The sequence below is a fragment of the Pinus tabuliformis genome, chromosome 1_2 (genome assembly GCF_031772625.1).
Source record: "Pinus tabuliformis cultivar Carrire ecotype Pingquan chromosome 1_2, CPIR1, whole genome shotgun sequence".
NCBI lineage: Eukaryota > Viridiplantae > Streptophyta > Pinopsida > Pinales > Pinaceae > Pinus > Pinus tabuliformis.
In genome coordinates, this window is record NC_142298.1 from 197,027,951 (window position 1) to 197,172,129 (window position 144,179).

Sequence of the window (144,179 nt, forward strand, 5' to 3'; positions counted from 1 at the left end):
TAGTGTGTAATTATTTTTAATTTTTTTTTTTTTTGTAGATATTCGTTGTTTTGTTTAATGTGTCACAAGTTGTTGAGCTAACAGCAACCCCCCACACGACTTTTTATTTTGGCGTAGAACCCCCCACACGACTTTTTATTTTAGCATCTACGCCAAAATAGGATGGGGCCCCTCATTTTAATTTTGGACTCACTGAGCTTCATGAATTTCATGTACAATGGCTTCCTCATTTGGAAGTTTTGTTGCCTCTAGAGCTTATCTTGGCTTTCCTTCCTATGATATTACTAGGCTCCGTAAAGTCCGTTTGAAATTCCTTTAAAAAAATTTCACAAATTTCCTTCACACTTATTAAAAATTTGTCTCTTTACATTATATCACATAATATTTCAATTTGTCTATGACAACGCATGCCACACAAGAATTGACTTTACCTACGATACAATGTGTGTTGTATGCCTTTTTGTTTTTGTTGTGGCATATCACATCAAGGATGAATTTGTCCTTATAATGATAAAGGAATTTTTTGAGAGAAATATTTCCCTTAGTATGTTCATCACATCCTTCAAATCTTCTATCTCTCACAATATATCACATGCACCTAAAATTTTCTCTTTTGCGATATGTAACGTGAATTGAAATATTTATGTTCCATGGTGTATTGCATAAGATTTCACTTTGTCTCTGATACAATGTCGTTTTTCTATGTTACATATATGTTTTATCCCTTCAATTTTTTTTTCAACCTATCATATCATATGAGGTTATCCTTTTAATGATAAAGGAATTTCTAAGAGACCATTTTGTATCACATCCTTAAAATCTTCCATCTCTTACAATGTAGCACATGCACCTAAATTTTGTTGATGTGTGATATGTTGCATGAATTGAAATATTTCTTTTCCCTAATGTATCACAAAGAAATTATTTTACTTAAGATATATCAAACAAACCCAAATATTGCAACAAACTACATGTAATAAAAGATAAATAAATGCATACTTTATAGAAATGCAAAAGTACCTACTATATTATGCCTCAAAAGATGTATCAATTCATAATTAAATTAAAACCTTATAAAAACACACCATTTCAAATTAAAACATAAAGAAAATATCAAAAAATAAATTATAATCCAAAGCAAGAAGAATCTCACTTCTTCCAAGAAAGTACAGTCCCAAAATAAATGCTTCAACTATAGATAGAAATGTCTAGTCTCTCGAGCTAAAGGGTGCATGTAGTGTTTCATTTGTTATTTATTCTTATGTAAATGATTAATCCTCATTTCTTCAAGTGATCTGCCTCTATCTTTGTTTACTCCCCAAAAAAAATACACATCCAAAATTAATTCTTCAAGAAGAGGATGTAATTTCTTTTCCATTATTCTTCCTTTAAGATAGCTCTCCCATTTATTGTATGGCTTGGTTACAAGAGAGACATATAAAAAATTCAAATGTTTGAAAGAAATTTGACATTGACAAATCCTCTTTCTATTTTTTTACTTATTTTCCCTATATTGGGAAAAGAAATGTGCAATAGCCTTGGTACATTTTATATAAAATGCCACTCTCTACTCGGTTTGGCATGTTGATGGGTAGGGGAAGACAATCCATAGACAAGTAACACACATGGATGGTATGATCACCATTCCTCTCCACTATTCATTATGTCGACCATGTGGTATATATTCTCGTGCTCTCTGACTAGGACTTACATGTGCATTTAGTTGAGATGTATTAATATATGGGCATCATTAAGGCTTGATTGTAAAGGGGTTTGTATAGGGGCCAATTCTTTGACTCCTTTTCTAGATCGTCAGATTATAGGATATTCTCTTACTCTACCATCTACATAATTTCAGGATTCATATGCCCCTTACATATTCTGAGAGGCAAGAAACTACAAGCACAACCAAATAGAGATAGATAAATAGACCTTGATTCTAAAATGAAGGAAATTAAGTGATTGAGAATTGATCACAGTCATGAGTTCTTCCTTCATTCACATGAGGCAACTCTACATTCATTGATTCATGTTGTTGTTTGGAGTCCCAACAAGCACAAGAGGTCAAGGAGCATGTCGACCTCCAAAGCACACCTGATTCTGGCTTATTTTTAGTACCAACTTCGAGCTAAGGTGGTGTTGACAATGCTGGACCTACCAACATTCAAGGGGTCTCCCCGATATGTGGTCCCAATTAGACCTCACACTGTTTGGGATAAGATCCCTATTTGGAATACGACCCAATTACCATTTTCTTAAATATTTTCCTTGACTTTGACTATAAAAAAGAGAGAGGAATGTATGTGTGCCTTCAAAAAGCAAGTGTGCCTAGTGAGTGTTCGGTTGTAGGTGTGTCAAGTTCTTCTATCGTAAAGGGAAAAGAAAGTGAGCCTCTAAGAGAGAGGTAATAGTACCACTTTAGTAGAAACACACACAAACAAGATATATATGTCTAACATCCAGCGAAATAGTCCAAAAAGATGCGACGAGCATTGCAACTATTACAACACATTCTCAATATGATAAGCACTAAAATAACTAAAATAGTTCAACTACTTTAGTACAAGTGAAAGCAAACATGAATCATAAACATTCACAAAACAATATACAAACATTCATAATCCATTCATGAAGAATGTCTTTCCCATTAGGCTTCATATTTTAAGTAAAATTCCCAAGATACATGTATACAATGAATACCACTAGCTCCAATAGTGGAGTATTGGAGCCACTACTTGGTCCCCAAAAGAACTAGCTTGTCTCTATGATGCCTCGCGGGAGGAGCCAAGGTTAAAATTCATTTGCTCATCAAATGAGGATGTATATATAACCAATGGGGTGATGCTTCACCTCCCTTGTGACTCTTTGACTACCCTCATGACTATTTGACTTCCTATGGCTTTTCAACTTTACATGACTCTTCATGTTCTATACATGTCCTTTGGACTTCCGCTTTACAATACATTTTGAATATGAATTTACATAATCCACAAAAGTGATGTGGCATATGGTGACTCATGATATGACATGACATGACACTAATGACATCGACTAAATGATGACATGGCAATGTCAAGTCATTCTTGTTGCTTCTTGCTATTTGTCTTTTTAAGAGTGTTCTTTTGTCGACTTCCATATGGCTTAGAGATGATAAGCCTTTAGTGATATCATGTCTTGAGCAACGATTACAAACTAGTACCCCTTTTCTTTCTTTTGATTAGTCAGCTTGCATAATCAACTAAAGAGGTTTCTTTTGCATGTTTAACTTCTCCATCTCCTTCTTCATCATCCTTTCATGGTATGACTGAGTACCTGCATATGCAATTCACTCATGACAAGATGACATCAATATGATAAACCCCTAGCCTAACGTGTTGCATGGAAATCCATTAACTAAGCCAAAATTTGGTGGCAGGTTGAGGGAGAGGCTCGGTGACTGAGCAATTGCGCATCTCAGGTAATCAGGGGTCAGGCTTGAGCCTTGATGTTGTGTAATGGACAGTTTAGGCTGGACTAAACAAACAAATTGTGTAGTTGGGGAGCTCAATGAGCCAGGATGAGGGCTTGAGCATTGATTTTTCCCACTGCGTAGTTCTAGAAGGTAGAGGATGTTAGGTGATTACGCAATTGTGCAGTTCAAGAGCTTAGGGTTGGGGCTTGAGCCTTGTGATTTCGCAATGCACAATACTGGCTGGGAAACATGGAGAAATTGCATAGTTTTTGGGTCAGAGGCTGAGCTTGAGCACTGTGATTACACAATGCACATCCTTGGGAAGCAATAAATGTGCATTACACAGTACCAAGAGGCAAGGTTGGAAGAGGGATCCCAACTTATTGAGAACATGAGAGGTTGTTCCTTCATAGAAGCATATAGAGACCTTTGATTTAGGTTTGGTCATTTGGGTTTTCCCCTTTTCCTCCTCCACTGATTAGACAAGCGTGAAAACACCAAAACATAAGGAACCACGTGTGGGAATAAGGTTTTCAGAATAGATATAGGTATTATGGTTCGTCACAAAACTCTCCTTACGAACAGGTAGTATTTTCCGTCAAAACATCATTGACCAAAAGATGTAACCAACACAAAGGAGGAGGACTGAAGGTTAGCCAAATGTTGAACTGTCACAAGACTTTTTTCAACTCAACCACACACAAAGAAGCCAGAAAACACATTCACGCACAATTCTTATTTATAGAAATGAAAATAAACATTAGACTAAAAATAAAACAAACTGGAAAAAAACCCTAGATCATTATTGAAAATATTGTTTTAATTCTTGGCCATTAACAAGAAGAGAGTAAATCTTCCCATCTAGAGATTGAAGACGATATGTGTGTTGGCCAATATTTTCATGCACAGTGAATGGTCTGATCCACACGGATTGAAACTTAGTGTGTTTGACTTTGTCCTCGTGGGCTTTGTCCCACTTTAAGACTAGGTCACCCACACTGAATTAATAATTTTTCACTGCAAACTTCTTTGTCGAACCATCTCTTGATATGAATTTGGTGTAGATAAATAAAAAAATCCTTTTTGTCTTTCTTCCTGTAGCTTGCAAAGAGTGCCTATCCTACTCTAAACTAATAAGCACGGCATGCCTTGGGATTCTTGTGAAAGTTTAAGGGCAAGGAAATAGATGTCCGAGGGTAGGATGTCTTCTTTTCCATACACCGGGAAGTAAGGAGATGTATTTAGAGAAGGTATTAGCGTGAATTGGTCAGCCCATAAGGCATTCACCAAAGTGGAGTGTTAGTTCCTCTGTTCAGAGAAAAAAATATTCTTGATAATGTGGATGAGGTTATTATTAGTGGATTCAACAAGACCATTTCCTTGTGGATAATAATTAGTAGAATGTTTCAATATAATTCCATTTTCCAATGCAAAATCATATAATATTAACGACGAAAAGTACATTGCATTGTCAAAAACAAGTGAAGTCCAAATGCCAAACCTGGAGATGATTTTTTGCTTAAGGAAATTGATGACTTCCTAATCATTCACCTACTTGAGTGGAACCACTTCTGCTCACTGTGTGAAGTATTTCATGGCAGTGAGAATATAGTGGTGTCGCTTTGATGAGTGCAGAAAAATCTCACCAATAACATCTAGGCCCCATTGTTGAAATGGTTCTTCCACAGTGATAGGCTATAACAGGGCAGCTGACTTCTTTCCTCAGATGGCACATTTCTGATAGATCAAACACTTGCAGGCATATGCGTGAGAATCTTTGAATAATGTGGGCCAATAAAAACCAACACGCATAACTTTGTGCATTGTTGTGTCACCCACAAAGTGTCCCCTAGATGGTCCATCGTGGAGATCGCATAACACTTTCTCTGAATCGTGTGCTTCCAAGAACCTGAGCAATACTCCATTATGGTGCTTTCTAAAAAGCACCCCATGCACCAATTGGTAAGATAATTCTTTTAATCTGACTATCATCTTCTGTTGTGCAGATAAGTGAGAGGGAAAAGTTTCATGCTCAAGGTATCAATGCACATCTGCATGCCAAGAGTTAGAGATAGAAGTGGGGGAGACTTGCTCAACATTATACATATTGATTTCCTGCTCCCACCTGGATGGATCATCTTCTTTTGCATCCACCACTTCTACTACTAGCCAACATAGACCATGGCCCTTGATGATGTGAATGGGTTTGAATTCTAAGTAATAATCTTGCAAACCAGTCATCTAGTTCGCTCTTCTCTCACCCGGCTCTTGTTGGACAAACAATGATCTAACTGCTAGGTGCAGAACAAAGATAATGCAATGATTCTTCAAGAGATAGGGTCGGAAGTGATTTACCTCCTTATAGACTACATGCGCTTGTTTATCAATGGCAGGATAATTAATCTCAGATCCTTGTAGGTTGCAATGCATAAAATATATTGGTCGCTCATTGTTTTGATCATATTTCTGCGTAAGTATGACAACAAGAGTAGTGTTAGAAACGAAGGTGCAGAGCATAAAATCTTTGTTGAAATCTAGGTTGTATAAGGTTGGTGCTTCTACGATAGCTTGCTTAATATGGGAAAATGCTTTTCCCTTTTATCCCACTTGTATATTTCATCCTTCTTTACCATCTCCTATATAGGTTTAACAATTTGAGCATAATCAAAGATGAACTTGCAGAGAAAGTTGATTTTCCTCGGGAAAGATTGCATGGCTTTCTTGTTCACTAGGAAGGGAATCTGCGTAATAGCTTTGAGACACTTTCAGGGTCTACTTTAATCACACTTTTCGAAATAATATGGCCCAAGAGATTTCCCTCAGGAACCGCAAAAATAGTCTTCTTGGGATTAAGCGATATCACGTACTTTCAACGCCGCTCGAAGATTTGCTTCAAGTGGTGTAGGTGGTCGGGTCTCTTCTTTGAAAACACCATGACATCATCAAGATACACCACCATGATATGTTTGATTAGTCTGTGAAATGTGATGTCCATTACATGTTGAAAGGTCGCACTGACATTAACTAGCCCAAATGGCATTCTTTTGAATGCGAACGTGCCCCACTTTGTCCGAAAATAAGTCTTAAGTTTGTCAGGCTCCAAGACCAGAACTTGATTGTATCCAGAATAATCATCCAGAAAAGAGAACATTTTTTAACCCAATATTGCCTGCAATATCTATTCCATAAACGACAGAGGGTAGTTGTCTTTGTCTGAGGCACAATTAAGATTTCAGAAATCTACGCACAAGCATATTTCCCCTAAATTCTTCCTCACTAGGACTAGATTTGAATGTCACACTTTATATATGATCTGAGCATCCAAAAGCTTCCTCAAATCCTTCTGAATCAGGAGATCAAGTGTTAGATGTACCTTTCACAACTTTTGCTAAAAAGGCTTGGCCCCTTCCTTTATTGGGATAACGTGTTAGATTATTCGTGTGTCATAATTTCTCAGCTCATCATATGTCCATGCGAAAACATCTTGGTACGTCTTGAATAGGCAAATAAAGGCTTCCCACTCTTGTGGTGTGCAACAAGTACCGAGATTAACAGACTTCATATCTTTCTATGTTCCAAGATTAATTCTCTCATGCGACAACATTGAACTGTGGGTTTTGGCATTCACTAACCCTCTAAAGCAATTATGCAAGTCATACAATTTTTCTAATGATACCACACCCTTTGGCATGGGGTTCTCCTTGTTCACACGAGCTCCATCTTGTAACACTTTTTCGTGCTCATCTTCATCAATAGCTGCATCCTTGAACACATCGACATTCGCCATGAAATGCAGTATCTGTTGGTCATCATTAAAATTGTGTAAATTAGTGATGTTATCAGGGACAGATGTTTTACAAAGAATTTCATTATAAAACTCATCTCTAAGTGGTGACAACCTAGCAACAACATTTGCTACACATTCTAAGAACATATATCATGTTAAAAGCTTGGAATTGAGAAATTAAACGCAATACATCTTGTTGATAACTTTTAAAATTAGGTGACACATAGAGTTATAAGGTTCTTTGTATGTTCATGATTGGAATGATGTCATATGTGCGCATGAATTTTTAAAGTATGCCCAGAATAAGTTGTTTATTACTATGTGCATGGTGAATGAACAATTGGGTGTTAATACTCAGTTAGTCATTTTCCAGACTTATGCATATACGTGGCTTAACCATGCCTCACGCTGATTATGCTATCAAAACTAAGAATTTAGGTATTGAGCCTTGGATCATAAGTATCCTTGAGACTGTGAGGGATGGGGCATGGAGCGATCACTTACCTGCTCTACAATTCTAGCCTAGGTATTCTTTTATGTTCATGTATGGTACACCACCAGCACCGACAGGTGCAGAGTTTAAATTCATGTGAACTCTAGCAAACTGACATAGAGTGGCCACTGGTGGAACCACGCCCCAGCGAAATCATGCCATATGCATATAAACTGGCCACTAATCATCGACCATTGTGGTTAAGTTTCATAGTGAGTTGGAGGTCGATATAATGTATGAGCATCATTTTAACTACTATATAAGGGTAGGAGTGAGACCGTGCATAACCCTTTTTATCACCCACCACTTTCTACTTGTCACTAAGGTCTTTTGCACGATACACCGTGAGCACGCCGACAGATGCTAGCCAACCCGATCGGAGTTCCAAGGTGGAATGTCAAGGCTGCCTCAGTGCTCACTACCCACCACGACCCTATCCTTGTTTGATGTCCAATGCTGCAAACAAATTCTTAAAAACATAAAATATACAATGGCGAGAACATAAAACATAAAATAGATATACAAAGATTTTCCCCTGGATCGCAAAACTAAGACTACTAGATTGGATTTTCATTATTTTCTTTCAATTATACAATACATATATATACATGTCGAAGCATCCATAAACCTCAATCCATTAACTCTCGATTAGAACATAACCGTAGTTTCCTTGACCGGATCTATAAAATACCATGAGAAGGAAACCATCATGCCCAAAACCATGTGCGAAACCAATGTACGAAACCATAGGTAGGTCTGCCCACCTAATATAGGGTCAAAAAAAAAATCTCAGGGCTAGTCGTGGAAAGAATCTAACACACACCCCACAATGGCCTTAATGTTTGGACCCACCAATTTGACGTGTCAGATTGCATGGAGGTCACAGGGCACCACGTGGTCCATACACTGGCATGCCCCTTTCTAGTGGTTCAAACTTAAAACAAGTGTAGCTTTTGCTCCATGAATTGGATCAAGGTAAAATTGGTATCGCTAGAAAACTCTTGACAAGCTAAAAGCAAAAATGATAAATTTCACATACTTGCAAAAACAAAAGTTTTTACTGGCCCCATTTTCATAATAAACCTTGGTGATCGAGTTAAACAAAAAAGTAACACCTCTCGTAACCTTAAAAAGTACAGAAAGTAAAAATAACCATTATATATAATTTAAAAGTTTTGAGAAATATTTATTAAAGTAAAAATGTAGTGTAACTATTTTATGTTGGATTCAAATACAATTTCCTTGTGACATTATAATTTTTATTAATATTCAAAAAAATTCGACATTTTATAAAACTTTTGCAAATTTACCCAACGTAACGGAATCAGTAACAAAATGTAAAAGAGTTATTTAAGACGTCAGTCCAATTCATTCTGTATTTGATTAATTCAGTGCAATTCATTCTGTATTTGATTAATGGTATATATAAATCCAAACACTGTAAGGTTTTTTGAAGACGGCTAAAACAATTTGTGCGATTTTGAATTGAATTTTCTATGGTTACATGATTTGTGAGGGATGTGACTCTCCCCAAATTCCGAGGGAAACCAATGGGAAGAAGCGCCTTCCGCCCCTTCCATTATGTTGCCGCAATTTTGTTCCCCGCTAATAAATCCATTTAGAGTCGGTATCAGTTGATCAATACATGGCTCCTTACAGAGAGTTGATGGTTGAATGCTCAACGCTAGAGGAGGATTCATGGAGAATTCATGGGCTAGTAAGAAGCAATTTGCACTGTAGAGTTGAATGTTGAATGTTCTATGCTAGAGAAGGATTCATGGGCTATCAATGAACAATTTGCACCTAGGGTTGGCAATTGTCTTGAGCTGTTGAGGCGATGCCAATCCTTCATCTTCGTTTTCATTTTCATCGTAAAATGGCTACTGTTGCCACTGGTAGTTCTCCCAAAATACAAGTACAATTGCAAGACAATCCCATCAGACACAGCATTAATTCCCCTTTCATTCTCATGGATTGTGCAGAGTCATGTACATATTATCATCTGTTGCAGGGTTGCATCAAGCAGAAATCCTTAGCAGATGGCAAATTAATTCACGCCCACATCAACTTGACTGGATTTGAGCCAGACAGGTATTTACAGAATGTACTTGTCAACATGTATGTGAAGTGCGGAAATCTGCTGGACGCTCGCAGAGTTTTCGATCAAATGGGTACGGATGGGCGAGATTCTTCTTCATGGACTGTGATGATTTCAGGGTATTCAAGGCATGGGTTTCCTCACAGGGCACTGGCACTATTTGGGCAAATGCAAGCAATGGGTTGTGTCCATTCGAGTGAATTCACATTTTCCAGTGTTATCTCGGTATGTGGGAACTTGGCACTGCTGGAATTGGGCATGGAGATCCATGGACAGGTTGTAACAAGTGGCGTTGAGTATCATGTATCAGTTGCTAATGCACTTATAAAGATGTACACAAAATGTGGGAAAATTAGGGAAGCGCGCCAAGTGTTTGACAAAATGTGTGAACAGGAGAGAGATATCGTGTCATGGACTGTAATGGTTGCAGCTTATGCAAGGAACGGACCTGCTGTGGAGGCCTTGAAATTGTTTCACCGTATGGAACCAGCAGGCGTTGAACCCAATCAGTTCATTTTTTCTGGTGTTGTTTCGGCATGTGCCAAATTGGGGGTTCTGGAACAGGGTATGAGAATCCATGAAGGAATAATTAGAAGAGGGTTTGAGTGCCACCTTTCTGTAGCCAATGCCCTGATAGACATGTATGTAAAATTTGGAAGGCCGGAGAAGGCTCGTGAATTGTTTGATAAAATGCCACAACGAGATGTTGTTTCATGGACTGTGATGCTTGCAACTTATGCAAAGCAGGGAGCTGCCGATGAAGTATTGCGACTGTTTCATCAAATGCAACAAACAGGATGCCAACCCAATGATCTCACTTTAGCCAGTGTTCTGTCAGCATGTACCAATTCGGGATCATTCGAACTTGGCATGGAAATCCATGACGAGGTAATAAGAAGTGGGTTCCAGTATCATGTCTCTGTGGCTAATGCCCTTGTAAATATGTACTCAAACTTTGGGAGGATAGACAAGGCATATGACATATTTGACAAAATGCCTCGACGAGATTTGGTTTCATGGAATTCGATGATTACAGGCTTTGCAAATGGTGGGTTAGTTGAAGAAGCTCTGAAACTCTTTCAGCGAATGCCACAACGTGATATGGTATCGTGGAATGCAATGATTGCAGGATATGTGCAGAATGGGTTGGTTGATGATGCCATGGAACTCTATAAAGAAATGCCAGAACAAACAATGTTCTCATGGACAACAATGATTGCAGGATATGCTCAAACAGGAAATATTAGTCAAGCTCTGAAGCTCTTCTGGGAAATGCCTCTACGGGACACAGTGTCATGGAATGCAATAATTGCAGGGCTTGCACATAATGAGCATGACGAGGAAGCCCTTCAGCTTTTCCGAGAAATGCAATTGGCAGGTTTGAAGCCGGATTCACAGACGTTTGCCAGTACTCTTCCAGCATGTGCTAATTTGGCTGCTTTGGACTATGGTATACAAATCCACGAAGAGATAATTAGAAGTGGATTTCAGCACGATATCATTGCGGCGAATGGCCTGATAGATATGTATGCAAAATCTGGAAGTATACAGAAGGCAAGTGAATTATTTGTCAAGATGCATCAGCGAGATACTGTATCCTGGTCGTCAATGATAAGAGCATATGCTACGCATGGCTTTGGTAAGGAGGCCCTCAAACTCTTTGAACAAATGGAATTTTCTTGCCTGACACCAGACCATATCACCTTAGTTAGTGTTTTGTCTGCATGCAGTCATGCAGGTCTAGTGGATGAGGGCTATAAATACTTCAATTGCATGAGTGAATATTATCACATCACCCCTAGAATGGAGCACTATCAATGCATGGTTGACCTTCTTGGCCGAGCTGGGCGTCTAGATGAAGTTCTGGACTTCATCTACAAAATGCCAATAAAACCCGATGCTTCTGTTTGGAATTGTTTGCTGGGTTCCTGTAGAATACATAACAATGTCCAGCTAGCAGAATATGCAGCAGAACGTGCTTTTGAGCTGGACCCTAAAAATGCTGCAACATATGTGCTTCTTTCAAACATCTACGTCGCAGCTGGCAGGTGGGACAACATAGAGAAGGTAAGGAAAATGATGAAAGAAAATGGTGCAAAAAAGACACCAGGTTGCAGTTGGATTGAGCTCGATAAACAGGTACATGTTTTTCTTGTGGGAGATGATGTGTCAAATCCAAATAATGTATGCAAATCTGAAGAGTTTCTCTGGGGAGTTGAAGTTAGCAGGTCTATTTCCATGCAAGGTGTTTGCTGAATGCTCTGAAGAGAGAGAATGGCTGAACTTCTCCAGTGTACTAAAAATCACGGAATCGCACTTTTCATCCGAAACCTAAAAATGCTGCACCATATGTTTTTCTTTCCGATGTCTATGCCACAGCTGGCAGTTGGGACGATATAAAGAAGGTACCCAAAATGATGAAAGACAGACATGCTTTCCTTGCCGGAGACGTTAATTTTGATTTTCAGTTGGGGAAACTTTGGGTTTAAAACTTCAAACTCAACTCCAGTTTTTTACCATGACATAAGACTTCAACACTCTCAACTCTCAATTTTTTCGATCATCATAATTTATCCTAAAACACTGTCCAGATCGCCAAGACACGAAGATAACAGGGATATTACAACACTAAATGCGTTGAATGCATAGTCTTAAAACTAGGACTTGGACTTCCACTTGGCCACTTATCGACTTGGATTTTGACTTGGACGTGGATTGATTCTGATTTAATGACTTGATTTAAAAAAAAAATACATAATATTTTTAAGATTTCAAACAGCTTGGGTGGGCCTAACGATGAGCCTAATGATGAAGAACATGTGTTTTCTCTTGAAGGTAACATGTTCGATGTGTTTTCTCATAAGGGATCACAAGGTAAAGTGCATACACTTATGTAAACTAAATCACTGCACAAAAGTGGATCTCTTGTCTCGCAAAAAAGGGAATCCATACACCAATTTGATATTTGCGTTGGCGTATGTAAATACATAGTGCAAAGAATGGTATTAAAATTATTCTTTTCAACTGTCATGATCTATAAGAATTATTGTTATTGCAAAATTGGTGATGTTTCCTTACATTCCCTCGTCACCAAAGTTTACGGTTGGCAAGAAGTTTAACAACATTCAGTGGCTCATATCTTCTCATAACATTATAAAACTTCTGTGATTTGCAATATTTCTGTTGCCCCTGCCTTGCAAGTGGGGATTCTAAACTTGAAACAATTAAGTTCAATGCCACATTGAGGAAAGAAACCATAGACAATTGTAAAGAATCAGTGATGGTAATTGCTGGAATTGAAAGATCTTAGCTAATGGAGGGCAGAGAGGCTAATTTGACTGGCCGGTTCAGGCCAGTTTGGTATCAAACTAGCCCCCGAGTCCGAGTTGATGGCTGATTTGATCGGGCGGCCTATCAACTCGGCCAGTTTAACTGGTTTTGAGTTAGGTTGGGCTGGGTTTTGAAACTATGATTGAGTGATGTAAAGGAAGACGTTGAACGATTTCGTTACCATCACGGTGTCAAATGAGCAAGTGTTTGAGTTATTATCAATGTTCCATCAAGAGTCTGGGACAGGGAGACGCGGGTGCGGGGAGACGCACAAGGGGGACGTGTGGGAGTACCCTCAAATTTTAGGGAAATTTAGGGGGACGGGGGACGTTGAGATATATAATTTTTTTTTCCTTTTTAATAATATCTATATATATATATATATATATATTTCAAATTCATATTCAATAATGAAAGCATAAATAGAATGATACATACATAATTGAATTAAATAATGAAATACATTGATCCATACTCATCATCCTTACTAATACATACATGATTCATCCATAAACCACGAGATTCAATAATGAAATACTCTCATCCATATTCAATATTCATTACTCACCATTCTCGAATCTACATTGATTTAAAAATTAAATTCATCATTCATCATTCTAGATTCTAAATTGATTTAAAATTAAAATTCATCATTTATCATTCTAGAATCTAATTAGTACTAAGAAAAATAGACTATAATAGATACTGAAATCTAAAGACTAGAATAGTAAATTGATATAACTAAAACTCAAAAACAATGGAGTGATGAGTTTAAAAGTCACTCTAAAGTACACAGAGGGCTTGGTGCTATTGATTAAATACTAATTTCATACCCTTGTACATGACGAAATGCAATGGAAACATTGCACTCCATCGAATTCTGAATTCCTGAAAAACTGATCTAAACACTAGAATAGTAAATTGATATAACTAAAACTCAAAAACAATGGAGTGATGAGTCTAAAAGTCACTCTAAAGTATACAAAGGGCTTGGTGCTCTTGATTAAATACTAATTCCATACCCTTGTACATGACAAAATGCAAAGGAAACATTGCACTCCATCGAATCCTGAATTCCTGTAAAACTGTTAAGTCTGCTGGATTTTGAGTGAGGTCTAAAATTCTACTGATATAACTAAAACTCAAAAATAATGGAGTGATGAGTCTAAAAGTCACTCTAAAGTACACAGAGGGCTTGGTGATCTTGATTAAATACTAATTCCATACCCTTGTACACGACAAAATGCAATGGAAACATTGCACTCTATCGAATCTTGAATTCCTGAAAAACTGTTAAGTCTGCTGGATTTTGAGTGAGATCTAAAATTCTACTTTCTCCATATGAAATCCAATGAGGTCAGAACCACTTTCAAACATCCTGAGTCATTTCATGGTAATGTTAAAAATTTAAGTAAAAGGGTGAAAATGAAAGATAAAGGAGAATGTCACTTTTACTTTAAGAATTTAACATTACCATGAATAGCATAGCATAGTAGAGAAATATGGTCAAATACTACGTTTTCCCTATCATAAATCATTGTTTACAAGAAAATTTAAGGGGGGGCGCATAGCCCATTTTGAGGGGGGACGCCCAACGGTCCCCCTTTTGGGGATTCGTGTCCCCCACATTGGGGAAACGTCCCCGCTGTGTCTCCCCGCGTCTCCCCAAAAGGGGGATGTGGGGAAACGTTTCCCCAGACATCCCCCTGTCCCGGGTGCGTGGGGTGCGATGGGTGCACACACCCGACCCTGGGGGACGCGTCCCCGTGGAACACTGGTTATTATACAACAATCTAACTCTTCATTCTATCAGGATCTTGTGAATGTGCGACTAAACAAAATCTTTCTCCAAGATGCATGGGAAACATTATAAGCAAATGCATTGACACCGTCATCTTTATTTAAGTATGGCAATGTTGATATGTCAACTATGAGCAGTAAATTCACATTTTCCAGTGTTCTGTTTTGGATTGTTTTTATTGGAATCTTGTCAAACTCCTTTCTGCATCTCTGGAATGGTGAAATCTAGTAATTGAATTGGTGTATTTTGGATCCCTTGGATTATTGAGGCCTCTGAATCGATATGTGACATCAGCGACCAAAAAAGAGACATCTAGTTGACTAACTATCCTACTTCTCTAAGCATATAACAAGCTTGGCCATGTAATCAACTTTGCACTGGCACTAGGGGCATCGTGACACTTTTAGGTCACACTTGATTGTTTGAATTCATTTTCAGAAGTATACAAAAAGTGTCTCTGGATCTTCCAAGAGAAGAGGGCTCTTATTAAGAGCTAGTAAGAACTAGCAATTGCCCCTAAAGGTGCAACGTTACACTGAAGGAATAGAAGATTTGGGAGGTTCATCTAGCCATGAACATAGCCCACTACTGAAGGCATGTGCATAAGATTTGCCAAACTCTCCATTGCAAGCGCCACCAGACAAGCCCAATGCTCACAACCTATGCATGAGCACAAGGTATTGACAGACCTTGCCCTAGGGAAAGAACTTCAAGTATTTATGAGGTCCCTTTGAGGGAAAACCTTCTCTTTGTAAATGAAATCCATGGTTTTTGTTTCTAATTTGATGTCTCAGATACAACAGAAGGAGTGTATCCCACCAAACCATTAGAGGTTTCTATATGTGGGAAGTTAATTCATCGAAGGTTTCCTTATAGCATATTATGTCATCAACAAGGATGCTATAATGCATTTGTTCTTAAGCCTCTTGGAGGAGCCCTAGGTGCCAATGCACCCTCCACTTCCCAACCTTATTCCTTCAAGGATGTAGTGAAGACTGGGCCATTATCAAATCAAATGATCCATTGATGTTTCCACATTAGATGCTAAATGCACTGGCCTTTTTCCCTTTGGGACAATCTATGCAGACTGGGGGAGATAGAAACGCCAGGACACATTTCAAACTTTCTGGGCAGCAGTCAAATTGGAATGATACATAAAATGTTCAAACAATGGAAATGCACCTCTCCAAGTGTGCAAAAGTTCGGAAGATTTGAGACTGGAAAATGGTATTGAAGGAAAGCAATGCAACTATTATGACGGGTGTTGATTCTGCACGACGGGTTTGTAGAACCTATGGCATTCCTTTCCTCTTGAGTTTCTAAGAGCAATGCTTTAGCTAATTCTGGTTGTATTAGATTTTTATTCTTACATTCCTTATAAAGATTGTTGCTCATCAATATAATTCTAGTTTCATGCACTGCTTGTAGTTCTTCACATCCAAGGCGAAGGCACTACTAAAGCTCCAAAGATTAGATGAGGTAGCTACAGTTCTGATGACTGCACCCAAGATAGAAATTAATACATCCACCAGATATTTTGGGATTGTAGGAAATTCTTATCTGCTCCTTGTCCAAACACGAGTGGACATGCCATTAGGAATGTAAATTATTAAAAAAAAAATTGTTGGATTGACCTTTTTCTGAGTGTAGGTTTGATCTAGTGATTTTTCAAGGGCAAATTTCGTGATAAAGGCTTTGTGGGATAATATTCTTCCACATAACCTTTTCTGCAACAATTTGTAGATAAATATCTAAATTCCTATGGGAAACATCATATAATTAAGATTGATTTTGCCTTTATATAGTTGATCCTCAAAAAGAATTTAACATTTATTTCCAACTCTTATTCATTGATTCTTCTCCTAAGAATTGATAATATCATACCAATGAGGATTGATTGTAGTGCACACAATTGGATTTTGAAATATAACTAAGATCAAATTTGTGCTAAAGGAATGATCAAGGGGGGATGTTATTGCAGGTTTAAGATTGTTGTTCCCAGTGCAGAAAGAACAACTCGTATGGGTCTATATAATCATGAGGTAACTGAATTGCTTAAAAAGGCTCGTGTAATGGCTTATGCTCACTCAAGTGGAAATGCTCTCTTTAAAGTTAAAAAGTATTTTGAAGCATGCACATCATATGGGGAAGGTCTTGAACATGATCCCATGAATGCAATTTTAATATGCAATCGAGTAGCCTGTAGATCCAAGCTCAGCAAATGGGAAAAGGCAATTGAGGATTGTAATGTTGCTCTAAGCATTCAACCCAACTACTACATTAAATTTCTTCTGAGACGGGCAGCCTCCATTGCTAAGGTACACCAAATTCAATCTCCTTGATTCTGATGTTCTGAATTTTTCCTTTGATAGGTTTTGACCACTCAATGTCAACGACCCCATAACACACTGCAGTACACCCCTTTTTTCGCAAAATGGATCCATCATGTTTGAGTGTTTGTGCCATTCAGACTTCATCATCAACTGACAATTTTGTTAAAGATGTAAATCCATTTTGCATGGTTATAATGTAAAATGGTCTTAGTAAAACCATCATGTATGTAACAACTTAGGGAAGCATAGTATTTTGGTGACGATCTCTACCCTATGAGGTTTTTGTCTCACTGGTTCATCCGTGTCTCTAGACACAAATGATCGATAGAGTTTTTCCCTCCACCCTCACCCCAAAGCTAAAATGAATTTTGTCGTCAAGATATTGAGTGAGTCTTAGTGTTTTTTATCGAGTCTTTGTAAAAGTAATTTGGGAATAATTTTAGCTAATTTTCTAGATTATTTTATTACAAATTACTTGGTCTACTAAATCATATTTTAAGTCACAGAATTTGGTAGATATTGAGTCTTTGACGAACAAATTTCCCCTCTTCATGTATTTAAATGTAAAATCTTGATGTAAAAAATATTTAGTGCATCATCCACCATAACTAGACACCATGATTAATTATTAGAGGGTTGAAAAAATATTTAGTCCCCTCATTAGTTAATTAATTAAAATTTCTGGCAAAATTAAATTAAAATCCTAAGCCAAAAATTTAATTAATTTTGTATAATAGGTAAAATTAAATTCTCTAACAATGAAATTCGTGGGTTTTAAAGAAGTTAATTTTTGGAGGTCCATGACCAAGGGAATATTGAAAAAATAAAAAAAATTGGACCCCTGGGCCTTTGTGGTTAAGTCAAAGTCAAATTTTTGAGGAAATTAACTCAAAATAATTGATTTTGAGTTAATTAAAAATCAATTAAATGAAAAATTCAATTTTTCCTCAAAAAATTAGATAATTTCGACACTAATGATTAAAGATTGATTAAATTTTTATGAACGGTTGAGATTAATTTGACAAGGATCAAACCAACTAGCCGTTGGAGATTTTACCTATAAATTAGAGGTTGGTGACAGTCTGTTTTTCATCTGATCTTTGAATCGTGTACTAAGCTCTCAAACTCTCTTGTATATTTTTTTTGAATAAAGGCAAAAATCTTGGGGGTTTCAACGTGCGGCGGTGTTCCTCTTTATGAATTTAGGGTAACATTATTTTAATTTTTGCTTAATATTATGTGAAAATTATCAATTAATAGCTCTCTTAGAATAATCTAAATATAGGTATCTTATTCAGTTTGTTGGATCTAAAGTAACATTTTTAATTTTGATCGAAGTAGTAGTTATCTTTATTTTTCATAATTTTATTATTATTCTATTTCTTAACTTGGTTTGATGGTTGATCTAGTGTTTGCAAGAGATTTATCAGGTTTTCATTTAGCGTTTGGGGATAGTCTTCGGTCGGACCAGCGAACTCTCAACATATATTTTCTAAAGAGCTTACCTCATATAAGTTCCAAGATTTATCGAACGCTAAATTATTTTTCTGCAATGTGTTTTTGGGCTAGTACCTCTCTAAAATTTTAAAATTTTTTAAATATTTTGTGGAAAATTTTGATAAATCTGGCTAATAAGAGCCTTAGATTATCAAATCTAGGAATGGAGTTAGGCTCATACTCTTCAGATTTAATAGATTTGCAACTTTTGTGAATATATCTGTAAAAAAATTAGATCTGAAAATTTTTAAACTTGGGTTTTGAGGTTTTTATTCATTTTATTTTATATCTGGGTTTTGAGTATTTTGTTTTCATTTTGCAGGTGGAAATTTGAAAGAAAAGTTTATCTAGACCCTAGAGGACAAGATTTGGCCTCAATATTATTTTGCAGGGACATTATTCAAAATTATATTTAGTTTGAGGGTTTCAAATTTAGATCTGAAGTTTTTTCTTAGAGAAAACTTTAAAGCATAAATATGTTGGCTCAAAATTTAAAATTCTAGACAATTTTTTATTTTTTATTTTTTATATAAATTTTTGGGATTCTTGGGCTACCATTTTCTACTGTGTTTTTCTCCTCCTTTTGGAAAAATTCGATTTTCTTTCCTCCTGTTGCTACTGCGTTTTTCTCCTTATTTATCCATTTTCCCTCATTTTTCTATTGTCTTTTCCTTGCGTTTTTTCCTTTCTTTCCCTCTCTGTGATTTTCTTTTCCTCAGATCACAACTCCCTCTTAATCTTTCTCGTGGTCCTCTCTTCGTTCGGCTCCCTCTTTCCCGTGACCATAGCTCTTTGCCTCCATTCGTTGCCTCCCCACATGATCCTTTATTTTGCGTCCCTTTCTCCTAGCATCTTTCCTTTGCTGCTATCTGCGACCATCATTTACTCCCTGAAATTTTCTTTCCCTTGCTGCTAGGCCGCATCTTTGCATTTATCCCTCAGTCAGCTTAGCTTCCTTCTCACTGCTAGCTCGACAAGGTAGCTCTCCCTCGTCTCCCTTATTCCCTCGAACCTATCACAACTCCTCCCCCTATCGTGAACTCCTCATCACGTCCCTGCATCTCTCTTTCGTCGCCTTCAACCTGCAATCATTGCTCCCTTGTCGATATTCCTCTCCTTCGTCGTCATTCGAAAGCCCTTGCTGCCATTCGCGATTTCTTTCTTTTCATTTTTCTCTTTATCATTTGTTTTATTTCATTAGGGTTAGGTGTTTCACTCAAACAAAAAATTCGAATTTTTTTTTTATGATTTGCTTTTCATTTTTTTTGGTTTTTTGTTCAAATCCAAACGATTTTTTTTTTTCAATTTTAAATTTTTAGGTGTGTTTTTTTTTTTAAGTTTGATTTTTTTTTCGACTTTCGATTATTTTTGGCATGGCTTTAAATATTTTTTTTTTTTTAAATTTCAAATTAAAATTTTTGTGGCCTTTGGCCCATTAAAAATTAAATTAATTTTTTTGCCACATTAATTTTTATTTTTTATTTTTTTTGTGTAAGCCCTTGGTAGTTCTTCTCTTTTCTATTAATTTTCCATAAACAGGTAGTAATATATGTCTTTCAAAATATACCTTGTGGCCTCAACCTGTTCGCAAGAAATCAACTATGCTGACCACTAGTCGACATCAAAGGCTGTCCAAAATTTAAACAGTTTAATTTTTATCATCCAAACTACATTTGTTGCTATGTCTATGTTAAAATTGGAAACTAGGGCCAATCTCCATGTGGGTTATCTTATTTATGGCCATTGATATTTTTTTTGGATCCCTCTCATTGAGAGGTGTAGGATTGATCTAAAGATCATCCGATTCCGACAAGTATTCATGGAGTTATGAATTTATTTGTGTTATAGATCAATTCATCAAAGTCAGCGAACAACCAAATAAACCCACATGTGTTCAATGTTTTAGTATAAAAGGAGATAACTTGAGAGTCATTTCACACTCATCTCTCTCTTTATTTCTCTACACTCGCTTTGGGTCTTAGTAGAAGAGATATCTATGAGGAGGATGCCCTAGCCATAGTCTTCCCTAACCAAGAACACGCAGTCAAGTGAGAAGCCCTAACGCTACAAGTAGGACAAACCTAACCTATACGTTGGTATCTATGCAGTCTAGAAGGTAGCCAAGTTTGTGGAGACATTCTCACTGTTTTTGGTGTGGATTTTAGAGAAGGAGAGCGACAGCTCTTAGCCACATTGCAGGAGGCAAGAAGGATGGCTTGAGGGTTGTTTTGTGACACATTGGAGCAGTCTTACCTTGCAAATCAGGTTGCAGACTATAGGTGAGTTTAATGATTGTTTTGTGCATGGTTTTAGGGTGTATATCTCTATTAATAGGGCCACAATGAGGAATTGCTACAACAACAGTTGGGAGGTGAAATCTAGATGGCCGAGAGGCCTACAAATGCCATCCTAACCAAGTCGCAGTTATCTCTGATGCAGGGATTACCCCGCATGCACCCACAGTACGCATGCAAAATGCATAAACACACTTGTCCCAGGTATTTAACTCTCAAAGGAGTCAAAATCTTCAACCTCCAATGGTTAAGGCCCTATTCATCAGTTCCTTTATATCAGAACTCAATCACCTCGCTTCAACCTTCTATCGAGACTTTAAACCTCTTCATAACTTTCATTATAAACCCTTTATTTTTTTCAATTGGAACTCATTAACCCTTATGAACCTTTATTAACCCTTTAAGCACATGTATATATAGCCTTCCCTTTTTAAACATTGGTTATATATGTTTATCGCAAGAAATCCTTATATTCCTTGACAATGTTGGATTTACATATAAATTAATACATAAACCTTCCGTCGATGATATTTCCCTTTATAACCCTTTTACAAAGGAAATATCCACAAAACATACATTTTCGCTTTATACTGCTTCTGCACGCCTTTCGAGGTTCCACCTTTATCGCAATCGGATATCAGCTCCTCCGCAAGTTACATTAATACAGTCTCTATCACACCCGATATGCGATAACCCGATATCGGACTTCAAACTTTATACATCCACTTCCATAATTCGTCGGGTCTGCTCTTTCAGACCTTTCTGCAACGCTTTGCTTATCTCTGACCACCTCCTATCACCAATCAACAATTTATCGCTATCGGCGTATCGTTATATCGCTCATCAGCCTATCCATCACCCCCAATCATTAACTCCTCTGATTTCCGATTTGCGATTAGATCGTGACCATCGATCTAATTCTGATCCGACAGTCCTCACTTCATCGGCAATGGCTCATCGCAACTTTCCAAGCCCTGATTCCGATGTCTCCAAAAGGACTCCGCCGATGCGACTTAATCTTGGTCATTGATCTTAAAGATCCAACGGCTGCTGTGCGCCGATGCTTCACTTCATTGTTCTTCTTTTCACTTGGGCTTTTACGCTATTTCTTCAATTCTTTTGTGGCTTTGGTTTTCTTCAAAGGTTTTGGCTTTTTGTTCTTCCGCTTCCTCTGAACTTAACTCCGCAAATTCTCTCTTCGCTACTTCTCCAGAGCTAACCCTGATCCTTCAGCTGGGTTCAAAGATTCCTTATGATTCCTCTGGATCATTCTCTCTCTCTATGTGCGTTCTATAGAATTCTATCTACAACCCCTGTTACAGAACCTGCAAATTCTCAACTTACATGTAATTCATTCATTAAATACCCTTCACACACTTACACTGCTAGGAATAAACCTCTGTATATATAAGTATAAACAAACGATTACATTCGAGACTCTGTGTCTCTCACAGGCCTGATCTTCACTATCAGTGGCCTCCTTCCCTCTACTCTTCCCGTAGGCTTACATTTATACCAGAAAACTTTGTTGAACTAATTCTGGTTCCCCTCCTAAATCTACTGAACTCACTCGTAAATCCTCTATGTCCACTTCTAACTTCTTTTAATTCCTAAAAGCTCTCTCTCGTTCCTCGAATCATGAAGCTTCTTAAGAGTTATAATTGAATTTTAACACTTTTGTTTTTATAAACTACTCATGTTCTCATTTATTTGAGAGCATTTACAAAACATTTCACATTATTTAATTCCTATTCTATGCACTCATAAGTTTAAATATTACATTAATTCATCACTTAGGAATCCAATTTCTCTAAAATACATGACCCCCTATGTCTACTTAAATACAATGATTTTCTCTTGGGTTGAATGCTTTTGCATCAAACTCCCAAAGTAGACAATATTCATGATTTCCTGATCATGTGTCTTCTGATCTTTGTCTTCCTGGATCCCATACTTTGTTTTGTAACTGTCCAAATGTTTTGTTCCTTTGTTGTTGTTGTACTTCCGCTGTCTTCTGTTCCATCTTTTTCTCTTTGTCAATCAAGTTCATGCTCTAATTGATCATTCTTCATGTTGCTATCATTTTCCTCCCTATGGTCTGTTTCATCATTAATTGCCACAATTCTTCAATTTCTTTTTCCAGCACATCTTTGGGCTGGTCCATATTCTACCACTTACTTCTTTCTCTTTCTCTTTGCTTCAGGTTGTTGTTGTTGTCTACTTATTCTTCAAACCACTACTGGTTACTTCCACTTTATAACTGTTGGTTTACTTTTTCTTCTTCTTTTGCTCTTGTTCCAACTTTTGTTTTGCTCATTGCCTCCTTATCATTCTTACCTTCTTTAACAATGTAAACTTTGAAACAAGAACTGATACTGTTACCCGTTTCATAGAGATAGCAAAAAAGTGACCTGATTTTAAAAATGAGTGATGTAGAACACACGTTTTTTTTAGAATATAGTTTTTGGCACTTTAATTTTTTTTTATGTACATTGTATTTTAGAATGGTAGTGATTTTCATACTGATTTTAAAAAGTGGTAATCCTGCATCAGACTCTTTTTATAAGACCTATTTTTTGACTTTAAATTTTCTAATGTATGAAATGTAAATAATTATTTTGTAAATTTAATAATTTTTGAAGTGGTTGTTTTTTTCATATTTTCTTGTTTTTATTTTTATTTTAATTTTTTTGTAATGAGGTTTTTATTGTTTTGCATTTTTAAATTAGAAGGTCGATATTTTAAATTTTCGATATTCTACATATTTATACATCCTTAATTAATTTTTCAATCCACATGAAATAATTGTTTCTAAAAAACAATATTTTTTAACAATGGACATAAAAATAACAATTTTTAACATAAATATAACTAAAAAACTACACGTTTTGATATTTTTTTGCTAGAATTGACATGTCAAAATCACAATTTTATATGAAAATTTTAATTAAAAATGGTTAAATAATAGTTTTTTTTTTTTTTTTTTTTTTTTTTTTTTTTTTTTTTTTTTTTCTCCTGAATTTCATGTCAAAAAAATAATAATAATCATTTTTTTTTTTCAAAAAATAACGATTAATTTAAAAATTAATGCGAAAATCACATACTACAAATATTGAATGCATAACAGTATCAGTTCTCGTAATCGAAATCAAATAACCACCGCCCAACTGCCCATGGGAGTAGCTATCCGATTCTCGGAATCGGATAACCACTGCCCAGCCACCCCCATGGGCGGCCGAGCGGTGACTATCTGATTCTCGGAATCGGATAGCCACCGCCCAGCCACCCGCCACCCCCACAGGCGGCCGAGCGGTGGCTATCTGATTCTGAGAATCAGATAGCCACCGCCCACGGACGGGCGAGCGGTGGCTATCTGATTCTTGGAATCAAATAGAAACCGCCCAGCCACCCCCACAGGCGGCCTAGCGGTGGCTATCTGATTCGCAGAATCAGATAGCCACTGCCTGGCCACCCCGGCAGGTGGCTGGGCGGTGGCTATCTGATTCTCAGAATCAGATAGCTACCCCCATGGGCAACCGGGCGATGACTATTCGATTCCAAGAATTGGATAGCCACCTGCACGGGCATCCATGTGATGGCTATTCGATTCCGAGAATCGGATAGCCACCCCCATGGGCGGTCAAGCAATGGCTATTCGATTTCGAAAATCAAATAACCACCCCCACCGGCGGTCAGACGATGGCTATCCGATTCTCGAAATCGGATAACCACCCCTTGACCGCCCTTGAAGTGGATATCCGATTATGAGAATCAGATAACCACCACCCGGCCACCCCACAGGCGGCTGCCTAACCGCCCGTGGGGGTGGCCGGGAAGTGGCTATTCAATTCTAAGAATCGAATAGCCACCGGCCAGCCGCCCGTAGGAGCGGTGGCCGACAATTTTTTTTTTTTAAATAATTTTTGTTAAATATGTTTATTGTATATATATATATATATTAAATGTTTTCTTTAATTTTATATATATTTGTAAAATATATATATATATATATATATATATATATATATATATTTTAAATATTTTAAATGTTATTTTAAAAAATATCAAAAATATATTTAACTTTTTTTAATTTTAATGTTTTTTTGAAAATGAGGTTTAATTTGAAAATATGTATTTTTTAAAAAATTTAATTGTTTGTTGAGTCTTTATTTTATATTTAATTTGAACATATTTTTGTTTTTTAGGGTTTTTTGAAAACGTTTTTAATCTTAATTTTTGTAGTTTTTAAACTTTTTCCTTTTTTGTTATTTTTATATATTTTTTTTAATCTAGTTTGTTTTTTATTTTATTTTATTTTTAAAGTTTTTCTTAATGTTTTTTTTTTTAATTTTCTATTTTTACTTAATTTCATAATTTTTTAATTTAATTTAATTTATCTTTTTCCAAAATTTTTATGGTTTACCACATTAAAAGACAAAATGTTATTTTTTTGAAAATATCTTTTTCTTATTTTTTTTTTTCAAAAGGTGGAAAAACCTATCAAACTCAGTTGTCAAACCAACAGTGAGGACAGCCATCTCTGGCTGCTATCCGCGAATGTCGGTTGACGCATCACTGTTATCAAGGAAAACCACGCCACCTGGAATAACCCGCTGGTGGTCCGTAAGGGAGCAGGCTTTCACTCCTGCCAGATGCCTCTGGGTCTTGGGCCGTTAACCTGTTTCCTTACGTCCGAGAAAGACGAGCTCTTAGCCAAGCAGAAGCAGTTTTAGGGCATACTCCAGGCCCGATATCTTTTTCTTATTATTTATTTCTTTAAATTTTTTTAATTTTTTAATTCTTATTTTTTATAGGTTAATTTTGTGTTTTTTTTTTACATTTTAATGATTGATTTTTTATTTTTATTATTCTTTTTAATTTTATGTTTTGTTTTTAATATATATTTTTATTTACGTTTTGGTATTTTTTTAACTTTTTTTTTTTGTTTTTTTTCATTGTTTTTATTTTTAATTTTATGTTTTTATTTTTTTTTTAAATTTTAATGTTTTCAGAGTCATAACAAAATCTTTTACACTATTATTTCAAAATGTTGAAAATTTACCCAAAAAAAAAGTGTTATTCGAGCATCAACACTTTTCATTTTGAGGATGTTTTTTGCACAATTTTTACACATAAAAATTCAGTTTTACTGGAATTTTTTTAAAATGTTGAAAATTAACAAAAAAAAAAATCCATCGTTCGATTATTAACACTTATCATTTTCATGCTGGTTTTTGCACAATTTTTGCACAAAAAATTCGTTCTCACTGTCATTTTTAAAACATGTTCAAAATTGACCCTAATAAAAAACCATCGTTCTAGTATACACACTTTTCGTTTTTAGCACTGTTTTTCATATTTTTTTGAGGTTTTTTGGGCAGAGTTCTCGTTTTGAGTTTATAGTTCTCGTTTCAAAGTTTACATTGTTCTTTCATGATTATTTCTGTCTACATTGAATTATGAATTTCCAGCATTCTCTCCAGTGATTAAGCATTTCTGTTTTATGGATAGATTTCTTCCACAAAATCTTCTTCTTTCATCTTTATTTGGCTTCTCATCTGTGCCAAATTTCTTTTAGCATCTGCAACAAAACCTGCACTCACAAAACACTTGTTAAAATAAAAAAACATAAGAATTTTGTGCCTTATCTTCCTTTGGCAACAATTCAGTTTGCTACTCTATTTCTTTCTCCTCTGTCAGCACATTAGTATGTTGTTTTGAATTCTCAAAAGAACTCATGAGACTGTCAACTAGTCTTTCTTCCACATCATCTGCTCTAATGATGTCTTCCTTCTCTTGTCCACCGTAGTGAACTCCTTCCTTTGCAGTGTCAATCTGCTGAACTTTCATATCCATCTCTTTTTTCTTATGATTGTCATTCATGATAATGTTTTTGTTTTCCTTTTTCAGCAATCTATTTTGAACATCTATCCTCTGTTTTTCTAACTCCCTTCTTTCAAAGTCTAATTTTCTATATAACTCAATAATTTCAATTGGAGTAGAATTTGGAAAATTCACACAATTTTCCACACCTTCCTTTGTTATTGACAAATCATCAGATGTCATTTTTCTCTTTGCTAAGTCTTTTGCATAGACTTCTTCTTCCTTAATGTCTTTCAGTGGATGCCCTTCTTCTTCAATACATTTTGCCTTACTATCCCTTTGTAACTCTTCTCCCAGAGTTATCCTTGTCTCACCATCTGCATTAACATTCTCTTGTATTTGTTTTTCATCACTAACATTAATCAAACTCATTTGATTACCTTTCTGAGACAATATTACTTCATTCTTCATCAGAATAAGATCATGATTCCTCATCTCCATGACAACTTCTATGGACTCATCCATATACTTTTTCTTATCTATGCAATCAAATTCTTCTTCTTCTGAGAAGTTTTCTTTGTCCCTTTTACTTCTAGATCTTCATTTCCTCTGAAAATATATTCAAAAGGTTGCTTTTCTCCTGCAATACTTGCCATCATACACAATCTATCAGTTTTAAAAACATAAGACCTTGTGGTCTCACTAAATGCTTCAGCCATCATGTCTCCTTCCTGTTACAAGTTCTCTTTATGACTCAGAAGTTCTTCGATGGTCTTCTCTTCAATCTCTTCAAGCCCTTCACTTGGTTACTTGATATCTTTCTCCCATTGTATATAAGATCTATCTATCTCATCTTCTTTCAGAACATAATTTAGATTCTGCTTGTCTTCTTCTTCTTTTATGAAAATATCAGCAAATTGTCTTTATTTACATGTTTCACCTACAAACATACACAAATTGTCAGATTTAAAACCATGTGACCCTTTGGCCTCACTTAGAGTTTTAGTCTTCAAGTCTTCATCTTCACTTTCTCTCAGAATTTCTCCCTATTCTGGTTCACAAATGGACTCTTCCATTTCTAACTCAACTTCCTTGAATTTTTCCATCAACCATTTTACTTACTTTTGATGTAGCCTTTTCTACATTTCATTCCATTCCACTAGCTTCTTCCTTAATACCCAACCTAGTCTCTGGCTTTCCTCAAGTATCCTCCTTAATGCATCATGTTGTTCTTTTAACTCTCAATCTCTTTGTCAATTTCCTCTTGATTCATCTTCTTGCCATTTGCTTTAGCATCCTCTTTCTTCATCTTCCTTCCATTGTGGCTTCTCTTTAAACCTATGCTATGACTATCAGTAATCATCTTCTTCTCCTCTTTTTTCATGAGCTTCTCACTCATCTGAAACAGCTAGTCCTGCTCGCTGCAATTTTACTTCACTAAGCTCTCCTCACTCAGTCTTTTGGTAAGCACGGGTCCTCTGTCTAGAACTTCCTCTTGAGAAACACCTTTGCTCCTTCTAGGGTTCTGCAATCTCTTGAGAACACTTCAGTTGTCCTCTCTCTCTGTCCAACCTCTTGTTGGATTCTTCAAGTTCACTGCCACTTCTCTTTCAGAGTGCTTTCCTTACTTTGCCTTCAATAACACATCTAGTTCTCCTCTCACAGCTTCTCTTGTTGTCCTTTGCTGAGATGCTTCATTTGCAAACACAATCTTCAATTTCAATTTGAAACAAAACACACTATCTTACCTCCAAGATCTATGTATGATCTTATTCTCCCATTCTTTTGTACTTTGAATGGATTGTCCTCTGTTTGGTCTCCAAGTCCTCTTTCCTTCAGAACTTGTACTAAGCAATCTTGCTTTCACTTTTCTTCAATGAATCCTTTGTTCCTGTCTACTCCAAGCCTCTGCTGGAACTGCTACAATCTCCCAATAACTCCAAAAGTTCCCCTACAATTTTCTATGTAACCTCTATCATTCATCAATTAACTTATGCACATTACCTTGTTCTATGCGCAAACTCCTTTTCATAGGAAATTTTTTCCCGCTCTGATTACAATTATGCTCTGATACCAAATGATGCAAGGGTTACCCCACATGCACCCTCAATACGCATGTAAAATTCATAAACACACTTGTCCCTGGTATTTAACTCTCTAAGGAGTCAAAATCTTCAACTTCCAATGGTTAAGACCCTATTCATCAGTTCATTTATATCGGAACTCAATGACCTTGCTTCAACCTTCTATCGGAACTTTAAACCTCTTCATAACCTTCATTATAAACCCTTTATTTTTTTCAATCGGGACTCATTAACCCTTTAACCACATGTATATATAGCCTTCTCTCTTTAAACATTGGTTATATATATTTATCGCATGAAATCCTTATATTCCTTGACAATGTTGGATTTACCTATAAATTAATACGTAAACCTTCCGTCGACGCTATTTCCCTTTATAACCCTTTTACAAATGAAATATCCACAAAACATACCTTTTCGCTTTATACAGCTTCTGCACGCCTTTCGAGGTTCCAACTTTATCGCAATCGAGTATCGGCTCCTCTGCGGGTTACATTAATACAGTCTCTATCCCCCTCGATATGCGATAACCCAATATCGGACTTCAAACTTTATATGTCCGCTTCCATAATTCATCTGGTCCGCTCCTTCAGACCTTTCCATAGCGCTCCGCCGATCTCTGACCACCTCTGATCGCTGATCAACACTTTATCGCTATCGACGTATCGCTATATCGCTCATCGACCTATCCATCACCCCCAGTCCTTAACTCCTCCGATTTGTGATTTGAAATTAGATCGCAACCGTCGATTTGATTCCGATCTGACAGTCCTCACTTCATCGGCAATTGCTCATTGCAACTTTCCAAGGCCCAATTCTAATGTCTCCAAAAGGACTCTGTCGATTTGACTTAATCCTAGCCGTTGATCTTAAATATCCAACGGCTGCTGTGTGCCGATACTTCACTTCACTGTTCTTCTTTTCACTTGGGGTTTTACACTATTTCTTCAATTCTTTTGTGGTTTTGGTTTTCTTCAAAGTTTTCGGCTTTCCGTTCTTCAGCTTCCTCTGAACTTAACTCCGCAAATTCTCCCTTTGCTACTTCTACAGAGCTTACTCTGATCCTTCAGCTGGGTTCAAAGATTCCTTATGATTCCTCTGAATCATTCTCTCTCTCTATGTGCATTCTATAGAACTCTGACTGCAACCCTTGTTACAAAACCTGCGAATTCTCAACTTACATGTAGTTCATTCATTAAATACTCTTCACACACTTACATAGCTAGGAATAAACCTCTGTATATATAAGTATAAACAAACGATTACATTCGAGACTCTATCTCTCACACAGGCCTGATCTTCACTATTAGTGGCCTCCTTCCCTCTACTCTACCCATAGGCTTACATTTATACCAGAAAGCTCTGTTGAACTAATTATGGTTCCCCTCCTAAATCTACTGAACTGACTCCTAAATCCTCTATGTCCACTTCTAACTTCATTTAATTCCTAAAAACTCTCTCTCGTTCCTCGAATCATGAAACTGCTTAAGAGTTATAATTGAATTTTAACTCTTTTGTCTTTTTTAACCACTCATGTTCTCATTTATTTGAGAGCATTTACAAAATATCTCACATTATCTAATTAATTCCTATTCTATGCACTCAAAAGCCTAAATACTACATTAATTCATCACTTAGGAATCCAATTTCCTTAAAATACATGACCCTATATGTCTACTTAAATACAATGATTTTCTCTTGGGTTGAATGCTCCTGCATCAATCTCTAAGGACAATGAGGCAAAACAGGGGTATTCTCCCTATAAGTTAGGCTTGTTTACAGTGCTAGAGTGGGAAGATTGCTTCAGGTCTGAGTTGATTGTTGTAGGGAGCTTTGTGGAGGTGCCCAAGTCCTACAACATCACCTTGGATCTTTCAGCTAAGGTAAGAGGCCTGTTTGGAGAATACTAGGGCATCGGTGTAAGCTTGTTGGTGTTCCTAACTAGACTGGTACATGCACAAAACCCTAGGCAGAGATCAGTAGTAGCATGCAACAGAAGGTATGGCAAGGCTATTGGGACAACAACAAGGTATGGCAAGGCTATTGAGGTATGGCAATGGCATAGTGCAATAATGGCATAATTGGGATAACATGACTGTTAGGGACAATAGCTACAACAATACAACTAGGCAGCAGTGGCAAGCATGGAGCTGCAAGGGACAACTGCATAGTAAATGGGGCAACAAAGGCACGATATGACAACAACTATGACATGGCAGCAAAGGCACAATAGGGCAGCAACTATGACATGGCAGCACTGGCACAATTGGGACAACAACTATGACATGGAAGCAAAGGCTACAATGGGATAACAACAAAGGCATGGTGCTGCAAACTCATTGGACAGTAGCAAGCTACAACTATGGCACATGGGACAACTATGGTAGCATGGTGCAGCTATGGCACATGGTACAGTTGTGGTAGCATGGTGCAACAATTGCACATGGGACAAGAGTGGCAGCATAGGGTGCAACAGTATGATGAGTGTAGCATGATCATTGTTGGATTGTGTTATATTCTTTCCACAACTAGCCCACATTATTAACCGGGGGTTAGAGGGGGGGAGGTCACAAGGGTTTGAGGGGTACCCGTAACCCCACTTTACCCCGGAAAATTTTGGTTTTGGGCCCTATGTTAGGTTGGGTGAACCCACCTATGGTTTTGTGCATGATTTTCACACATGTTTTTTTTTGGCGCAATGGTTTTCGGTCCATGGTTTTGGACGCGATGGTTTTTTGGTCCATGGTATTGGATGCTTTGGCATGTATAAATATGTATTGTAACATTGAAAGAAACATAATGAAAAATCAAGCTGGTAGTTCCAAATTTGGGATCCAGGGAAAATTCTCTGTGTATATGTGTTTTATGTGTTATGCTCTCGCATTGTTTATTTTCTATGTTTTAGAATTCGCATGCAGGTAATTTATGTATGGTGTTAAAACCTACATTTGGTATCAAGGGACAACTGCATAGTAAATGGGACAACAAAGGCACAATAGGACAACAACTATGACATGGCAGCAAAGGCACAATAGGGCAGCAACTATGACATGGCAGCATAGGCACAATTGGGACAACAGCGATGACATGGAAGCAAAGGCTACAATGGGACAAAAAAAAAGGCATGGTGCAGAAAACTCATTGGACAGTAGCAAGGTGCAACTATGGCACATGGGACAACTGTGGTAGCATGGTGCAGCTATGGCACATGGTACAGTTGTGGTAGCATGGTGCAACAATGGCACATGGGACAACAGTGGAAGCATAGGGTGCAACAGTATGATGAGTGTAACATGATCATGAGGTCCAACATTGTGATGATCAGTGCAGCATGGTGCAACACTGTGAGGTGTAACATGATGACGAGATGCAGCACAATGATAGGTGAAGGAGTCACCTTGGAGAATCAGTTGAAGTAGCATGTCTTTAACTGATCTCATGTATCATATTCTTAGAGATGATCTATGCTCTTATCTAGATAAGTCAAAGTGTTGAATTCTGTTGTAAATGTACTATCTCTCTCTCTCTATGTTGAACTATTGAAGAACATATAAGAAGAATTGATCAAGGGTTTCCCAACATTGGGGTGTGTCCCTGGCTAGCGCCACATCTTGTATTCTCTTGTCTTGGCTTGTCTTCTGCGATTTATGTTTATGTTCTATCTGCAGTTGACTTTAATGATGATGCAATTGATAATCATGAAAATATATTGAGCTAACTGCGAATTTTGAAATAAATTGCTTTAAGCATAGAACATACCTAAACTTAACATGGTATCGAAGCTGAGGTGAAGACAAAGCCCAAGAAAGAGTGAAAGAGAAATCACCGAAGAAAGTTGGGAAAGGACAAAAGACTCAATGGGTTCCTCACCCCTCTTCAAAATCACCAAGGGTGAAGTCGAAGGAGAGAACATTATCAGAATGGCGTAGTGGAAGCTTCTGATGGCCTACTTTAAGATCACTTCAATGGGAAGTCCAGATCTAAGGGTCAAAGGAAAGGTGGATGCCTTCGTTGTAATAAGTCTGACTATTATGCGAAGGAGTGTTCAAATGGTAGGGAGACATCACTTGATGATAACAAACATTCCAGGGAATCTTCAATGATCGGAGGAATGACAGGTAATGCAGGACATCAATGAAATGACCGACTCTTCAAAGAAAGCAAGGAACCCCAAGTATGAAGAATAAAATGTTGTTTTTGATAAGATAAAGAAGCATTATCTTATATTGGCCCTGTCCACCAGACTCTTTGGGAATATGACTTATTGATTGTAGTGCTTCAAGGCACTTCAACGGATAGAAGGGTGCTCTCTCTAATTTGGTAGAAATGGAAACAATCGTGGGATTATACTTGGAGTCGATGCCACCGGTCTTGGAAAGGGTGTAGGGAATGTAAGTGAATGAGGGTAACTCGATTCATTTACAGAATCTCTTTTATGTACCTAATCGCAAGGAGAACCTGGTGGCCATTTCGGCAATGAAAGTCAAAGGTTTCAAGGTGGCATTCATCGATGGAAAGGTACATGTTTGAAAATGGAATTTTCGAAGATGCTTTGGAGTTTAGGGTTGGCAATTTGTATCAAGTTGCAAGATGGTCCATTGGGGACCATGTCAGTCGACACATCTCTTCTATAGCACCGAATGTCTACTTATTATAGGACCCTACCCAATGTGAGTCAGATGGTCACTAGGATGCCTGAATTCAAAAATAGCATGAAGGTACATGTCTGAGATGTAGCGAAGGAAAATATTACAAGGGGACCATTCCCCTCATGTAGGAGGTCCACAGGTTTGGAAGAACCCGAGGGGCTTGAGATTCATGATTGGGAATCTCATGTATGTAGATGGAAGAAAGCCCTCTATGACTTGAAGCAAAATACCCCAGGCATAGTATGAGAGGATTGACAAGTGTCTAATGAAGCTAAGATTCACTAGGAGTGAAGCTGATCCAAACCATTGCTTAAAGGTTGTGGATGATAGACCTCTCATTGTAGCACCTTATGAGGACAACCTATTTCTGACAGGCGCAGACCGTCTCATTTGAAAAAGTAAGAGGGAGTTGGATTCCAGATTTGGAATGGTGAACTGCAAGAACTTGACTACCTGGATGGAGATTAACTTTCAGAAGTTATGTGGTAGTGATGTTGGACCAGATTTGGGAAATGCCTCTGAGTTTCATAAACTCATTCGCATTGATGTTCTTGGTGAACTTCCATCCAGATATATGTTTTGCAGTTAGCATGATGAGCTCATATATGGTTGAGCCTCACTGGATTGGCACCAAGAATCTTCTGAGATATCTTCAGGGCACAATCTCTCATGGATTGAGATACACTATTGAAAATGTGAAGCTGCATGATTATTCTGATACTAATTGGGCAGGCAGTGTAGAGGATTGCAAGAGCACTTCTGAGTGTTGGTTCACTTTGGGTTATGTTTCAATATCCTGGATGAGTAGGAAGCAGAAGTCGGTTGCTATAAGCACCGCTGAGACCGAATACATAGCTACGAGTATGATATTGTGTGAAGTTGTCTGGTTCTGGAAGATCTTCGAATGAGTTGTTTGTACACATGATGGATACCACCGTGATATTCTGTGTCAACCAAGGGGGGATTCGATTAATGAGGAATCTCGTATTCTATGATTGCTCCAGCATATAGACATCAGATACTACCTTATCTGGGATATGGTACGTCTATGAGCGAGGAGGCTCCATCGCATTGAGATTGATGTATAGATCACATACATTCTGTCAAAGCCCCATGAAAAGATCAAAATTGTGACTTTTCCGAACGACATGGAGTCATTGGGAGACCCTCTTATGAGGGTCCTGCATGATGCATGCATTGAGCTCTGGGAGCTCCAGGAGGCTTGGGGTACTTCTTGGAGCAAAAAGCGACCATAGGGCGACTCACCCTCCCCTAATGGTGCATTGTGTATGTTGTAGCATTTTTTGGCTTTGATAAAGTAGAATGAAATAGTAAAAAATAAATAAAAAATATTTTGAAAAAATGCTAAGTTAGGATATGGAAATAACAATAGTCAATAAAATGTTTTTGAAAAAATCTTGATAATGATGTCCATATCTAAGAAAATGTTAGGTTAGATGTCCTAAAAATTCAAGACAAAAAGAAAATGTTAGGTTAGAAAAGAAAGAAAACAAATAAACTCTGAAAGTGAGCAAGTCTAAAAGCCACTGCTATTGTTTCTGCAAAATAATGGTTGTGTGCAGTTTGTTTTAAATGCCACAACCCATGACAGTCAAATAGTTTAATCTTGACTGCTTCATGCTTTAAATTTGATGTTATAGTTAGAGAATAAAGATCTGGCCAAACTGTTTAATCTTGGCATATCAGTAATTAGGTAGAGAATAATAAGGTGTTCATCAGTTTAATCTGAGCCATTGGATGTTATAAGGTTAGAATTAGATAGTTTGCATTTGTAAAATAAAAAGAAAGGAAAAGGGTTTGCTAGCTTAAATGCACCCATTAAGTGAATAAAAAATGATAGAATAAGCAAAGGGTAAGTAGAGAAACGTTGCAGAAGTATGATGATTGATTGGAAAAAATTTACATTTATCATGTTTTACTATATGTTTCTATGTCCATGAGGAAATTACACAAAGCAAATGAAGGTCTACAAGATCAATTAATTAACTTCCCTCAACCTCATTCATCCCTATATTCACTAATTTCCCCTTCCTACCTTCATACAGTTCATATTCATTCATTTTCCATAAAAACCCCTTTTCCCAAGGTCAAAACCCTTTTTGCCTAGGAAAAGTGAAAACTTCATGTTAAATACCCTTTGCCCTGAAAAACCCACAAAAATATGTTCACCCTAAGTATTAATGCATATATGAAAAGAAAATAACTCATAAAAAGCATTATACTTAGTATATTCCCCCTTTTCGCGTATATTTTCCCTTTCCACTTATGTCTTATATTAATACTAATTTATAGTATTAAACCCCAAAAAGTCCCTTTTCATGTATATTATTAAATCCCTTTATTAAATAACCCGAAACCCTTAGTTTTATAATTAAACTATGTAGTTTATAATATATCGCATAATCGCAGATCGTAAGCCTTTCAACGCATATGCACCCTCTGCCATTGTGATATGCGATGTGCGATAGACCCGGACCCGACGCATATATATATATATATATATATATATATATATATATATATATATATATATATATATCATAACTCAATGTCATTTCACATCCGCCCTCATCGCAATTCTTGGCTAAAGCAATAACCCGCCGCTGTTGCGATCTTCGATTGCGATGGACCCAGAATCGATGCAATATATTTCATATTTCATTCCCATTTTTCATCCACCTCCATCGCAAGTCCCAGCTAAAACATTTCCCTCCACTATTGCAATCTCTGATATGCGACGGGAACCCGGACCTGACGCAGTATTAACCATGATATATTTCCGCGTCGTGTCCGACCCATATCACATTCCTTTGCGATGGGCCTTCCTCCACTAAAACCCGATTGCGATATGCGATATGAAACTGGACCCGATATCAATTATCCACCCGAATTCATAAAATTTCAAGTCTGCCATATGGGTTTTGCGAAGGTTTTCTTTATTAAAATGTTTTTTACGATTTTAACGAAGAACCAACCTAAACCTTTGTTTAACTATAAAACACCGTTAATATGGGTTTTTAACCATAATAAAACCCATAACTACCATAATTAGTTTATTGGGCCCCTCCGCTCTGCTCTTTTTCTCCACCACCGTCCAATCTAATGCATTCAAATCCAATGGCCCTTGGCAATTTCGGGTTGACTCTCTGTACGGGCATCACCCACCCGAAAAGCGGTATTCCACTGACCTCCCTTCAAGCTCAAATCATTTTAGGCGACCCCCTCCCAAAACCACCCACGTCTTAAAAGCGGTGTGAAAAAAAAACAAAAACAAAATTGCCTCTTGCATAACGACAAAATGACACTATTTACATTACGCTATATTTCAAAAAGGAAACTGTTTTTCCGTTTAAACGCAAAATCACCATTTTTCTTTTGTTTTGCCTATTTTCACAGTAAACCCTCCATAAGCCTCTGCGATAAAAAAAGCCATTGTTTTACCTTCCGATATGCTCTGGACTCCTTCCAATATCCTCTCAAGCTCAATAAAGCCATTAATGTCCTCCTCTGTCACCTATGATTTCTTAACAATTTCTGTGTTTTGCGGGTAAAAACACCTGTTCCAGGCTTAGAAATAAAAAGCCTGCATACAGTTTGAACTAAAGGGATTTACTGTTGAAAAACACAGTAAAAACCTGAAATGCACAGTAAAGGTTATTCAACAGAATCAAAGGATATTTACAGAGTTTAAAGAGTATCAAATGTAAGATCAAATGAAGGAATCTGTTAGCGTAAAGAATACAAACAATCAAGCAACTTAAAGGGGAAAAATATCAGACAACAAAGCCAACATAACCTGAATAAAAGGGACAGTAAGAAGCAGTTCAATAGCCGCCCCTATCTTCTTGTATGAAGATCTTTCCTTTCCTAGAATAAATCTTAATCAGTTTTAGGATATTTCCTTAGTTTCATTATTGTATAAATAACTCTCTTCTCAAGTTATTATGTGTTCGAAGTTCAAGAGTCATTATTAATTGCTTGTTAAGTTGTGACTGTTCATTTTACTTTGAACTTGGTTGCACCTATGAAGGAAACTTTTGTAGACACTTGATGTACTCAGTCTTTATGGAACCTTAATACAAAGCAAAGGATTCTGAATTTGGTTTTACATAGTTTGTGTTATCCTATAATTTTTTCCAGTTATCAATCATTATGTCTTTCTTCATATGCTTATGACTTATAGAGATATCTAAGTGGGAATAATTGTGTCTCAGTTAATTCCTATAAGCTCCTGAAGTGATCATCTATTAAGAGAATGGATTAATGAACTGTCTGTTTAGCTAATCCCCTCTAATCAATAAATAATCAACATCTTATGTAAGCAAAATTATATTGCCTTGAACCTTTGGAACGTAGTTTAGAATGTTTTCACACTTATGATTGTTTTGTTTTACAATCTGGAAACTATCATAATCATATTATTTTTTGTCTTCTTCTCACCACTAATTTTGATCTATATCATTGTGTAAAGCTTTATAGCAGCCCTTTGCTAAGATATTAATATAACCCAAAGGATTAAGTATTTCAATTCTACATTTGTCTTTATTCATTGGTCTTCCAAAACTAAAACCAAAAACCCCAAAACAATTATTTTAGATGCTCTGGCTTTGGTAGTTGACTTACTACTATCTCAGAGGTACAACATCAGACTGGCGTCGTTGCCAGTGATTCGAATTTCATTTAAGTTTCCCTTGGGACAATGATATTCATTCATTCTTTTCCTTTAAAGTGATTAAAGGTTTAGAAAGGTTAAAATCATTCACCTAGGTGACTCCACACTCCCAAGCTGGCACCTTTTAAACATACCATATCTCGTTCAGAAGCTAACATAGTTAAACCTCTATCAAATCCTGAAAGGTTTCAGAGAAAAACCAGTTCTAAAATGGGACACCAACTTTCATCTTCTTCCTCTTCAGTCCTAAAGTCTGAAGAATTAGCATCATTTGACCCTTATAGTAATATCCCATTTGATCCTGATTACCCCCATTTATCACCTAGGGTTGCTGAACTTCCAGATTATGGAGTTGATTTAAGTTAGCCTACCTTATTCTTTCATTAGAATCTCATCCAATACTCACACTACCACCAGGATCACCTAAAATCAAATCTGATTTGGGTGTTAATCTACCAGAATATAAACCCACAGATTTCATATCCCCTACCACCTATCATTTTCCTTCCATTTTTGACCGACCTGAAGCTTCTTCTTCTAAACAATCTAAGGAGACCTTCTCTATATATTCCAATCCTCTATTTGAAACAAAAGAAGGTATTCCTTTAAAGGTCCCAAAGTTAGTTCTTAGGACTCCTTTGAAGTCTTTCAGGAGATCTCCTCGTTCACCTCCAGCTACTTTATCAACCCTTGAAACACCATCTTCTTCCTCTACTTATTCTTCATCTTCTTCATCCACACAAACACCTCATACTCCACCTGGACAACCTCATACACCTCATACACCTCAAGCACCTCATACACCACCTGCTATCATGGTTTTCCGACCTATTGTACATGCTAGATATGCTACCTTAGTCTTACCTAATAAACTTGATGCATTCCCAGCTGGATACTTAAAATACCTTCCCAAGTACAATGGAGAAACTGGCCCCTCAACTGAGGACCATCTTCAAGCTTTCCTAGACTTTGCAAACAACATGAATATTGAACAAGAAAACATTTGTATGAGATTGTTTGTATAGTCACTTGAAGGAAATGTGAGGATTTGGTTTAGACAGTTACCAGCAGCTTCCATTAGAAATTGGGAAGAGCTTACAACCATATTTAAAAATCAATGGGGTGTGAAAAAGGATGCTCTTTACTTCCTCACAGAATTTGAAGAGCTTAAAAGGAACTTTGGTGAACCAGTATCATATTTTATCAAAAGATTCAATAAACTCTATCACAAAATGCCTGTTGATTGTAAGCCCCCTGTAACAGCAACTAATTCTAGATTTTCTAAAGTTTTTGATGATGACTTTGCTACTATGCTACAAGAGAGAACTTCAAGAACTCTTGAAGATATGCTTTCAAATGCTATAGAAGTAGAAGAAAATAGGGCAGCCTCAACTTATTTAAAACTTAAGGAAGAAAAGGCCAAAAGAAAACTCAAATCTATTCAAGAAGCCTCTAGTTCCTCTAAGACTAAATCAAAAGACTCAAAAATAGATGAAATAACATCTCTTCTTAGAAACCTATCAAATAGGATTTCAAAGATTGAGACCCAACCTAGGACAATACAACAAACAATTACTAGACCTCAAAACCAAAATCAAGGCCAGTGTAAAAGAAATCCACCACTAAAAAATTCTTCAAAGACCTAGTGATGATCAACAGGTTCCTACTCCTCTATTGATAGATGACCAACAACTTGATGATAATAATATGATAATAACTGAAGATATTAATAATATGGATTCTTTTTCCAATCAAACAAACATCATTCCTCTCTCACAACAAAATCAGGTTCAAGAAGATTAGGAAGCTTCACAAGTCTCTAAATATCATGCTTTCTCTGAATTTTTAATTGCAGAATTAAACAAGAGGTATGATCTTAGGCCTAGGCCTGGTCCTGGGAGACCTCCAAAGGAAACTCCAATAATGGAACCACGTACCAAACTACTGAAGCTCAAACAACTCTTATTCAGCCCTTAGATCAGTCAATTGATACTACCCAAACTGGTAAAAACATTTTGACTACATTTAGTGTTGAAAAAGAATTAGAGAGGGTTAAGATACCAATTCCATTGTCAGAACTTTCTAAAAACCCTAGTTACAAAAGCCAAGTCTCAAAATGGATACAAAATACCTCAGTTGATGCTGAAATTGATGTCATAACTCTGCAAGATGAAAAACCAGCATTAGTTTTTGGTCCTAGTTCAGACATGATAGATGAGATAGTGCCTCCTTTCTATGTAACTCTTAAAACAAATGATTCCATGTTGTGTAATTGTATGCTTGATTCAGGAGCATCACACAACCTTATGCCAAACTCTATCATGGACCATTTGAAACTCAACATAACTAAATCCTACCATGACTTGTACACCTTTGATTCTAAAAGGGTGTCTTGTTTAGGATTGATCAAGGATCTAGTGGTTACCCTTGCCCAAATTCCAGTGAAAAGTGTAGTACTTGATATTGTTGTCACAGATATCCCTCCCAAGTTTGAAATGCTCCTTTCTAGGTCTTGCTGTGCCAAAGTAGGGGGAACTCTACAGATGGATATGTTATAGGCTACTATTAATGTTTATGGAAGAGAGCAATTAAAATTATATAGAGAGGTAAGATTTGTACATAATGTTTGTAAGACTGACCAGCCAAGGAACCATCCAATTTATGCAATAGATCAATACTTCAGTTGTTTTCAACTCACTTCAAACCAACATAAAACTCAAGTCAAAATTGAAGAGGTAGTTGAAAGTCCTAAACCAAACCAAACTGATATTTGGAAACTGTTCTTCGATGGTTCTTGCACGAAAGATGGGGCAGGAGATGGAGTAGTTTTAATTTCACCTGAAAAAGAAAATATAACCCAATCATGTAAATTAGATTTTGAAGTTACAAATAATGTGGCTAAATATGAAGCTTTCCTTTTAGGATTACAATTAGCCAAAAGCTTAAAAGTTCAAAATTTAAGTGTTTTTACTGATTCAGAACTTATTGTTAAGCAAGTAAGAAATTCTTGCCAGACCAAGCACCCTAGACTTAAGTCCTACCAAAATTAAGTATGGGATTCAGTTGAAAACTTCTTTGATGCTTTTAATTTGACTCATATTCCCAAAGATCAGAATATTCATGCAGATGCCTTAGCTGTTTCTTCTAGCTCTTTTAAAATTCCTGATCATACTAATGTACTCTATCAGATACAAGTCAAATATAGGCCATCTATCCCAGATAATATGAAACATTGGCAAATATTCGAAGATGATGAACATTTGAAATCATTTCTGCAGGTAATAGATGATTTTTCATTTCTACAAATTGATGAAGATAGAACTGAAATAAATGAAAATGCAGATGGAAATGATACTTCAGATTTTAAAACCCAAATTGCTAACCATGACATTATTCAATTATCTAATAATTTTATTCCAAAAGTACTCATTCCTTTAGAAATATTGTTTGATCAAAATGATGTCCTCCGAAACCCTCAGTCCATTTCTTCAGAAAATGACATAGAAGAGATTAACATTGGAACTGATCAAGATATCAAAAACATCAAAATATGTGCATCTCTAGACACTGAGATCAAAGCTCAATATCTTAAGTTACTACAAAATTATAAGGATATTTTTGCTTGGACTTATGCTAATCTAAAGATCTATGACACTTCATTAATACAACATAAGATTCCTTTGAAGCCAAAAGCAAAACCTTATCAACAGAAACTTAGAAGGATAAATCCAGCCCTTCTACCAACTGTAGAAAGGGAGATTAAGAAAATGCTAGATGCTCAGATCATCCTCCCTCTTAGATATTCTAATTGGGTTGCAAATCTAGTTCCTGTTAGAAAGAAAAATAGAGAAATAAGACTTGTGTGGATTTTAGAAATTTGAACAAAGCATCATTAAAAGATAATTATCCTTTGCCCAAAATGGATCAGTTACTTCAAATGGTTTCAGGAGCACAAATATTTTATATGCTTGATGGTTTTTCAGGTTACAATCAGGTAAATGTTGATCCAACAGACAGAGAGAAGACAACCTTTACTACACCTTGGGGTACATTCATGTATGCTAGGATGCCATTTGGCTTAACCAATGCTGGAGAAACATTTCAGAGAGCTATGGACATAGATTTTATGGGTCAGGTAAATAAATTTATAGTTATTTATCTTGATGACATAATTGTTTTTTCTAAATCTGATTTGAAACATCTAAAGCACTTGATGAAGGTTGTTGACAGGTGTAGAAAATTTGGAATACTATTGAACCCTAAGAAGTCCTTGTTCGCTGTCAAAGAGGGAAAACTGTTGGGCCATATAATTTCAAAGGAGGGAGTAGTAATTTCCCCAAACGAGTACCTGCTATTGAAACATTGACCTTACCTAGAAACAAGAAGTAGATTCAAGCTTTTCTAGGCAAGATTAATTTTCTAAGGAGGTTTATTCCAAATTATGCAGAGATTGTAAAAGATATAACTGACATTCTCCGAAAGGACCATGAATTCAAATGGACTCCCACTTCTACACATGCATTTGAACATATAAAAAAGGCCATCTCTGAAGCTCCCACCTTAGCCTACCCTGATTATACTAAGCCATTTAGTATTTTCTCCTTTGCCTCTGAACCAGCCCTTGCTACCATTCTATTACAGAAAAATGAAGATTCCCATGACCAACCCATAGCCTTTTTTAGCAAGGTTATGAGAGATGTTGAGCTTAAGTATGACATCATTGAGAAGCAATTTTATGCCCTCATTCAAGCCCTGAAATCATTCAGAATGTATGTCTTTCATTCACCTATTACTGCTTATGTCCCTAATAGTGCTGTGAAAATTTCCCTAACCTAACCAGACACTGATGGGAAAAGAGGTAGATGGATCATTCAAATTCTGGAGTTTGATCTAACTATCAAGACTACCAAGCTAGTAAGAGGTCAAGGATTAGCCAAGCTTCTAGCTGAATCCAACTGCAAAGTACTTGGAATCAATTCTGTTTGAGAAATACAAGGGAAGAATACACAAGAACCTTATGTCCTTGCAGAAGGGGAGAATCCACAAGAACCTCCCCTTCATCCTAAAGGGAAGAATCCACAAGAACCTTCCTTACATGCAGAAGGGGAGAATCCACAAGAACCTTTACCTTCTGAGCAGATCGATCCTATACACATTGATGAAAAAATCTTGTTGTCAAACTGGTATCAAGATATTGTAATTTCTTGATCCATTTTGAGTGTCCAACATCATTCTCCAAAACTCAGTGTAAAAACCTTAAGTTAAAATCAGTGAAGCACTGCATTATAAATGCAAATTTATACTAGAAAGGTCCACTGAATATTTTGTTATTATGTTTAACAGAATCAGAAACTGAAGGAATCATTGATCAGTTTCATACATGATTTTGTGGGGGACATTATGCTTGGAGAGCAACAACATACAAGATTCTGAGGAGAGGATTTTATTGGCCCACATTGTTCTTACAAGTAGGAGCAAAGGTCAGAGGTTGTGTTTCTTGTCAAATGTTTGCTGGTAAACAAAAATTAGTAGCTCTTCCACTCGTTCCATCAATAGTTTCAACACCTTTTTCTCAATGGGGATTAGATTTTGTTGGAGAGATTCACCCCACTTCAAGTAATCAGCATAGATGGATCCTCAATGCAATAGACTACTTTACTAAATGGGTCGAAGCAATTCCAGTTAGAAATGTTATTGATTCAGTAGTAATTAAGTTTATTGAGGAGAATATCTTATCTAGATTTGGTTGCCCAACTCAAATTGTCACTGATAATGCAACAGCTTTTGCTAGTGTTAAAATGATTGACTTTTGCCAGAAATATCAGATTATGTTACATCATTCAACTCCATACTACCCTCAAGGTAATGGCCTTGCAAAGTCATCAAACAAAAGTTTGGTAAAGGTAATAAAAAATACTCTAGTTGATCATAAGAAGAGCTGGGATTCACATCTGATTTATGCAGTATGGGAAAACATAATTACTCCAAAGAGATCAACTAGGAAATCTCCATTTTAGTTAGTCTATGGGAAATATGCAATTTTCCCTACCAATTTGGCCTTCCCTGTTTTAAAATTCCTACAAGATTCAACAAATGAACCTGATGATTTTTCAAGAAGAATAAATCAGATTATTGAACTTAATGAAAACAAAGATGAAGTTCAACACAAATTGAATAAATATTAAAATAAGATGAAGACCTTGTTTGATAGAAGAGCCAGGGAGAGGGACTTTAAGGAAGGTGATCTAGTTCTAAGATGGGATGCCAGGAGAGAAGAGAAAGGAAAGCATGGAAAATTTGACAATATATGGTTTGGACCTTTAGCAATTGCTGAAGTGAAGGGTAACAACACTTTTGTGCTGCAGAATCTTGAGGGGCTATATTCCACTTATCCTGTAAATGGAAGATTTCTCAAACATTACATTTAGTATTAAGAAGTCGAAATAGTTTTCATTATAAATACTCCAATTTTATTTTACCTTTCAAGATGTCAGAGTGATTTTTCTTACAGCAAGGACTCCATAGCCCGAAGAGAAGGCACATGGATCTGCAGGTTCTCTACATTCTATAGGAGAAAGCAGTCCCCAATTGGAGCCAATGTTGTATATTTTTTTGGTTTTGATAAGGTAGAATGAAATAGTAAATATATATATATATATATATATTGAAAAAATGCTAAGATAGGATATGGACATAACAATAGTCAACAAAATGATTTTGAAAAAATCTTGATAATGATGTCCATATCAAAGAAAATGTTAGGTTAGACAATAAAAGAAAACAAATAAACTCTGAAAGTGAGAAAGTCTAAAAGCCACTACTACTATTTCTGCAAAATAGTGGTTGTGTGCAGCTTGTTTTAAATGCCACAACCGATGACAGTCAAATAGTTTAATCTTGACTACTTCATGCTTTAAATTTGATGTTATAGTTAGACAATAAAGATCTGGCCAAACTATTTAATCTTGGTAGATCAGTAATTAGGTAGAGAATAATAAGGTGATCATCAGTTTAATCAGAGCCCTTGGATGTTATAAGGTTAGAATTAGATAGTTTGCATTTGTAAAATAAAAAGAAAGGAAAAGGGTTTGCTAGCTTCAATGCACCCATTAAGTGAAGAAAAAATGATAGGATAAGCAAAGGGTAAGTAGAGAAAGGTTGCAGAAGTATGATGACTGATTGGACAAAATGTACATTTATCATGTTTTACTATATGTTTCTATGTCCATGAGATAATTACACAAAGCAAATGAAGGTCTACAAGATCAATTAATTAACTTCCCTCAGCCTCATTCATCCCTATATTCACTAATTTCCCCTTCCTACCTTCATACAGTTCATATTCATTCATTTTCAATAAAAACCCCTTTTCCCAATGTCAAAACCCTTTTTGCCTAGGAAAAGTGAAAACTTCATGTTAAATCCCATTTTACCTAAAAAACCCACAAAAAGATATTTACCCTAAGTATTAATGCATATATGAAAACAAAATAACTCATAAAAAGCATTATACTTAGTATATTTCCCCTTTTCGCGTATATTTTCCCTTTCTGCTCATGTTTTATATTAATACTAACTTATAGTATTAAACCCCAAAAAGTCCCTTTTTCCTGTATATTATTAAATCCCTTTATTAAATAACTCGAAACCCTTAGTTTTATAATAAAACTATGTAGTTTATAACATATCACATAATCGCTGATCGCAAGCCTTTCAACGTATATGTACCCTCCACCATTGTGATATGCCATGCGCGATAGACCCGGACCCAATGCATATATATATCATAACTCAATGCCATTTTGCATTCGCCCTCATCACAATTCCTGGCTAAAGCAATAACCCTCTGTCGTTGCAATCTCCAATTGCGATGGACCCAGACCCGATGCAATATATTTCATATTTCATTTCCATTTCGCATTCGCCTCCATCACAAGTCCTGGCTAAATCATTTCCCTTTGCTATTGCGATCTCCGATATGCGACAAAACCCAGACTCGACGTAGTATTAACCACGATATATTTTTGCGTCGCGTCTGGCCCTTACTGCATTCCTATGCGATGGGCCTTCCTTTGCTAAACCCGATTGCGATATGCGATATGAACCCGGACCCAATATCAATTATCAGCCCGAATTCATAAAATTTCAAGTCTGCCATATGGGTTTTGCGAAGGTTTTCTTTGTTAAAATGTTTTTTACGATTTTAACGAAGAACCAACCAAAACCTTTGTTTAACTATAAAACACCGCTAATATGGGTTTTTAACCATAATAAAGCCTATAACCGCCATAATTAATTGATTGGGCCCCTCCACGCTGCTCTTTTGCTCCACCACCATCCGATCTAATGCATTCAAATCCAATGGCCCTTGGCAATTTTGGGTTGGCTCTCTATACGAGCATTACCCACCCGAAAAGCGGTATTCCACTGACCTCCCTTGCTACGTGTCAAGCTCAGATCATTTCAGGTGACCCCCTCCCAAAACCAACCACTCCTTAAAAGAGGTGCGAAAAAAAAAAACAAAACCGCCTCTCACATAATGACAAAATGACACTATTTACTTTGCGCCATATTTAAAAAAGGAAACTGTTTTTCCATTTAAATGCAAAATCACCATTTTTCCTTTGTTTCACCTATTTTCATAGTAAACCCTCCATAAGCCTCTACGACAAAAAAAAAGCCATTATTTTACCTTCTAATACGCTCTAGACTCCTTCTAATATCCTCTCAAGCTCAATAAAGTCATTATTGTCCTCCTTTGTCACCTATGATTTCTTAACAATTTTTTGTGTTTTACAGGTAAAAACCCCTGTTCTAGGCTTACAAAGAAAAAGACTACATACAGTTGAAGACAAATCTAAAGGGATTTACTGTTGAAAAACACAGTAAAAACCTGAAATGCACAGTAAAGGTTACTCAGCATGATCAAAGGATATTTACAGAGTTTAAAGAGTATCAGATGTAAGATCGAATGAAGGAATATACCAACGTAGAGAATATAAACAATCAAGCAGCTTAAAGGGGTGTGAAGCAGGAAAGTGTTCCCTCTGCGGACAGAGGTAACCCCTCTAGCCCTAGAGTGGGTCTAGTCACAAACAAGGACAGATCAACAATAGATTTCCTTAAACAGTCATAGTTGGAGGCCTACCTCAACCGGTGGTCGATGGAGTTCCGTTGCACTGCTCCAGCTTCTGCTTCCTTCTCCTCACGAGTTATCAACCTGAAATAAACCAAAGGAAATACAACAAAGCACGTAATCGGAAAACGACAATGAACTATTTACTCACAAAGTCAAGAAGTCATGAGCTATCAAGTAAATTACATACAAGACATAGGAAAACATCATTGATTGTATTAATAATGAAATAAGAGTAAGCTTACAACCAAAGTCTTGACATCACAAGCCTTCTCAGAGGGATCTAGCCAACCTGTTCTTCAAGCATTCACTCTTTGAAGATGGATCTCCCAACATACAAGTCTCTCTCACTCATAAGTTTTACACAAGATTAAGGGCACTTCACAACCTTCCACAAGCTATCAACAATCCCACACTTGTCACACTCACACCAGCTATCTAGAAAACTCACAAACACTAACAACACTGCTCAACTAGCCAACTATCAGAAACTCACAATGCATAGCCATGGTGAGAGTTTAAATAGGAGAAGGAGTCTCCATGAAAGGTGGAAGAGTGATCTTATCTTCAAGGAAGGTAGCACAAATGACGGAATAGCCATGCCAGAGAAAGGAGGGCGACACAAACTATTCCAACAACCAGATTTGGAGTCATGTGGAAGGCCGACTGTTGGAACAAATTCGCCCAATATGGATCATCGCGGGGGCATAACTGATCTATAGCGCTGACATCGCTATTGAATAACGTAGCTAGTCAGATCATCGCAAAAGATTATAAACAACCTCGTGCTGGGACATGAAATCAGACTATCGCAGGAATCAGGTGTACTTTCGCACTGGCAGTGCATCTGGACTGTTTAGGAGTGCCCTTCAGCGCATATATTTAGTCCACAGACGCGATGAGGCAGATAACTTAGGAAAATTAGGTCATTTGGCAACATCAGAGAGCATTTGTCTAATATGAGCATGTTTGACTTGGACACATGACACAGTAGAAGGACTAGAGTGAAGATAGTGACAAATTACTGTGTAACAGATGCCCCCTAAAGTATGAAGCCTGAGAGTGGGAGGGGTGAAATGCTTTACAACACTGATTGAGTTGGAACACCATCTGGAAGAACCTACATGCAAGTACAACTGATATCTCTGATAATGAAGTACATGTAGTCTAGGCATGGGCGTAGCCATCCAAAAGACATACGAAATAGGTCTATGGTATGGACACAACCATCCAGCGAATGAGACCATGATAATAAAAGTATGGTTGCAACCATCCATGAGGACTCAGGTATGGTCGCAGCCATCCATCAATGAGTCATGTAATCATAAACCAATCCACGCAGCCCAAACATAGGTAATCTGAGTTCGGGGTCTTGAACCCATGCGATCATAGTACAAATTCTAGCATGCGAATAGATGTGCTGAGGTCAAGCATGATAGAAAATCGCTTGATTACCGGTCAATGATGAAAACCGTTAACAAGCGCGAGAGAAACCACCAATAATGCCAATGGTCCTCAAGGTACTAGCTAGCACAATCCACGAAGTGCGAAAAAAGAGCTGAAGTCAAACACTCGTGGAATCACCTAATCGACGACCAATGATGAAAGTCGACTGTCAGGTGCGAAGAACTTTCCATTGAGGCATGCAAGCTCTAAGGTACCAAAGAGGATCTCTAGATCAATCTCCTGGATAATGAGTTGATGTCGACAGGAGACGACCCGTCGCAGGAGGGCCATAATGTTTCCCCACCAACGACACGAGATAAGGAACAAGTGGTAGATGGTGAAACAAAGTATCAAAGGAGAAGGCGAGGGTGTAAACTTGTAGAAGGATTATACTCTTGAACATGTCAGCGACATGACTCCGGAGGGCGGCAGCATTCAGGTACCAAGGGATCAGAGGCTCGATGGAGACGGTGTGAATCAGATGGAATGAGGCTGAATGGTAACCCAAACCCATGGAAGGCCAAATGATGATGTGTGGATGTCCCAACCCGACAAGAAGCAAAAGTGTCGATGTTCAAGAGTTATTAGATGCCATAGAAAATCAATGATAAACCTGTTGTTGAATCCAACCTAGCAATAATTTAACAAGCCCTAGGAAGGAGAAACTCGAGTCTCATCATGGTGACGAGTCCAATGTCGTCAGGGTTTAATGAGTCCGACATAGGTAAAACTCGAAGTCTTTTTCATGTTTAGAGAGTTTGAAAAAGGCACGGAAAAGAAAACTCCAAGGGGGTCCTTTTTCGTAGATTTGTGTCTCTCGAGCCCGAAAAAGTATAAAATGATACTCGAAAGAACCGCCCAACCATTACGATCGAGGAGTACTTTTCTTAACTAGTGACTTCGACCTGAAAATGTAGAATAGCGGTCGGAATCACGTCATTTCGTAACCAATAACGAGCTTGAAACGACAAAGGCCCGGAAATATTTTCGTGTTTACACGGTCGGAAAAGGGCTTAAAAGCGTCCGCCTCCTATTTCTTTTAACAAGTCAAGAGGAACAACTCGACTATCTTTTCATTTTTCAAGTCGGAAAAGAGCGTTAAAGACGACTTTTCAGAACAAGTGTACACGAAGCTGACATAATTCCACTACCTGTAGCTCTACAAAAAGCACATCAAACGTAAACCCATTCAATATAAACTGAACAATATACATAGACACATAGTTAAAAAGCCAAATTTTGACTAACCATGTGACAAAAAATGAGAAAAAACCCACATTTATAAAATATAATTTTTTAATTTCCAAAAATTACTATAAAAAGGGGTTAATTCACTCATTTTACCATTGTTACTGTTCATTTCACTGTGGAGCATTTTGGAGCACCAAAGTTGGCGAGTTAATTTCGGCCCCTGTTCCTCCACCGTTCATCCCGAAACTTCGTCCAGGTAGATAGACTTTGTCCTGCGCTTCAATTCAATGTCTTTATTATGCATTTTGACGTTAGATGTGTCAGTTTAGGCGGATTTTTTGAGTCAAGCTCTGCCGCTCGGTCATCGCGGGTATACCGCTTGGGTTCAAAATGACCGAAAAAATTTACACATAACGCACTCCGATCATCGTGAGAAAGTGATGTACTTCCGCGATGACCGCGAAAAAATAGAACTAGCAACCTCGCGTCATCGCGTATGTTTTAAAAACAGACGCGATGGCGATGCAAAAATATTTTTGTGTGCAAATTACGCGTTGAATTTTGCAAACGAAGTGCTAATTCGGTTGTTCTCGTTATGCAAGCCATAATGGCGTTTGTCTGGCAAGAATGAACGCATGATGATAATGATGTGGAAGCTTTGCTGATGTTGGGTGCCGAAATGCATTACGGGCATGCGGATTGCTCAAATTCTTCCTTACTCTGCACCTTTGGTCTCAACCCAATTTATTGGAGCCACTGATCCGAGCCTGGAATCCCACAGATGGGAAATTCATCATCTGAGGCTGAGATATCGAGTTTGACGCTATAGACATATATTTTTTGACCGGGCTGTCTCGTCGTGGTGAGAGGCCCATTCTAGAGGGGCAACGACCTGGGGGCGATTCCCTAGAGATGTTGATGGCTCAAGTGTGCCCATAGGCACGCAAAACGAGGAGAGGGAAGGTGGCAATCTCGACAATGGATGACGTAGTTCTTCGCACTATGCTATTCATGGTGACACGGGCTGCAGGCTCCCAAGCCCAACACGTGGCTTCGAAGACCCATCTCCGGTTGGCTCTTGAATGTCTCAATCCAACCATGTTTAACTGGGTAGAAACAGTGACGATGAATATGAAGAGGCAACTTACCAACTGCCGTCAAGGAGAGACGAAGCAGTTTGGCTACGGGTCAATCTTAGTCCTGCTCATGCTGGAGTGGGTGTCGACATTGTAGTTACAGGACATGGATTTGGACTTTCCCAGACCACGTGAGCGCAGGGCCACACGGTGGGCACACGTCATGCCACGAGGAGGTGGCGAACGACCAGTGTCGTGGGGGACACTATTTTGAGAGTGGCTGGAGCACCAGATGATCTTCGTTGAGGATTGGCCATATGCTGGCATGTACTTCCGCGGAGATCCTGACATGCAGCTGTCCACTGGAGAGTAGTGGGATGATGGTGGTAAGACACTTGATCACATTTTTTTTTCATTTTTTATGATGTTTTTTTTATTTTCCATGTATATGTCCTAATGACGAACGCTATGGTATGCAGATGTAGGACCAGTGAGACCCGTCGGGCTAGCTCTAGAGGCGCAGAGGGTTGCGCAGGGCATCACAGCACTAGCCTTGGTTCCCCCAGCTGACGATACAGTGGAGACAGTGGCCCGGAACCTAGAGGGCCTAACAGCAAGGATCCCAGATTACATGGGGATCGAGGAGGTCCCCATAGCGTTCCAAATCCACACAGTAGGAGTGGAACCCAGGGTGCACCACCTGTTGAGGCGGGTGGCACGAGCAGTGGTGTGCTATAGGGAGCATAACCCACCGCAGTAGACACCTAGGTTTTATTTCCTGCTGATGATTTTTTGAGAGACATGTGTCTCGGATGTATGGAGAACATAGACTCTATTTGGACATGTACACTTATTTTTTGAGTGCCTCGATGCACCACACGATATATCTATATCTATATATATATATATATATATATATGGTTTAATATTGTGTTTTACATGCTTCTTATATGCTATTTTGATTACATGTTACACAAATATCTGTATAATACATGGTTAGCCAATGCATCAGTTAACATGTTTAATCTTCGTGGAATATGCTGATATGTGATAAAATCAAAATTCCTTTCTAACAATTTAACACGTAAATACAACCTTAAAATATGATGGTCTCTGATGGAATATCGCCCATTGAGCTGGTGGACGACAAGCTGAGAGTCCAGGTTCACAACCAATGTACGAATACCGAGATTGATCGCCTCGACCAGTAACTCAATAACATCACTATATTCAGCGACATTGTTCATGGTACAACCTAGACAAACACCTTGAAGGTCTATCAACTCACCATGAGGATCGTAGATCATCCATGCCGCATAAGACAAGTTACGAGTACTGCGGCAGGCACCATCAACGAAACCAACGTAAGGTGCACCAGATATCTGCACAAGAAGAAAAAGACACAATAAGCAGAAATCATGCCTACACACCAAGCCAAAACATGAAAACACACACACAACACACCTGCTAAAAACACACGTATGTACAAATCAAAGTGCATGAAATTCACGCATAATACTTTTTCAAGTAAAGCCCATTTCAGGGCTTATCCATAGGATTCCCTTCATAATCAATCAGCTCGTAGGCCCCTTTTTGCAAAACTCGCTTTACAATATAAGGCCCGTGCCACATGGGCTCGAATTTGCCTGCCCCCAGCTTATCATTCGCTTGATCATAGAGCAGGACTAAATCTCCTTCAACAAAAGAACGAGGATGGACAGTATGATTGAAGTGAGTTTTCACTCTCTTCTTCTGTGCTTCAATAGCTAGAGAGGCTAGTCGATGAGTCTCGTCCAGCCGTTCTAGGTAGATAAGCCATTCTTCTACCGGAGTAGTGTTGGGGAGTAATTCGACGGCTAATTTCAAAGAAGGGATCTTGCACTCAATGGGAAGGGTAGCCTCCAGTCCGTAAACTAATTGGAATGGAGTGAAACTGGTGGCATACTTTACAGAGGTTTGGTAGGCCCATAAGGCAGAGAACAACATCAAGTGCCAGTTAGAATTGTGCATGCCAATGGTGTGTTGAAGCATCGTAACTAAAACCTTGTTGACGGCTTCTACTTGGCCATTGGCCTGAGGATAGTATGGAGTCGAGCTATCATGCCGCAAGCCTAGCTGGGTTGTTAGCTCAGTCATCATATGATTACGGAAATGCTTACCGTGATCAGTGACGATAGCCTGAGGGACTCCGAACCGTGAGATAACATGATTAAACAAAAATTGCGCCGTTGTGTGACTGTCTTCAGATAGTGTGGGCATCGCCTCGGCCCATTTTGTGAAGTAATCAATGGAAATGATGATATACCCATGCCTCCCGGTCGAGTGAGGGTTACAGGTCATATAATCAATGCCCCATTTGGAAAAAGGGCCGATGGTAACAACAGGGTGTAATGGAGTGGGAGGCGCACGCATCTTCTGCTAGTAGATTTGGCACTCGTGACAAGAGCGGATGGCAAGAATGCAATCCTTGAAGATGGAGGGCCAAAAGTACCCAGCATGGAGGATCTTTTGAGCAGTAGCATATCCGGACATGTGACCACCACAGGCGCCAGAATGGCAGTCATTTAAAACTCGCTTAGCTTCCTCGAATGTTAAGCATCGGCGGAGAACAGAGTCAGTGCCGAGATGGTACAAGGTGTCCCAAATAATACGATAGGGCTGAGACTGATGACGAATCCATCATCGATCATCCTTAGACACATCGGGACGAAAAGAGGATGTTTGCAGATAGACAATGATATCCCCGTACCAGGGATAGAGGGTGCCAATTAAAAACAGAGTTTCGTCTAGAATATGGTCCTCTAACAGAGAGGGCACGGTAAGAGATGGCAGAGAGCATAACAACTCAGCAAAGACAAGGGATTTCTTAGACTTGGCAGTGGTGAATTTCAAGTCGAACTCTTGGAGGATAACAATCCACTTCGAGTACTTGCCCCCCAAAAACTGACATGACAGGATATACGTCATCGGGTTGCAATTAGAAACCACTATCGTGGTGCGCAACAAGATATAATAGCAGAAACCTTGGACGGCACAAACGGTGGCCAAAGCCAACTTGTGATGCAGGAAAGTGTTCCCTCTACGGACAAAGGAAACCCCTCTAGCCTTAGAGTGGGTCTAGTCACAAACAAGGTTAGATCAACAATAGCTTTCCTTAAACAGTCATAGTTGGAGGCCTACCTCAACTGGTGGTCGATGGAGTTCCATTGCGCTGCTCCAGCTTCCGCTTCCTTCTCCTAACAAGTGATCAACCTGAAACAAAGCAAAGGAAATAAAACAAATCACGTAACCGGAAAACAACAATGAACTATTTACTCACAAAGTCAAGAAGTCATGAGCTATCAAGTACATTACATACAAGACATAGGAAAACATCATTGATTGTATTAATAATGAAATAAGAGTAAGCTTACAACCAAAGTCTTGATGTCACAAGACTTCTCAGAGGCATCCAGCCAGCCTGTTCTTCAAGCATTCACTCTTTGAAGATGGATCTCCCAACATACAAGTCTCTCTCACTCATAAGTTTTACACAAGATTAAGGGCACTTCACAACCTTCCACAAGCTATCAACAATCGCACACTTGTCACACTCACACCAGCTATCTAGCAAACTCACAAACACTAATAGCACTGCTCAACTAGCCAACTATCAGAAACTCGCAATGCATAGCCATGGTGAGAGTTTAAATAGGAGGAGTCTCCATGAAAGGTGGAAGAGTGAGCTTATCTTCAAGGAAGGTATCACAATTTACGGAACAGCCACGCCAAAGAAAGGAGGGCGATACAAACTATGCCAAAAACCAGGTCTGGAGTCATCTGGAAGGCCGACTGTTGGAACAAATTCACCCAATCTGGATCATCGCGGGGGCATAACTGATCTATAGCGCTAACAATGCTATTGAATAACGTATCTATGCAGATCATCGCAAAAGATTATAAACAACCTCGCGCTAGGACATGAAATCGGACCATCATGGGAATCAGGTGTACTTCTGTGCTAGCAGCGCGTCTGGACTGTTTAGGAGCACCCTTCAGCGAGTATATTTAGTCCACAGACACGATGAGGCAGATAACTTAGGAAAAGTGGGTCATTTGGCAACATCAGAGAGAATTTGTCTAATATGAGCATGTTTGACTTCGACACATGACACAGTAGAAGGACTGGAGTGAAGACAGTGAAAAATTACTGTGTAACAAGGGGAAAAATATCAAACAACAAAGCCAACAAAACCTGAATAAAAGGGACAATAAGAAGCAGTTCAACAGCTGCCCCTATCTTCTTGTATGAAGATCTTTCCTTTCCTAGAATAAAGCTTAATCAGTTTTAGGATATTTCCTTCGTTTCATTATTGTATAAATAACTCTCTTCTCGAGTTGTTATGGGTTCGAAGTTCAAGATTCATTATTCATTTCTTGTTAAGTTGTGACTGTTCATTCTACTTTAAACTTGGTTGCACCTATGAAGAAAGCTTTTGTAGATATTTCATGTACTCAATATTTCTGGAACCTTAATACAAAGCAGAGGATTCTGAATTTGGTTTTACATAGTTTGTGTTATCCTGTAAGTTTTTCTAGTTATCAATCATTATGTCTTTCTTCATATGCTTATGACTTATAGAGATATATAGGTAGGAATAATTGTGTCTCAGAGAATTCCTATAAGCTCCTGAAGTGATCATCTATTAAGAGAATGGATTAATGAACTGTCTATTTAGCTAATCCCCTCTAGTCAATAAATCATCGTCATCTTATGTAAGCTTAAGTATATTTCCTTGAACCTTTGGAACATAGTTTATAAGGTTTTCACACTTATGATTGTTCTGTTTTACAGTCTGGAAATTGTGTAATCATATTATTTTTTGTCTTCTTCTCACACTCTTTTTTATCTATATCACTGTGTAAAGCTTTATAGTAGCCCTTTGCTGAGATATTAATATAACCCAAAGGATTAAGTATTCAATTCTACATCTATCTTTATTCATTGGTCTTCCAAAACTAAAACCAAAAACCCCAAAACAATAATTTTAAATGCTCTGGCATTGGTAGCTGACCTACTATTATCTCAGAGGTACAACAGTGTACAAGGTGAATGGTTCAACCTTCCCTTGTGATACCCTGTGGCGACTTATGGACATGATGAATGGTTCTCCTGTTGAGGAATCCTACCCATGTAGTTTGGGACTCATGGAAAGTACCTCTAATCTGGCCAATGAGCAAGGAAATGGGGTTATGGACCATAGTAGTACAATCGATGGACGCATCATTGTATCTACTGTACTCCCAATGCTAGGATGACCTCCATTGATCTGGGATTAATGAAACTGATATGGGATTAGTATGAGTGTTTTGAGACACTCTCTTATGATATTGATCTGGGATCAATGAAACTAACTTTAGGTCAGTAAAAGAGATATGACTCACTCTCTTGGAATTTATCTGGGATCAATAAGAGTTGTATGACACACTCTCTTCACATGGAACTGACTTCAGGTCTGTAGAGAATGGTATGAGACATTCTCGATCAATTCTTCTTCTTCATGGTTCAACAGGGCAGAGTAGAGTAGAGCAAAGAAGAGCATTGCAGGGCACTAATGGCAGAGATAGTACAGTCTGGCAGATGGATCAGCAGATGGAGTTCTCCCTAGTTGAGAGGGAGTGTTAAAATTGGTAACTACGGCCAAACTCCATGTGGGTCATCTTATTTATGGCAACTGATATTTTTCTTGGATCCCTCTCATCAAGAGGTGTATGATTGATCTAAATATCATCCGATTCTGACAAGTATTCATGGAGTTATGAATTTATTTATGTTATAAGTCAATTCATCAAGATTGGCCAGCAACCAAATAAACCCACATGTGCTCAACATTTTAGTATAAAAGGAGATGACTTGAGAGTCATTTCACACTCATCTCTCTCTTGATTTCTCTCCACTCGCTTTGGGTCTTAGTGGGAGAGAGATCTAGGAGGAGGATGCCCTAGCCATTGTCTTCCCTAACCAAGAGGATGCAGTCAAGTGAGAAGCCCTAACGCTACAAGGAGGAAAACCCTAACCTATATGTTGGTATCTACGTAGCCTAGAAGGTAGCCAAGTTTGTGGAGATATTCTCACTGTTTTGGGTGCAGATTTTAGAGAAGAAGAGATGCAACTCTTAGCCACATTGCAGGAGGCAAGAAGGATGGCTTGAGGGCTATTTTGTGACACGTTCGAGTAGTCTTAGGCCACAGACTATAGGTGAGTTTAATGATTGTTTTGTGCATGGTTTTGGGGTGTATATCTCCATTTATAGGGCCATAGTGAGGGACTGCTACAACATCAATTGGAAGGTGAAGTCTAGATGGCCGAGAGGCCTAGACAGGTCCTCCTAACCAAGTCGCAATCATCTCTGAGGACAATGAGGCAAAACAAGGGTATTCTCCCTATATGTTAGGCTTGTTTACAATGCTGGAGTGGGAAGATTGCTTCAGGTCTGAGTTGATTGTTGTAGGAAGCTTTGTGGAGGTGCCCAAGTCCTACAACATCACCTTAAATACCTTGGATCCTTCAGCTGAAGTAAGCGACCTGTTTGGAGAAGATTAGGGCACCGGTGTAAGCTTGTTGGTGTGCCCTAACCAAACTGGTACATGCACAGAACCCTAGGCAGAGATCAACAATAGCATACAACAGAAGGTATGGCAAGGCTATTGGGATAGCAGCAAGGTATGGCAAGGCTATTGAGGTATGGAAATGGCATAGTGCAATAATGGCACAATTGGGATAGCATGACTATTAGGGACAACAACTACAAAAATACAACTAGGAAACAATGGCAAGCATGGAGTTTCAAGGGAAAACTACATAGTAAATGGGAAAACAAAGGCATAATACGACAACAACTATGACATGGCAGCAAAGGCACAATAAGGCAGTAGCTATGACATGGCAACACAGGCACAATTGGGACAACAATTATGACATGGAAGCAAAGGCTACAATGGGACAACAACAAAGGCATGGTGCTGCAAACTCATTGGACAGTAGCAAGGTGCAACTATGGCACATGGGACAGCTGTGGTAGCATGGTACAACTATGGCACATAGGACATCAATGGTAGCATAAGGTGCAACAGTATGATGAGAGCAACATGATCATGAAGTCCAACATTGTGATGATGGGTGCAGCATGGTGCAACACGGTGAGCTACATCATGATGACGAGATGCAGCACAATGATATGTGAAGGAGTCACCTTGGAGAATCAGTTGAAGCAGCATGTCTTCAACTCATCTCATGCATCATGTTCTTAGAGATGATCTATGCTCTTATCTAGATAAGTCAAAGTGTTGACTTCTGTTGTAAATGTAATATCTTTCTCTCTCTCTCTGCTGAACTATTAAAGAACATATAAGAAGAATTGATCAAGGGTTTCCCCACATTGGGGTTTGTCCCTGGCTAGCACCACACCTTGTGTCCTCTTCACTTGGCTTGTCTTCTTTGATTTATGTTTATGTTCTATCTGTAGTTTCCTTTAATGATGATGTGATTGATAATTTGGAAAAGATATTGAGCTAACTGCGAAAATTGAAATAAATTGCTCTAAGCATAGAACATACCTAAACTTAACAGTCTATTATATGCTTAATTATTGAAAAGTAAATGTTATTCAATATCATAACAAAATTTAATTAATAGTATCATTGTTTCATTCATCTGAAGAATCTAATGGAGCCAGATCTTTCACATTTGATCCGAGAACTTCACTCTGCGACAATGTCTGAATCTGTTTTTCCATTCTCTTTAAGTTATGGTGGTATTACTACATCTGTACTGATTAGATCTCCTTCTGGATGTCTTTTAAGCTGAGCTCTTCCTGTCTGTCCTCTTCTGGCTCCTCTATGTCTTTACACATTGTCATTGCCTTTTCCAAAATATTTTTCATGACCCAATATAGCTGAATGGTTTGTCGGAATAATGTTTGGTGCCCGCGGGTGTCCCAGATCCTGAATTATGTGTTCCCAGTCAGATTCTGGGATTTATTCATTTACCACGTTGGCATTGAACTTCACTTCCCATGAAGCTGTCACCACCTTAACCTCTGCTAGGGTTCCTACATGGTAGGCATGCATTATATTTTTCATACTCTCCTTTCCTATTCATCTTCCTCTTTTCCGCGGTGGTCTGCTCGCTGAAGCCTCGCTGGTGGCCTTATTTCATGTTTTGCCTCCCCCTTTTGTCCCTTCTCTCCTGCTTTTACCATTTTCTCATGTTCTTTCCAAACACGATCTCTGCTTACCTGCAATTTTTTGTGTTTGCGTTGTCAATGTTCCAGGGACTGGTGAGCGCTTAGGTTAATGATACCTATAATGTGAACCAGTATTAGTTTATTAAAACCAATAATTTTATCATCCGTAATATTATGCCATTGTTTTTTGAGTTCTCTTTCTGTCTTCTCACTCTCAGTTTGCTCTTTAATCGCTCTTTCTCCCTCCCATTGAGGCCTCTCTAATGTTGCCTCACTCCTCTGCTCATTTCCCTCCCTAATTCCCATTCCCCAAGGCTTCCCTAGGTATCCCCTTTCCCTCTCATGGTCAAATGGTTGGAGGCTTTCTTGTTGTCCTCATAGGAGTTATGGTTTTCCTACCAATTCACTACCTAGACGAACCCCCACTGGGTCATTTTCCTATGCTCAGGAGATGAAAATCCCTCCCTGTCTCCTCTCTATCTCTCCCCCCGTATGGATTTTTTGCCGCACCCCCCCGGTTCCAGGGGTGGTAGCTTTCCTTGCAGCTCACACAGGTTTCGATGTTTTTCTCTGCTCGCTTCGACCACAAGTTCTAGCAGCGAACAATCTCGTTTTCTCCCTGGTTTCATAATTCCTTCTGGGCTTCTCACACACCCCAATTCTCCCTCCCACCCCTCCAGGGTGGCCAACCAAGTATACCCAAACCCTGTCAGGAAGCAATTATAATTGAAACCACTAGATTTACCATGGCTTTCCCTTGCGACGAGATCAGACAGTCTTATGTTGCCCCAGGACCAGCCGGGCCCTTTGCAGGGTTCAAAATGACACCCCCAACCTTCCAGGAATTCTATCCACTCAAACTCATATATCATAATCATACAGTTATACTTAAACCTACTGAGTTTTCTATTTCTTTCCTTAACTGAACCAGACATTCTTATCTTAAGAAATACATTCTTTCCTTATTTTCCACATTCTTCTCCATTTGCAAGGCATTACTACTCTATCACCACAGGAGGGCGCTGTAACTACATACCCGTTTTTGCTGCCGAATTCTAGTTGTTGTTCGTCACCTTCCTTCTCCTAACGTTCACCACCTTCTTTGTCTGCACGATCACCCTGCATGCAAATGCCATGCTACCTTGCCACCTCTTCCTTTAACGTGCTCCCACACTTACCTGTTCTCATTACTGAGGTACCTGCCCCTTTCCCTTTTTTTATTTACACTTACTCTTCCTCCATGTGAGGTCCTCGATTGAGGTGTCCACCTCCCATCCATTAATTTCCCTTCATCATTTCCTTCATTTCTCCGGCTGCTCTATCCGCCTTCTTTTCCTCCATTCCTTTTGCCACTTGTCTCGTCCTCCTTCTATCTGTCTTGGACTTCCTCCACCTGCGGGCTCCCATGTCCCTACACACCTCGATCGGGGATGCCACATTAAAATTTTTATTCATAAAACCTTGGCACATTAAATTTGCCGAAGGAATATATATATATATATATATATATATATATATATATACATATATATAATCTAAAGTTCCTATTTCGGTTTTGTGTTAGGGGTTTTGGACTTTAAAATTTTAAAGGGAAAATTTTGTGGTGTTAAAATTTTTTAATTTCTCTATAGTCAAGACACCTTTAAATATTATTGAAATCATCTCTAAAGTTTGACTATATATATATATATATATATATATTTGGATTGGAGTACTTAAGAAATTTATTTTGAAGTCCAGAATGATTTGAAGTATCTAGCATTTTAATTTCATGGTTCTACATGGTAATTAATTTTCAAAATTTAATTTCCCAAGTTTTTGCATGCTAAGGGTTTTGAACATTTTTATGTTTAACATCTATTGAGATTTCTCATCATTTAATTAATTCTAAGCATGGTTTAATTACTTGAATTATTGGATTATTTATTGCATATTAATTTTTTGTGAATTTTTCAAGTAATTATTAAGTACTTTTTCATGGAATTGTGATAAATTTCATATCCTTAGTTTCCTAAACTGAGTATCTCTTGAGCATCTATATAATTGACATTGATATTAAATCATGAAGAAACTTTTGTTTTTTTTGAGCTATAATTGCATTGGAAAGAATCTAGATAAATTGAAGTGATAAGCTTGTGATTTAATTGGGCATTAATTTGTGATATTTTAATTATATTGTTGAGAAGTTTATCTTCCAGTCTAATAAAGTGAACATTCATTTTGGCGATTAAGGGCTTTGATATATAACTCAGAAATAAATCGTGACATATGCGCTTTCAATCCTTGAATCTGGCTTCATCTTGATCCATCTTCTAATCGTCTCCTGCATTTTCATATTAAGTCAGTCTTGCATAATTAAAACTTATTTGTAAGCATAAGCTTGGTTGATAGAAAGATAAGTACTCATCCATCTTTGCTTGAGAAACCTGATTTTAATAGTACTTAAACTGATGACCTTGCAGTCATCAGAACCACAGTTCTTTGCAGTGCCGGAGGCACCGGGTATGTTAGATTTTCAATAGAGATATCATGAATCACAAATTAGTGTGTTTCACCTTATTTTCTCTCTGTCACTTACTACGAAATCAGGCTCAATATGGAAAGGATCGAATAGTTAAAACTTAGATAGGAATTTAACTAAAATTAACCAAGATTCCTACATCACACATTAGTTTTAGGATCTGCATTTCATATAAAATAGTTATTCATCCAAGAAGCAATTGTTCAACAATTACTTGGTTCTGATTTTATTAGCAAGATAGTTGACTCCATAAGGCATTGGTATCAATTGTTTAAATATAATCAAATCCTATAAGTCCTACTAAATCTAAAACAAGTACTTGGTTGCTTGATTGTGTCTCCCAAACTAGTTGGTTCCCAACTAGTTCTCCTTCATCCCATTTCCATAGGGCCTACTCCCCTTAGCCTCCTAGTGGGAGGCTTTTTAAACCGAGAGATTGGGGATCATGGTGATAGCCCCCGATCTGAGTCGTTGTCACGATGTCTAGACATTCTGTGCAACAACATTTGCGGTGCCTAAACATTCTGTGCGATTTTCCAGAATATGCTATTAATAAATTTTCTTTATTCACAGGTAATAATGCAATCACTGTTGCAAAACATCTCTTAAATTTCGGTTGTTGTATGGTAATATATTGTAGGCCTTCACAGTATAGTTATGAAGATGTCAAGATTCTACTCTTTTTCCTTTCCTTGGAAGGTGATGCTAGAAGTTGGTTTCGTAATTATCCTGATAATTTTTCGCTTCTTTACAAGACATCATCAATGCTTTAAAAATAAATATGGAGATCAAGATGGCTCGCCTTGTGCCCTAGTACTATGCAGAAAGATGAAAGTGATCTTGTAAATAACCCAACTATCAACAAAATATTTCAAGCCAGTTCTCCATGTCAAAATATGCCATATTGCAAGCATTGTGAATGTTCTCATGATGAATCCATTTGTATGTTGCAAGACAAATCCATGATAGTGGAAAAAAAAGAACAAGTTGTCAAATAAGTGTTGACAATGAAATGGAAAATGATAAGCATCTGATTGAAGAACTAAAGAAATTGGTTAAATACATGCAGTTAACTCAAGCACAACTGGTGAAAATCATTGAACTTAATCAAGAAAAATTGATAGCTGACTACACCAAGGATATGAGAACTTTGTACACCAAAATAGAAAAACATGATGAGGAGATAGAAATCATGAAAATTAAACACTCTGATCTCATAGCCACCATAGTTGAAATGTGTGCTTAGAAGATGGAGGCTATGAGGACCGACATGCAGTATCATCATGAAAAAGAAATGAGTACTATTCAAGTAAATCATAACACAATGATGAAGGACATGGAAGCTGATCATATTTCTCTGTAGAACAGTTTGTTAGCCATGGAGGAAAATCAGGTGCAATTAATAAAAGGTATGGAAGCTAGTCAGATGTGTCTCCAGAATAAATTATTGACCATGGAGGAAATTCATGCCAAGGGAAGCAATGCTATGAAAGTTGAACACTCTAACCAAATTGATGCCATCAGAATCGAAAATACCACTCTTCAGGATAAGCTGCAAATTATGAAAAGCGCACAAGTTCCGAGATTTCAGGTTAGACCAAAGCACAAAGGGTTTGTCAAGACTCGCAGATCTCCTGGTCCACCGAAGCATTTCCCATCTCATCGCAAGGAGATTATTTTTCCCATTAAGAACAAGTTGACTTTGGTTAAGGAAGGCTAAGCTTATGTATCACCATTAACAGAGTATATTCTGAATAATATTAGGCATACTTTAGATTCTTCAGATCTTTCATCCAAACATCTTCAAGATTAGGAAAAGAAATCTATAGTGGTCTCATTGTTGACATCACAAGCCACCCAGAAGAAAGAAAAAAAGAAGAAAATCAAAAGGAAATGATTTGATGCATCTGATGGTCAAGAGCAGCTCGATTTTCAGATAAGACAAAGTCCTATGATATGCAATATCGGGCATGGCACATTCAAAAAACAACCCACAGATTTGCCAGAAAGTAGGCAAGTGCTCAATATGCACTATATTGAACACATCTAATGCCACGGGGCATCCTTTGTATTGTATTTCTAACCCTACACCTTGTCATTTCAGCATTTCATTCATGTTTTAAGATTAGATTTTTTTTCATGTTAGTAGAATTGATGATGGTTATAAGATTTTTTACTTCATGTGCTTAATGTTATATGATGATATTTGGATGGACACTACTTATGTAATTTTGTGTGTTGCTTGGATGCAGATTCTAGATTCTCACATTCCTTCGATGTAGTGAAGTGTCCCCAAGTAGAGCCAGTTATTGACTACTCAATTTCAACGAACCCATAGTAGTACACCTATTTTTTGCAAAAGGGATCCATCATGTTCGAGTGTTCATGCCATTTAGACTTCATCATCAGACGACAACTTTGTTAAAGATATAAACCCATTCTGCATAGTTATAATATAAATGATCTTAGTAAGACCATCATGTACGTAACAACCTAGATAAGCATAGTATTTTGGTGACGATATCTACCCTAGGAGGTTTTTTGTCTCACTGATTCATTTGTGTCTCTAGACATAAATGACTGGCAGATTTTTTCCCTCCAACCTCACCCCAAAGCTATGGTGGATTTTGTCATCAAGATATTAATTGAGTCCTAGTGTTTTTTATCGAGTCCTTGTAAAAGTAATTTGAGAATAATCTTAACTAATTGGTTAGATTATTTTATTACAAATTATTTGGTCTACTAGATCATATTTTGACTCGTAAAATTGGGTAGATATTGAGGGTCTATGACGAACGGGTTTCCCCCCTTCATGTATTTAAATGTAAAATATTGATGTAAAAAATATTTAGTGCATAGTCCCTCATAATTAGACACCATGGCCAAGTATTAGAGGGGAAAAATAATTAATCCCCTCATCAGTGAATTAGTTAGTTTTTTTACAAAATTAAATTAAAATCCTAAGCTAGAAATTTAATTAATTTTGTGTCCTAGGTAAAATTAAATTCTCCAATGGTGAAATTCGTGGGTTTTAAAGAAGTTAATTTATGAAGGTCCCCAACCAAGGGAATATTGAAGAAATCAAGAAATTTTGGACCCTTGGGCCTTGGTGGTTAAGTCAAAGTTAAATTTTTGTGGAAATTAATTCAAAATAATTAATTTTGACTTAATTAAAAATCAATTAAATGAAAAATTCGATTTTTCCTCAAAAAATTAAATAATTTCGACGGTGATGATTAAATATTGATTAAATCTTTATGAATGATCGAGATTAATTTGACAAAGATCAAACCAGCTAGCTGTTGGAGGTTTTACCTATAAATTAGAGGTCAATGTCACTGTGTTTTTCATCCGATCTTTGAATCATGTATTAAACTCTCAAATTCTCTTGTATACTTTTTTTTAATAAATGCAAAAGCCTTTGGGGTTTCAATGTGCTATGGTGTTCCTCTTCATGAATTTATGGTAATATTGTTTTAATTTCTGCTTAATATTATGTGAAAACCATCAATCAATATCTCTCTTAGAATAATCTAAATACATGTATCTTATTGAGTTTGTTGGATCTAGGGTTACATTTTTAATTTTGATCAAAACAACAAGCATCTCTATTTTTTAGAATTTCATTGTTATTCCATTGCTCTACTTGGTTTGATGGTTGATCTAGTGTTTGCAAGAGATCTATCAGGTTTTCATTTGGGCATAGTCTTCGGTTGGACTAGCCAAGTCTCAACGTATATTTTCTGAAGAGCCTACCTCATATAAGCTCCAATATTTATATAATGATAAAAAGAAAAAAAATCTACAGAGTCTTTTTGGGCTAGTACCTCTTTAAAATTTTAAAATCTTTTAAATATTTTGTGGAAAAAAATTGATAAATCTGGCTAGTAAAAACCTTACATTATCATATCTGGGAGTGGGGTTGGACTCATACTCTTTAGATTTGATAGATCTGAAACCTTTACGCATGGATTTGTAAAAAAAATTAGATCTGGAAATTTTCTAACTTGTGTTTTGTTGTTTTTATTCATTTTGTTTTATATCTGGGTTCTGGGTATTGTTGTTTTCACTTTGCAGGTGCAGATCTAAAAGATAAGTTTAGTTTGAAGTCAGATCTAGACCTTGGAGGACAAGATCTGGCCTCAATACCATTTTGCAGGGACATTATTCAAAATTATTTTTGGTCCGAGGGTTTCAAATTCAGATCTGAAGTTTTTTCTGAGAGCAAAATTTAAAGAAGAAATATGTTGGCTTAAAATTTAAAATTCTGGGAATTTTTTTTAATTTTTTTTATGTAAATTTTTGGGATTCTTGATCTACCACTTTCTAGTGCGTTTTTCTCCTCTCTGGAAAAACTTGATTTTCTTTCCTCCTACTGTTGTGTTTTTCTTCTTGTTTATCCCTTTGCCCTCATTTTTTATGTTGTCTTTTCCCTGCGTTTTTTCCTTTCTTTCCCTCTCTGCGATTTTATTTTCCTCAAATCGCAAGTCCCTCTTCCTCTTTCCCGTGGCCCTCTCTTCATTCGACTCCTTCTTTCCTGCAGCGATAGCTCTATGCCTCCATTCGTTGCCTCCCTACGGAATCCTTTACTTCACGTCCCTTTCTCCTCGCGTCTTTCCTTTGTTGTTATTTGTGTCCATCATTTCCTCGTTGCCCGAAGTTTTCTTTCCCTTACTACCAAACAACGTCTTTGCATTTCTCCCTCAGTTAGCTCCACTTCCTTCTCGCTACTAGCTTGACTTGCTAGCTCTCACTTATTCCCTCGAACTTGCCGTAGGCCCTCCCCCTATTGTGAAATCCTCCACCTAGAGTCCCTACATCTCTCTTCTGCCGCCTTCAACCTGCAATCATTCCTCTTTTGTCAATATTCCTCTCCTCCGCCATCATTTGAAGCCCTCACTGCCATTCACGATTTCCTTCTTTTCATTTTTCTCTTTATCCTTTGTTTTAATTTGTTAGGGTTATGTCTTTCACAAAAACAGAAAATTTGAATTTTTTTGCTTTTCATTTTTTTTTAACTTTTGTTCAAATCCAAACGATTTTTTTTTTTTTTTAGGTGTGGTTTTGTTTTTTTGAAAGTTTAATTTCTTTTTGTTTTTTGACTTTTGATTATTTTTGGCATGGCTTTAAATATATATTTTTTTTTAATTTCGAATTAAAAATTTTATGTGGCCTTTGGCCCATTAAAAATTAAATTAATTTTTTTGCCACACTAAAATTTTTATTCATAAAACCTTAGCACATTAAATTATCCAAAGGAATAATTATTATAGTTTTTTTAATCTAAAGTTTATTTTTGGGTTTTTGTGTTAGGGATTTGGACTTTAAAATTTTAAAGGGAAAATTTTGTGGTGTTAAAATATTTTAATTTCTCTATAGTCAAGACACTTTTAAATATCATTTAAATCATATCTAAAGGTTGACTATAGGAAAATAATAATTTTTTCTGGATTTGAGTACTTAAGAAAATTATTTTAAAATCCGGAATTGTTTGAAGTATCTAGCATTTGAATTTCATGGTTCTACATGGTAATTAATTTTCGAAATGTAATTGCTTAAGTTTTTGCATGCTAAGGGTTTTCAACATTTTTATGCTTGACATCTATTGAAATTGCTCGTCATTTAATTAATTCTAAGCATGGTTTAATTACTTGAATTATTGGATTATTTATTGCATATTAATTTTTTGTGAAGTTTTCAAGTAATTATTAAGTACTCTTTCATGGAATTGTGATAAATTCCATATCCTTAGTTTCCTAAACTGAGTATCTTTTGAGCATCTATATAGTTGGCATTGATATTAAATCATGAAGAAACTTTTGTTTTCTTTGAGTTATAATTGCATTGGAAATAATTTCGATAAATTGAAGTGATAAACTTGATTTAATTGGGCATTAATTTGTGATATTTTAAGCATATTGTTCGGAAGTTTATCTTTCAGTGTAGTAAAGTGAACATTCATTTTGGCAATTAAGGGCTTTGATATATAACTCAGAAATAAATCGTGATATATGCGCTTTCAATCCTTAAATCTAGCTTCATTTTGATCCATCTTCTAATTGTCTCGTGTATTTGCATATTAATTTAGTCTTGCATAATGAAAATTTACTTCCAAGCATAAGCTTGGTCAATAGAAAGATAGGTACCCATCCATCTTTTCTTGAGAAGCCTATTTTTAATGGTACTTAAAACAGTGCCCTTGTAGTCGTCAGAACCACAGTTCTCTACAGTATTGGAGGCACGAGGTATATTAGATTTTTAGGAGAGGCATCGTTAATCACACATTAGTGTGTTTCACCTTATTTTCTCTCCACCACTTACTACAAAATCAGGCTCAATATACAAAGGATCGAAGGGTTCAAACTTAGATAGGAATTTAACTAAAATTAACCAAGATTCTTGCATCACACATTAGTTTTAAGATTTACATTTCATATAAGATAGTTATTCATCCAAGCAGTAGTTGTTCATAAATTACATGGTCCTAATTTTCTTAGCAAGATAGTTGACTTCATAAGGCATCGGTATCAGTTGTTTAAATCTAACTGAATCCTATAAGTCTTGCTAAATCTAAAATAAGGACCTGGTCACTTGACTGTGTCTCCCGAATTGGTTGGTTCCCAACTATTTTTCCTTCATCCCATTTCCTTAGGGTCTATCCCCCTTAGCCTGTTGTTGGGAGACAGCTTAATTGGAGAGATTGGGGTTCAGAATGACAACCCTGATCTGATTTGTTGTCGCGGTGCCTAGACATTATGTGCGACAACAATAGGCTTAATCAATTTTCCCTTTGGCTTTCCCTTTGGCTTCATGCATCTACTTGTTGGAGCCAAATATGTTGATTTTCATATTTTTTTAACGCTAATGATCACGACTTCTTAAATATTAACAACTTGAACGATGGGAGGAAGATTTAAATGATTACGAAACTTTGAGGAGAGAAATACCAGGGGATGTAGAAGTAGTTCAAGCTATTTTTGATGTGGAAGTAGCATTGAAGAGATATCGTGGAGAAGAAACTAATAACATGAAGTTTGGAGGGGAGGGTGAGGTGGTTTCTAACAGTGATCAATTTAGAAAATCAATTACTGCACGTAGTAATAGTTACTGCGTTATTTATTTTATTATTTTTAATTTGATTATGAGATGTAATAGAGAATAGAAGATACATCATTTACTTAATTTATAACACTAATGGGTCCATTGATCAGTTTTGGTGATAGTACACTTCAGTACAAGATCCAATGAGAGATGCAAGCAGATATCTCCATTCGTTGATCAACTTTGTAAAATATATCCATCTGTAAATTTTCGTAAGGTATCATAGCTTGATGTCCCTATTAAAGATATGAAATTTTGTTGAACTTATCTTGTTTCTACCTTGTTGATGACTTAATTTGGTTTTGTACATTTGATGTGTTCTATGAATGTGAAGGTAGATGTCGAAGAGAATCTATTTTTGGAAAAGTCATAGAGTGTGAGTATTGTGCCCACATTCAAAATTTACATAAATGGTTTGAAGTTCAAATAAATTGTTGGGCCAAAACAACAAGTGTTGGAGCTACTCAGCGAAACATTATAGCCTTTAGGCAGGTGTCAATAGATTCATGAATTTAGTTGAACATATTTTCATAAAGAAATAAAGTGGATCCCCTCCACAACTTTTTCACATTATTTAGGCATGTGCTTCTCTTTGAGATAGGCTTTGATATTTCGTTGTATTTCATCTCTACCCTTGTAACAGGTCTATTTTTCACTCTTTCCATTTTTATTTTTTGGTCCCTAGAGTAATTAGAACACAACATCACAAAATTGTATCAGAAAACAACAAAATCCAATGCAAAATCATTTTTAATGGGATTGTTAGTATTTAGCAAAATGTGGTGGAAATGAACTTTGTGGAGAGCCAAAAGACTTGTATTTCACTTGTCAAGTTGGTGTAGGTGAATTGGGCACTGGGACATAATGTTTTGTATAGCGATGAATTTTTCAGCTCAAAATGATTAGATTTGCACCTGCATCTGCATGAGATGGTGGTGGCTTAGTTTATAGACTTCTTTAAGCATTTATTGGTGTGCGTATATATTGGGGATGGATTATATTATAGGATATTCATATGTCTATTCGTGCCACAAAGGCAATCTTTCTGCTTTTCACTGGAAGATGTGCATTATAGCTATTGCCGCATCCCATTTTATTGTTCTCTGTTACAGTGAATTTATTATTGGTGTGATCTATAGTCTTAGTTCAGTCTATCATAAAGTATCTATTCAATAGTTTACTTGGCATAATTGGCTCCAAAACTTTGGTGGTGTAGATATGCATCATGTATCAACAAAGAATATTTGGATTCACATCGTGAATGCTTATGTTGTCATATGATGACAATGACAAAAACCTATCATGCATCAATTTTAAAGGCAAACACTACAACCAATCCCTACACAGAAGCACATTTGTATGCAAAAATGCATTTATGCCATCCAAAATGAAACCAAGAATATCACTTGACAACAGAGTTTTAAAAAAAAAAATCAAATAATCTTTATCTAATATTTATTGTATTAGAAATAAAAGTTTTCATATTTAGTGATTTAGTTTTCCAATATGATATTCCCAAATCTTCTATTCCTTCAATGTATATTTGCACCTTTAGGGGCAATTGCTAGTTTACATATTGTACATAATCCTCATGATGCAAAACTATGCCTAAATTTCATTATATATATATAATTCAAATTTGATTCAGACCATCAAGTCCAATCCAGAACCATCGTAGTCGAGCATGCCTCTATATTATTATTTTCCAATAATACCAACCTATGTGAAGACATCGGGTTGTGCAACCCAAATCGTGATTGTGGAAAGGACTATATATGTGTGTGTGTGTGTGTGCCACAAAGGGAAGTAGAGCTCATATACTATACTCGAAGGGAAGAGTGAGGATTTACCTCATAAGGAGTGGAACGAATTCAAACATGCATTAGCACCAATGGTCATATAACCATTTTCAATAAGCATAGAAATTTATCTTGGATCCAATGTTTTGTGTGAATGAGCTTACCAGCCATGGGAAAGAAGTGGGTCTACACTTCAACACATCACCCTGCACACACGTCACCCCAGCGTTTACAATTCTTGTTCTCTTCTGAAATATTCCAGGGAAACAAACTTTGATGGATGGAGATCATTCTTCGCCAATTGTTGCACTTGAATTTCTGTCAACTTCCATTCCTAGGACATGTAAACTTCCTCCACCAATCTCATCAACCAGTGTGTTGACTTCACTTATCTATGTTGCCAACTCTACACATTATTCCAATGTTGAGTCACCTCAACCTCTTTAAACAATGCACAAAGGAAATCCTTCTGGGAGACAAGACTCTAGGGAAGGAGAATTATTCTCGTTAATTATTTTTCTCAACTCCCGTTAGTTGTCGTCCCCCATCCCTTTTAAAAATTTGCAAGTCATTTTACCTCCTAGAGGAGTCAGCACTACTCATGGCCCAATTTACTCTGCTTGTTCCATACAACAATATTCCACATCACCCTGGTGCTCTCCATATTGGACAACCTCACACGTCAACCTGAGTCCTTGTCATCGTGGTGCTTCCCTCGCTTGCAATTCTTTTAACCTTTTGGGGAAATAACTCCTGGGACACATCACCTTGGGCCTGTCTCTTGATGAATACTTGTTAATGGAACTTTTTTTTTGTCTCCTAGCTCCTATCAGGTGGCGAAGTTATATCGAAAGGGAAAATGACTAAGTGCTTAGCTCCTCAGCCTATGTATTCCAATCATGACACGATAGAATATTACAATCGTTTCTCCACCACTCTTGCATACCCCATCTCACATATATTTAAAATAAGGATTTTATTGATTATATCATGTTCACAAAGATTTAAACAAAAGTCCAGGGTGTAACACAAATACCTGCAAGGGTTGTGATATATATACACATTCAATTAAATTAAAAAATAAGATTGCAGGAGGACTAGTTGCACATAAATAAATTTAATCACACTTCACATTCACATTGCTTTATTAAACTCAAACAATGAATAAATACAACAATGGGCATTCTTCCAAATCCACGAATAGTGGATCAAATGGCCCAATTTGGCTTCAAATACAACCTCTCAAACTTCTTCAATCCTCTCTTAACAAATTACTAATAATACATAGATTATATGGAAAACAAAGAATTCTCTTAATCTGACTAAATCCACACTTTCAGGAACCAAATCCTCTGGTCAAAGTTTTTGATCTTCTTGAACAATTAAGTTTTTGTTGATGCTCCTTAATCATACTCCCAAAGAACAATTTTTTCATAATATCCTGATCATGAGTCATTTTTTGTTGAAGTCCTCCAAGATCCAAAATTTTGTATTGTAGCTTGTCATTTGCTATATCATCATGTTGTTGTTCTGTTACTACTTGCAACCATCCATGATCCCAACCCTAATTTTTATTTTGTGTAGTCTCTATGCTCCAGTTTCCTTTATCAATCATCTTCCCATAACTGCAGTGATTATTGTTTCTCATCCACTTGAGAGTCTTTACCCTTGATCCCGTCCCCTTCACTTTTTCTTGTTGTTGACTGTTGTTTCCTTGAATTGGACACATCATGATGGAAACTTAACCCATCTAAAAGGGGGAGTGGGGGGGTCGGATTGAATCAGTTTAGTACATTCATGAACATAAATTTCTTTTCTTTTAGCTAATTAAATAAACTATTAAATGAGCATCTTAACATATGATGAACAATAGATTTAATATGTGAACACCAAGTAATAAGCAAACAAAAATATCACATCAGCACATAAAAAAAACACATATGAAAACCAGATATAAGTGGAAACCCATAAAGGTATAAAATTGTAACTTTTTTATTGTTGTGATGTAAAGGCAAGCTCCTACTCCCTTATTACATCTACTTTCTTGTAGGCTCCAACTTGCAGGAAGCTGCTACCTCAATTTTTTTGCAAGCTACAACATGAAAGGAAGTTCCAACTCCCATAAGTTTTATGCAGGCTACAATCCACATGAGATACCTACCTCAATAGGCTCCAACCCGTTATTTATCAAGCTACAACTTGAAAGGAGACTACAATCCCCCGATACATACAAGAAACAAAATATTGATTTACCTGGTTTATAACTCTCCATACCTCCATATATGTCTCTGCTTCTTCTTCTTCTCAAGTATGCATCACATTAGATCTATAATTTTACTAGGTAACTAATGAACAACACCTCAATCAACTCTCACATTCTCTAACTCTCTAACCATTTAGCCTTGCAACCTCACACATTTTTATAAACAAGCTTTGATGGTTGTTGGTATTCCAAACATGAATATGAAGTGAAAAGAATTGTCTCTTTGCATTCCACTCATTCGTTTCACACCTTTTGAGATTTTGAATATTAAAATAAAATAAATGTTTCACCAAATATTATTTTTAGCCACATGTAATGATTAAATCAACAAGCATAGCAACCATATCCTTTGCAACATACATTAGCAATACATCAACAACTATAACATCACAACATCAAAAGCATAACAACATTCTTCATGCCTTTGCCTTTGTCTTTGCCTTATACCTTTGTCTTTTATTTGCATCACAACAATATGTGTGTTAGCACCTAAATCTGCCTTAGGCTGAAGGAAGGCAAAAATTAGGGTAACCACAAACCACGCTCAGTATCGTAGCTAGCCCTACGAGAGTAGGAGAGGGATCTCTCCGAGTCACACTCAACGAATCGATAAGCAAAATGGTCTGAGATGACTTACAATGCGATGTTTACCTTAGGCTAGTAAGTGAAAAAGGATTTTGGAAAATATTTTTCGAAGTGACTGAACTTCTGAGATGTATATGGGACTAGCACTTAACAAAGAAACATAGAATTGAGAATGAAGGCACAGATTATTCCGTGAGGCAAGGTAGGCGGGAAGCGCAACAATTTTAGTTTTAAGATATGGCGGAATGGAGAGATTGATTAAGAAAGTGAAAAGGGCATGGACAACATGAATCCTTTTCAACAGAAGAATGAACACTGTACATGAAATTTTCCCATAGGTATAGCAATAAAATGTAATTCTACCTAATCTCATTCGAAAAATTTCACCAGAAATGAATATTAAATGAAATATGGAACATAACAAGATACATATGAAACATAAGAGACACACTTGCTACACTCACAACCACAGGAATCTCATGAATTAGAGCCGTTGCCTTTCATTAATTCTCTGTAAAAATATACAATGCAGAAACAAAGTTTCTTTCCCACAGTCTCCCAGAAGTTACAAGCCAGCCAACCGTTTGCAAATAAAAATGTATACAATATATAGAATGTGTGGAGAAGAGGTGGAACACCCAGGGGTCGGGAAGTTACTCAAATCATTTCGAAATGTAAATGGAGAGCCAACCATCAGCTACAGGTGTAGCGCTCTCAAGCATGACATTTGGCATGTGGTGACCCTTTGCATTCTTTGCCACTTGGATAGATGCCCATCTGGGGAGGAAACTCTTCAAAAGCTGCCTTTGGTGCCAAAAAACTGAAGAGTGGATGACCGGGCCCACTTGGAGAAGTCGCGACCCGAAATTTCGCGAAACGGGAGCAAACTGGGCAAAATTTCCTCTGTGCGCCGCGCGCTTTTCTCTGTGCGTCGCGCGCTTTTCTCTGTGCGTCGCGCTACTTTGGGGCCTGTTTTGGGGCACTTGTAGGTGTCCAAAATGTGCCCAATTGGGCTAGTTGGAAAGCTTGGCCTGTCTACTTTCTAACCCCACTATAATTTCTGAATTTGAAGCTCATTTTCCCCTCCAAAACTTCATTCTCCCAAGACTGCTTTCTATGTGTCCAAAAAGTGGCAGAGAGGCCATTTTTGGGTGTTTTTTCACCTTTAGGAGACCCAAAACTTATCAAAATTTGTTGGGTCCCTATAATACTAGTGATTACCCCATTACTATTGTAGTTATACCCCCTATTTATATTGTTGTGCCCCTATTACCCCCATATTGTTATTTCTGTGCCCCATAGAATCCCTCTATTGTTATTTTTGTGGCTTTATATTACTATTGTTAGGTCGGCTGGATTATATTGTGACTCCTTAGACTCCTATATATAGAAAGGAGGTTTTGTCATTTGTATCATCCAAGAATTGTTCATTTATGTAATGTAAAGGAGGTTGCCCCCTCGAAGAGGCTGAATTCTAAGGTGTTGATCTATCTTTTCTATCTTTTCTTGAGCTGGTTTCATAACATTTGGTATCAGAGCTTTGGATTCTAGGGTTTCGCTGCTCCAAACAGATCATCGTGGCATTTTCGCTATAACTTTTTTTCTGTGACGTTTCAGAAGTCGTAAAAAAAACTCATTTGCGAAGAGTTGGTGCTGAACCTTGGGTCCAAATTTCAGAGCTTTTCGCGTGATATTTTTGGAGATATGATCTGAGGAAGTTGGCCTTTTTGCAGACTCCTGAATTAAAAACAGGTGACCTGGGGAAAATCGTCATAACTCTCTCTCTGAGGATCAGATTGAAATTTCGTAGAAAGGTACAGAAAGAGGACAGACTGTAGTTTCTTGTATGTGTGTTTCAGATTCAAAGGTTGAAACAGTGACGCGTGGCACGTCGTACAAGTTCACTCTACTGAACCAGTCTAAAAGCAAGTCACTGTGGGAGATTTCACATAACTCTTCCTTGGAGAATCCAATTTGGCTCATACTTGTGGCATTGGAAAGAGGACGCAGAAGGCTACTGCAGGTAGCAATTTCAGAATTGGATGATCTGAAATTACAGAGATACATCAGATTCAATATCAAGCTTCTATAAAGTGAAAAAATGTGTGTAGTTTTTTTTTAATTTTTGTGTAAGCTTCGTTTAACAGAATTCAAAGGGCATAGTAAAACATTATTATCGGTAACTAATGCCCCGAGGAAAGAAAATGCAAACACCTAGTAAGGAACCTGAAAGCTCTAGCATGACTCATGATGAAGAGGAAGAAATGCTACATGATATATCAAAATTACAAGAACAAGTGCAACAAATGTCACGCTCACAAAAGCTAACATAAGCTAAGATAAGTGGCGTGGAATCTAAGATAAATGGCATGGAATCTAAGGTAAATGGCGTGGAATCTAAGATAAAGGGCATGGAAGCTAAGATGGATGGCATGGAAGCTAAGGTGAATGGCATGGACGCTAAAATTGATGGCATGGATGATAAGAAGGATGAATTGAAGAAGTTGCTACAAGAAAGGGTCACTAATGGTGAAAAGGTAGTAAAGGAAACTCATGATGAGAATAAAAGAAATGTTAATCATGATTCCATAGACTCTAATGTTGGATCGAAGACTCATCATGTTCCAAAAATCGATATGAGGAAGTTTGATGGCAAGGATCCCGCCACATGGATATTACAGATGGAGCAATTCTTCGATCTCAATAATGTGCAAAACACACAAAAGGTACGTATGGCAACTTTATATTTGGAACCAAATCAGTTTGTATGGTATCAATGGCTTTGTTCTCGTAAACAATTTATCACTTGGGCAATTTTTACGGAAGAATTGATAGCACATTATGAGGATACAAAAAGCAACACTTTTTTTAGCCAATTGATAAGTCTCAAACAAAAGGGTTCAATAATGGAGCACATTGAGGAGTTCCAAAAATTGAACATAAGGGTAAAAGATATTCCAGAGGAGCATAGGATTGATGTGTTCATAGGGTCTTTAAAGGATAGTATCCAACATGATGTGCGCCTTTGGGAACCTGATTCATTAGAGAAGGCATTCAGGTTAGCAAGAAAAATGGAAAGCAAAATTATGGCAACTAGGAAGCATACCGTTCACAACTATAAAGACGGAAGTGTTGTTGCCCATAGTCTTCCACAACCTACAAGGTTGACACCACAACAATTGGAAGAAAAAAGAGCAAAAGGGATTTGTTACAATTGTGATAGCAAATACACAAAAGGTCATAAGTGTGCTGAGAAGAAATTATTCTACATAGATTGTGAAGAGGAAGAAGAAAAGGAGCAAGAAAGGTCAAAAGAAGAGGATATATTCCAGGAACAAAGCCTAGATGAAGAACAAATAAATCCGACCATATCTTGTAATGCATTGGCGGGAATTACCACTCCTCAAACCATCAAGATAGAAGGACAAATCAAGAAGAAAAAGGTAATAGTGTTGATTGATTCAGGAAGCACCCACAATTTTATTCATTGTAGGGTAGCAAAAGAATTGAATTGCTTCCTATATCCAGCACCAGAGTGTCAAGTGATGATTGCAAATGGAGGAACAATAAATTGTTCTGGAAAGTGCCATAATATCAAGCTATCCATGGGAGAATATGTATTGACTAGCCCAATGCTTTCCATTCCAATGGGAGGTGCTGATGTTGTACTAGGAGTCCAATGGCTACAATCCTTGGGTACAATAGCTTTTAATTTTCAAGAACTTTTCATGAAATTTTCTGTGGAAGGAAAGGAAGTTGAATTAAGGGGTATTGCAGGGAAACCAGGAAAGATAATCAGCTCTAATGGCATGACAAAGCTTCTAAAAAAGGAGCAAAGAGGTGTAATTGCACAATTATGTTCGCTAGATGTTTCCACATTGGAATCATCTATTTCTCCAGATCTCCAAAAAGTCCTAGACAATCATTCCAAGGTATTTGAGACTCCCAAAGGTCTCCCACCTATGTGTGATCATGATCATGCTATTCATCTGATTCCAGGAAGTGTTCCTCCAAACATCAGGCCGTACAGATATCCATATGTCCAAAAAAGTGAAATTGAACGTATGGTTGCAGAAATGCTAGAGGCTGGTATAATTCAACCGAGTCAAAGTTCTTTCTCAGCTCCAGTAGTATTGGTGCACAAGAAGGATGGATCATGGTGCATGTGTCCAGATTATAGGGAGCTCAACAAGCTCACTATTAAAGATAAGTTCCCTATTCCTGTTATTGATGAATTACTGGATGAATTGCATGGATCAATTTACTTCACCAAGTTGGATCTTCGTTCGGGATATCATCAAATTAGAATGAAGATTGAAGACATTCTGAAAACAACATTTAGAACTCATGAGGGTCATTATGAATTTTTGGTCATGCCTTTTGGCCTTACCAATGCACCTTCAACATTTCAAGGTTTGATGAATTCAATTTTCAAACCATTCCTTAGAAAATTTGTGTTAGTATTTTTTGATGATATACTAATCTACAGCAAGTCTTGGAAGGATCATGTTGAACATGTTGACAGGGTGTTACAACTATTGGAGGAGAAACAATTATATGCAAAAAGATCCAAATGTTTCTTTGGAGTCCAGGAGGTGGAATATTTGGGTCATATTGTATCTCATGAAGGAGTTAAGGTAGACCCTAGCAAAATTAAAGCCATTAAGGAATGGAAAATCCCCACATCCATAAAGCATCTGCGAGGATTTCTTGGGTTGACAGGGTATTATCGCAAGTTTGTTAAGAATTATGGGAGAATAGCAGCACCTCTAACAACATTATTGAAGAAAGATTCATTTTCATGGACTTCGGAAGCAACAAAGGCCTTTGAACATCTTAAAGAGGCAATGTGCCAAGCACCGGTCTTAGCTACGCCGGACTTCACAAAAACCTTTATTGTGGAATGTGATGCTTCAGGAAATGGAATTGGTGCTGTTCTAATGCAAGATGAAAGACCCATTGCTTTTGAAAGTCGTCCAATCAAGGGAAAGTTTTTAAACAAAGCTATTTATGAGAAGGAAATGTTGGCAATACTCCATGCACTTAAGAAATGGCGACCCTACCTAATGGGAAGACACTTCAAGGTAAAAACGGATCATGATAGCCTTAAATACTTTTTAGAACAAAGATTATCCTCTGAAGAGCAACAAAAGTGGGTCACAAAGATGTTGGGTTATGACTTTGAAATCATCTACAAAAAAGGGAAGCAAAATGTGGTGGCAGATGCACTCTCAAGAAAGGATGAGGATGTGGAAGCATTGTTGTGTGCCATTTCTATTATCCAACCAGATTGGATAAACAAAGCAAGGGAGGAATGGAAGAACGACGAAGAAGTGTGGGCACTTATTCAAAAGCTACAACAAGATTCCAGTACTTCTGATACATTTAGCTGGCAAAATGATTCGTTATGGTACAAAGATCGCTTATACCTCTGTAAGAATTCCTAGCTAAAACAAAAGATTCTTATGGAATTGCACACTTCTCCCTTAGGAGGGCACTCAGAATTTTTAAAAACTTACCACAGGGTTAAGAAGGAATTTTTTTGGGATGGCCTTAAATCAAATATTCAAAAGTTTGTGGCGGAATGTTTGGTTTGCCAGCAAAATAAAGTTGAAACAATTAAGACACCAGGTCTATTACAACCTTTATCCATTCCAAGCCAACGTTGGGAGGAGGTTTCAATGGATTTTATCACAGGTTTACCCAAGTCTGAGGGAAAGAGTGTCATCATGGTGGTAGTTGACAGACTTACCAAGTATGCACACTTTTGTGCATTATCACATCCATTTAAAGCCAGTACAGTTTCTACTGCATTTATGGAAATAGTTCAAAAGCTACATGGAAACCCAAAGATTATTGTAAGTGACAGAGATCCCATTTTCACTGGAAATTTTTGGACAGAATTATTTTCTTGTCTTGGTACTCAGTTAGCTCATAGCTCATCTTATCATCCTCAATCTGATGGGCAAACTGAGATAGTAAACAAATGTTTGGAAGGATATCTTCGTTAACAAATGTTTGGAAGGATATCTTCGTTACTTTGTATCTGATAAACAGACACAATGGGTCAAATGGTTGCCTCTAGCTGAATGGTGGTATAACACTTCCTTCCATACAACAACAAAAATGACCCCATTTATGGCACTTTATGGGTATCAACCACCATCCATCACATCATATTTAAGAGAAAATTCTAAGGTTCAGGCAGTGGAACATCACATCGAACATCAACAGCAAGTCCTCAAACTCTTAAAGGATAACCTCGTGTTGGCACAAAATAGAATGAAACAACAGGCAGATCAACATCGCAGTGAAAGAAGTTTTGATGTAGGTGATTGGGTATTCCTACGGCTACAACCATATAAGAAAATGTCCCTAAAGCAAGCTAAGAAGGATAATAAATTATCACCAAAGTATTATGGTCCGTACAAGGTGTTGGAAAAGATTGGTACTATGGCATACAAATTGGAGCTTCCTGCAGCTTCTCGATTGCACCCAGTTTTCCATGTTTCATGTTTAAAGAAGGTTATAGGTGACAAGCTCCAAATTCAAACAATATTGCCAGAACTTGACAAGGAAGGAAAAATTATATTGGAACCGGAAGCAATCACAGAAACAAGAACTCGACAGCTACGAAATCGATCAATTTCAGAGTATCTTATCAAGTGGAAGAACTTATCTGCTGAAGATTCCACATGGGAGGATGAGAATTTTATGCAGAAGTATCCAGAACTGCTCAAGTGTTGAGGACAACACTTTTTTGAAGGAGAGGGGCATGTTGGGTCCCTATAATACTAGTGATTACCCCATTACTATTGTAGTTATACCCCCTATTTATATTATTGTGCCCTTATTACCCCCATATTGTTATTTCTGTGCCCCATAGAATCCCTCTATTGTTATTTTTGTGGCTTTATATTATTATTGTTAGGTCGGCTGGATTATATTGTGACTCCTTAGACTCCTATATATAGAAGGGAGGTTTTGTCATTTGTATCATCCAAGAATTGTTCATTTATGTAATGTAAAGGAGGTTTCCCCCTCGAAGAGGCTGAATTCTAAGGCGTTGATCTATCTTTTCTATCTTTTCTTGAGCTGGTTTCATAACAAAATTTCTTGCCCAGACACCAGTAGATGTATTTTTTAATGCTGAATCCAAATATGTAAGCCGTTCCTTGATCTGAGGTCTATAATTTTAGCGTCGCGCAGGGTACGCGGCGCACAGGGAGAAAATCCCTGTTTTTCGCCCAAAAAATTTCCCTGTGACCAAAATTTGCCCAAATCTTTTGAGATTTGGGCTGGAAGTCCTCTATGGGGTGCCTTGCTGAGCCAAGGAAGCCTCAGCCAAGATTCTGAGCCTATCTTTCTCTTTTTCCCTTTTTGCCCTTTTTGTGGCTTTCCTCAGTTTTGCTTTCAAACTCCTTATTCGGGCTCTCAAACTCAAGTTCCGTGCCCTGTAATGACGAGCCATGTGTCTCAGAAGTGTGTTGTCATCATCAAACTTGTTTAGCATGTCGTCCAGGTGCATGTTAACTCTCTCAAGAACAGACTCACTATCCTCCATAACCTGTTGCTCCAATGAAGTGAATTCAATCCTCCTTTGCTGTGCAGTTAGGCAATCCTCACAGATGTTCTGCAGCTCCATGATCACATGATGGTCTTCTAGCTATTTGTTCCTCTGCTCCAAATACCTGATGTTCCATTTGGCCATCTCCAAATTGAGTGTCAAGGAGTGAATCTCTACCTCTTGATCCTAGAAGATCTCTTTTAGCTGTGCATTTTGTGGACGTGTATCTGTATCATCATCATCACGAAGGAGAATGAGTCTGGTCTTTCGTTCACCTGGTGGCAAACCTAAAGGCCCCTCCTCATGCTTGGGCTTCTTTCCCTTGTCCCGTACATGTGCCTGTACTGTCGATGTAGGAAGCGAGGCCCCTTCCACCCCGGGTGGAGATAACACTCACTTTGCTTCCGCAAACAAAGGCCTGGTGCCTTTCGCATAGCCTCTCTGATATGTGATGGAAAATGGCACCAAAATGGTCTCATGGTGCTCATGCTGATGAGAAGGACCACCTACCTTATGCTTGACCTACAATACTACCTGTGGAGCGCTGAAGAAGTCACGGGAGATGAAGTCCTCCCAAGCAATGCCCTGCAATCCCAACTGATGGTCCACCAAAATCTGGATAAGGGCAAAGTGATATACGCTGTTGAGCTGCTGCCGAGGGGTCTTGTGCTGCATGAACTTCCTCATCCTCTCTATGTTCCCGCAAATGAAAAATGGGAGGTTCATCATACGCACCTTGGTAAAGTGCATGAGCAACCTGATGTGATATGCATAAAGGCGAGAAAACCTCGCCTCACAACTGAAGTATTTCATGATCAATCTCATGAGCGGGGCATAATCATCTCTCAAAAATCTAAATGGGAAAACTCTCATGAGATGACTCTGTAGGAATTTACAGGGTAAGTTCCTCAGAAAGAATACCAAAAGGACACCGCTCACAACCAGATCACAGATCAATACACCCGTATTTTTGACGTGGTTAAAACCCTCAAAGTGCAAGGAGGGAAACAGTCCATGGCCTGTCCCAACGTGGGTACTACAGGCAATTTATTAATCAAAGAATGAAAATTTACATAAGCTTCTCTCATGCACGGATTACCCGAACAATGACCCTCCATGCGCTTTAAATAGAACTCATGGACCAATCGGGTGTCAAGCCACGGATCAAGTGTCGGTAATACCGAGGTGAGAGTGAACCGTCGGATCACTACATATCGTGACCGTCCGATTGTAAGTTACAAAATGTACAACGGTAAAGAAACACACTTTACCTAACTCTAACCTAACTCTATACTAGACCAAGTTGAACTTAACTATATCCTATGTGTCGGAATATCCTAACATCCCCCCTTAAGAACAACTTGGGATAGGATTGAAGGATTTACAAATATGACACAATAGGAGAAGGAAGGAGGCACTAGAGCCTATCCCCCCTTAGTGACAACTTCCTGAACTCCAAGCATATATCGAAGTTTAGTGAACTTCGCCTCTGTGAGAGCCTTTGTGAAGATGTCTGCAACCTGATCATCTGTTGGACAATATTGCACTTCAAGAACATGGTCATGAATGAGCTTTCTGATGAAGTGCATGTGTAGTTCAATGTGTTTGCTGCGCTGATGCTGGACTGGATCTTTGCATAGCTGAATGGCACTTTGATTATCACACCAAAGTGTGGTTGGATGCTGCTGCTCAAAGCCAAACTCTGATAGGATCTGACGAAGCCACAAGGCTTCCTTACTAGCTTCCACGGCACCACGATACTCTGCTTCTGCTGACGAAAGAGAAATGGCAGCCTGTTTCTTACAAGCCCATGTAATAGGTCCTGAACCAAGAGTGAAGACATAACCGGCAGTAGACTTCCGATCATCAGGGTCACCAGCCCAATCAGAATCAGTGAAACCAACTAACAGAGGAGATGCTTTGGCACTGTAATGAATCCCAAACTGTACTGTACCTCGAACATAACGAAGTATTCTTTTAGCTGCTTTCCAATGACTTTCACGGGGGTTTTGCATAAAACGAGCAACAAGGCCAACAGCAAAGGAAAGATCAGGACGAGTATGGGTTGAATACAAGAGTTTTCCGACAAGTTGACGGTATAAGGTAGCATCAACTTCAGGAGAAGTACAAGAGACTGAAAGTTTGACTCCAGACTGAAAGGGAGAAGGGGCTGGCTTACAGTCTTCCATGTGAAAATGACGAAGAATATCACAAGCATACTTGGACTGGGAAAGGAAAATACCCTCCTGGGATTGCAAGACTTGAAGACCGAGAAAATAGTGTAAGTGTCCTAAGTCTGTCATTTCAAATTTCTTTTTAAGGCTGGACTTCACATGGTTTATAAGGTTGGGATCACTACCAGTAAGAATAAGATCATCAACATAAAGAACAAGGATGATAAGAGAGTTGCCCACTTTCTTGGTGTAGACAGTATTGTCAGAATGACACCTAGAAAAGCCAGATTCTAAAAGAAAGCTATCCATTTTGGCATACCAAGCCCGAGGAGCTTGCTTGAGGCCATAAAGGGATTTCTTAAGTCAACAAACAAGGCTGGAGTCTGTTTGTATGAAGCCAATGGGTTGTTCCATATAGATTTCTTCCTGCAAGTCCCCATGCAAGAAGGCAGATTTAACATCCATCTGATGGACTTCCCATTTTAAAGAGGCAGCAAGGGAAAGAACAAGGCGGATAGAGTTCATTTTGGCAACAGGGGAGAAGGTTTCAGTGTAGTCAATGCCTTCAACCTGTGAAAAGCCCTTAGCAACGAGACGAGCTTTATGTTTATCAACTTTCCCATCTGGTCCATACTTGGTTCTGTAGACCCATTTACATCTAACAAGTTTGCGTCCCTTTGGTAGAGGAACAAGATCCCATGTATCATTTGTCATCAATGAATGATATTCTTCATTCATAGCTGCTTCCCAATGTGGATGGCCTGAAGCTTCTGCAAAAGTGTCAGGATCATGATTTACTGGAGCTTGAGCCAGTAAAGAAGAGGCTCTTTCAAACTGAGAACGTGTACGTCGCTGATCTGTAGGATCACCGGCAAGATCACCTGCTGCATCCCGAGTAGCACGGACCCATCTTGGAAGTTGAGGATCCTGAGAAGGTGGGGGAGGATTATCATCCTCGCTTTCATCATCTGAAGAAGAAATGTTTTCAAAAGTAGAAGAGATAGGAAGAGGTGGCACATCCGCCGGACTAGGCTCGCAGGCCGATTTATTTTCATCAAATTTTACATCTCTTCTAATGATAACATTTTTGGACTTAAATGGAATAAGTCTATAACCTTTTACATCTTCAGAATATCCAACAAAAGTACATTTCTCACTCTTAGGTTCTAAAGCTTTATGCTTTTCATCTGGAATATGGGCCCATGCTTCACTTCCAAACACACGAAAGTGACTTACGTCTAGTTTAATGGAACTCCAAGCTTCTTCTGGAGTGATATTCTCTAGAACCTTAGTAGGAGTGCGATTGATTATATAATTTGCACAATTAATTGCTTCGGCCCAAAAACTAAGACTGAGTCCTTTAGATTGCAGCATACAATTAGCCATTTCCTTTAAGGTGCGATTTTTCCTTTCAGCTACACCATTTTGTTGTGGAGTGTATGGAACAGTATGTTGCATTTGAATTCCATTTTCGGTGCAAAAGTTGATGAATGTGTTTTTAACATATTCTCCACCATTATCAGTTCTTAGCTTAAGAATTTGATGTCCATATTGTTTTTCAACAAAGGCTTTGAAGGCCAAAAAAGTGTTAAATACTTCACTCTTGAGTTTTAAGAAGTATACCCAAGTGCGTCTGGAGAAATCATCAATGAAAGTTAAGAAGTACTTGCAGCCAGAGAATGAAGCAACAGGAAGAGGACCACATAAATCACTGTGCACAAGCTGTAAAGGGGCTGAGGCGTGCCAAGAGGCACGTTTGTCAAAATTGTCCCGATGATGTTTTCCGAGTACACATCCGGAACAAACACCATCTCTGCAAGATACCATAGGAAGACCTGTCAACATATTTTCTTTACATAGATGCTGAAGGGAGCAATAGTTTAAGTGACCAAATCGCTCATGCCAAAGTTTGCTCACTTCATCATTATGAGCAACAAATACTGAGGGAAGATTTGATGACCCAAAGTTGTAAAACTTATACAACCTTTTGGAATCATCAGCACGACCAGTAGCTAGAATCTGTTTAGGATCTTTTAGATCCTTGATTACAACATCATGAGGTGAAAATTCAACAATTTTACCTTCACCTGAATGAGTTATCTGATAGACAGATAGAAGGTTGCAGGATAAGGTTGGAACACATAATACATCATTAAACTGACCATTGTCTAGATGAACAGTTCCAGTCCCTACAACATTAAGAGATCTATCATCACCAATATATATATTTTTGGTGTTACAATCATTTAAAGAAGAAAACATGGCTTGGTTTTTGGCCATGTGATAAGAGGCTCCAGAATCAATGAGCCACTCATGAGAATGAGAAGAAGAAGAAGATACATTTAATGCATAACCAGACTGAGATGATTGACAACGACATGCAGAAAGTGCCATTCCGGAAGTTGAAGTTGAAGTAGGCTCCACATGGATGTTATGTTTCTTCATTGCGGCTTCCAAGGCTTCCATCTTCTTAAAGCATTTAGATTCTAAGTGGCCATCTCGATTACAAAAGTTACAATGTCTATCAGTCTTCTTCCATTTGTTTTTATTGGTCTTATCATTTTGCTGAAATGATCTTTCATTTTGAGGCTAAGATGGTTTAGGACCATTCTTTTGAGGATATGACTTCTTAAGATTCTTTGAATTTGGTTGCTGCTGGGTGGCTAACGCTTTCGCGGAAGAGTTTCCAAGATTAAGAAGACCAAGGTGTAAGAGTTTTTCTTGTTCTCTTATTAAGGAATCACAAAAGAAGTCAAAGGAAGGGGCCTTGTAGTCTTTTCCTTGACAAATGAAAGCTTCCCTTGTAGAATGGAAAGTGGAAACAAATACAGAGTAGGCTGGTCCCAACTTAGTAAGGATGGAATAAATAAGGTTACCATCTTCTTTCTTAACTTTAACACCTTCTAAGAGATATCTAAGGGTCTTGAATTTGGACAAGAAATCTTCAATGCAAGAAAAATTATTAGGATCCAAAGTAAGCAACTCATTTTCAAGTTGATGGGCTCTAATTTCATTTTTAATCCCAAAAACTTTAGCGAGTTTTTCTAATGCTTCATGAGGAGTCTCAAGTTCTGCAATGTGGAATCTAAGATCAGGAGAAATAGACATCCCTATCAAACCACGTGCTTGATCTTGTCTATTTTCCCATTTTGCAGCCTTGTCTTCATCTTTTGGTTTCTTCTCTTGGTCTGTGGCTATTCTGAAGAGACCTTTACTTCTAAGTAAATCTTCCATGTAGGCTACCCATTGGAAGTAGTTAGTGCTGTCAAGAATGACTTGGCATGGACTTTCCATTTTTTAAAAAAACTGAAGCTGAAGATGCTGAAAGTAAGTGTTCCAATGGATAGATCTCGAAAAAATAGGCGGTTTTAAAAAAAACGGCTCTGAAAAAGGCTTCCGGATGAAGAAGTTATGGCTTTTTGAAAAAAAATTGTTGACGTTGCCGGCAAAGTGCGCGAATGTGCGGGAATGAAAAAAAATCCGCCCCCACAAAATGGAGACTTGAACCCAAGACCTCTACTCTCTAAAAATAGCTTTGAACCAATTGATCTATACAAAAAATTTGAGAGAGAGAGAGAGAGAGAGAGAGAGAGAGAGGGGGGGGGGGGGGGGGGGCCTTGGTTTGCGTGCTTGCCTTGAGAAAGCTCTTTTTCCCTACAAAACACAAAACCCAACACGAATATGCAAAGAAAAACGAACCTTGCGGCTCGAAGTTAGCTTTAGCCAAAAAAAATAGAAATTTTAAAAAAAATCTCAAAGTTAGCTTTAGCCGAAAAACTAAATATTTTTCTCAATGTTTCTGATTTTCCGAGATCACACTAAGGTGCAGGGAAAAGAGCATACGCATGAGAAAAATCCTTCCTTTCTGTTTCTGATTTGCCCAGATCGCACAGAGTCGCGGGGAAAAGAGCATACGCAGAAATGAAAGGTATAGATCCGGTTAAAAAAAAAGGCTAAATAAACTGAGACCGAAATAAGCAGAGAGAAAATAACAGTAAACTGCAAAAACACTGTATACCTCCCGATCTGAAAAATGACGCAGCTAGGGCTACCGGAAACCTTTTCACGTGAAACGAAAGGGGTTCCTCACTGGAACAGATGCTCCGAACGCAACAGAGCGGTCCTCTCAGCCCGAAAGCAGTCAGAAACAATAGATCTAGGAAACGACAGCCGCATGCAATTCTACCGGCTTCAGATTTGGATCACCAACGGACGCGGCCCTCAAATAGCTCTGATACCATGTAGGAATTTACAGGGTAAGTTCCTCAGAAAGAATACCAAAAGGACACCGCTCACAACCAGATCACAGATCAATACACCAGTATTTTTGACGTGGTTAAAACCATCAAAGTGCAAGGAGGGAAACAGTCCACGGCCTGTCCCAACGTGGGTACTACAGGCAATTTATTAATCAAAGAATGAAAATTTACATAAGCTTCTCTCATGCACGGATTACCCGAACAATGACCCTCCATGCGCTTTAAATAGAACTCATGGACCAATCGGGTGTCAAGCCACGGATCAAGTGTCGGTAATACCGAGGTGAGAGTGAACCATCGGATCACTACATATCGTGACCGTCGGATTGTAAGTTACAAAATGTACAACGGTAAAGAAACACACTTTACCTAACTCTAACCTAACTCTATACTAGACCAAGTTGAACTTAACTATATCCTATGTGTCGGAATATCCTAACAGACTCAAACAACTGGCCTTTATGTAAGGCTCATAAAGTTCCCTCTCCACCTTCACCTTCTTGTGCCACTTTTCTCCAACATTCGGTATGCCTGTTGCCACTGATATGGTTTCGGGTGTCAATGTGAAAGTGACCCCTGCCAAGATTGACTGTCCTCCATGTAGGTGAAGTGCAAAAAGACGGGCCAACTCATGATGAATTCTGACATTTTCCACCCTCTGACAAAATTCGAAACATGCTAAGTGCTCGATAAAAGACATAGCGAGAGGGCATGCCTGCAACTCAGTGAGGGTGTTTGGTTCATCCCTGACATGTCTGCCACTCCTAGGTCTCCAGGGAGCCTGTTCTCCTGAAGCTGTGTCATTGTGAGTTTCCCCCTCATAGTCTGATGAAGTTCCCGATGCCATTTCTGTTGTTTGTACTCTGAATTTCTTCGCCGCCCTCTGAACCCACTGAACTGATAGATGCCCTGCAAATCTATCACCAAGGGGACAATAAAATAGGGAGTATCAGGAGGGGAATGATGAAATAGGGATAGGGATTAAGAGGAGAAAGTTATCAGGGATTTAGGAATATTTTGGGTATAGGGTTGATGGGGTAGGGTTTGAATTCTGAGCCATAGGAATGCAGGGGGAAAAGGAATATGATTATAGTGATGTTAGGGTGATGATTAGGGGAAAATGCTACAGGGGAATTAGATGATAGGGGTGTGGTAGAAAGATACTTTGGCAACACTGGTTACTGTAGCAAAACCCTATTTTCTCGATTTTCTTTGTGTCTCCCTTTGTTTATTTTCAAAAAAAATTGCATTCGGTTCACAGCCTCCAAATCATGGTATTCTTCTCAAGATTTATGCCAAGAGTGAAGGTAGTTTGGTCTACCTCTTAAGTTTGATAGGCATTCATACAATTTTAGGAAAATTGGTACATTTTCGGTCTTGTAAGTCTGTGCGCCGCACGCACTGCCCAGTGCGTCGCGCGCTCTGAGTGTGCCGCGCCAGTGGAAAATTTAGACTGCGAAACGGCTTCCAGTGTGCCACGCACAATGAGTGCGATGCGCCACCATGTGTGCGCACCGCGCATTGTCAAAGTCATCCAAGTTTGCTTGAGAAACAGGAAAGAGGGTTTAGGGTGGTTTTAGGGTGGTTCTCTTTGGGAGGCAAGGTGGAATAGAGGTGACTATGACGAGGAGTGAGGGGACAAGGGGGAGGGGAAACAAAACCTTGGTGGCATCATTGCAAACTTGCAACCACATTCATTGTTTTTCTTGGTGATTGTTTTCATGGATGGCCAAATGCGCCTTGGATATTATTCAACCTCTTCACAAATAGCTAAACATAGACCAAATTGATGGAGAAGAGGGGTCATAAAGCCTACCTCTTGTTCTGCTAGCCTTCCCCAAGATTTGAAGCGGTTTGAAATGTTTTTTATGCTTCTGGACTGTGTGCGCCGCGCGCTCTTCCCAGTGTGCTACGCCTGTGGTGATTTTACACTGCGAGTTGGCTGCCAGTGCGCTACGCGCTGTGTGTGCGCCGCGCGACCTGGTGTATGCGCCGTGCTTACCAAATCACCTCCCAACTCACTCAAACGCTCACCAATCTCACTCTCCCACCTTTTGCATTGTCCTTCCAAGTCTTCAATGGCACAATGGCTTTGCTTTGGGCCACAATATGTATTTATAGGCTTGAGAGAAACTGGATTGATTTTTTCTTCTATGAAAACCCACTTTATAATGTTTTTGTTTTGCACTTTTTTATTGACCTTTAAACACACTGATTTTCACTTTTTCCTTGAAATTTTGGCTCAAATGACGAAATATTTGGCACAACTTTGTAGGGACTATATGACGGAGCATCTGGCTTTGAAATCCTTGACTGCATTTGAAAATGTCAATTGTCGATTTTTTGGAAAAAAAATTCATAGTTGACCTTGTTTGACTTTTCTTCAAAACAGAGTTTTGAAGAAAAGTCGATGTCTCTTGTGGTGATGATGAAGCTTTCTGCACTGTAGGTGTATAATATCTCCCTCTGGCCTGCATGGCTTGTTTTTGGACATGTTTTTCAAAGACAAAACTGATGAATTTCTAGATCCAAAACATAAAAATGACTCTGTCCTGTAACAGGACCAGACCTTGACTATCATGAATTTGATTGATTTTGGACCAAGACCTGAACCAGCAGAGGCCCAACATGAGGGGAAATGAGTAGCATGACTTTCTCCGTCAGATCATGACATGTCCCTAGCGAAATGCAACTAAGTGAATGAAGCGGGACACCTAAAATTGAAATGAACAAAGAGCTTTGATCTCTGACGGAGGGCTGACCAAACCGACTCTAACAATGTGATAACAAACCAACTCAATATATGCAACTGCATTTCCATAAGGAGTGCATCTACACAAGCATAACCCAATGCACCTCTTCACATAATTGTGCATACACCAATTGTTCCATGATACTTTGTTACTCCTTTGTTTTGTTTTCAATAGTTCTAGCATATCTAGAATACCTTGTACCCAAATACAAGAAGCATACCAAGTATATTTGCAACCATAACAACCAAGCCATTAACTCAACCATATCTAGCATACCTTGTTGCTCCTTTGTCATAACAATATATGCAACATCATCAACATGTAAACAATTCAACATGCAATAACAACATATTAAAGAAAGCTATAACAAGTTATTCTACTTCACCCCCAAGGTATAACAATACCTGCATGAACACAAACATGTCATCAACAATACATGTTCAACTATGCATACATAAATTGGGCCATTACACTTTGTTTTTCTTTTACCCTACTCATAAGCATACAAGTAATCAACCATACCAAGTATCCCAATCATAAATTAATCAACCTTACATCATACATCATCCTTCAAATCAACCTACAAAACATATCTCCAATGTCATATGCAAAACATATCTCCAATACCATAAATCAACCTTCAAATCATCCTTTAAAATATATCTCCAATGACATATCAACAACATAGTCCTCTATAACATATCTTGCATTATATCACACATTTTGCCTTAGTATCTCTGCAATGTTGATATTTACAACATTTCTCATAGAGCCATTCAACAACCACAATGCATCAAGCCATAACTATCATCAACATCATCACAACAATGATCAACAATATGAAAACATCACAATATGTGCATATGCAAGTAGTTCAACATATGTATATGTAAGCAACCTTTAACAAGAAACTCCTTCATGCCATATAACCAACATAAGCATCTCCATCCAACAAGGCCATACTTCTAAGTTTCACATTCTCACACACACTTTTTTCAAGCAATTATGACAACAAGTATTACAATACCTATATGTTTATCCTTTGCTAGAAGACCTATCTTGCTGCTCACAAACATACCTATGTTCTTTAACAAGTAACATACTCAGCTGCACATGTGGTGACAACAATTATTGTTGTTCCTTTTCCATCAATAATATACCTTTGTGTTAATGAGGATTGGTTTATGAGCCCTTAGAAGCCCCAGGTGGATGGGATAGATGGAGGATTCTCGCCTTACCCTTATACTACAAATGTAGGAACCCTACAATGATATGAAGTTACTTATTCACCCATGAATTATACCAGCAATAGATGTAGGGCACATTCTTACTTACCTTAGTTAGACAACCCACCAACCTACAATAAATAGATTCTCTAGGGCCGTATACCATTAGGTCTTCCCAATTACCAGCTTCAATTTCATAGTTAGACGCACTCCTAGAATACCTTAAGAGCACTAGATGGATGGGATGGGATGGGATGGGGTCGAATAGCTGAAGAATTTGACTAGTTTACCATGCATGCATTACCTTTAATTAGAAACACCGGATGGATGGTCAAGTCAGTAGCCAAGGACTTTTATATGCTTCCAAAGTACTTAGACTAATGACAGTAAATGGGAGGGATGGAACACTGTTACAAACTCAATCACATGCCTCTTGTTTCTCTTATTGTTCCTCTTCCATCAATGACAACAGTGCCATCAATCTCTCCCTTTGGCATTGATGACAATCATTGTGATCCTCCCCCTATGGCCCTGAGAATTTTTTTCTCATCTTTTCTTACCTCCCCCTTTGACATCAATGGCAAGGGGGTCTAATTCTCAACTAAATTTAATAAGGGAATATCAAGTGATTACACAAATATCAAATATACAATTTCTCATGCTGACCAAGATTTTCATGAACTTCATCATACAAGACTATGGGATTGGTATCATTTCTAAACTCATTACACAAGCAACAATTCTTACTAGAAAATCTATTCCTTTGGACATAGTGTTTGTCTCAAGGCTTCTTCAGAAGTGCGTTACGCATAAAAACTCATTACTAGCAACATTTGATTTATAAGAATGAACAATAATATTACTATTCAATTTCAAAACCTTGAAATACTTGCTTTCGTGTCGAGAAACTTTTGTATATTCTCTGAGAAGGGAAAGCTTTGGGGGACTGAATAAAACATTATTTCTCTCACGAAACATACTTGGTATAAAAAAACACATTGATCTAGGGGATCAAATTAGTGCTCAAAATTTAAAGTGCTCGAAACATCTTGAAACTAGCACCAAATCAAAGATCATGTCGCCTGAATCCAACACAATTCATTTCACTCAAAACCGATATCGTATGCTCTCGATATCACGTTCTGATAGAAGTGGCAAACAAATAAAAATTTTGGAATTTGGGTTGCAGGTACACCCAGTCAACAGTACGTACTCTAATTGGGCATCTGACTTGGAATTTGACTGTGTTTTTATGGGCCAATGGTTGATTGACACTTGTCTAGTTGTTATTGGCTCGTGTATGGTGTGATTTCATTGTTTGAATGGTTGACCAATCAGGGAGAGCCATGTGGGTTAATCGATGGCAGCCACGTGGGCTAATCGATGGCAACCACGTGGCCTCCTCTTACTTGGAAAAAAAATTTCAATGGCTAGAGTGGGGCTCTACAAGGTTTGAATTTGAGACCTTCGAGGTGGCAGTGCAGTGCTCCACCACTGCGCCACCAATGTTTCTTGTAAACCATAGTGTTGATTTCCTATATAAAGTTTCATTGCATTTTTTTTTGGGGGTCGGGTCTAGGGTTAACCCCTAGCTCCTAGTCCATCCAACCCACAGGATGTGGTGGGAAGCTAAGGGCCTAGGATTAACCTCAGCCCCAAACCACAATCAACGAATATGCCAACACTGTTGCCAAAATTTATTTTATAATGCAACGCAACATATAAATATTCAAACCATATGATATGTGTTAACCAAAGTTTTAGATGGATAACATATTTGTTATGGTGGTTATCCATACCACTGGTGGTCAATTCTTAAACACCTTTCACATGCAATTGTTTGAAGTGGGTTAAGTTATATGTTATGGTTTAAATCCGGAAATAACTAGACCACTAACCATAGTATATGCGGAGTTGGGTTATGACTTGGTGGAGTTCATGTTTCAATGGGTTCATTGACAGTTAGACTGGCGGTTTCAGAGCCATGACATGTGAACGAGTTTGGATGTTGGATTTTAATGTTATGGTGCGGAAACCTAACCCATGTTTAAACCTCGGGACATGTCCAAACCAAATTTTGGCGGGTTTGGTTTAAATGGTTTCGATACGGAAAAATTTAAATGAAACCTTACCACAGTTCATTTCTTTCACCATAGTTTAAAGATAAGTTAAGGTCGGCGAGTTCATTTGAACCGCCCAAATCCGACAGTGGTAATTGCGAAACATGGCACGTTTTTATCGGTTTGTACACTGACAAAGGAAATTTAATTAAGTGACAAATTGCACCCAAACCGACACGAATCTTGTTGGCACGAGGCGAATTTGTCACTCCACGTGGCCACAAAAGTTAGAAATTGTAGAATAGTTAGCAGGTGGGTGCGAATTGGAGGACAATTAGCAGAAAAACTTCTCTGGAGCATAACTCAGTCAATTTTTTACCTTTTTGAGTGCAGAAAGACCCCAGCTAGGGGATTCTAACTATTTTGGAGCCATTGGAGACAATGTTTTAGCATTCTCAGCACTATAACTTGATGTAAACACATATTTTTGAGCCAATGAAAGAGGTCCAACATTGGAAGCTGGACCAGGAGATGTAGCCCAGGAGGGGTGAACTCCATCATTTTTTGTCTTGTATATGTTGTTACGATACTGATGTCTTCTTTATTTTCTGCAAAACTGAGATAAAAATCATCTTCTATGTGTTTAGTAAATTGATCATCTACCCAAAACACATATAATTTTATTTTTCAAATTGTTAAAAATCTTCAAGTTTACATATTCATATCATTTTGGTATCAAAGAAACAGGTTATTGTGAAGATTTGATTTGTTTGCAAGTGTTTTTCTTATCCTTACAAGGCTGAAGTTCAAAAGGGGAGAAGGAGAACTTGTGGAGACAAGATCTCAAATTGTTTCAAGGAAAACAAACGCACCTCAAGCTTCAATAGTCATGGCACATGAAGAAGGTCCTAAATGGATGTTTGAAGATGAAAGAACTTTCAAAAAATCATTCTTTGAAATATATGAAATGGCAAAGATTCTTTATGAAGAGAGAAATGCAAAGTTGTATGGGGAGGGCTCAAAACCTCCAAAAGAATATGTAGGAAAAGGAGACAAGCCTCCAAAAGGGAATGGTGAAAAACCACCACCTTCACCTCCATCCTCATCCTCATCCTCAACTTCTTCTACCCTTTAACAAACACCTCCAAATTCCCCAAGGGGTCATGGTAAAACTCCTTTTCTTAAGATTGATATTAAGTTTGAATTGCCTATGTACAGTGGGGAGGTATATACTAAGAAATTAGATAGTTGGATTCCTCAAATTGAAGTGTATTGCGGGATACAAAGAATCAAAGATGATGAGACCAAAATTTAGCGTACTTCTCTTAGATTGGAGGGTGAAACACTTTTTTGGTGGGAATCCAAAAACTCAGGAGGACATGAAGAAACATGGTAAGGTTTTATCCTCTTGGAATTATTTTGTTATGCAATAAGAAGGAAGTTTTATCCATTAGCATACATGCAGAAAGCTATTATGCATTGGAAAAACTTTAGGCAAGCTAAGGGGAAAAATGTGTAATCTTATACTCAAGCATTTAGGAAGAGAGCTTTGATTTTGGTTATAGATTTTTCCTTCAAGATAATTTTCTCAAATACATTGGAGGATTGCATACTTGCTTGATACATACCATTCTCATGTTTAACCCTACAAAACTGGATGAAGTTTGTGTATAGGAAACTCATTTAGAGGCAAGAAGGAAAAATGTTCTTGAAGAAACTAGTGATAATTCATTCAAGTATGGAGAAAAAGGAAAATGTAAATTTAAAGGCAAAGATAAAAAAAATTGTTGCAGTCAAGAAAGAAGGAGAAAATATCACATGTAAACATTTTTCTAAAGAAGGCCATGATAAAGACCACTTTTGGAAATTTCATCGTAAAATGAGACCCAAAAAGTTTAATAACAAGGAGAAAGACAAGATTTTTGCAACTACACAACAAGATTTAGGTTCTGATTTCAGGGATGAAACAAAGATCATAGCTATGGGTTGAAAGAAAAGGACATTGCAAGTACTAGTTCTTCAAATTGTCTCAATGATACTCAATATGAAAAACAAGAATAGAGCTTTTCCACATTAGAGTCATTTCAAAACATACCAAGATAGATACACTATTTGATAGCGGTTCACAACCAAAACCTATCTCATAATACATTGTCAAGAAGTTGAATTCAGATACCATTCCTCATCCTAAACCTTATCCTTTAGGTTGGATATGTGAGAATGAAAAATTGCAAGTAATAAAGAAATGCATACTTAGATTGGCAATCACTGCAAACTTTCTTGATGAAGTTGAACTTGATGTAGTTTTGCTTGATATATGTGGTATTGCTTTGGGAAGTCCATATATTTATTATAGGAGAGCTATTTTCATCTCCACGAGAAAAAATATCATTTATTCAAGAATGGGATTGAGTACATTTTTTAAAGCGCATAACAAGAAATTGGGTTTATCTCTTCTGAATGTTGGACAAATGAAGAGAATTGTTAATGCTTGTCAAAATTTTGCATTGTTAATGTTCAAGCACAAAGATGTTGAGGAACCTAAAGCCTTTCAAGGATATGAATCAAGCCTTGAAATCTGATTTTATTAAGGTTTCTAATTCATGTGATAATATGTTTCAGGAGTCTAACAAGTTTCCTCCTAAATTAGGTAAACAAAATGAAGTGAATACACAGCATGATGCATCATTGTTGAACATTGTTGGGAACAAGATGCTAGTGTTAAAGCATGTAGAGGTCAAAAAGAAAATTCAAAGGCTATTTGACAAAGAGGAAATTGGTCCTAAAACATCTTCTTGTGGGTTTCATAATGTTTTGGCTTTGAATAAGGATGGTGCAAGGCGATGGTGATCACATTTGGTAAATAATCAAGCCAAATGCAAGGCTAGACATGTTAAGCATCGTCATGACGACAGTGTTCAAGGTGAAAGTAACTTCAAATTGTTTCAGTTTCCATTAATTTAAGACCAAGGAGGGAATGTGCACATTCCTTCAAAGGCACTTTTATGGTCTGTGTGCCTTGAAAAATTGCAGAAAGATGTCATCGTTGACAGAAAGTCCAGGACTCCAAAATTGAGGAATGTGATGTACTTTCATGAAAAGCTCAAAGAAACAAATTCAAGCAAATCCAAGTGGATTAAGAAGGGAAGGGTGAGGGATTTGTACACTCATCTAATTGTTGACTGAAAATGAGTTTTTGGAGGTCCAAAAGCTTTGAATTGGGAGGAGTGATCCAATGGATCAAATTAGTGTTAAAATTGAAAGTACTCGAAACAACTTGAAACTAGCACCAAAGCGAAGATATCATCTCCTTGAATCTAACGCATTTCGTTTCACCGAAAACCAATATCGTATGCTCCCGATATCGCATTCTGATCGAATTGGAAAAAAACTAAAAATTCTGGAATTTATGTTGCAGGTACACCTAGTGTGAAGATCTCATCTCCTTGAATCTAACGCAATTCGTTTCACTCAAAACCAATATCGTATGCTCCCAATAACACATTCTGATCGAATTGGAAAAAACTACAAATTCTGGAATTTATGTTGCCATTTTGTACGGTGACTGGGAATCTGAATTAGCATTTGATTGTGTTTTTATGGGCCAATGGTTGATTGACATTTGTCTCATTGTGATTTCCTTGTATATGGTGTGATTTCGTTGGTTGAATGGTTGACCAATGAGGGAGAGCCATGTGGGCCAATCAATGGTAGCCATGTGGCCTCCTCTTACTTGCAAAAATTTCGCATATGGCCAGAGCAAGCCTCTACAAGGTTTGAACTTGAGACCTCCATGGTGGAAGTGTAGTGCTCCACCACTGCGCCGCTGGTGGTTCTAGTAAACCATAGTGTTGATTTCCTATATAAAGTTTCATTGCATTTTTTTTGGGGGGTTGGGACCAGGGTTAACCCCTAGCCCCAGGTCCACCCAACCCACTTGACGTGGTAGGCAGCCAGGGGCCCAGGTTAACCCTGGCCCCATACCACAGTCAATGGATATGCCAACACTATTTTCAAACTTTATGTTATAATGCAATGCAACATATAAATATTCAAACCATATGATATGCGTTAACCAAAGTTTTGGACAGATAACATATATGTTATGACAGTTAGCCATACCATCGACAGTCAATGCTTAAACACTTGTCACATGTAACTGTTTGAAGCGGGTTAAGTTATATGTTATGGTTTAACTCCGGAAATAACTAGACCACTAACCACAATATATGCAGATTTGGGTTATGACTTGGCAGAGCTCACGTTTCAGTGGGTTTGTTGACAGTTAGACTGGCGGTTTCGGAGCCATGACATGTGAATGAGTGTGGAGTGTGGGAGTTAAAGTTTAATGTTATTGCGCGGGAACCTTATCCATGTTTAAACCTCGGGATAGGTACAAACTAGAGTTTGGTGGGTTTGGTTTAAATGGTTTCGACGCGGAAAATTTTAAATGAAACCTTACCACATTTCATTACTTTCACCATAGTTTGAAAACAAGTTAAGGTTGGCAGGTTCATTTGAACTGCCCAAATCCAACAACGGTAATTGCGTAATGTGGCATGTTTTTATTGGTTCGTGGGCCGACACAGGCAATTTAATGAAGCGACAAATTGCACCCGAACCAGGGCGAATCTTGCCTGATTGGGGAACATTTGCCACTCCACATGGCCGCAAAAGTCAGAAATTGTAGAATAGTTAGCAGGTGGGTGTGAATTGGAAGACAGTTAATAGAAAAATTATTATGGAGCATAACTTAGTAAATTTTTGACCTTTCTGAGTGCAGAAAGAATCTAGCTAGGGGTTTCTGACTGCACTGGAGCCATCGGAGATGTAAACACATATTTTTCAGCATAATGAAAGATGCCCAACATTGGAAGTTGGACCAAGGGATGTAGCCCAGGAGGGGTGAACTCCTTCATCATTTATTGCCTTGTATATGTTGTTATGGTATTGATGTCTTCTTATTTTCTACAAAACTAAGATAAAAAATAAAATAAAAAATAAAAAAATAAAAAAAAACATATATATTTTATGTGTTTAGTAAATTGATCATCTACCCAAAACACATAATTTTCACTTGCAAATTGTTAACAATATTCAAGTTTACATATTCAGATCACACATGGTGAAGCTACTCATCACAGAAGCATATAACTTGCATTAAAATTCCGTTTAGCTAAAGGAGAACAATATTCTTGTAGATATTATGTACATCCATCATAATTCTTTCTATATGCATATAACACAACACCAATAAAAAATTTGTTATTTTGATCTCTTTGGATCAACATTTCTTAATAAAGGTGTCCACTTTAGTGTTCATGCTTATGGACAGGAATTTCATGCAGATGGGAGGATTGATTTTTTCCAGAGTCAGAATCCAGGAAGGAAGAGTCCATATGCCACACCATATACACGCCAATAACAATATGTCGCCTCCATACTATAACCATATATTGACGGTCCCAATAATTTATAACCATATACAATAATTGTTGCATAATGAAGCCACATACGAATCCCATTCACAGTCACATATGCATTATAATATTAACAAGATCTACATTGCAGATAACATACCTGCTGAAATTGTTGAAATTATTTTCAAATTATTTTTGTATTTGTCAAAGTACAATGCTGAAATGATAAGAGGAGTAATTTTTTTTTAATAAATAGATGTATGTTTATTGCTTGGAAAGCAGTAATCTTCCATAATGAAATAAGTGACTATTTCTGGGAAAGCATTAACCTTATATTATAAAATCAGTGGTTTCATAACAATGAAATGAAAAACCTAAATAGATCTGCCAATGATGAGAAATTGAAATTTTGCATTGCTTGCTTTTTACTCATATAATTGTTAGTGAAATTCTACAATCCCCTGACATCCATAAAGGAAATTCCAGGATCTGTGGAAAACTAGTGATCATAATATTCAAAACCAATTAAGCAAAATTATCTCAAAATATTTCTAGCGGTAATAATATTCAGAGCCAATTAAGAAAAGTTATATCAAAATCCTTTCTATCCAGTCATGATTATATTTTCCCCTCCAAAAATTTAGAAATATAAGTTAATTTAAGGCTAACTCCTCTCATTGTAGTTTATGTGTTTCTTTTACATTCCACATCAGTGACTAGTTTATGTGTTTCTTTCACATTCCACATAAGTCACTAAATTTGTTGTTCATTCTAAAATACATGCTATAAGATGCTGAAGTTGTTGCCACAGAAAATAATATTGTTGTTGTCCAGTTGGAGAGCCCAACGTGGACATGAAGGTTATCATTAATTTTTAATTATAAAAATGTTCCAAGTCAGCATTGATTTTTGAATTCTAGAACTTATTGGAAAGATATATTGAATGCACATGGGCATCCAACATTATAAAGTATCCATTGTATTAAAAGATTGACACATGGACATCCAAGTAGGGTCATCACTGATCAGGGATCAATGAAAATCACCATTGAAATAGATGGACATCTATGCATACCACTATTGGCTTGGCTCAAACATTATGAAGGAGAAACATAAGGAATCAAATCCTTTTTGTGCCATAACTTCTACATCATCAACCATAAAAATTGCATCATCAACCAGCTGATTTGTTCATGCCCCTTTAGATAACCAGGTGCTTTGTTCATGCCCCTTTAGATATAATAAGGGGGAAGGTTCATGCCCTTTTAGATATAATAAGGGGGTAGGTATAAATAGAAGTTGGAAAAAAGGAAATGTACAGAAAATAGAGGTTGGAAAAAAAGAAATGGACAGAAAGGAATAAACAAATGTACGGAAGGCACCTAAAGCACCTGGAGCATATGAAGGAAGCTTTAGACCTGAAAGAGAGGTTGTGATTTTTAAGAAACTTTGATATGCATGCTGGGAACTTCCATATTTAAGGAATTATTTCAAGAAACATTGATATGCATGCTAAGAACTTGCATATTTAAGGCCTTTTTTTCTTATGGAAAGAAAAAAAGGAAAATTTGAGCAAAAAAAGCTACTCCTTGTTGGTTTGTCATGATGAATTTCAAACTACCACATTTGAAATTCCATCAACAAATAAGGTACTCCTTGCTATCGATTTCTGAGCTAGAATTGTTGTTTCATGTCAACAAAGAAGGTATTCCATGTTGTTGATTTTTTATTTTTGAGTTGCAATTGTTGTTTCATCGAGCCAAATTAAAATTCATTTCATTTAAATCATCGTGAATGAACATGCTTCGTGAATGTAGCATTGTGAACATGCTCGAGTTGAGTTTTGCATAACACCTTTTATTAAGGATATTGAAGTTAAAATTCCTTTCATTTAAATCGTTGTGGATGCAACATTTTGAATATGATTGAGTTGAGTTTTGCATAACACCTTTTGTTAAGGATTTTGAAGTTGTGGTTTTTGAGCTTTACATTGTGAATATGATTGAGTTGAGTTTTGCATAACACCTTTTATTAAGGATTTTGAAGTAGTGGTTTTTGTATTTCAATTGTTTTAATATTAAGCCTGGAATTATAAGAATTAAAAGGACCATTTCGTTTAAATCACCACGAATGTAGCATTGTGAACATGATTGAGTTGAGTTTTGCATAACACCTTTTATTAAGAATATTCAAGTTAAAATTCCTTTCGTTTAAATCAGTGTGGATGCAGCATTGTGAATATGATTGAGTTGAGTTTTGCATAACACCTTTTGTTAAGGATTTTCAAGTTGTGGTTTTTGAGCTTTACATTGTGAATATGATTGAGTTGAGTTTTGCATAACACCTTTTATTAAGGATTTTGAAGTAGTGGTTTTTGAGATTTACATGTATTTCATTTGTTTTAAGCTTAAGCCTAGAATTATAAGAATGAAGCAAAGAATTAAATGGAATTAAGAAAAGAATTAAGTGAAAAATGTTAATTATTTAATAAAATTTTGAGGCTAAACATGAGTAAATTTTAGAGAAAAACAGAGATAGAATTTAATGCTCCAATATTCTTGAAAATTAGAAAATTTAATACTGAAAATTCAAAAGCAAACATGAATAAATTTTAGACCAAACATAAACAAAACTTTGAAAATTCAAGAGTAAATATGAGTAAATTTTAGACTAAACATAAAAAAAACTTATAATTCTTCGTTATTAATTTATAATGCTTCAATATTCGTGAAATTCAAAATAAAATATTGAAAGTTCAAGAGCAGACAAACCAACTGTTATTCTAGCTTTTCTAGACAGTGTTCTATTATGAGATTGTTCTATTCAACCTTCGATGCTGATTCAACTTGGTAAATGGGTTATGGAACCAAAACTGTTTTGACCTACGCTACTTTATCCGCAGGTTCTTCCCCTCGAGAAAATGCAACTGTTGGTAGTGCTGCTGAAACTGCCTAATTGGTCGGTGGCTAACGCTTCTTTCTTCATCGAGCTATGCGTACAATCCCAAAATAACATTAGTAAATGAGTTCCCACAGTGTTGGGTTTCCATGTCTAAGTTAGGTCCATAGAATGAATGTGTAATAGAAAAGAATCAATCTCTTCCTTTCTTTGGCCGACATTGTTTTGATTAGCACCAACACTTTGTTCGATCACAGTAAATCTATCCTGCGAGTTGAAGAGATCAACTATTCTCATGATTCTTTGTTGAATGGGAGCACTAGAAAGGGAATAAAAACCACACCGAAGAATAAGGTTATTTGATGTCCAGAACTAGCAAAAATGATAGAAACTGTTATGTGGAGGTTGTTATGGCTAATTAATTGGGGATGCCTCTATCATGAGGAACATAAAGAAAGGAAGTGCACTTAAAGATCGAGTACCAAACCTATTGATCCGAAACCAAAAGCGAAAAGAGGAGAAAGTAATCAGGTCTTGTGGCTACTATGTCGTGAAGCTTGACAAATGGTTAACATAGACACTTACACAACATTGTTTAGTTGGCTTCAAATTAAAACATAGGAAAAGATAATGATACTTAGAAGTTGGTCTCGAAATAAAACTTAGAATATGATAATGTTTTAAAATGATCGCCAATGATAACTAGAACTTAGGATAATGTTGTAAAGTTAATACACTTCTCACAATAATTAAAATGATACTACAATAAGATGTTCATTTGCTTTCCCAACTAAACAGTGAGAAACTTTGGTTAAATTTTACAATCCCTCTTACATTGCTTAGTAGCGTGGAAAACTTTGGCTAAATAAATTATATAAAAAAATCCAACACAATTAATAAGCGGTCAATCTCATAGACATCACTACATACCTACCTCCGCAAGTATAATAATATGAGTGCACTATCACAGGAACCACATTAATATGCAACTCACTGCATTAATATTGTTATATTATGAAATGCATTGTATGCCCTCATTTCTTGTAACATAAATAATAATATGGATACAAACTTTGTCTGGAGCCCTATGATTATTTTGGCTCCCTGTGGTTGACCTATTCATACAATACATTTTTATGAGATGCTAACATCTAACATTAGGACTGAGAATTGACTCTTTTCAAGTCTTTTTTATTTTCATCATTTGTACTATGCAATTCAATATGGAGGTGGTCAGCAAACAATGACGTTTCGAGCTTAAGGAACTTAGATTCTAAGCATAAAAGGTTCCTTTATCACTTAACGATATAATTTTAACTCCATCTCGTGTTTTTATTCTTTTCTCCATGACTTTTGTTGGATCGTTATGCTTAAATCATTTGACATTATTGCATTTTACATTTTGAATGCCACTGAATGTTCTATCTCTTCTTTCATCATGGACATATGGTATTTTGACTCCTTTCAAATGAGGGACCTGTAAATTATTTCTCCAAGACACAACTTCTACAATCTTTAATCCACTTTCATGAATAGAAAACTTGTACCTTCTTGAATCTTTGATAACTTGCTTAGCATTGAGAAAAATTGAGCATTCTTGAGCTTTCAGTGTAACCCTTGTTCCTATAAAGCCACTTTGTGTTCTCTACTTGTTCACTTCTTGTTTAGGGTGTTGCTAGGATTGCATGTCATTTTACAGAAGTTTGCACATTGTTTTCAACGATGAGATAATTTCCATTATATATAACATCACCTGATTATTGTGAGTACAAAAGAGACCATATTCCTTTGGACCATAGTTGAGCATGGTGTAGTTTGGAGAGATAAAATTAATTATACTGGCTGGTGTGAGGATTATGAATTAAGAAATACTTTGTCACATGAAAGACTTGAATGGCGGTGCACCCCAACCACCAGTAGCCTTAGTAATAAACTTCAACGACATCCCCAACAAAGTAATAATGTTTCTATGAGAAAGAGAGAGGAACGAGGGAGGGAGGAATGAGGCTCACTTGGGTGGCTCACCTATTATTTTGTCAACGATTGCCCGTTGTCATGAATGAGTTCACAATTATTGGGATCGTAGTGTATCTTGTAACAATTTCCTCACCCAAGTGGCACATATACAACCACGATGACTCCTTCCATCCAAGCAATTGAATACCTATCCTCACTACTCTGCACCTCCACTCTCATCCCCAACATCAACCTGTTCATAACTAATGTATTAACCAATGCAATATATCAACCATAAATTTATTAGCAACCACAACATGACAATACATTGTTTTAATTGTACGAAAGAACATATAATTCCACGCCAATATCAAAACTTTCCACCATTATGTATTAATAAGTTAGTTGTCATGGAACACTTTATTCGAGTTCAATGGTTCACAATAGCAGTAATTGAGAGGAAGGTTGTGGTTAATTGGAGACAAGGTACAAGAAAGAGAAGCTCGATATGGTGGGAGAAAGCAGTGATCAGTGTGGTTAGCAGTTACATTCAAGTGTTTGTTGTATTTTCCTTCTTCTTATTCTTTAGCTACCAGAGATGGAGTAATTCATGATCATGATGTTACATTGAATTGGAGAATGCTTATTAGCATTGGAGAATACGTATTGTCATTGCTACATTCAATTTTGTGTATCGCTAGGAGAATAATTTTGTTATTTTGGCATTGCTACATTATATGAAAATAGGGCACTTGTCTTGAAATTAGGGCACAAAACCCTAATTTCAATGCTCAATGCATATAATATGCCACTATATAGTATATAATATATAACCCAACAACGCCATATATGCACATAATAAGGCATCATCAGTATACACTCAATACATATAATGCATAATAACCAATATGTAACGAATGAACTTAATCAATGCCAATCAATGCATGTATTAACCATGTAATATATACTTCTCAATGATATAATATATTAACTCCACTGCTCCATGAATAATGCTTCTACATTTGAAATTCAATAATAATAATGTTGTGAATAATGTTTATGCAATTATAATAACACAGCGAATAAATCTCTGATGGACACCATATATATATATATATATATATATATATATATATATATATATATAGAGAGAGAGAGAGAGAGAGAGAGAGAGAGAGAGAGAGAGAGAGAAATTAATTAACGAAGCAATGAAATACACAAAATATTGGGGAAACACAAATACATAAAGTTATAAAACAAGAGAGACATATATATACGTGCTTCACCCAATTTGGGCTACATCCACGAAGAAACAATCACTCCTTCCTTTTATATTATCCAACAAAATGAAGAGATACAACCTACAACAGATAAGCTATAATTTCCTCTTCTATCTTACACAACCTCTTCTCTCTCTCTCTCGTTCAGAATAATAATCCACAACTGCAATGCAATTCCCTCATATAAACCGAGGGGGTGCCTTCTATGGAAAAAAAACCCTAAATTAACATAACTTCTACCATTAAATCATCCACTTAATGAACAACCTAGATTGATTACGAAATTACAACATTTTACAAGGAAAATTTTCATATATTTTTAGCTTCGAGGGAACTGCCCCTAAACCCCCTCAAGGGCGGGAATCATAAAATTCATTGTCCCCCCCCATGGACCCCCCTGACAATGATTAAACAGACAGTTTTGTTGCCCTGTTAGGAACAAAGATCCAACGTGACTGAAACAAAAAACTATGAACAATTAGGACAATAATCAAGCTCCACACCCAACATTTGTATCAAATGATATAATACAACAATAATGCACCCATGCATAACAATGATATATCATCATGGTGTATATATATCTATATAACACCAATTTGCATAAAGCTATTGCTCACTATATAATGATATTGCACAATATTAACCATATAATGATATATCAAAGCACTGTATTAATACATTGTTGTTTATGTCACTAACATTCATTCAAACGATCTCATCCTTTCTCCTTCCATGAATTTGGTTATTATAACACATTTTATATACCAATAATACTATCATAACGCACCAACCAATCCACCGAAAAACACACTAATTCCACCAATTGTATAGCATTCATTATTTGCATCCATGTGATCTGTGTTGCATGTCTGTCTCTTGCCATATTTGTTCTTGTAAATTCTGCCTATCTATAATCATACATCTGTTCACAATCATTCTACCTCTGTGTTTCCTTTCATTGCAAATTTTTTGACCACTCTATCACAAAAATACAGTATTTTGTTTTCTCACCTCTCTTTGGTGTCATCATTTTATTTCTTGAGTGTTGTTCTAGTCTCTATATTTTGTGTAGAGTTTGTAACCAATTCACACAATGTAAATGAGTTCTTTATTTTCAGGGTTTGTCTTCATTTTCAATCGCATAGGTTATGGTATTCTCCCCTGTTAGTTGTTCTCTATGCATCCTTTGCAATTGAAGTGTCATTTCACAATTTTATTATAATGTGGATAACTGAAAGATCACAAAACTTCCCACAAACATTTAGACGTCACAATATATAATTTCAAGTTCATTTGGTCTACATTTATGTAGAGAAACCAATTGAGTGGGGCAATCCTATCCAATTTCAACCTCAAAATCTTCCCTCATCTTTTGAATCATTGACAACATTGGAATTAATTAAATTGACTAAATGCTTTGCCTTTTTTATTCTGCTTTATTTGTTGACATATATGCATACCTCTCTTTTGTCTTTTGACATGATACTTCAAATCATTGTCTTCCTCTTCTTCATGTTAGACCCCATAGCGATAGAGGATATTTGAGTAATGTTACTGGGTTATTTCATTTTCTTGTAATTCTTCAAAGGTGAGTTGGAGATTTTGGATTTGATGCAGTCCTCTTTTATTTCTATTTACATTTCTCTTTTCTTTTATTTTTGGATGTTATAACTATGGACACTCCAAAAAATATTATCTAAAAATTAAATTTGTTTTCCTTTCTCTCATTGTATTTATTTTAGTTTTGATTTCCATTTGGCTTAATTCTCAACATTGATGTTATAGACATTTTTGTGCCTTACAACATTGAGCATGAAATGTCCATAATCTAAGGGATCCAAAGTCCCTAAAAATGTTGTTCCTACCCCTAGAGGAACAAGGCTAACAAACCACAGCAATTCACAAAAGTTCTCCACCTGAAACTGCTCAAAAACAAGTCAATTCAGGATCATTTCAGTGGCTACACTAGCTGTTTGCGCTGAATGTCAAAGCCAACACTGGCTACCTGCGTTGAATGTCAACTGGAACAAAGGCTACCTGCGCTGAACGAGAGTGGACAAGTGGCAGGCTCATTTCTCAAGGTGTCAAAGCCCAGGAAGCTTCCAAAATGACACTTGCCTCAGGGAATTCGACTGGTGATGAGTAAGAGGTTCCATTTCTCCAAGTGGAAGTAAGAACCTCTAAGTGGACTCAAGAACTGACAGAGGGAGAGGACACTAGTCAGATTTCAAGCTGACTCATCCTCTCTCCAAACATCTATATATGGATCTCTCCTCCATGAGATCTAGAGGCTGGAATTTTGTTATTGCAAAGAATTGCTGTTGGTTTGAGATTGGAATCATTGGGTGCTTAATGCTTTGAAGGGGGAAAAGAGAGGAATTCCATTTGCTGGGAAGGGGATGCTGGATTGGAGCCCTCTGGGTTGTATCTCTTCCTGAACCTTGTTATTCATCAATAAAGTTATCTTGGTTTCTCCTATATGCTGATGTATTTTGATGTATGAATGTATTAGCATGTTTAGTTTATTTCTAATCCTAAACTAGTTATGAATGTGAATATCTGTCTTTGTGTAGTGTTCTTCTCTTGTCTCAAGTAGTTGTTCTCTCGTCGCAAGTAGTTGTTCTCTTGTGATCTTGCAGGAAGTTGTAGTTGGATAAGCAAGAAGGCAAGTAGCTGTGAACACCCAAAGAGAAGAGAGACCGGATCGAGGGACAAACGGAAGACACCGGTAAGTCTATTGATCTCTCTTCTTTCACATTTCATAAAGGAAGAAACCAATATAGCTGTACTCGTTTGTTGCTAAGGCACTGTCACACCTTAGGTGGATAGGATCGTCCTGCATAGGCATTTTTCCCCACAACAAATTGGCGACTCCGCTGGGGAGATTTGTTTAGTCATTTTATTTGTGTTTCTATCATTGTTTGTTTCATAGACTTGACAGCAACAATCGAACTGCATCTGTTATTCCCGGATGCAAAAGTAGAAAGTTGTTGCTTTGATCCAATCACTGGACTTGTCTATGATCTGAACAATGGACTCTCAAATGATTTGATGATCCTTTGTGATAGATCTTAGTACCCCCTCAAAGCATCCCTTTGATTACACCTTGCTTGTTGCTTTTATTTGGCCTAAAACAGTGAATTAAATAGCAATCTGTGACCCAGAACCTGTGAGAAATGAGAGTTTCTCCTTCAGCGTAGACCCAGTGAAGGGATTCTGCATTTCAACGCAGGTCTCGTGAAGGCTACCTGCACTGAATGTCAAAACCCCTGTGTTGAGGTTGCGCTGAACCAGTTTGCCCTTGTGCAGTTGGGGTTCTCTGCTTTGTTTTGCCTTGTTTTGATCTCTGATTTTTGCAGCCTGTAACCAGCATAGGTACCAGTCTGATAACTCCTTTTCTCTGCTTAGATTCCGCCTCCTTTTGTACAAAAAGACTATGAGTGTTTTTATGTGTTTGTGGCGTCATTTACAGTTTTCCTTTGCATGAGTGAAATAGTCATTCTGTAGCCCTTGATTCAGATCTGTTGATTGTGATCTTAGAAGAGAGTTCATTGGCTGTTTGCAGATTAATTATACATTTACTCTTGCTTATTGGTTTGAGTTTGTCTCTTTTAAGTGTCGAAACAAGTATTCATTTCGAAAATCGTTAAGTGTTGTAATCTCTTCTACCCTCTCTGATTTCGGAAAAGTAAACTTGTTTGTATTTGTCATTTAAAAGCAAATTCAAAGTTGTACAAAAAGATTTCTTTGTAGGCATCAATACTAAGAAAGCGGAAAACAGACACCTGCATTATGCATTTGCATCTTGATAGTTTGCATGTTTGATTTAGGAAAAGTGCATTAGAGTGTGCTGATTGCTCTTTGAGAAAAGATGGTGTCTTTCTTTTCCCTTAGTAGCTAGGATTTTCAAAGTTGAAAAGATATAAAGCTTGCTTATCATCTTTAGACTGCATTTAGGAATTTGTATCATACATCTCGTGGTGAACCTTGAAAGGCAAACTTTAAAAAGATCAACCTGAAATAAATTGAATGAACTTAACAATGCTTTGTAACATAACGCACAACATAGAGGTCTAGGCTAGAGACGTTTTCCGGCATCGTTAAGCCTGGTGACTGTCGATCTCGTGGATGGTGGGTGATTCCTCCTGAGGGACGATAGCGCCAGTACGGATTGTGCTCCCACGTACCGTCGCGTATATATTGGGAGACCCCTATAGGCATAAAACCTTTATCCTTAGGAAGCCGTGTCGGCCACCCTACTGATCGCAATGCACTGAACACAGCATTCAGGAAGATCGACCGCCCGTACCCTAAAAAGTATTCTGCGGTTTTGCGAAAAGTTTGGCACACCCTCTGCCTAGAACTCCAGAGCAGTTCCTTTTGGCCTTTTTCAGACTCTATAACGGAAAAAGTCCATCCGAGCATTTGTCACTTCGGGCTCGTTAAAACATCGAAGGAGACTAGAGTCATCTTTAGCTTTTTCTCGACTCTTTAAAATTGAAAAAGCAAGTTGTGTCCAAGCGTCGTTAAAATTTATTTTAAACGGAATAATCATCACCTTTCCCTTGTTGATCTTCGAAGTTAGTCTACCTTCATCACAAAGTTCTTGTAGAATCGCTAGAAAATCTTTTGGATAGACTAAATATGTCTGAACAACCGTCAACATCCAGGACTGTGTCATCCGACACAGCAGCGGCAGAGCCTCCTGCCGCTACTCCAACAATGTTCGCTGGTATACCATCTGTCCCGGCAAATTGTCAACAACAAGCTGGAGTCCAATCAGAGACTGTTTCGACGACATGGTTAGTTCCTATCTCTTCATCTGGATTATCATCTGGTAATTCTTATGTTTAAACTCAACAAATTGATCCAATGTGTGTTCAAAGGCCAATCTACCCTTTAAGTACTGGATTGCCACCATATGGAGGGCAGTATGCCTTTTCATTGTTTCCCCCCGGAGAACAACCATATGGGAGTTTACAACAAAGTTCAGGTCAAACTGGAATTACATCCAGCAGGTGGGTACCGATACTGCCTCAGCAACCAAGGGTTGCATATTCAATGCAACCAGTCCACCCTGTGTCGAATGTTGCCACTATACCTGGTATGGTGATTGCGTCGCAAGTACAAGCGCTACCTGTTGTATGTCAACCCCAAGTTTCTCAGGTTGCCATACAACAGCCTCTTGTCTCGACAACTCAATCACAACCTCCGGTTAGTGCCTCCTTATCTGGAGCGACTCAAGCTCAAACAAGTACTATGACTCCTCATCTTGGTCAATCATCCAGTATTGGACAACAGCAACTGGTCCAACAACCAGAGCTGGTTCAAACTCATCAACCCCCATTCCAGCAATCATATCAAGGACCTGAGCGACAAGTCTTTGTAAGTAATGGGAAATCGCATTTACAAAGCAGTTACCAACAATCATATTATAATGGTTATGCCCATCAACCTTGTCAAAGTTGCTAGCATCAAATACATTATGCTGGTATGCAAAGACCCACTGCTCAGGCGATTCCATCTTATCCTGGGTATGCTTCGCCTAACCTGAATCAACAGTTGCCCTTTGTAGCAACTCTAGAATTACCGGATCTAAACCGGCTGACGAATGATCCAATTGCTTATGCCCCTTGGTGGTCAGCGATTCCGCATAAACTTCCGTCAGATATTCCTAAATTTAATGGAAATCCGGGTGAAGATCCGTCGAATCATGTGATGACCTTTCATCTGTGGTGTTCATCAAACACCCTAAATGATGATTCGATTAGGCTTCGCCTTTTTCAGAGGACGTTAACTGGTCCGGCAGAAAAATGGTATATCGAATTGCCTAGAGCTTCATTCGACAACTTCAGTACCCTAGCCACGACTTTCTTAACCCATTTTCAATTACCCATAAGGTATGAAACGGGAACGGAACTCCTAACCAACTTCAAACAGACAACGGCCACTCACATATCTGATCATATACATGAGTGGCGACGTCGTCGTAGGATGGTAAAAACGTACATTCCCGATCAGCTATTAGCTGAATGGTTTATCAAGTCATTACTTCCTGCCATCACGGAAGATATGGCAAAGGGGGGAGTCGTAACGGAAGAGCAAGTCATCTCTCGTGCGCAATATCTGGACTTGGTTTACACTCAGTCCGGCACGCTCTACGACAAAATACTTGATGCCCCTAGACCGGAATTCTCAATTCCTCCTCCTCCTAAATCAAACAATGACTCTCATGTCGGCGATGGCGTGATTGGCGCAACAGACATGAAATCGACAAAGGCTATATCTAAAAAGGCTCGTAAGATTTTCGGTCAAAATGCAAATGAGGAACTTCTTGCCTCGGAAGTAAGTGCCATGTCAGACGACAAGGGCAAACAACTAAAGCAACCAGGGGGCAAGAAGAAAAAGAAAGGGAGAAAAAGGAAACCCCCTGCGGGGTGTCATATATGCGATGAGGATCATTGGGCAGCAGATTGTCCATACAAAGCTGAGCTTAAAAGATTCTTTAAGAGTTCGAAAACCTCAACTGTGTTGACTGATCCATTTCCGAGCCCGAGAACCGAACTGGTTGCTAATCAAAATGCTTCCCGATCCCAAGTGCTTATGTTGTCTGTATCAAAGCAGCAAAATGATGCTTTGACGAGGAATAAAGATTACAGGAATCCAAAGCTGTCGAACAACAAGGCTAATGAACAACCTAGTAGTTCGACAACAACTTTGACCGAAGTTGTGCCACCCATCGTTCCTGAGCCAATGATAAAGTCGCAAAAGGGAGCAGTACACAAATCGACATTTAATCCTTGTGCGAAAATAGCACAGATAGAGGACCTGGCCCAATCGCCGTCCGCTATGTCGACACTTGAGGTACCGCAAAATTGCTTCTCCCAAGAGCAAGCTTTATTATCAGCAATAGGTGGGATTGACCCAATGGATTCCAATCTTGTGGCCTTTGATCATAAAGGATATGACCCTCAGTTACCAGCTCAACTAGCTTTCCTTATTCAAGTGAAAGCCCTCAACAAAACTGTTCATCGAACAATTATTGATGAGGGGGCATCTACATGCATTATGTCGATGAGTTGCTGGAAAACTTTAGGATCTCCAACCTTGTCGCGATCTTCGACGACATTAAAAGCATTCGACGGAAGGACATATACCCCCTATGGTATCCTAAGTAACTTGAAAGTTGAACTAGGAGGGAAAACAATAGAAATAGATGTTGAAGTCATCGATGGAAATCTTGATTACAACATCCTACTAGGAAGACCGTGGATCTATGCCATGGCCGCAATTGTGTCGACCTACTTTAGGAAGATTGCATTTCCCTTCCAAGGAGGAATTACAATCGTCGACCAACAAACTTTTCTCCCCAACAGTTCACAAGTTACGAGAAGCATTCCAATGATCCATGGAAGCAATCATTCACTCCAAAATATCGGAGTAGGTCTCCTAAAAGACCCTGCTTTAATGGGTACTTTTTCCCTACCGCCTCCAAGTAATCTGGCGGAAGTGGCCACAGTGGAATATGAAACCTTCTACATCTAATGGATTTGGACTCCGAGGACGGTTCTTATCTCGTGTCAACCTCGTTAAAAAATGAAACAAGGAGTCATGAGGATAGTTCTTCTACTGTGTCAACCTCATTAAAAAATGAAACAAATCCCCTTTCCGAGTCTCAAAGGTAAACCTTCATTCCAACCACCAAGTTGAATGCAATGAAGCTTGGGGGGCATGCACCTCGATTTGCGTTGTTATGCTGGGGGCATGCAATCTTATCATCGAGCAGTTTTAGCACAAAGTTCATGCTCGTTAAAAAATAAACGCAAGATCCGAGCAGTTTTAGCACATAGTTCATGCTCGTTAAAAAATAAACATAAGATCGAGCAAATGTTTCCACCCGCGTTTAAGCTCGTTAAAAAATGAACTATCCCGGTAAATAACCACTGTGAATGTAATATCATCAGCCATCAAAGCCTTGGTCGTGTTTGCACTGTCACCTCCACTTTTCCATTGGCCGATCGTTCACCTCCATATGATTGTTTACCCATTTTGAGGAACAGCTGCGAAGAGTGATTTCACCTAGCCATCCTTGTGACACTGCCGTGATTGGAAAATTCCAACCTGTACCTGGAATCGGCTGTTATCCCTGTTTATCACTCGTTCCTCAAAAGACAAGTCTTCTTTAAGCTCTTTTCAAATGACTCGTAAAATATGAAAAGATTGTCGAGTTTTGGCCTTCCAGCTCGTTAAAGCGACCGGAAGAGCTATCCCTCCTCTAGATTTTAATCTTTTTGGACCTGAGGGATTATTGCACAAAAAGATCGAGCGCTTGTTTTGTTTGGCTCGTTAAAACTATCGAAAACTCATCCCTTCTGTATTGTTTTATACTTTTTCGGACTTAAGGGATTAGATGATGAAAAAGGAATTTTCGAGTTAACTTTATGTACCTTTTCAGACTCTCTAAAAATGAAAAGGACCGAGTTATCCTTGTCGTTAGACTCGTTAAAATCATTAAATAGCGACAAACTTGTCTTTAGACGAGAACGAGTTTCACTATCGCTAAGCTCGTTAAAACATAGAGATGGGCTTGCCCGAAGGGCAGGTTATAGAACAAGCATTTGTTATCCTCCTCAAGCTTGACAAAAATAAAGAGGTACTGGTCAGCAATGACTGGGGAAAAATTGGGAGAAACTAAAGAAAACTTTGATGGTAGCAAGTCGCTCTTGAACATGACACTTTTCCTCCGTACCACAATCGGGTTGGGTTGTTTCATTCACCGGTCACATCCATGGTCTCGCCATACCATCCATATTTGGGGTAATGCTACCGATGCATCGTATCAGTGTCACCACATGTTCAAGAGAAGTCGTTCAAAAGAGTCAACCGTGTCCCATCCATTGCCATACATTATCCTTCATCCTTTCATGACCGCCACCCTGAATCATATGTCACAGATCGTTTTCACCTCCATTAAAATCATTAGCTCTGTTTCGTGTCACTGATGTGGGATTCATTAAGGCCCTCCTTTGACGGATCGCTTCTTTTCGACATCAGCTCGTTATCCAAGAAGTTGATCTAGGAACAACCCCTTCAGTACTTTGAAGCTTGCATGCCACAATGGCAAGTTTCTCACTTCCGGTGATAGGTATACATCAATGACCTTCGACCGAAAGATTTTGCGTGGTGTTCGACGTCAAGTCCTTTATTCACACCACGCGAATTGTACTGCAGTACCTTGAGGGTCATTATCATTATCTGTGATTCCTCTCGCGCTTGTTAACGGTTTACATCATTGACCGGTAATCAAGCGATGTCTTTCCATGTTCGACTTCAGAACAATTCTCACATGGATCGACTTGTACTTAGAGTGGAGATCGAACGAGTTTGAAGACCCCGGATCTAGTTTCATCCATCCGGGCTGCGATATATATTCAGGAAAGATAAAGACATTGACATGTACATCATTGCAGCAGATAATCATCCTACTCAAAGGATGATAATTTCATCAAAATTATCAGTCTACCATCAGACGATTGTCTGTTCTATGTACAGAAAAATGTATTTATAAAGCTGAGCATGGGAATGCCCGCCTCAGCTAGATCATGAAAGCAGTATGAAAAATAATGTATTGTATTACAGGTCTCCTCTCAGCATTGGATGAACTTCTGATCCCCCTGATAAAGCATTTCACCCGATAAACAGCCTCATACTTTAGGGGGCAACTGTTATAGACATTTTTGTGCCTTACAGCATTGAGCATGAAATGTCCATAATCTAAGGGATCCAAAGTCCCTAAAAATGTTGTTCCTACCCCTAGAGGAACAAGGCTAACAAACCACAGCAATTCACAGAAGTTCTCCACCTGAAACTGCTCAAAAACAAGTCAATTCAGGATCATTTCAGTGGCTACACTAGCTGTTTGCGCTGAATGTCAAAGCCAACACTGGCTACCTGCGTTGAATGTCAACTGGAACAAAGGCTACCTGCGCTGAACGAGAGTGGACAAGTGGCAGGCTCATTTCTCAAGGTGTCAAAGCCCAGGAAGCTTCCAAAATGACACTTGCCTCAGGGAATTCGACTGGTGATGAGTAAGAGGTTCCATTTCTCCAAGTGGAAGCAAGAACCTCCAAGTGGACTCAAGAACTGACAGAGGGAGAGGACACTAGTCAGATCTCAAGCTGACTCATCCTCTCTCCAAACATCTATATATGGATCTCTCCTCCATGAGATCTAGAGGCTGGAATTTTGTTATTGCAAAGAATTGCTGTTGATTTGAGATTGGAATCATTGGGTGCTTAATGCTTTGAAGGGGGAAAAGAGAGGAATTCCATTTGCTGGGAAGGGGATGCTGGATTGGAGCCCTCTGGGTTGTATCTCTTCCTGAACCTTGTTATTCATCAATAAAGTTATCTTGGTTTCTCCTATATGCTGATGTATTTTGATGTATGAATGTATTAGCATGTTTAGTTTATTTCTAATCCTAAACTAGTTATGAATGTGAATATCTGTCTTTGTGTAGTGTTCTTCTCTTGTCTCAAGTAGTTGTTCTCTCGTCGCAAGCAGCTGTTCTCTTGTGATCTTGCAGGAAGTTGTAGCTGGATAAGCAAGAAGGCAAGTAGTTGTGAACACCCAAAGAGAAGAGAGACCGGATCGAGGGACAAACGGAAGACACCAGTAAGTCTATTGATCTCTCTTCTTTCACATTTCATAAAGGAAGAAACCAATATAGTTGTACTCGTTTGTTGCTAAGGCACTGTCACACCTTAGGTGGATAGGATCGTCCTGCATAGGCATTTTTCCCCACAACAATTGATCATCTCACTCGAAAATTTTTTAAGCAGAGACAAACTTGAAAAGGAGTTCCCTAACTAGTCTTTCTTTTCACAATGATTTATGATTGCTCAATAACATGGTAATTTATTAACCACGTGATATTGCAAAACACGATGTTTTTATTGTTGGAGGAATCCCAATAGTATGGTAGTTGGTCCTACTGATATCATTTTTTTATTTATTGCATAGATTGTTCTCATTAAACCAAATCATCTCTTTTCCATCATGTACATGAAATATGCACCTACACCAATCACGGAAGAGCTTTCACTTTGCATTGCTAGTCTTACATAGTTTTTGAGTACTTTTATTAGAGTTTTCTCCAACTACAATAAGTAATATACCAAGTCCCTTCGACACCTCAATTGTAAATTTGATCTTCTCATCTTGGTTATATTTTTCAAGATATTTTTGGGTTTCTCTCCCCTTGAGATTTTGTTGTTATTTTAACATTGATTGAATGGTTGCATTCATTTCCTTAACTAGCTCCCCTGAGGACATGCTAACTTAATTTTGTCATTGAAGTCACACGCTACCCCATTTTCTTCTTCTTCCATAATTTAGTGGGTTGTTGTCTGTTGTATACATTTCCTTTTGATTCAAAATTTGATCTATGTTGTTTGGATTCCATCATCTGTCTAGAATTCTTTAGAGTATTTGACAACTTGCAATCATTGACTTTATGGACAAGATTATCACACACAAAACATCTTGTGTGTCCAATAAATGGAGGAAATGGTGTGATTATTTTTGAGTTCATGTTCTTCTTTATTTACATTTTCAATTCAACAAATTTTTGTCCAAATTCATTACACAAATAACAATATCCATATAAATTATTCGTGTACCTGGTGGATGATTGTCTTCTTTGCTTGCTTTCTTAAGGGAACCTTCTTGTTTGTTTCATCTTTTGTTGATTATATTTGTTTTGATTTATCTTACAATTTGTTGCTACATGTCTAGGATCATGGCAATGGAAACATGAAACATATTTATTCCTTTGAAATCTTGCATACTTCCTAACCTCATCCTTATGATAAAATTGCATCCTTTCAAAGTAGAATTTATTTGTTTCATTCTTCTACTTCTTGTTCTGCTCCTTGTTTTTATTAATTGTTTCCTTACTAATCAAGTTGTTGATACCTCCTTCTACAAGGATTTTATAAGATTCTTTATCATCTTTAATGATTGTCTTTTATGAGTTCTTCATGGAGGCAATCACCTTTTCTATCCTTTTATGCAGTCTATTCTCTTCATCTATTTCACTTCTTGCTGAACCAAATTTAGCTTCTAATCTTTCATACATTACTTCTTCCTCCTTAAGTGTACTACTCACCACCTCTTATATTTTCCTTTCCTCTTCAAGTTGTGCCCTTAGGCTAATAATTTCCTCCTTGAATTCATGTTCTCTTTCATCACATATCTGCAACAATGTCTTATAGTCTCTACTCTCATTCCTCTATCTTTCTATTTCAGCCAACGCTACGTCAAGCTTGGCTTGTTCTTCAAATAACTTTCTTCATGAAAATAAGATGCATTTACATTAGCAAAACAAGTCCCATTTGATTGAACTCCTTATTTTTTCGAAGACTTTTTCTTCCTTCTTTTTTTCTTCTCCTTTTCGATAGTGATACTATTAGTGTCTCCTTCATCCCTGAGCTATAATTATTCCCAAATTTATTTTGCATATTTAAGGTAAATAACAGTCTTAAGATTTTTACTATGAATATTGTTATATATTATACATTTTTCTTGAGCATTCCATTGTTATTCTTGTGTATAGGAGCAATCTTTATAGTATCCTTCACACATTGGCTTCCATACACAAGGTCCATAAGCTATCAGTGCTCCTTTTACCTTATCTCTCCTTTCATGAAAGTTTATTGTACTAAGCACAGTTACACTTTGATAGTCATGACTCAACCAGATCTACCTTCCAACTATTAGGCTTACACAGAAGGAACCTGCTTTGATACCAATTGATAGAAACTTGACTAAACTGAGAGGGGGGTGAATCAATTTAGTACATTCATAAAAATAAATTTACTTTTTTTTAACTGATTAACTAAATTATTAAATGAGCATCTTAACAGATGATGAACAATAGATTTAATATGTGAAAAACAAGTAATAAGCAAACCAAAACATCACATCAACACATATCAACACATATGAACATCAAATATAAGTGGAAACCCATAAAGGGAGAAAACCAAGACGTTGTTATTGTTGTGATGTAAAGGAAAGCTCCTACTCCCTTATTACGTCTTATTTTTTTAGGCTCCAACCTATAGGAAGTTGCTAGCTCAATTTTTTTGTAAGCTACAACATGCAAGGAAGTTCCAACTCTCATATTTTTTTTGCAGTCTATAACCCACAGGAGGCTCCTACCTCAACAAGCTTCAATCTAGTATTTATCAAGATACATCTTGAAAGGAGACTACAATCCCATGATACATACAAGAAACAACATGTTGAATTACCTGGTCTATAACTCTGCATACTCCATCTCTGTCTATCCTTCTTCTTCTTTTCATGTCTTCTTCACATCAGTTCTATATTTTTGTCAGGTAACTAAAGAACAACACATTTTTTATCTCTCATGTTCTCTAACTCTCTAACCATTTATCCTTGCAACCTCTCACATTTTTATAAGCAAGCTTTGATGGTTGTTGGCATTCCAAACATAAATACAAAGTGAAAAGACTTGTCTCTTTCCATTCCACTCATTTGTTCACACCTTTTGAGATTTTGAATATTAAAACAAAATAAATGCTTCACTAAATATTATTTTCAGCCACATGTAATGATTAAATCAACAAACATAGCAACCATATCCTTTGTAACATACATTAGCAATACATAAGAAACTATATCATCACAACATCAAAAGCATAGCAACATTATTCATGTCTTTGCATTTGTCTTTGCCTTTTCCTTACATCATGTCTTTACCTTGCATCACAACAATCTATGCTAACAAACCAACTCAATATATGCAACTACATTTCCATAACCAATGCATGAACACAAACATAACTCAATGCCCCTCTTCACATAATTGTGCATACACCAATTGTGCCATGATACTTTGTTTCTCCTTTGTTCTGTTGTCAATAGTTCTAGCATATATAAAATACCTTGCACCCAAACACAACAATAATACCAAGTAGCTTTGCAACCATAAAAACTAAGCCATTAGCTAAACCATATATAGCATACCTTGCTGCTCCTTTGTTGTAACAATATATGCAACATCATCAACATGCAATAAAAACATATGAAAGAAAGTTGTAACAAGTTACTGTCCTTTGTTGAGCAATCTGGAGGCTTAGTATTGGGGTGGTTTCTCTTGAACTTGATAATTGCTTGCGATCTTTGTTAGGTTTTTTTATTATTATTTATTAATCTTGTTCATCAAACAATTATAAATACCATACATCATGAATATCACAGATGAAAAAGGACACAAGATATAGGCTCCAAGCTAGGGAAAACCCCCTTCCTAAGGGGAAAACCAAAAAAATTATCTTCTTATAGAATCGTATCAAAGTGAGATATCTAAGATCCAAGATGAAAAACCAATGTCCTACAAGCACAGGTCAGCCCTTCATTATGTTAATCACATGCCATAATTATGTCCACAAGAGAAGCTCAAAAAATAGGTTCTTCATTCCTTCATCAACCTTTAAGAAAATTGCATTATGCCATAGGAGGAGCTTGCTTTTCTTTCATAGAAAACTCGTGCTTTTATCTCTACAACTTCACATATCTTGTTCACAAAACCACAAAATATCTTGTTACAAAATCTTGTTCACAAAAAATCTTGTTCCAAAATCATCTGGAGTGTCAACCTGGTCTTGGGGATAATTTTACTCCTTTTAACATATAAAAAATGTTTTCCATTTTTATTTTATGAATTCCAAATGGGACTTTGACTCATGACAATTTTCTTTTGACTTGACAAATCCTAGAAGCATGAAATGCATGCTTTAATAAAAATAATAATTTGTTTTTCTTTTCAAAAAAAATCCTTTTTCTTTTTTTTTTTACATGAAATATAAATTGTCTCAATTATGAAGACCAAACCTAGTTACATTTTCTAACACTCCCTCTTAACTAGGGAGGTATTCATAATTTTATAATTGGTACAAGGATACTTCTCAAATTGAAATATTCTCAAAATAAGAGTCGGATTGATAAGCCATCTTAAAGCATTAACATCACAACCAACATTGTCAGCATAGCAAGGCCTTGACTAAGAAGCTTTATATCTCCAGAAGTTCAGAGCACAATGTTGGGAGGCTTTACTTGCTACAATGCACTAACTATCAAGACACATACCCCATTTGGATGTTCATCAGGTATGTCCCTATGACTATTCTTATCTTGGATTCATAATATTCAAATAATATCAGTCCTCTTCGACCACTATTATCTAGGATACCCTTTCTAATCCTCAAAAAGTGTCAGTTCATGAGACTACTTCTATCTTGGATTCCTAATCCTCAAGAAGTATCGGTCTCATATGTGTATCCAATACTTAATCCCCATTCTCCCCCCATGGCCTTCACTAGACGTACAAATTTTAGTCATGGCCTAGTGCATAACACATGAGGTGGAGAATACAATATCCATCATCACTCTCTCTCAACCAAGGGCTTAACTAGGGAGACACAACCACAAGCCTCAACTTGTCTCATACTTCATTGATACCTTAACTAATTCTTCTTTCGTGGAGATCTTAAATATTAGTTGCATAGATCCTCCTATCCTTTGAATCATCATATCATATCTGAACTTCAATCTTACTTAATTTCAAACATTATTTTACATTCTTTGATAGAGTTTTCTTGGCTCCTAACAACATTACATCATATCAAGCTTCGAGCTTGCTGGATCTCAACAATCTTCATGCAAAATTGTCATCAATTGATTCATATAGCATCTTCAAGGAGCCAAAGCTTTCTCACAACTGCTAGCACATGCCAACTTCCTTCCATAACAATTTTTTTCTTCATATTCATCAATAGGTCATATTAGCTTTCAAACTATAAATTCTACTTTCAAGCTTTTCCAAATCACCAAGAGTGTTTCTCACTTAAATTCGTGTGCTTTGAAATCAAATCAAGAAATTGTCATTACAAAATCATCAAGCAATCTCTCCTTCTAGCTTCTTCACATGCTTTTGCAATATGTTCAACTAGGGAGGAGATCATCAATATCAAAGTTTTCAAATTATAATATCTTCTAGTCATAGTGTTATGTAAATTCTACTACTTGATCCCTCCAAAGTCATCATTCCTTTTCATGTTATATCTTCATATTGTAACAAGGTTTTGCTTCATATTTTCAGTCATTAATGTGTTCCTGAACTCATTAGCTAGAAGCTTCAACATGTCAATTCAAGATCTTACAGTTCCCTCTTTCCATGATGTTTATCATTATCAAAAGTCATCATCAAGAACAAGCCTTTCTTTGCTTTGTTCTTCCATTCTTCTCATCTTGCTTCCACAATTTTACAGCTTTCATTGTGTGCCTACAATTCTCACTAGCAAGTGAAACCAAGTAAAATATGCAAAGACAAGAGCATGATGTCAAATTTTTTAATCTAGGCTTTCCAAGTTTACTCAAAAGTGTACTTCTATGGTTTTGGTTTTGAATCCTAGATATATCTTTACCTAACTCTTATAGATTTATTTTTCTAATTTCAACAGAAACATCTAGCCCTAGGGTTTTGACTTTCGAGCCCTAGGTTTTACATTAACTCAATTCTTGCTATGGTTTCAACATACCCTAGATTATTCATACAAAATTGGTGTTTTTAGCCCTACCAACCCTAGATGACATTTCCTAAGAACTAGGGTTTCCTTAGAGGGAACAAATAGTTAGGGTTAAGGTTTTTTCGTTTCTAGAGTAAATTCAATCTAGGGTTCTAAAATCCTAGATAGCAAGAGTATTCAAGAATTCATAGCTTTTTTTGATTAAATAAACCCTAGATTCTTAAGGTGTGCAAAATTTCAACTTCAAAACCTAGCAATTTCATAGTCAAAGAAATTTTCAAAACCCTCCAATCATACTGCTAATTGTAAAACCATAACTATATTATTCACATACTTCATTTGTAAAGATTATGCATCATTATCACTCCTTATCATAGACTATAAATAAATAACGCATACCTCTTCTTGTCTTTACTTCATCCATTATTTCTCAGGTCTAGCATGAACCATTTTCCTTCAAGCTTCAATCTGGAGTGCGCATTATACCATGTCAAACCATTATTCAACAAACTTTCGATCATTGTTTCCATATATCGTGTTCACTATATAAATTCTTTGTCGTATGAGATTACTTATATGCTTCAAATCATTGTTGTGTATATTGATCATATTTCAATGCCTCCATCATACGCTTCACTCCTTTGATATCAAGTGTATCAAGCTTCATCTAATACCAAAGAAATATATCATAAATTATAAAATCCTTAGTAGCACGTCATCTCTGAATATTAGTCTTATTATCAAATATACATTAGGTATATTGTCAAGTCTCCAGGTCACTATATACATGTGATCCACAAATCATTGAACATGTAAAGTATGTGAGCCATGTGTTATTTTAATTAGAGCATGTCCGTTCCTTTAATGAGATTAAGGTTATTTTATTGAAAGGAAAGTCATATCCACTTTACAAGGTATACAAGCCATATGACAGAGATGTGAGTTACTGTTGCGGTTGATACATGTATTTAATGCGAGAAATTCAAATGATTTTTTAAATTGCTAAATCACCATGAGCAAGTTCTTTGGATGTATTGTATATTAATTTTAATCTTTACACAATCCATCAAGATATGGTCATACCATAAAAAAAAAGTCGAGCATTGTTACAGTAATAGAACCACAGTGTATGTCAATCACAGAGTATAGGATTTCCACAGAGTGAGCCACAAGTCATGAGTTTTGTATAGGAGCGAGCTTCATAGTGTATCCTCCAGTTTCCAAGAAAGAACCACATAAAAATCATATATGACCATAAGTGAGTGAGTCTGATCCATGAGCCACTGTAATAAAAGAATGAGCCTTCACGTTGTATATAGTTAAGGGCCTTCACATGAGTCTTCATAAGAACTAGCCAGAGTTTCTACAGAGATGTGGATTCGAAGCTCCAAGTCTTATAGTCATATTCATGGATGTCGAGCTACCATAGTCACCATAGAATAGTGCAAGGTCCACAAATACGAAGCTACAACAAGAAAAACCAGTGATATCTATATCTATATATATATAGATAGATATATCTATATATATATATATATATATATATATATATATATATATATATATATATATATATATATATATATATAGATATATATATAGATAGATAGATAGATAGATAGTGTGTGTGTGTGTGTGTGTGTGTGTGACACCAAAAGGTAACGAACATGATACAAAGAATCAGATAGAACAAGCCATAATCACTAACAAATGTGGTGTAGAGTTGTTGATGATGTCATAAAGCCATAGTCCACAAATTATGTGAGATAAACCACAAAGAAAATGTTCATAGAGCAAATATTTCATAGAGTGAACATCCAAAGAGAAAATTTTCCACAGTGTGAGATCATCCATAGAGAAAATATATTCCACAATAAGATAAGCATACAGAGGGGCAAGCAACAATGTGCAATTTGATAGAAATATGTTGTGAAATACCACATGAACAAGAGTGAAATCATGTCATACCGATTATTATTAGGTATGAAATCCTTTTATAGAGTAATCCATGGATACATTGATTCCATAATGTCAGTCTATTGTGATATATAGAATACCACATGATGACTTATGTTGAAATTTCTTCAAGTATGCTAGCAGGAAGTCATCTCCAAGCCTTCATAATCAAACCTCAGCTTTGAAACCATGCTGAGAAATCTAGAGGCTTAGTCTTAGGGTGACTTCTCTTGAACTTGATAATTGCTTGTGATCTTTGTTAGGTTCTTTTATTAGTTTTTATTAATCTTATTCATCAACCAATTATCAATACCATACATTATGAATATCACAGAAGAAAAATGACACAACATATAGGTTCTAAGCTCGGGGAAAACCCATAAACATTCTCTTCTTATAGAATCATATCAAAGTGACATATCCAAGACCCAAGACTAGAAATCAATGTCCCACAAGCACAAGGTCAGCCCTTTATTCTGTTCATCACAAGCCATATTTTTTGTCCACAAGAGAAGCTCAATAAAAAGGTTCTTCATTCCTTCATCGACCTTTAAGAAACTTGCATTATGCCACAGGAGGAGCTTGATTATCTTTCTTAGAAAACTCACTTTTTTCTCTCTTCAACTTCGCATATCTTATTCATAGAACTACATAAAATCTTGTGCCAAAATAGAGGAGCATGATTCCCAATATATAGTAGTTTGTGTGTCCAAAAAGTCACGTCCTTTGGGCAAGATGACTTGATCATTTGGAGGATCGACCTAGTCTTGGGGATAATTTTACTATATATATATATATATATATATATATATATATATATATATATATATATATATATATATATATATATATATATATATATATATATATATATATATATATATTCCCTTTTTCTTTTAGGAAGTCCAAATGGGACTTTGACTCATGACAATTTTCTTTTGACTTGACAAATCCTAGAAGCATGAAATGCATTCTTTAATAAAAATAATAATATATTTTTCTTCTTTTACTTTTTCTTTTACATGAAATACAATTTGTCTCAAATATGAAGATAGAACCTAGTTTAATTTTATAACATCCTTCACCTCCAAGGCATAACAATACCAACATCAACATAAACATGTCATCAACAACACCTGTTCAACTATTCATACATAAACTGTACCATCATACTTTGATACATTTTTACCCTGCTCACAAGCATACCAAGTATCAACATCATACACCAGCCTTCAAATCAACCTATGAAACATATCTCCAATGAATCCCATATGCAAAACACATCTCCAATACCATACTTCAGCCTTCAAATCATCCTCCAAAATATATCTCCAATGCCATATCAACAACATAGTCCTTTGTAACATATCTTGCAATAGATCATACACTTTGCCTTAGTATCTCTACAATGCAAATATTTACAACATTTCTCACAGAACCATTCAACAAATATAATGCATCAAACCATAGCTATCAGCAACATCATCACAATAGCGATCAATAATATGAAAACATCACAATATGTGCATATGCAAGCAGTTCAACATATGTATAAGTAAGCAACCTTTATCAAGAAGCTCCTTCATGACATATCATCAACATAAGCATCTCCATCCAACTAGACCATACCTCTGAGTTGCACTTTCTCACACACACTTCTTCCAAGCAAGCATAAGAACAAGTATTACAATACCTATTTGTTGCTCCTTTGTTGGAAGACATGTCTTGCTACTCACAAGCATACCTTGGTTCTCTAACAAGTTTTATACTCAACTACACATATGGTGACCACACTTCTTGTTGGTCCTTTGCCATCAAGCATATACCTTGTTGTTAATCATCAACTACAAAAACATGACATATCAAGCATATATCTTGCAAACCTCCTTGGTTGCGTGCCTCTTGTTTCTTTTGTTGTTCCTTTGCCATCAATGACAATAATTCCATCACATCATTCCTTGACAAAACATTTGGAACTTACATCAATGACTTCTTAAGGTTCCAAAATTTTCAAAATCTTGTTCCATGCATCCTCTGGAAGTTGCTATGTTTTGTGCTTCTATTATCATCTGTTGTATCCAAAATGCTTCCTTTAATTCCTCTGGTGCAACAATCCATGTTTCGTTTCCTTGCTGACTTGTAGAGGTTATATTACACAATTCCTCTGTTGCTTCCATTGTCCACATATTCACTTTCTCAAGTGGAATCCTTTCATATAAGTGATCCTCCATATGATGCTCTTTTACTGCAATAAATTCAATTTTTTTCCAATATTTAATTACATTTAGGCCATCTCCAGTTACACTTTCCCAAGCAATTCTTTGGCTTCCACTTCCTCTTTAACTCGACAAGAATATTTATCTACACAGTGCAACTTTATCTGTCTGGTATTCTTTCTCTACTTCAACGACATGAAATGTGAGAGTTGTCGAAATTATTATTTTATCATTCCATGTGTCATCTTTTGGATTGTCTCCATCTTCAAGATCTCTTGATTTATCTTCATTTGGACAAGTAAACACATCTCCAAAAATATTTTGCAAAATATAATTAACATTTAAAATTTAAAATTTTCAAATTTAGAATCAAATTGTACTTTTCATTTATATCCTCCTTCAAATTCTCTGAGTGTTCATGTTGTTGATATGTACATGACAAAAAAAATTGCCATGTCCTTTCATTGTTATCTTCTCTTCCATATTTGCATTGGTGCGATCCTCTATCATCCATCTCACATTTCTGCGATCTAATTCATTTCCAAGCCAAATGACTTCTTCCATGCCTTCATTTATGTCAAATTTCTTCTAACAATATTCAACCTTTTCTCCTTATGCCCCTGTTGTCTTCAACTTGTCTCTTTGACACCTATCAACCTATAAAACATTTTGTTCTACATCAAACCAGAAATCATATTGATTATTATACCTTTTCTCACCTTGAAACATCTTCTTCCATTAAGTTGTCAACATGTGTTGTGTTAGAAAATTTCTCTCCCACTCCCTTTTACAAATCTTCAAGGTATCTAACTATTGGAAAACTCTACCACAAGGGTCCATCTATTGGCTTATTTGTTTCAAAGGATTACTCCATCCTTTGTTTACAAAATCTTTATGTTGATTTGGTGTTTCTCCAAACTAGATCAGTACTAGAAATTTAGTTTCCATTTTATTCTCTTGGAAATGATTCTCTCTTAGAACCCTTTTGTTTTATTCAAAACCAATTTGTTAACACATATTCACATTCATTTAACAAAATGGAATTTGTTGTAGGTGAATTTATTACTTTAATGTCTCCAGCTTTACTTCCAGGTGTTTGTAATGCCTCTTCCAACAACTCTAGTCCTCCACTGCAATCCTTAGACATTGCCTTTGAGCATTGCTTCTCATCCTTGATCATCATTTCCTCATCTTCAAGTATATCTCGTTCTCTTTTCTGATCATTCCGCCAACAAATGTGAAATTCCTTGTTTCTTCGTAGACATGAGCTCCTTCTCCATATTTTGCAATTTCTTGGCCCTATTGAACATCATCATTACTATTCCACAGAAAAGCTTTTTCTTTTGCATCACTCGTATCACTAGCTTGGTCTCTTTTTTCTTCCTTGTCACTACCCCCACAAGTTATATTTTTGTCCTTCTAACATGTACGAGACACTGATGCCTCTTTTCCCATAATAGGTTCTTGACTATCTTCTCATCCTTGACTTCTTATAGTCTACTCTTAGCTTCCTGAAATACCTTGAGCTAAGTTCCTCTCACCATCTCCTCTTTCACTATCTTTACATTGTCCTAATATACACTTAAGAAAAGAAAAGGAACCAATCAAATATATCTTTGAGCTTTCTTTTACAAACTTGAAGAGTTCCATCCTAAACTTCTTCATGACTTTCTTCAATGTTGTCTCTGTAAACTACTGTTGAATTCAATTTTCTTGTGATAGTCCTTTGAGATTGTGTGTCTTCAAACTATGTTACCTATGGTTGTTCTTCATAAGAAAAAAAATGACTTTGTGAAATTTCTTTTTTTCCACCGTCTCTGATATTTTTTCAGCTCTGTCTTCTTTAGTACCTATGAATACACACTCACAAAAATAATGAAAATTAAAACCATGAGACCCTTTAGTCTATGAATATGCATCTAGCATCATTCTCATCATTCCAGCATCATTATCTTCTTCTCCAAGAATTGGTCCTTTCTCTAGTTCACAAATGGATTCTCTCATATCGTACTCAGTTGCACTAAGTGCCTCCTCTCTTTCTACTCTCCACATTAAATTGTCATCAAATAACTCCATTACAAAACACTTTACCTTCTTCCCTACATAAAATCCTTGTTTCAATTCTTCTCTGATTCCCTTATGTAGCATATTCTTCAGATTTTTGAGTTCTAGCTTTATCTCAACCATCTCTTTGTCAAACTCTTCATCACTCATTCTCTTCTCTTTCTTTCCATCTATTATGGGATCCTATTTCTTCTTGTTGTGGCTTCCTCCTAAAATTTTCCTTTACCTCTCTATAGTCATTTTCATCTTCTCTTCTGTCAAATTCTCCATGCCCACTGTGAGTTGCAACCAAGCCTTGTCTCATAGCAAGACTTTGTTCCTACTACTAATACCTCACCAAGCTTCCTCCTAAGCTTAGACTTTTGGTACTACTAGTTCTTTCCTCTAGAACCCTTTGAGCACTCCTTTTCTCTCCTCTGGATTTTGCATTCTTCTCATAATCTTCTTCTCTTGAGAACTTCCATTGTTCCTTTACTTTCAGTCTCTAGCTTAAATTTGTTTACAACATTCCTTCTTGCAACTTTTCTTACGAAAAACTTTACTTTTAGAGCTTTACTTTCTCTCTTCCTCTTATGTCACAGCTTCCTAGTCGTAATTTTTACCACCGTGTTCTTTTTTTTTTGCTACTTTCTTCAACGCTTCCAAATTAATTGAAAATAAAAATTCATTACCTGTCATCCAATTCCTTTGAACACTGCTGCAATCTCTCAGTTTTGACTGCAAATTTGTCAATTGTCTTACTTCTCAACCATCACCATGTATTATGCTTCATTAGTTTCAATCAACTCCAAACATGTGCTTGGTTCTTCCTTTGCAATCCACACACTACAACTAACATTCCTATCTTGTAATCTTCATACCATTATAACAATTTTGCATACCTTGGCTCGAATTGGCAATGAAAATCAAATAATAAGATCATTTCTATAAAAAATAACTTCAATTCCAAAATATTCAATCGAGCACATTATCCTTCTTGGGACCACTAATGATGCATGCCTAAGCTTCAATTTTGTTATATATATATCCACTCAAATTTGAGTCAAACCCTCAAGTCCACTCTAGAACCATCGTGGTCGAGCATTCCTCAATATTATTATTTTCCAATATAATCCCAACCTATGTGAAGACATCAGGTTGTGGAACCCAAATCATAGTTGTGGAAAGGATTGTACACACACGTGTGTGTGTGTGTCCCACAAAGGGATGTGAAACTCATATTTTGTACACAAAGAGAAGAGAAGGGCTTTACCTCATAAATAAGTGGAACTAATTCAAATATGCATTAGCACTACCGCTCATATAACCATTTTCGTAACCACAACAATTAATCTTTGAATCCATCTTTTTATGTTAACAAGTGTACCAACCACGAGAAAGAAGCAAGTCCACACTTCAACACGTCACCCCGGCCTTTATAGTTGTTGCACTCTTTTGAAATCTTCTTCAGAAACAAACTCCAGGGGACAAAGATCATTCTCAGTTAATTGTTGCACTCAGCTACTAACCCCGAGACACATAAACTTCCTCCACTAGTCTTGTTAACCAATGCATAAGCTTCACTTATCCACATGTCATCCCGACGTTGAGTCACTCCGACCTCTCAGATATAGACTCCGAGGAATGGGTATTATTCCCATTAACTATCGTTCCCAGATCCCGTTAGTTTTTTGTCCCTAGGCCCTTCTAAAAATGTGCGCTTAGGAGTGAGAAGTACCCACTTGTTCCATACAACAGGTTTCCACATCACCCCAACGCTCTACGTATTGTCCAGCCTCAGTCCTCAACATCTTGGTGCTTCCCTCACTTACAATTCTTTTAACCTTCCAAGGAAATGATTCTCGGGACACATCACCCCGGGCATGTCTCTTGATGAATACTTATTGATGAATTTATTTTCTGTCTCCCAACTCCTATTAGGTGATGGACTTCTGCCGAAAGGGAAAATGACTAAGTGCTTAACTCCTCTGCATGTGTATTCTAATCATGACTCAATAGAATATCACAACTGTTTCTTTGCCACTCCTACAGACCCCAGCTCAAAGAGATTTAAAATAAGGTTTTTATTGATTTTTTCATGTTCACATGGATTTAAAAAAAGTCCAGGGTGTAACGTAGACCCCTGCAAGGCTTTTGATATATACACACATTCAATTAAATAAAAGAAAGAAGATTGCAGAAGGATTGTTTGCGCTATAAATCAATTCAATCACACTTACTTCACATTCACACCGCTTTAATAAATTCAAACAATGAATAAATACAATAGTGGGAATTCTTCCACATCCATGAATAGTGTATCGAATGGCCTAATTTGGCTTCAAATACAACCTCTCTAACTTCTTCAATCCTCTCTTAACAAATTACTAATAATAAATGAATTACATGGAAAACAAATAATTATCTTAATCTAACTAAATCCACAGTTTGAGAAGCCAACTCCTCTGGTAAAAAAATTTGACCTTCTCAGTGAATTAAATTTTTGTCAATGCTCCTACATCACCTCACAAGAAAAATGCAAAGAAATTGACTTATAGTATTATTTTTAGTGGCAGTCATTTACATATTGTAAATAATTCTCACAAAATTAGTAGTATAATGCTTCTCCCCTGCCCTTGCAATCTATCTTCCATTCACGGTTACAAGTTTGGAACCATTGCATTTTTTTTAATCTTCAACAACATGTACCAATTTGTAAAATGTAGACCAATCACCTTTCAAAAATATGCCAAACACACATTCGAATCTTTGGAAAGATTTCAAATTAGGCACTTTGAACATCCTATGAAATCAACCATGGGGTCGTGATCCCCATAATTTAAAAACGAAAAGTATGCACCATGGTCTAAAAAGCAAGCTATTATTGTGTGAAAATCATCTTTTAAAATAAATACCTAATCTAACCACAATGACCAAACATTTTTCTAGTAAGGCAACCACCATTAAACCTTGGTCCTTCATATATATAGTTATATATGTCCCCAATGAGGAAGTGATTGATACATGAACCTGCTAAGAATCATTCTAATGGTTTATTTTGCTCCAAGTTGTGGTATATACATATTGAGTATATCACAAATGTAGACCTTTTCACGTCTCAAAAAGGTTGTCGTGTAACACAATAAACATTCATCACCTCCTACTATTCTACATTGTGTTCTTCATGCAAGGAGATCCAACAAGAGAGAGAGCGACACATGTCTATTTATTTTTTGCTTCGGATTTTACCAGTTTTTCTTGTAACAAAACAAACACCCATTACCCCCTGCTCTTCCATGTTGCATTCTTCATGCAAGGAGATCTACCAAGAAAGAGTGGCATGTGTGTCTTTTTCTCGCTTTGAATTTTACTCGTCTTTACATAGAGCTTGATAAATTTTAACATATTTGAGCTGAAAAAAATGGGGAATGAGAAATTCATGAGAGATCTCAAGGCCATGAAGCCTTTACGACTTATGAGTAATGATGTCTCTCCATCTCTGAAGCATTTGTTGAAGGTATACTTTCATTTCAGTTGTATAGATCCATGTATGATTTTTATTGAATTTTATTTTGGGCATTCTAGTATAGGTATATGACAATGGGTGGACTCTCATAGAGGTTGAAAGCCTCTCAATTTAAATAGTTGGTTGCTTATTGTTTTATATGTAGCTTATGGGATGCAGTATTTACACAACCTGGCTTACAAAATGATCATTCACAAGGACTTGAAGCCTTCAAATATTATTCTAGATCACAGGTTGCGATCAAAAGTCTCTGATTGTACAAGATTGTTAGCAAAGATGGATATCTTGCTCCAGATTATGTAGGCAATTTTTTATTGTAGTACCTTTGACTATATGTTTTATTAGGCAAATTGTGGATGTTCTTTTTACAACCTATAAATTTAATAATTGCAACGCCAAAATGATTCACACATAAATCTATAGGAATTGTGTCTTATTTTACCCTTTTTCCTATTGTTTTATTGATGAATGTATGCTTCAAGTTTTGTGATTGGTTGAATTGTATTAAAATTTATGGAATGATATTAAAAGACAAAGAATGTAGAAATTCCTTGTAGATTCAAATTGCTTACGTAATTTTCTAGAACAAAAGACTTGACCATACTTTACTCATTAGCGGAAACAATTAATCGATCGAGAAATCATGAAACATATAAGAGAAATAATTCAATCAACACATTACACAATGATTTCCTAGGGAAATCCATAGCTAAAAACCCCTACTATCTGTATATTGAATTAGTTAGAAAATATGAGAAGATTACAATGCTTTGCTCAAGCCCGAGAAACCTCTGCACTATCTCTATTTGTCTCACAACTTCCTAGACAAGCCTTGGCCAATACTTAACCAATTTTATGCTTTCCCAAGTCCCTATTTCCTTGCATTGTTTCCTTGGGAATTAGCCCCTATTAATTATGAAAATTCCTCAATTGGAATTGTGCAATCCATCATAGGCCTTCCTCTGACTGCATGCACCACCTGTACAATTTGGATGATTATACAATTGATAGTACACTTCCCTTGAACTCCAATCTCAACTAGGTAACTCTCATATCTCACATGCATGAGTTATTTATGACTGAATTATCATTTAATTGGTTGAACACATGAAGCAACACCCCACTGTTAGACCTCCTACTAGTTATTCCATCAATTGGAACTAGTTTAACTGACTTTAACTTAATTAAACTGAATTAATAAATTACAACTCAAAATAAATTCAACCAGGGTTCCTATAAAATAGGAGACACTCGACATGACTCAATTTAGACCCTCAAATCGAATTAATTGTGCCAACTAAGTCAAATTAACTTAGTTAACTCGTACAATTTGTCCTGTGATGTGGAATTACAATTTTTCTCCTATTTTAATTCAAAGGAAAATTGAATTAGGACTTTTCTTGTTGCATTTTCAACATTCCCTCTCAACAAGAAATGGATTATCAGATACACCAATCTTGCCTCTATGGAACTCAAATTTTCCTCTTGATAGTGCCTTCATCAAGATGTATGAATCATATTCCTTTGTAGGAATGTACTCCAACAACATGATCTTCCTTGGCACACAATCTTGTAAATAAAAAGTAATATTGGCAATTCATACCCAATAATACATAAATAGGGAAAGATACATAGAAATATGTTAAAACTTCTCTTTATTAATGCTTCCAATGGTTACAGACTCGACCTGCCCTACGCACTCAGCTGCAGACTACTATGCCTCTGCACACTCAGCTACCGAGCCTTCTCCTACTCTACAACCCAAAGACAAGACTTACACTTGACTCACTGCCTCTATTCCTTCTACTAGATTTATGTCCATTAACTATTTTCTACACTTAGAACCTCGTTCTATTTATACAATCCCATGGTCCGCGGACCATGGGTAGATCTTTTAAACCAAAATTACATTACAAAAACAAAGGCGAACAACCCTGTGACTCTATTACGACTTCACGCTCCGCACCCACAAATCGTGGAGTCTTTACAATGGACTTAGTCAAAACTTGGGCTTTAAGCCCCAAAACATGCCTTGGGGGGATTCCACGCCCAACAGGGCCCCAACACAAACATCGTGACTCGCCCTTGAGTCACTCTGTCGGTGCGGAGATCTTTGCATGGAGACCCTCCAACTTTGCTCAAACAGTGGCAAGGTCAACAGCGCCCTGAGTGGCTTCCTATTGAATCTCCTATACAAATTGTTTTGAGACTACAGTGTCGAAACTGCTTCCCTGGATATGTTCCTGCGTCCCCTGCATTTGCATGAGCTTGCCTTCAATTTTTGGTATAATAATGAAGGCCTCGTCGATGCAAGGCTAAATACATGCCTTCAAAATTGCTTCTTGGTGTCGCGCGACATCCACTTTCTCTTTCACCGCTTTGGCATGTTGCATTTGCGCGAGCCTCTGAGTGAGGCCCACCGTCTACACGCTCCCTTTGACGATGTCATACTATTGTTGGAGCTCATGCACCTCTGTCTCTAAGTGCTAGATGTTAGGGTCCTCCTGCATATTGGTGAGGACCTCGAATGACTCTTCCAACATCCTAGTGCAGTCCCTTACTGCACTGCTGATCTCTTCCATCCTCGATGTAATAGCGTTGGCACGTTATTCTCTTACTTCTGGATGGGTAGACAACTACTCCTTCAACCGCAGTTATGATATCTAAAGGTTTAGCTCCAGCTGAACCTTGGCCATTTCCTCTCACACCTTGTGCACCCCTACTGCTAATCCGTGGATGCACGCCTCTGTTAGTGCTTCTTCTAGGATGGCTAACTCAGGGACCATCTGGCAGGCTTCTTCCAGTACCTGTACCATCTGCCTGTTCTGTTGCACAACCTCGTCATGTTGCAAGCTCAATTGCTCCATGTTGATCTTCTGGTCACTCAGCACCTGCAACGCACGGCTCCCCCTAGCCCATAGTTCTGCAGTAATCCCATCCTGCAGAACATAGAGGTCTTCCTCCTCCACGTCGGTTTTCAAGTTAACTACTTTCCCTTTCTCTTCCATTGTTAATCTAGTGCGCAACGGGTTTCAAGGGGACACACGCATAGGAATCATTGGTTTTTTATCTTTCTTCGGCCTCAGCGTGTGTGGAGATTTAGGGATTTCATATACAATCTCGGTGCCTTCAGGGGCTTCTTCCACAGACAAGGCCTGTGCAACCTCTTTTGTGGTCATCTCTGCAATTTCCCTAGCTTCCTCAGATGCTTCCATCTTGCTCATCTAGAAATCTCTCAATTGTTCAATCAGGGGCTCAATAAATTCTCTGCATAGGGCAAACAGGTCTCGGCTCATAATACATGGGGCATATGACAACGCAATTCGTAAATGACCAAGTGTTGTTTGCTGGGAAACCCTTTGTAATTTATAGCGTCTTTTGAATTTGAATTCGACCATTCCCCCCAAATCCGGTTGTTATAGACATTTTTGGGCACTGCAACCCCAAGCATAAAATGTCCATAAACCAAGGGCTCCTAAGTCCCTAAAAGTGTTGTTCCAACCCCTAAAGGAACAAAGTCAACTGATTATAGCTTCTCCTAGAATTTCTCCATGAAAAACCACTCAGAACTGGATCATTTCACCTGCTCCATAGGCAAAGTGCGTTGCATCTCACCTAAATACACACAGTGGGTGCGTTGCATTTCAAAAAGCCCTTCTATGGGGTGTGATGGGCGAGAAGAGACAAATGGCAGTATCAATCCGTGAGGTGGAGAAGCATGGAATCTTCCAGAAACTTCTCCTGTGACACTTGCCTCTCTGAATTCGACCAGGGATGAGTAAGAGATCATCAATCTCCAAGTGGAATCAAGAACTATCAGAGGGAAGACACTAATCAAATCACAAGCTGACTCATCTCCCTTACAGACATCTATATATGGATCCCTCATCCCAGAGATCCAGAGGCTGGAATTTTGCATCTTGTAAGGAATTGTTGTTGGTTTCTTGAGGCAACATCATAGTGTTGGGTGATCTAAGCTTTGCATGAGGTGAAGAAGGGATTACTTGCTGAGAGGATGATGCTGGGTCAGAACAACTAGTTGTAACTCTCTTGGCTCTTTCTTGATTATGAATAAAGCTATTCAAGTTTTCCTCCATACTCTTGTGTAATTTATGTTTTGTGCATTTGTATGGTCAATTTACATCTGATCCTAAGTTGTTTATGATAATAGATCCATGTTCTCGTATAGTGTTATGTTGCTTTGATTCTACAGGTACTCTGTGAAGTTGGGTATACAAGGAAGCAAGTAGCAAAGGACTATCAGAAGAGAGAAGAATCGAAACAAGGAACCAAGTGCAAGACAGAGGTTGGTCTCCTGTATTCTTCTCTCAACTATCTTTCATAAAGGAAAACAAAAGTAGTTTTACTTTGTTTGTTTCTAAGGTAGCTACCCACCTTAGTGGGATTAGCAGTTCTGCATAGACACTTTTCCCTGTAACAAAATGGCGACTCCGCTGGGGACCGACTAGGTTGTTTGTTTATCTACATTGGTTTACTTTATAAACTTACAGACGGAGCCTGAAGTTGAGCCAAGTAGCCTTCGAATTGCATTTGCTATGCAAATGCAAAGTAGATAAATGCCGCTTCAGTCAATCTCCGAGTTTCGTTTATGAATTAAACAACTAATTTACAAACTCTCTAATTGCCCTTGTGGTGGCTCTAGTAACCTCCTTGGATCTACCCCTGTGATTGATTTACTGATTACCACTTGCTCGGCCAAAATCCCTGAACTGAACTGCAAACTGTGACCCGGAACCCAAGAAAAGTCTCGTCCCTAGTCCAGCACACTGTCTGTTCTGTGAATCTCAAATTCAGTGCACTTCCTGAGTGTAGAAGGTGCGTTACATTTCAAATTCACTGTGTTACAGGTGCGCTGATCAGACTAGGCATTGTTCCTAAATTTTGGTTTCTGTGTTCACTCTTTTCAGATCTATTCAAGAATTTTGCTGCATGTAGTCAGTACACCTCTATTTGGAAACCCTTTCCTTGTTGTTATTCTGCTTCCATTGTGCAAAGAACTGTAATTTTTTTTTATGTATTTGTTGAGTCATTTTCAGTTCTCCTTTGCAAAGAAGTAACGTAATTGTATTGTTGTTTCTTGATTTGAAAGTGTCACAAGTGTCGTTTTCAGTCATAGAAGAGAGTCTGATTGCTCTTGATAGTCGATTACCCTGTTACTATTGTATTTGATCTGAATTAGTATTTTTTCTAGTGTCGAAAGCAAGTTTTCATTTCCAAATCGCAAAGTGTTGTCATTGTCTTCATTTTGATTTTGAAAAGAAACTTGTTAGTAATTGTCGCTTTGAAAAGTAATTCAGATTTGCGCATTAGCTTTATTTTTATCATTCACATATTAAGAAGGCTGAAAACAAATACATGCATGTGCATTTGCATTTATACTGTTTGATTGGTTTGATTTAGGACAGTGCATATAATGTGTGCTCTTTGCTCTTTGTTGAAAGAATATTGTCTCTCTTTCCTTAGTAGCTAGGATTTTCATTGCACAAAGAAGATAAAAAGACTGTTTATCATCTTAAATTGCATTTTAGGAATTGTACATCTACATCACGCGATGAACCTGAAAGGAAAATTTCTTAAGCAAGATCAACTATAAAATAAATTTAATGAATCTAACAACGCTTTGGAACCTAACGCACAACATCTAGAAGTCTAGGCTAGAGACGTATTCCGGCGTCGCAAAGCCTGGTAACTATTGTTCTCACTATTGTTTGGGTGATTCCTCCACTTTGAGACGATAAGTGCCAATACGGACTTGTGCTCCCACGTACCGTCGAGTATATTTTGGGAGACCACAATAGGCTTAATCCTTTATCCATAGGAAGCCGTGTCTGCCGCCCTATCGATCGCAATGCACTGAACACAACATTCGGGAAGATTGACTGTCGTACCGTAAAAAGTATTTTGCAGTTTTGTGATTGGTTTGGTAATCCCTCTGCCTAGATTTCCAGAGCAGTCCCTTTTGTTCCTTTTCAGACTCCTTAACGGAAAAGGTCCATCTGAGCACTTGTCACTTCAGGCTCATTAAAAATCGAAGGCGACTAGAGTCATCTTTTGTTTTTTCTCGACTCTTAAAAATTGAAAAAACAAGTTGTGTCAAAGCGTCTAAAATTTATTTTAAATGGAATAATCATCACCTTTCCTACATTGGTCTTAGGTTGAGAGAATGGAGTCCACCAACCAAGGAGTTCCCCTTGGAGGAAATCCTATTCCCTTCTCCTATTGGGGAGATGTTGGTGCACCCCATATGGCCACATTGTCGCTTCTAGGATTGACAATCGGCTTGCCCATATGGCTTTTCTCAACCTCCTTCATTCCGAACACCGCAATTCCTGAACAATCGAGTCAGTAACTAGACAATTCCAGAGTTACCCCCCAACCCTCTACTTCGTCCAATTCTTCCTCTCATCCTTCCTCTTCGCTTGATGAGGCTGGTAAAGCCAAAAATCAAGTACCTGAGAAGAAGAAGGAAAAGAAGAAGAAAGAGAAGAAGAAGAAGGAGCCAAAGGCGAAAAGGGGCAACCAAGCGTCATCTAGCGAAAATCCACACACTGCACCGACCAGGCCTAAATCGCCATGTGTCATTTGAAAAGGAGACCACTATCATAGAGATTGTCCTTGCATCCCTCGAATCTTAAGGGACTGGTCTCCTCGTTTGCACAACCCCGTGTCGTCAACCTCTGATGATCATGTTGAAAGCACACCGTCGACTAGTGAAAGTGAAGCCCCTGGACAAAAAGGAAAGTGAAAATTTCCTTATAAACTGTGTGAAGGCGATCACGCCATCCACCGTTGTCACTTCTTAGACGAGGCTAAAAGAGTTTTGGACGATCGTCTAGTTTCATCGTTACGACTTCCTCTTGGATATAAGAAACTCTTGCCGAGTCCGTCACTAGTTGAAAATCCGGCTGACCCGCCCAGGTGGTCGGCCGAAGCATCTATCATTGAAGATAAACCATCTGAACCCATACCAGACGAAAGTCAAAAGGTCGAGGCGGAAGTTGACCCGGTCTTGCCTTCAGAGGTTCCATCTTCAGATGATACAGTCACCGAAGAGAACAAGGATGACACCGTCCAAATTCTTTTCGTAAACACAGACTCCGATGAACATGGGGGCAATTTACCCATTCCTTTACCACAGGAAGGAAGTTCGTCAGAGTCGTACCCGACCGTCTATTCGGTCCCACCTCCAAGCAACCTAGTTGTTTCCTTCAACTGGAATCAGCTAGGCAGACCCCGTTTACCGGCTAGTGTACCATTCCGAATCATTGCTCAAGTATATAGAATGGTCATGGCCGGTACCATCATAGATGAAGGGGCTTCTGTGAGTATCCTTTCCTCGACTGCTTGGAAAGCGCTTGGTTCACCATCGCTTTTGCCTGAGATGAGAAATCTAACAGGCTTTGACAAAGGAACCAGTCAACCGTTAGGGATCCTTCCCAATGTGCCCATAACATTGAGAGGGAAAACCGTTCACATGAACATAATGGTAGTCTAAGGACCCCTGGATTATAATCTACTCCTTGGACGAGACTATATTTATTGCATGGGAGCAATTGTCTCATCACTCTTTAGAGTAATGTGTTTTCCGCACGAAGGAAGAGTGGTCAAGCTTGTAGACCAGCTTTCATTCCTCGGTTCACGCATAGAAAATAGTCGTATACCATCCCTGAATGGTCTTTTCACGTAAGGAATGTCTCATCAATCCCCAGTCCATCCACCTGATGAGTGCAAGTGATTCGGGGGACATGACTGAAACCCAGGGGGTGTGCACCCTGGTCTACTTCGGCAGGAAAACTTCAGGTATAGGGTAGGTTTCCGCGAGAGATATATGACTAGTTTGACACTCTCGTCCGCGATTGGAAAAGGGGGTTAGACTAGAATAAGATTCCCTTGTCAAAGTTATGTGGGTGGAGGGGTTTGTGCCACTCGCCTTTGTCTATTTCGATAGGCACCACTGAAGAAGTGTTTTGTTTGCGGTGCAGATAGAACCATCTTTGGTAACCTGAAAGAGGTAAACCTTTCCCGATGAAACAAATGTTTTGTCGGTAGATTGAGAGGTGACCTTGAAACTCTATTTTATACCTGGGGGCATGCAAACCTTTTGGTGTGCAAGCGAAGAGTGACCATTTATTTTTTAAATTTGTAGGTCCTCTAACCCTTTAAACTCATAGGATTGGCCGTTTCCTAACTTGCATAAAGAAAGGATGTGGGGCAAAGATTTTAAAAATTGTTGTTTTTATATATGAGACATCCTTATTATACGACTGGATATATCGAGCAGTTTTAACGCGGACTTCATGCTCGTTAAAAAATAAACATAAGCAATGAGAAAATGTTTCCCCCAGCGTTTAAGCTCATCAAAAAATGAACCAATTTCTGGTAAATAACCGTCCTGAATGTAGTACTTCAACCTTTAAAGCCTTGGTCGTGTTCTCATCATCACCTCCACTCTGTATTGGCCGATCATTCACCTCCATTTGATTGTTTACCCCTTTTGAGGAACAGCTGCGAAGAGTGATCCTGTTAGCCATCCTTGTAACACTGCTGTGATTGGAAAATTCCAAACCTTACCTGGAATCAGCTGCTACCCAAATTTATCACTCGTTCCTCAAAGACGAGTCTCCTTTAAGCTTTTTTCAACTGACTCGTAAAATATGAAAAAATTGCCGAGCTATTGGCCTCTCCAGCTCGTTAAAGGGACCGGCAGTGCTATCCCTCCTTTAGATTTTAATCTTTTTAGACCTGAGGGATTATTACACAAAAAGATCGAGCGCTTGTTTTGTTCGGCTCGTTAAAAGTATCAAAAATTCATCCCTTCTGTATTGTTTTATACTTTTTCGGACTTAAGGTATTAGATGACGAAAAAGGATTTTTGGAGTTTCCTTTACGTCCCTTTTCAGACTCTCTAAAATTGAAAAGGACCGAGTTATCTTTGTCGTTAAACTCGTTAAAACCTAATAGCGACAAACTTGTCCATAGCAGACAAGAATGAGTTTCACTATCGCTAGGCTCGTTAAAACATAGCGATGGGTTTGCCCAAAGGTCAAATTATAGAACAAGCATATGTTATCCTCCTCAAGCTTGACAAAAATAAAGAGGTACTGGTCAGCAATGACTGGGGAAAAATTGGGAAGAAAACTTGAAGAAACTTTGTTGGTAGCAAGTCGCTCTTGAACATGACACTTTCACTCCGCATCCAAGTCGGGTTGGTTTGTTTCATTCACCGGTCACATCACCATGGTCACATCACACCATCCACATTTGGGGTTAATGCTACCAATCCATCATGTCAGTGTCGTCGATATGTTCAAGATAAGTCACTCAGAGAATTCACCTGTGTCTCACCTGCTACAATACATTTACACTCCATTCTTTCATGACCGCCACCCTGAACCTTATATCACCAGACCGTTTTCACCTCCATTAAAATCATTTGCTCCGTTCCATGTCATTGATGTGGGATTCATTAAGGCCCTCCTATGACGGATCGCTTCTTGTCGACATCAGCTCATTATCTAAGAAGTCGATCTAGGAACACCCATTTCAGTACTTTGAAGCTTGCATGCCTCAATGGCAAGTTTCTCACTTCTGGCGAAAGTTTTACATCAATGAACTTCGACCGAAATATTTTGCGTGGTGTTCGACGTCAAGTCCTTTATTCACACCACTTGAATTGTACTGCAGTACCTTGAGGATCATTATCATTATCGGTGATTCCTCTCACGCCTATTAACAGCTTACATCATTGGCTGGTAATCAGGCGATGTCTTTCCATGTTCGACTCCAGAACATCTTTCACATGGATCGACTTGTACTTTGAGTGAAGATCGAACGAGATTGAAGACCCCGGATCTAGTTTCATCCATCCGAGCTGCGATATATATTCAGGAAAATAAAGACATCAAATGTACATCATTGCTGCATAGATAATCATCCAATCAAAGGGATGATGGCTCTACCCGAATCATCAGTCTACACTCAGACGATTATCTGTCCTATGTACATGAAAATGAATTTATAAAGTTGAGCATGGGAATGCCCAACTCAGCTAGATCATGAAAATATTATGAAGATAATGTATTGTATTGTATCTTATTACAGGTCTCCTTCCAGCTTGAAAGAACTTCGGATCCTCATGATAAAGCATTTCACCCGACATCAAAAAAGATTAACGACCTCATGCTTTAGGGGGCAACTATTATAGACATTTTTGGGCACTGCAACCCCAAGCATAAAATGTTCATAAACCAAGGGCTCCTAAGTCCCTAAAAGTGTTGTTCCAACCCCTAAAGGAACAAGGTCAACTGATTACAGCTTCTCCCAAAAGTTCTCCATGAAAAACCACTCAGAACTGGTCAAAACTGGATCATTTCACCTGCTCCATAGGCAAAGTGCGTTGCATCTCACCTAAATACACATAGTGGGTGCGTTGCATTTCAAAAAGCCCTTCTATGGGGTGCGATGGGCGAGAAGAGACAAATGGCAGTATCAACCCGCGAGGTGGAGAAGCATGGAATCTTCCAGAAACTTCTCCTGTGACACTTGCCTCTCTGAATTCGACTAGGGATGAGTAAGAGATCATCAATCTCCAAGTGGAAGCAAGAAATATCAGAGGGAAGACACTAATCAAATCACAAGCTGACTCATCTCCCTTACAGACATCTATATATGGATCCCTCATCCCAAAGATCCAGAGGCTGGAATTTTGCATCTTGTAAGGAATTATTGTTGGTTTCTTAAGGCAACATCATAGTGTTGGGTGATCTAAGCTTTGCATGAGGTGAATAAGGGCTTACTTGCTGAGAGGATGATGTTGGGTCAGAACAACTGGTTGTAACTCTCTTGGCTCTTTCTTGATTATCAATAAAGCTATTCAAGTTTTCCTCCATACTCATGTAATTTATGTTTTTTGCATTTATATGGTCAATTTACATCTGATCCTAAGTTGTTTATGATAATAGATCCATGTTCTCATATAGTGTTATGCTGCTTTGATTCTACAGGTATTCTGTGAAGCTGGGTATACAAGGAAGCAAGTAGCAAAGGACTATCAGAAGAGAGAAGAATCGAAACAAGGAACCAAGCGCAAGACAGAGGTTGGTCTCCTGTATTCTTCTCTCATCTATCTTTCATAAAGGAAAACGAAAGTAGTTTTACTTTGTTTGTTTCTAAGGTAGCTACCCGCCTTAGTGGGATTAGCAGTTCTGCATAGACACTTTTCCCTGTAACACCGGTCCATTAATGCTCCCTTGGCGGCAGATTTTCCTAAATCTTGCCCATAAAGTGCATCTTAAATGCATTCCACCCACTCCATTTGGTCTCAAGTCAAGCATCACATCGTGAATAGTGACTACAACAGTCACTTTCCAGCCAACTAGCGTGACAACGCAACCCCCCTTGCACGGTCGCGGACCTTGTGACAATTTGGTCCTGCGTGCGTCTGCAACATCATGTAGCTCCTGGGCAGAGTATTTTATAGTCCCCCGCCTCTTTTCAACTTCCTAGAGCACTAAGATTGTACTTCCTATGACTAGTCAGGTGGCCACGCCACCTGTATAATGTTCCAACCACTCATTCATCACTTTTCCCTGAAAACATCCACCTTTTATAGTTACTGGTTGTGTCACACACTTTATCATCTACAACGTGCTGCCATGGGTGTTCCATTTAGTAATATGCGGTCCAATTCAAGGCATCAGGCTGATCAACTCTCGGTGGTAGTCCTCAAATTCGTCAACATGATCGTGCACACTCTGTTTTATCCCTCTAGTTTTCTTATCGAGAAAATCTTTTTTTATTTCGTCCTCAAGCTTCTTAACTTCCGCTTCCACTAGAGAACTTTTTTCCCTTAATCGTACCCCTTCTTTCATAAGTTCTTGGAGCATAAGATCATCCTGTCAGATTTCTTCCTCAGGTCCCAAGCATCTGCTTCATTCAACTACGCAATCCCTTCTTCCAGGGCTCTACGAGCCGTCATATCTATCGGTGCTGCGATGTGCGGACTAGGCATTTTATACTTTATGGGGATTACAACATTCACTCCATACTCTAGCCTTGGAGGTGTCTGCTCCGTTAGTTTCTTTCACATGGTCCTATAAGCTCAGAGAACCGCTAGTACGTGCAGGTCCAATCAGTCTGTTGCACATCACATACCTTGTTCAGTGGTTCGCGTACTTCATTAAGGGCTTCTGCGTGGATAACGTTCTGCACACGTGTTCTTTCCATACTCAGTTGTTCCAACCAGAGGGGTCGTTGGTGCAATTGCCTCGCCCACACATGCTTACTGACCATGTCTCCTAACATGAAGTATGTGTGCATCCGCGCAGGTTTTCTAAAATATGCCTGTATCCATCTGGGCAGGTGTGCACGGATCGTTCTGTCCAGCAATATTGTCTGTTAATCGCATCTGAGGCTTCTCAAACCACATGCACATCATTCTCCTGCATTCACGCCAGTCATCAAAGCTTCCTTGGTGCACACCCCACCACCTCGCGGGCGTAGCGCACAGTACCCATTTCAAAGCCTCGAA

At 37.6% G+C, this 144,179-nt stretch overlaps 1 protein-coding gene and 1 pseudogene across 2 annotated transcripts; both read left to right on the forward strand.

Moving 5' to 3' along the window:
- The first annotated feature begins 9,162 nt into the window (after positions 1–9,162).
- LOC149205163 (pentatricopeptide repeat-containing protein At2g13600-like) lies at positions 9,163–12,852 on the forward strand. 2 transcript variants are annotated; one of them, XM_089394923.1, is made up of 2 exons: positions 9,163–11,468; positions 11,560–11,705. In XM_089394923.1, exons 1-2 carry the CDS (start codon positions 9,569–9,571, stop codon positions 11,571–11,573), a joined length of 1,914 nt encoding a protein of 637 aa, XP_089251049.1. In that variant the 5' UTR covers positions 9,163–9,568; the 3' UTR covers positions 11,574–11,705. The 2 variants fall into 2 exon arrangements, with proteins under 2 accessions (XP_089251049.1, XP_089251048.1); XM_089394922.1 differs by having other exon boundaries at positions 9,163–12,852.
- A 3,188-nt stretch (positions 12,853–16,040) lies between these two features.
- On the forward strand, positions 16,041–69,517 carry LOC149205164 (TPR repeat-containing thioredoxin TTL1-like; annotated as a pseudogene).
- The last annotated feature ends 74,662 nt before the right edge of the window (positions 69,518–144,179 follow it).

Bases quoted from the DNA above. Each gene is read 5' to 3' on its own strand.
- LOC149205163 (XM_089394922.1), top strand. From the start codon at position 9,569: ATGCCAATCCTTCATCTTCGTTTTCATTTTCATCGTAAAATGGCTACT.